Source organism: Metopolophium dirhodum, chromosome 4, assembly GCF_019925205.1.
Source record: "Metopolophium dirhodum isolate CAU chromosome 4, ASM1992520v1, whole genome shotgun sequence".
In the NCBI taxonomy this organism is placed as follows: Eukaryota; Metazoa; Arthropoda; class Insecta; order Hemiptera; family Aphididae; genus Metopolophium; species Metopolophium dirhodum.
The window spans coordinates 20,531,897-20,642,051 of record NC_083563.1 but is presented as its reverse complement, the minus strand read 5'-3'; the positions used below and the strand labels follow the sequence as shown (position 1 = coordinate 20,642,051).

The following is a 110,155-nucleotide window of genomic DNA, read 5'->3' as shown; positions in this document are numbered from 1 at the left end:
TTTTGTCTCGAGCGTGACGCATTATACATCGTTGTATAATCCAAATCGGATTATATACCTAGCGTTAATATTGTAAATTGTAATCCCGAACACCGAGTAATTAAAAATCATAAAAAAAATATCGAATTTAAAGCTTTTCTGGTATGACGTGACGTCGATGGTCTTCCGATTCGACCTTGATGGAAAATAAAAGGTTTTGTAAGAACACGCATTATATATATTATTAATTGTATTAATAACGCAGTGTTCTAAACAATTTAATGTGTTCGGCCTCAACTGTAATATTATATTATTATACGCACATGTATACACGATGTCGAGAAAGGTTTGAATTAACGTCTCATAAAAAGTCGACCGTCGCCCGTCAAACATCGAATTGTTTTACGACGACGGCACATTCTGGCATTCTGCGGCGCGTTTATTCGAAATTACAGCTAAGTGCAGTACCCAACTCTCTCCGTCAAATATAATATAGCCTCGCCTATCGCATGCATATAAATACATTAGGTACTTATGTCTATGCGGGACGTATATATTGACGTCTTATTAGTATTCGTCCGAGCTGCTAGCGGCGCTAGCGCTATACGTTTAATACATATATGTATAGATAAAATATAATATAATATATGTATTATAGTATATTCTACGAATTTATAATATAATATCATAACCGTGTGCACAGACTATATAGTTACATAACTGCGCATATAGGGAAAATGTACATGGGTACAGCACGTGTTGCGTCTAACAGAAAGAGCATAGGCAGAAATCCATGAAAATTTCAGGGGGGCTAACATTATTAACATCAATTTTAGCGGGGGGGGGGGCTTCGAACTCCAAAACTAAAAAAGTTGAGGCTCGACGGACCTGTGGGGGAGGCTAAGCCCCCTCAAGCCCCCCTACCCCGATCTCTACCAATGAGAAAGAGGCTTTCTGACAGATGTACTTAACAAATCACCAAATTATGTAAAAAATTATAAACATCATTATTTTTAATTTAACTGTTGTTATTAATTATGCATTTAGAAAAAAATATATAGCATTGAAAATATATATAAACTAAAGTTATTACACACAGTTAGTTATACATTTACCAGTTATTTCTGTTTACAATATTGATGACAATAATACTAAACCTATTACATAATTTTAAATACGCAAATGTACCTATATCTAGCTCCACATAGAAAATATAATCGTGCACTGAAAATTGATAAATAATAATAATAAGTTTAGCTATAACCGGGCGTAAACACTGTGTAAAATTGCAGAGTTAAAATGCGGAAATTTTGGAAAATGCGTATTTATGATTTGTGCTACAACTTCAAATAATGTAAAAAAAAAGATGTTTTCAAAAATATAAATTTATCGAAAGTAATATTGTTCAGTGATAAAATAATATAATATAATGTATAAATAAATACGTAGGGAGATCCTATACAATTTTGCACACAAGTCGGGCAACTGGTCTATACAATAGTTATATGTATATTATATTGTATAGAAATGAAATGGAAACAATAAGAAAACAAAGAAGAAAAGAGAGCAACGCCGACTCTGCAACCCAATAACCGTTTTTATTTTTACCTTCCGTTCGATACACAACAATAGGGGTACATTACAATATAATATATACCTATAATAATAATCAGGTGTGCAGTGAATGTACTTCGTTTGCAGCGCGTTTGTCCATCATTCTTATAGTCATCCTTTTTTTTATTCGACCTTTATTATGATAAATGATAATAAATGTATTAAAATACATTTATCCATAAAATATATGTTTCTATAAAATTGTACATATAATTGTACATATTGTACAGTGTACACATATTATTATATTATTAATATATTATACACATAAGGGCATAACTCGGCATAAGGAGATAAGCACGCATTCGTTTACGCGGGAATAAAACGGTTTTGTTTTACTCGTCGACGATATTGTTCCACCACACGTAATCTGCACACGCTACATAGTAACTAGGTATATTATATTACATAGTCTTATAATATAGTCATATGCAGTAATTATTTTATCGTGAGTCAATAGGAATAACTCAGGAAATGTATGGAGTTTTTAAATTTGAAGAATAAATAATATTGATAACCACAAAAAAAAAGTGTAAAAAAAAGTACTTACGTTAAAAAAAATTTTAATAATTCTTTTAAATTTTCCCCGATATATTGCCTGGTTTGCGATAAATAAATCATCGTGTGTACCTACATATTGTATAATATAATACCTGCGTGTATAATATATTTACATGCATTATATTGCATATCTTATAATATATAATGGCAGATCGCGTAGCTCGTGCCCTGTGTACTGCAGCAGTGTCCAGTGTCCACCCCCTCCCTCACCATCAAAGTGCACGTCATTTATATGTATGCAGTTTGCGTGTACCTATGTGTATGTATCTATGTATGTAATATGTATATCGTATATGCAGTGCGCCCGTCTGTTCGTACGCGTGTATAATAATAAAATTGTTATCTCTGCTCTGCAACCGCGACTGTTGGACGACGACACAGACTCTTCGCCGTCGGTACAACGACCCCGATGGGCTGCTGTATAACCGGTGCGGTGGTCGTATACGACTCATCTTATGCATCGCAACACGACGCGTGTATATAATAATAGTCGTCGCCAGTATTGTGTAAATAAATATAATATATAAACATAATACGTTTAAACTATGTGCACGCGCAACCGAAGAGTACAAACCATTATAGGGAGTGTTTTGGTGTAATACCAGGTGTATCATAACGTCACGTGCGACTGGTTGATTTTTTTTTTGTGGTACGGTAAGGAGTGGGGAACTTTGGACTTTAGGCCCGGTCTGACGATAGTTTATAGTTTTTGCATGAAAGTGAAATCGATTCACTGAAGCACATTAAGAAAAACTATAGTATTGGTAATAGTAAGCCTACTATACTTATAATGGTAATATTGGTAATAGCTAACTATAGTACATGTAATAGATTTTCTTATATATAAGTACAATATTATGATATTGATTTTTTCATCGTTCATACATCAGTATTTATTCCAGTAAAAAGATAAAATAACATAACATAAACTAATTTTTAATACGACGCACCATCGAAAATAATAATTGGCGAGTCTACAAAGATATATAGCTGGTCGTAAGTCACTGCAAGTATAATATTAAACAATTTTACTAATATACATATTATTATATATTTATATGTATTGTTCTAACTATAGCCAAATATTCTACATAAATAGATGAATTGTAATAATTTCATATATGTATTACATTTTTAGTTGATGTGAATTAGGTGCATTAAACATTTTTTCGCATGTGTGATCGTCCGAGTATATTAGTATAATAATAATATGTACCTACCTATTATAAATAATATATTATTTTATAATTATTAAGTATACTGCTTGGCGTCGTTAAGAACGCCAAAATGCTTGGATTAATGTATTCTTTGCTACATACATTATTATTATGCTCGACTGATTTAACCAGGGTTAATTTATCTCCAAACGTTTAAAATTGCATTCGGTATGAGTAATTTAATAAAAAAAGATAGAGCATAATATATAATATTAATCCATATACTGCAGTTAACCATTGGTAAGCAGTTTTTAGGTATATATTTTGTATATTATATTCATATAATTATTATAATAATATTATAATAATATTATTACATATATAATTATTCCTGATTTAATTGAATTAGTGCACATTCATATTTTCATATTTATTATATATTTTTGTGTATTTCATAATATTTGATAAATACAAATCCGAGACAGATAATGTTGTTATTGTACATAAGTATACCTACCTAGATACAATTCCTCCGAGTCCTGCAATAATCGGTATACCCGAGGCGCTGTCGATCGAGTTCAAGGAGTGCCTCCTATATATATAATATTACCATGCCTAAATTATGCTATACATATTAGATATAACCATATAGATATAATATGTGTACAGATATTTTATTTTTAGATAATTATCATTTTTATATCAAACGACTCTCGGACAGACAGCCATCACGAAGGCAATATTGAATATGCTATAAGTATCACGAATAGCTTAACGTATCGAATGTTTGAAATCGATTTTTCCGCGACTATATTTTAATAACGTATAATATTATATACGCATTAACAGCTTAACACGCGTTATACATAATGTATAATATATGCACATATATAGCCGAAAGAAAAATGTTTTCTATGCATACGAGTATAGGTATCTATAATTAATATTATCTTCACGCAAAGTATATAGTATAATATCCATAGTTCTTATTATACTACTAATACACGCATAATATAAAATATCAAGTTTTTAATGCCAACAACAACAATTTATTCATTCTATACAACTATACCCATATATCGGATCTCGTATAATTTGTAAAAATCAAAATTTTAAGAAGTTGAGATAAACATTTTACTATATTTATTTGTATAGGTAGTATTCATTATTATGTAGGTATAAGGTATTATTAAATACATACATACATATATACATACATACATACATACATACATACTTATATAGGTACATATTATATCTATACTTGCATAGATATAGTAAATCCTCGATTTCACGGACACTAGTGCATGAGTATAATAATTTAATCATATCCGCTATACAGGGGTGTTTGTTATTAGAGTAGTTAAATATAATTTATGTGAAAACTTTAAATTTCCCTGCATTTCGGCGCTACAGAGAAATTGCACTGTACATTTTACAATTCTACAGCTCTATACAATATACTTATAATATGGATCAACATGAGTTTTGTATTTTCAATAGAAATCAATAAAATATATTTTGATCTACCTACATAAACATTAAATACCTATATAATAATATATATGTCTGTTGCCACTACGTTTTTATATGGACAATCGTTTAAACATAACTCAGAAAAGTCGTTAAAAATGAATTTTGGCTTTCGAATACACTCACCAGTGTTAACATAATATAATAATATAGGTATGATATTATTGATGACTCCATAAAATATTTATTATTGTTATTTACCTTTACCGTGCGTTTAAGTTAAAAATCATTGGTATAGATCGCTGAACAGTGAACATTGTTATGTGTGTATTATTATTGGAAGATGTCAACAGAGCACACCTGTTCGGTGTTGAATTAAACATTTAAATGCTGTTTTAAGGTGAAATCCTATTGTCGAGACCACCCCGCTGTGGGTTGTGTATGAATGTGATAAAAGTGTACACACGCACATTGCACACGCATCACATAAGTGCGAGGAAATCACAAGAGGGTGTGAAATACTGAACAAACACATAATGTTTATGGTACGTGCCGTGCCCGAAGTATTGAATATAGGTTTTTTTCTCACCAACACTAATAAAGTAATAAATAGACTATTAAACCAGCAAAATAAAATAAATGAACATATTGTGACTGTTGAACTTTTTTAAAACAAAAATGAGTTTGTAGGTATCAACTATTTTCTTTATTGCTTCTTTTTGGTTTAGGGACGTGTAAATAAAATCCCAAGACGTAACCCTGTTTACATTTACCATAAGATATTTAAACGAACTAACTAATTTATAAATTCTAATTATAAAACACACAACATTTTATGCACATCTGTAACATGTATATGTATATATATACTATATACTATATAGTATAACGTATGAGTTAAAATATCTCGTTTTAAGACTGTGAAATTTGAAAAGGTTTTACATTATGTCTTTACTGTGAACATATCCAATTACTTAATATAATAATTCGTACCTACCTACCTAGGAAAAAAATGATTTTCATCGGTCAACATTGTTGTTCACTCGTCAAACATGAATAAATAAATAATTATTATTCTGTATAGGTAATGTAATTCGATAACATAATATGTTATTTAATACAGATTTTTTTTTTAAAACAGGTATTTTTTAGTAGGGACACCGAGGGCTGGCAATATTTTACTAATACTTAATAGTTACCAAAAATATTATTTAAATAAAAGGGTAATAACTTTTTTCATTAAAATGTTAATAAATACATAATAAATAATGTAGGTACAGTTAACATGTATTACATTTCCTGATTAACTTATAATGTATTTATTTTTTTTTTTTTTATTGGGTAACCCGCGGTAACGTAGGCCATTGGGTGTGGGGGAGGGCACTGTAGGTTTTTAAATTGGGTAGGTTGTACACGTGTGTGTTGTGTTTTGGCAGAATTTCTAATGGGGCACCTGTCGGTTTCTGCCGTGCCCCGGGTGGGGAGATGGCGGCACTTGTTCTCCGGACACCGTGACTTGCCCGTAGAAAAATGCCGCCCGCGGCCAAAGTATCGAACTCGGGTCGGCTACGTCGCAGCCGACGCCTTAGTCCGCTCGGCCACTCCGTCCCCTCTTATAATTTATTGTTATTTAATGTAAAATGTAGTATAAGTAGATTGATTAATGTACAATAGAATGCGGTTGTGACAACCATTGCATCATGTAGGTTAGTGCTACAAAATGTATAGGTAATTAATATATTTTTATTAAACAAATCTTGCCTAGTTCAACACTGAAAAAAATTATATTTATATTTATTTGTGTATATTTTCGTACGAATGTTTTATTAACAAGACAAAGAATATGATATCTACAAAAAACATAATATAAAGGAGCTATAATGCAGATTACGGGCCACAGGGGTTACATCTCCACCGTAAAAATAACATTTCAAAGATCCGTTCTCGTTTATATCAATAAATTTGAAATTACATTAATTTACAAAAATATATAACGCTTTACTGATTTAGTAGTTTATAGCTTATAGTTTCAAACAGTGGGTAGGTGCATACTATATAGTGTATAGATACTACCTACAATATACTTTATCACATGTATATATATTATATTGTTTTAATCTATATATAGTGTTTAATTTATATTTAAATATGCACTTATTTTAACTCAAGCCCACCTCAAAAATACCCCAAAGTAAGTGATATAATTTGTTTAACGAGTCTCATTTGTAGGAGGACTATAATATTATAATGGATTCTTATAATATATTATAATAGATTTAGTAGGTCGGTTTTTTTTCAATCATTGTAACTATACAATTAATTAAAATAAAAAACAAAACACGCGTCGATCGATCGCGATTCAACACGGCCGTGTTGTATAATCAGTTATCCGAGTATAAATGTATTCAGAGGCAATATATAAGACGACGAGGCATGACCAAGTGTCATTTTCACAGACAGTCGGTCGTCGGGATTGTCGCTGAGCCTGCATAGACTCGGAAGGGGAAAATGAAAAAAAAGAAAACCGCACTAATTAGTTAGCCGGCGTACCCTTATAACATAGGTATAGCCACTCTCCCCGGGTCGTCGGTGATCTGTAAGCGGACATTGTCTTTGAAACGTGTCCGTTTCTGGCGGACGAGGCGAGAATATCTAATGACGCGACGACGACCATAGCTATATAGCTGCGCCGATGTAAAACGATATAGGTATAGGTACCTACAAAATCTACTCGCACACATAAATTATATATTATACACACGCACCAGTAAAATATAATATTGTACAGGTATAATAATATAACGCATAATGTATGTATATAGGTACACGTTTTGTGCTGCGCCAGTGTTTGTATATTCTTACATTATTATATTATATACGGGTTTATATAATATTATTCCGTCGAAACCCGCGGGAATGAAAATTATCATATAGGTATATGATATAATATTATGTACATATTATAATAGCAATATATAGGTATACCTAACATAAATGTATAATGTATATATTGTGGTGAATATATGTATACAAAATGTGGGCAACCAGTTCGAACGCGTGCCATATTATAATACACCGCACAAACATTACGATTATTATATTTTTGTATACAATATAGTCCCTCCTCGTCGGCCGGCGGATCATCCAATCACACGAGAACAATAACAATAGCTGATAATCGTAATAATAATAAAAAACAAAACCACCGACCGTTGCGCAGCATTGCAAAACCTATACGTGCTCTATTATACATAATTTATGTTTTATCGTATACAGGTATCGTCTATATATAATAATATGTGTGCACGCGTGTGTAAAATAATACATTCGTTTCGTTTCTTTAACGCTGCCGTGAATCGCAATTTTTTTTTCATTTCGACATTGTATATAGTGACACCGTCAATGCGCGCATCGTCCGTATTGTATACCTATATACAAATATGGTACAATAATTATCATCAAAGTCGCGACACTTGAGAGCGCGTCTGCGGTTCAGTGCAATTTGTATATGTACATACTTGGAAATTTCTGCAGCACACTAATCTGGTCATACTTGCGTTTATTATTATTTTTTTTTTTTATGTCATCGACGGCTATACGAGTATAATACAATATTGTACATTTAGTAATACGAGTTTGTATCCGAGGTATAGTGCGAGCATTTTTAATTGTTCGAGATTGCATGTATATACCTCCTACCTATTTTGGGTATACCTACATATTATTATACTTGCAGGCTACACATTATTATAAGCATTCATTTTATGTAGGCAAGTACCTACGATGAAAAAATACGTTATATAGGCATATTATATCCGTACGGCTGTACTGCACGTATATATATATAGCTGAGAAACAGCTGAGAAATCGAAGCCGTCGTCGATGTAATATATGTTTTATTGTTTTGTCAAACATTCGACTGTTACCACTTACCGTGTATGGTAATGGTCGAATGTCTACGTCTGCGTATTCGCCATATAATGTCGCATCCGCGCCTTATGCGTATATATTGCGTACCTTGTACCAATGGCTATAAATTATGATTATTATTATTATTATTACGCCATGTGTCCGTGTGAGTGTTGGACTGTATAGAGTGTTTGTACGAATTACCAATTACCTAATACCGATATTCGTATATAGGTAGTGGTAGTATAAAGGTCACGTACATTGTCGTTATGATAATTACATATTATGTGAATAATTATGTGACGATCAAAGATTGATTTTATTTAACATTATTGTATTGGTTATTTTAATTGTGTTATTCGCTTAGACTTCAGTCGCAGCGTGCAGTGCGCATTATTATCGAATACGAGCAGATTCCTCGCTATTAATGTCGTGTTTCCAAAATGTCCTAGATAATGCGGTTTAGGGCACAAACAGGCCCTTTAGTTCTTATATAACACTGCATGTCTACATGTGACAAAATGTTTATAAACATTTTAAGATTCAGCTTAATTATAATTTATTAGTTTGACATATTATTTTAAATAGTGTACATTATACGCAATAATATTATGTACAGATAATAAGATATGACAGGCACAATGTAACATAAACATAAACCTATTTAGTGAATATCTTATGCTTTATAGTTACTACCGTATATCACATGATATCATGAGTTATATTTCAGAGTTATTCATATTAGACATTAATTTAGTAACGTAATATAAATTTGATTTAGACGAATCTATTACAAATATCACTGTGTTAATTTTACAAAATAATATAATATATTTCACTTGTTATTCAGTATAGGTAACAATAAGTACCTGTGCACTAGTAACTAGGTACTCAATAATATTAACTATACGTAATATTGGAGTATTGGCATTCTGCAGACATCTTAAATAATAATATGAGTTGCTGGAAAAAAATCCCAGTAAAATGAATACATTTTTATACTTTCTTAATGATAGTTAATATTGTTAATAATAAAATGAAATACATAGTAAGGTAAAATCATAGATAATACCTATATAATATTATATATTATCTATGGGTGAAATATATAGGTACTTAGGTAAAATGGTACTATTACCATATATACATAATAGATAAACGATTTGGGATAGTAAACATGTTCCGGTTTTGTGTAATCATAATTTATTGCAATAAATCGTCTAGCAAATGTTCATTGTTTTGTTTAGATATTAGACTGAAATTTCCTGCATTTTTCCACCTAATAAATAGCAGACTCCAACGACCTTGATATGCTTGTAGGTACGAACATTTTCAGAAGCAATTTTATCATTATTATAATTCAATAGGTCGGACTTTTATAGCGGGAATAGGTACAATTAAATGTTAATGACTTAATTTTGAATAGTTTCTGTTTATAGGTAATTTATATTTTATATTATATGTACCCTATTACCTAGTACCTACTATTAATAATAACTAATAATTTTAGATTCTGAGCGAAGCGAAGAAGCTATTGGTTTTAAAATGGTGTTCATTTTTTTTTTATTTTGTATACAACATTTTTACCAGAAGGAGTGCTTCGATTTCAACATAATATAGTATCTTATCTTTTAGAAAATTGGATCAAGATGGTACTTTAGAGAAGTCATTTTTCAATTTTCTCAATAATATAGTTATTTAATGCCACGGGGAAAACTACCGACAACTTACGAAAAACCGTAAAAATTGGATTTTAATTTCTAAAGCTTTGTTTAACATCATAGAAACGAATAAAAAATTATAATATTATTAATATCAATTTAACTTACAGGCTATAATAAATAATAACAATATAAAATATCCATACTGACAAACCGTCTCCGCTCTGAATCGTTTTTCTTATACAATGATATCATATCATTGAATTCAAGAGTAATACAATCCACCGTTATACATTAACCCACTTGTAACCTACTGTACATCAGAACGACATCCACTTACCCACTTTTTTTTATTATTTATTCAAGTTAAAACTTCAGTAAAAAAGACTATTAGTTAGATTATTGTTATTATTATTTCAAAGAACGACGATAAGTCTTGTCTCACTTGCACTCTTTGTTATCTTCGATAATTTAGGTAGGTATTCCATATTTCCATATTATGCCACCGTTATAAATTATTCGACCAGTCTGCCGTCGGTTATAGATACCGTTTTTCATCGGAGATAGGTAGTTACGCGTAAGTATATTATAATTATTTTTCATTAATTAATTTTTATCAGACTTTTTTGACATACTTATCATTATTATAAATTATTTATATTTAATTAAATTCTACGAGCCCGTCACATTATAGCCTATAGTGCATCAAAAATATATTTAATATATTGTGTCGTTAATTAGTTTATGTATTTGCTGTATTTGTTTTATTGTCGGGTATGAAACCGATATTGGATACCGATTTTGAATAGCGGTTAAACTATTAAAAACCTAAATCGATATGGAAACTGAAAGCGAAATCGAAAAATATCAACACCGCGGTAATCAAAACCGAAATAAAAATAAAATTAAAATTAAAATCGGAAAAATTAAATATACCAATATCCGTAACCGAAAAAAATGTTTTCGGTTTCAAGCCTTGTTTTATTGTTTACTTTTTGTCTTATTGAGTATTAGTTATATTTTTAAAATAATATCATTAAAATAATACACGTCCAAAATAGTTATGTTATTGTTCTTATACTGCTACATTCTAATGCCGGGTGCCCGGGTTGCACAAAAAGTTGATTAATTTAATGGTTCACTAAAATTGAATGGACCAAATACCAATCATGGTCCGCTATAAATTATGTTTAAAGGACCATTACAGCATGAGTGAATTAAATGTTTAGTGATTGTTTATGCAATCTGGCATAAGCATAAGTACTAATTTCAAATTTGATTAATTTTTTTTTCAACTACCATATAGTAATATAATATATTATATATACCTACTTATTGGATACACACTTCAATTATTAAAATAAACGAGCATCAACAAGCGCTCGTTTCGAATAACTACATTAAATAAATTTAAATAAAGTGTTGTTATGACTTTATGACTCTATGACTTATAATTTATATTTTTAAATAATAATTATTGTCAAATACCACCATTGCGGATAGCTCTTATATTGTCAGTATAATTTAAATAAATACTGTATACTAGTTTATAGCTATAAGTATTTAACAATTTGAACATTTCAGCCTATAGGTACTAATTTCTCTATTATTACTTATATAGCTATATTAACTTTTTCATTAACTTATAAAGATGTCAAGGGGCATTGTAAACACATGTTGGATGTTTCTATTTATATTCCACCGTTGAAGATTTATATGGTAATATTGAACAAGTTTTAAATTTTGATTAAAGCTATACCATCGTTAGTAGCCACATACCACATACGTCTTAGAAGTAGGTACAATATGTATATGTGTTAATATAATTTAATAATTTATTTAAATTGAATGTGTTTATTTTACGTAGTGAATGACAAGACATTTAAATAAAGAAATATTAACATTATAGTGAATAGTATATATAGATGTATACCGTCACCTCATACATAGACAACATGACATGAGTTCTAACTTTAAACACTAACGATAATAATACTCTAAACTAATAGTTTTTCATTCGATAAGAATTTCGTATAATATTATAATTTATAGAAATAAATGACTAAAATAAATGCATATAATAATATAAATTATAGAATAATAATGAAGTACCTGATATTTTCACCTTTAGATTCTAATAAAAACGACGAATATTGTATTGGTTTCACTTTCATAATAGATTATTACAAGTAAACTAATCTATACAGACACCCATGACAGGTTATATATTATGGTTCTTAGAACTTTAAAGACATAAGTTAAGGCAAAACTGCCGACAAATTATACATACAAATATTAAAATAATTTATGGCATACCAGTTTTTTTTAAATTTATATAATATTATATATATATGTATGTATCTAATATGTATTATAAGTTATACGGTGTCGAGATAATAACATTAACACTATTTTTTTAAAAGCAACACTTTAATGTTAATTAACATAATAAAATAACAACGGATACTTGCACGCAGGTCTGGATTTGGCGAAGGGCCTTAAGACCAAATTTCCCCTGTCCCAATTTTTTGGAGACCCCCACAAACTTAAGTACTTAAATTTATTTTTTACTGGTAGATTTCAAAATTTACTAAAAATATTCTAATATAATAATATTATGATTGAATTGTAATAAAAAGAAACTAATAATCAATGTTAAAATGTAATTTTTTTAAATGTTTTTTTGTAGCATGAAGACAATTTGAGGGGCTGAGGATGAAAATTGTATTAGACCCAGGGTCCCACAATATGTTTTGCCTTGTTCTCCCAAAGGCCAAAATTCTAAATCCTGCCCTGCTTCCACGGCCTACGACAACATGCCTAATTTGTCCGGTAGTAATAAGATTCTCAGTATATGGACGCCATCAGCATCGATACCAACATAACATAATATTTAAAATAACAAATAATCCCTTACTATAGTTATTATTTATTTATGTATGAGTTATATTTTTAGTCCTTTATCTATTTAAGAAATACCTCACCAACTACATTATTATTTTTATCCAACTAGGTTTTGGATATAGGAAAAACTCTGAAATGTGCAAATAAATATAAATATAAGATAATAGTGGTAAATCAATTTACTTCTATTCGAATATAAGAGCTTGATATTATAATGAATTCTTCTGAGTACTGAGTATACTGCAGGCGGTTATGTTTTATTAAACACGATTTCTATTATAGTATACATGATAAAACAATTTGTTTTATTATTTTTAAAGAATGCAAACAACAATAAACCAAGTTTGAAAAATAATCAAGTCTTTCTTCTTTATATTTTTTTATTATTTTTTTTAACACTATTTTTCGTAAACATTTTAATATTCACAAAGACCCCGCATTCATTAAAGTAATAAACTCATAAGTCATAATATTATCTTGGAAATCGAATTTTAAAGTAATTAATAATGATATCTATATTTTGTTTAGACTTTCTTGAGTCTACCAATTTTATGAGAATTAAAAATTTTAAATATACGATAATCTGTAAAAAATTAATCCTTTTGTAAAAGCCTCAAAATTATAGTTAATTTTTTTCTAAAATCATCATATTTTACCTAGTATAATATGCAAAAGTCAACAATCGATCAATTTTTTTTTTGTTCTTTCAGCTTTGTCAGCCTATAATGAACCACGTTATTTTTTATTTTAGAAAATATTGTTTGACGTCTTTCAACTTCAAAAGTAGTTATATTCAGAATATTTTACATAATATCTAAAATTCTCAATAGCTTCTCAATCATATTTAGTTATAAGAGTTAATATAATATAATTAAAAGATATATTGTGCATTTGGAAAACAAATTCGCGTGTGTTGTGTGTATAAATCACTCGACCGACGTGTTCTGCACTCATGAGTAGGCATATCAATATAATAAATAATAATAATTATGACATCTTGAATAAATTATAAAAAATATGTATATACCTATGGGTTACAAATACATTAAGTAAAATAATATTTGACTCAAAGAATTCGCATAAACAAGCAATTTAAAAATGATTGAAATTTTTGCACTAAAAAAACGGCGCTTTTTTTTATTTAGGTAGTAAATTTATATCGAAGTACATAACTTTATAATACATGAATACTAATATTATATATATTATATTTTTATTAGTTCCTATTTATTATTATTAATAGTGCGTATTTATTGTATATAGTATAAAATATATTATATTACCTAGGTGAAGGATTAATTCGGCATTTATATAGGTACTTGGAAGGTATTTTTATTATTTTGTTTTATGTTTCATTTTATAAAATTGAAATTTACTATGATGCCTGCATTACTATTCAATTAAAATACACCGCGGCGCAATTACGACGATCCAAATAAAACCATAGTGCAACATTGATAATTGAAGAGATAATAGTTTTATATAATTATTAATTGTATTATGTTATAGTAATGAATGACTGATGATAATATTTTTATCAACCAGATGTTGATATTTCTTAGTTCTGCACATTGCGACAACAAGGGGCCAACTGCCAAGTAGTTAAAAGTCGCCAAAAACATGAACGAAACCAGAACCCCTTTGATGTTGACAATCTGCTCTCATCCGGATACGGTATAGTATACATCGTGTCACTATTATAAATTATAATGTGTATAATATGTTATCACCAATTTTTTTTCGATTTGTTTTTATTCTTCACAGTTTTGTGAAGACAAAGAAGAGTTTATTGTTGGGCTACCCTATGTAAACCTGTCGTCAGACTCAGACGGTCCAAAAAGTCGTTGTTCGGTAAAAAGAAGCACTTACAACTTCGTAGCCCATATACTCGTATTATATAAGTATTTACATGACGTCATGTACTGGCAATGTCGAGAAAATATTTTGTTCAATGGTTATCCACTCATCGGAGTGTGCTGAAAACTGTCTTCTGCGCACAGCTGTCGATCTATATAATACATAATAATATATTTTACGATATTGTAATATTTAGTCGTACTCACACATATTATTATACATGTGAAATGTGGTTCAGCGTGTTCATTGCCCTCGGCGGCAGCGACACAAGGCTCTATTGTTTTTATTATTTCCTCAACGCCGGCAGGGCGAGTTGACATATCATTCCACTTGTCCTTGGACATTACCGAACAATGGTCTCCTTACAATATAAAATATATAGACTGGGCACGTGCTTGCGCGCGCGTTGTATTGTGACTGCCCGGCGGCACATCCATCTGAACGGCGTTAAATACGATTACCGATATCGTTATAATAATATATATATATAATATAGGCAGGTCGAAGGTATATACCTGCGTAGACGTAGGTAGGTGTACGAGGTATCTATTTGGAGAGCACGATATATAATATATCGAGAGAGATATTGTAGAGAGCTGCTGTAGTATAATGATATATTGTGTTATTATATATAATATTATTATACAACGTAGCGCCCGTCACTCGGCGGCGTGCAGGTTTCACCTAGCTCGACGGGAACGTGCCCCTTCGAATCGTATAGTAGACAGGTGATAGGATGCAGGGTAAAATGTTCGACCATGGTTATCAATTTACCTTGATTTTCATCAAAATTGTATTCACGTCACATATCTTGGCAGTACTCCAGTACTGTACTAATAAAAAGCTACTATCTATTTATACCTACTGGCTAAATTATATATGATATTGTGTTATTATATGAAAACTGAGGGAGCGCATGCAATCCAAATTTGTAGTGAAAATATCAAGTTGTGAATATTAATTCAGAGTACCTATGATAATTTTGTAGCTTTTTATGAAACATTGATGAACAGTGTTAAGACACTAACGGCGTTTTTTAATTTAAACAGCATTTTAATTAGCATGTTTTAAGATGTTTAAGTATAGTATAGACGTATAGATGTATAGTATACAGGGTGTGACAGGAAGACCTGACAAAAAATAAAAATTATGCTACATAATTCATGGACGTATGTCAAAAATTGTGAAAATTGTGAAAATTATACCATGTCAAGAAATTCCTAAAAAATAATATTTTGAAAAAAATTTATTTCGTTCTAAATAAATTTACTAGAAAAAATATTGATAGTTTAAAATATTCTAAAAAATAAACTACTTGAATTAGATAAATGTTTTTACCACCAAAATTGTTCTTATAATCAGATTTACAAATTGGTTATTTAAATTTTTTTATATTATACATGTAACGCAAGTGACTATGATTAATGAAATAATGATAAATATAAAAAAAAATTTTAAATATTGATATTAGAACCAAAGTTATTTCATCTATCAGGTCTTCCTGTTACACCCTGTATACTATACACTATATAGTATATAGTACCTATGTACCATGTCTGCCACTATTATACCTATATTGCAGGCTACTATAGATATAGTACCTATAATATATTATTATTTATACCTGTAGATGATGATCGGTTACCATTTTCAATCATTTGTCAATAATCGATCACCGGATCACACTAACCATTATATTACAAATTACAAAATAAACAACGTTCAAAACGGTTTATACTTGATAGTTAGTGTAAATGCATCGCATGATAATTTTTGGTCTGGCCATTGATTTATCGACACCGAACAACGACGATTACTGGTAAACGAGGCGTAGGAAAATCTATTAAAACGCACCACTATTTGACCGCAGTAACTTTCCCACACGTATTTGTGAGTTTTAAGAAACCACCACAGATCGTCGAAATTGATTTTCGATATATACTTACGAATACATTATACATATACCGTATATACTTAACCAAAACTCGTTTGTCAGAATTTAAATAAGAAGGGAGGTCAATTAAAAAAAAATAAAATTTGGAAGTGACTCTGCTGAACAGTAGGGTACAAGTGGGTGACTGTTATGGATAGTGTTACATTTGAATTCAATGATATAATATCATTGTATACGAAAAACGATTCCAAGTGGAGACGATTTGACAGCCTAGCATATTGTATACTATACTTATATTGATATTATTAAATATTATTAATACCGTAGCCGGTTAAGTTGAGTAATTATTATTTGTTTATTATCATATTTGAATATAATAATATATTTCAGACGTTTCAATTACCCACGAATAATATTTTTAAAATAGGTATATAAATTACAAGTTACAACGAATTATGAACGATATTTCAAAAATTAATTGCCGAAAATCATTAGTTTTTAACTGAAAACGACAGAGAAGTCTGAATTTGGCGGTCAGTCTTATTTTTAAGTTATATTATAGCTAATTGAACTTTTTGGTATTTTCATATAATATATCCGGTGTAGTCACTCGCACACTGCGCTTGCTCGAACAATTAAAATCAAAAACATCCCTCGACTTGTTATGTAAATCCACCATGGGTGGGTGTCAGAATTATTTTTGCATCATCAATTTTAAAACGTTGATTTACCTAGATTAAAAAAAAAATTAATTTGTTATACTTAAGCTCGGTAAACTTTAAGCGTTGTACGGGTGCGTAAGACACCGAAAATCGTGAACTTCGTAAGGCTATACCATAAATACCAATGGTTTCCCGGTAGTAGAGTTTTGGACAAGTACCTACATAGGTAACTTATAATAATTCATATTGTAAATTAATTAGGTACCAAAAAAATATAACTTCTCAAACACTGTGTCTATTGACACTGCCGGGAGAATGTATTACAATGTCTGTAAACTTACGGACCAGTTTGTATAGTTAAATTTGGCATGCGAACTATAATTGAAATAGAAAACCAGAATAGGCGCATTGCAGATGACAAAGATTTCTGTAAAAGAACATACGATTTATCAATATACCGTATAGGTACTGATAATACTGATAGTACTAGATAATACTATAATATATAAGTTCTATGGATTTATAATAATAAACAATATATTTTATAATATCTATGGCAATCGTCAATTGTCGAAATTCGTCGGCGACGGTTAACAATTCTAATAATTTCAGCAAATACTATTGTATTATAAATATAATATATTGTATATTTTGATTTCAGTGAACAAAAAAATAATAAGCCACTAATATAAACGGACAGTTCGTTAAACCGTGCATATTATAATGTAAGTTTTAATACAAACTCGCAAATTTCATTATGATCAGGTTATTTTCATAAAGTATTTCGATACTTTCAAGTTTCAGTTCATCGGAGTGAGATGATTAGATGTAGATGGATGAAGATAGCTGTTTCTTCGGCGATGGCGGCACTCTAGCTACGTTTCACCGGAAGAGTAGATGTTTACGAGTAAGTTTGTTTTCATATTATTACCTACTATTTTACATTTAGTTTTTAGATTTAAATTAGGCGTAAAATAGGAATTATTCTTGTTTTTTTAAATAATTTTTTCGAAAAATATATGTAACATTTATAGCTCATACAATTATGAATTTATAGTTAATAGAAATGCGGATGTTTATACTTCATAGATATTTTTTTATTGAAATCGTGTAAATAATTTGATTAAACAATCAGTTACCTACTCATCACTAGTATCAATTTTATTATATAACGTGTAAAATCACCGACACAAGGTGCCGACTGAATTTAAAAAATTAAAAACATAAAACAATGTTGTAGTAGAAGCTGGAAACTATAGTTTTTATAATCCATATAATGTAACTATTAAATTGAATCATTGAATTATTATTCAGAGATAACTTTGGGATAAATGTAAATTAAATTAAAAATAATTAAAAAACATTTTGTGAAAGGAACAAGATTACTGCTAATATTTAAATCTTAATTATTATTAACAAATAAATACAAATAATAGATATTTTAATAGCTTTTTACTATTAATATTCAGTGTAAATATAGTTTATGATTGACTTACCAATATGTAATAAACCTATACGTAATAAAATAATTATTCATATCAAATAATCCCAACAATTCAATGCAAGGATTCTCATAAATTGATCTTACAGCAGCCTTAAAACACCAAAAATACATTTGTACATCATTTACAAAATATTAGTTTCCTATTATGGTGTAGGTATTAATACAAACAATAAATTGCTATTCGAAAAAACAATTTCGTATACCTATTATTATTTACTAAATACCTACAACTAAACTAAACTAAAAATAAACATATGATTACATATACTGAGTGCCTATAAAATAATATTATATATGAAAATTGAATCTTTATTACGAATACTTATCGTTTACACAGACCACAAGAAAAAAAAAATAAAAAATATTAAAAAAAAAAACACACATAATTGTAAAAATATAGTTGGTATTATAGTATTTGATGAATTTACTGTATACGTTTATGACTTTATGTTAACTCTAAAATCTAGTAATCACATTTTTATTTAATAATTCATAAAATACAATATGCTCTTATAAAAATATTATTGTGCTACTGATCTATCTATTCACCACCTTAATCAATAATTAAATTGATAAACGAAAATAATAATTTAAATAATACCTATATCATATTATTATGATTCAAATTCAAAATTATAAACTATTTTGGTTTATTGTCTTATCGAATTTCAATGAACAAATTGTTCCTTAACATAGAACTCTTTGATATAAAAAGTTCCATTATATTATATCCGTGGATTCATCATATTGACGTACCTAGTATGATATCTATCATTTATTTATTTAATCTATGGCAAATCTCAAAGTCGTTGCAGAAGACACAGTCGATTAAAAATTCTAAAATGTCAATAAGCAAAGAAGATATGAGCAAAAAACTTACTGCGTTTCGTATAATTTTATTTTTCATAAATCACAATATTCTAAGTTCTGGCTGTATTCTGGAGCGTTTCCTCATGGGCGTCGCAGTTCACACACGTCACGGATTCCGCCGAAGGAGTCGATAATTAAAGTAAGTTTGTTTTTATATTCTTTTGGGGCTTAAATTTACTTTTAAGACTTAAAACAAATATTTAATGTCACGAAAAATGTGCTATCCAAGTGTCGTAGGCGCATATTTTAGTTCCGGACTAGAAATGTATAAAATACGCGAGATATAAACGCCGTCGTCGTTTTTCCAGTCCCTGTTAGTAGAATAATTATAATTAATAGGTGCATACCTATACAGGGTACTTAATATAAATATATAAATATTTTGGTTTAATTTATAGAAATATATGTTATGACTTATAACTGATAATGGTCATAAGATACAATTTTAATTAATAACTGGTAATTTTTTTCCAAATACAACGTTATAAGTTAAAGGTAACTATTAATTTAGTGTCACATACTTAACTTCTATTGTTCACCTAATATCTATATTCTATATCATAGGGATTAGGGATGTATAACCATGTACACATAAAAGTATATTCACGGAATGGTCAACTGTCTATCCTGACGTTTGCGCACTTATGAATAACATACCTACTCATATACTCGTATAGGTATATAAATAGTGTAATACTACATACACGAATGTGTTACCTATTATGTCCCTAAAAGTTCAACAGTTAAAATCACATTTATTTTTATTTTTTCGAACACAATGTTTCAAAAATTATTAATCAATATATAATTTATTGGTATAGTATTAAATTAATTAATGAAATAAAACAAACACACCTACTATAATTATTAGTAATAATAATATATCTATGTATAAATTATTAAAATACAAAACGAACAAACGAAAAACGATTCTGAGTAAAGACATAGTTAACTAATAAATAATATTGAGATTAAAGTAATTTATTTTACTATTAGACATTAGCACCTACAATAGTAGGTTAAAGTCATTTTTGCCCAAATAATAACATTTGAAAGTGTCATCGTGTCTATAAATTATAATAATAATATACTCTAAAAGTTTCATAAATCCGCGAATACTTACTATTTTTTAATTACAACAAGATAACTAAAATCGTTATTTTTGGTTTTAATATGTAATTTCGTCCAAATTTTAACTTATAATATCTGTAAAAAGTAACTGTGTTTATAATAGATTATTTAGATTTTTCGGTTACAATATGAACCAGGGGCGGACTGGGCCGGTGGGATACTGGGAACTTTCCCGGTGGGCCGCTACTAAAAAATGATTTGTTATTGCTATATATTTATAATTATTATTAATATAGAAGATCGGTATAAATCGGTAGAAAATCGGTATAAATATGAATTATAAATATTTTTTATTTTCATACCATGACGCGTGTGTGAAAGATTGTATATATTAAGTGTTTAAGATGTTAGATTTCGGTTCGGCTGATTGTGCACGTCTCTCACTCTTCAGCATCAATGCATCAGAAATTATTATTTATAATTAGGCCACGGATTTAAATATAAACTCCATTTTCTGAATTTTCTAAACATTGCTTTCCAAGCAAAGCATTCGTTTCATATATTATCAACGAATTGAAAAAATTAAATAAAAACATTTATATGGGTTGAAGTCAATATTATAATAACTTATTAAAAAAAAATTAAATACAATTAAATAAAGGTAATTTTTTTAAATTATATTTCTATTTTTTTACGTACCCATTATGCTCGATACTATAACTTCGGTCTTCAGTTATAGAAAACAACAATTGCCAATATGGAATTACTGTCGAAGTTTTTTATTTTAAAATATTAAATAGCATCTGGTTGACTGATGTGCTATAACGAAACTCAAAATATAACGAATACACTACCTATATACCTATCTAAATTATATTTTATATTCGTTTAAATTGGACTTTTCATTTTTCTGGACATTTTATTAAGCTACGAATTTATTTAGTTATTTTGTTATTTAGGTAATACATATCAATTAATAGGTATTTCTTAAATTTTTTTTATTATTTTATTCGAAACATTATTTTTAAATATTGGGATCAATAAAACTATTTTTATTCAATTACTATTTTATATCAATTAGAATTTGTTAATAAACCAAGTAATAAATTAATGGTTACCAAGTAAAAAAAACCGTTATCTATATTATAAATTTGAATTCAAATTACCGCATTTGCGTCTAGTAGAAACAAATAAATGTTTTTTTGAAGATAATGTAAAAATATCCATCATCCATCGGTTAGGACCATATATATATTTTCTATGATTAGGACGGTGAGGTTATAATTATAAATAATCTATGGCAAATGACAATCGTCTGAGACGAACAGCGATTCCAATACGTACTCACATATTTCGTTCCATTCTGGTTATTAAACTAGGTGCCTATTTTTATAAATGTCATTAATCTCAATACTTCCAGACTGAACTTTTGGATCGGAGATATGAAGACGCGCGCTGCATTTTCCTTGGCGGAGATGCACAGCTCTGACACTAGACAATATTATACACTCGAAGGGAACGCGTTTTGCCGGAAGAATAAATAATTACGTAAGTCTTGTCATTCTATTCTGTTGAGGCGGTAGACCTAATGTAAATATTTATTGTCAGACAAACTTATATAACCGCTAGACGTAGAGTAATTTTTAAAATCCAGTTTTTATAGGTGTGCAAAAATTATGAAAAATACCTTAAATTATAATAGTTTGCCTACAACTGTTAATTTATTGTCATAGTAGAATAATTTTTAAAATTTGAAACAATGATTAGGCAATACTTTTATAAGTAGGAAGGTAGGTTTTTATACCTACCTATAATAAAATAAGAAAATACATAATGATTAATGTTATTTAATATGATTTGTAAGTACATAGCAGATCATACCTAGAGAACACCTCAAACGTACGTTTTTTTGGGGGGGTTTTACGGGATATACCTAAGGGAAATTTTCTTCAAATTTTCACATTTCACTATTTGATATTGTGATATTATTTGTGCCTAGGTTAAGTTTCTGTTTTAGAATCGATCGATAGGTTACCTAGGTATATCACATTCTTTAATTTTAATTCTGGTAGTCGAGTATTGGACAAGTACCTACGTAATTTATAATTCGTATCGTAATTTAATTACTAAAAAAATATATTTTCCCCAACAGTGTCACCGGCAGGAGAATAAATTATAGAATGTCTATAAACTTGTGGTCTAGTATATGGTTAAAATTGGCATGCGACCAACAACTGGGGGCTTGTTCTGGACAATTTAAATGATCTAATAAGATTTATCTCATTATTTGAATTAAATTAATTTTTAACCGATTGTTGTGTTAATCAATTTTTTAATTTATTTCATTCAACACACTCGTCTCAGTTTTCTAGTACCTCTAGATTTCTCACAAAGTTCATATCGATCATCTCACAGCTTTCATATTCAAAACCAAAAAAATATGTATTTTTATCTTATTTCAATCTTTTTCATCGAACACCAGAATATATTACAGATCATAAAGGTACTAGTATTGTATACTAATAAAAATTAATATTAGGTATTTATTGGTAGGTTTATATAATATATGTAGACTGTAAATAGGTCATTAGAATATTGTAGAACATTTTACTGCATAAGATAGGTGTTATTTCAGAAATGGTATTCGTCAGTGAACATTTTCAAAATAGGAATAATATATCATAAGCAGATTAAAATGTGTGAACGTTTCAGTGTTTCAAAGACTAAGTTTCGTAGCAGATTTCGATTCCGTCACGGAGTATGTATTTTCTTATTTCCCAGTAGGTTTTTTTTTATTATAGTTAATTGATCAGGGGATGTATTGCCCGAAAATTTTCAATATTTGTATTGTAACTATACTGGTATAACACTATTCGGGCTATCAATAAAGTCGTGTTCAAAATTAGAAAATTGGTGAGGTATGATATTTTCTTAAGCAATTCTTTCGAGTAGGGAATTCGCTCAATGATATTTAAATATTTTCACCGATAATCAAGTACGATGACTTGTAGGTAACTAGAGACCGAGTGAATAGGAATTAGGAAGTGTGTGATATGGCGAAGATAAGGAAATGGGTCAACAGGATTTCAGAATGTTTGGTGTATGAAAGGGAAAGATGAAAAAGAAATGTAAGGTTAGGGTAGGTAAGTGGAGTGAGAGTAGCAGATATGAGAATAATAAGTAAGGCGTTAAGGTACAAAAGAGGATAGAATAAGAAATTAATTAATTAAGGGTAGTGTAGGGTAGTGTACATATTGTAGTGAAAACAAGAGAAAATACGTTCGGTCACTGTATGATAAGAGATAGTGAGAGTGGCTATAGAAGTTAATTTACGGGAGAAATGGTGGACGAGAAGACTGAAGAAGAGATGGATAGACAGACTACCGATCATATGGAGGTGTGGAATGAGAGTGGCTGAACCTATATATAGCTGTGAGAGACGGGGGAAGAAAAAGTGTAAAGGTAGAATAGTTATGTTAACAATGCCGAATACGTAGGAAAAGATCTTGAATTGCAAAGGCCCTATTGACTCTTTGGCTTCAACTAACCATAGGTTTACCTAACTAACCTTCTTATGACTCATTAGGACACTTTGAATAAAAAGATCCTGAGTTGCAGGTTGCCGAACTTAAGTGTTTGTTTATCAAGTCGATCCTTTGATTGTTGACACCTTAATCCATGCTATGGATGAAGCCCATAGATAATAAAGATATTATGTCCTATCCATATCTTTATTATCTATGATGGAGCCATACCCAGCTCACTCGTGTAAACTTGTTGCCGGTTGGGATGTCAGCGCACTATTTGTTTTCCATCTTTGACCCACGCGTAGCATACCAAATGTACGATTAAGAAAACACTAAAATGATTTGGTCAGAGAGAGAAATAAATGGTGCGCTAAAAATCTGACATCCTCTTAGTGTTATCAAGTTATCAGGGTTGTGAATTTCATGCAATGAAAAAGTGTTAAATATTTGCCTGCATGTATGCACTAAAAACAGGCAAATATTATAAAATTCAAAAAAATACTGAATGAAAACGTTTTTATTAAACATTTTTTAAATTAATAAATTATAATTCAAATTGGTTTACAAAAAAAATTCTTTAATTACACACTTGGTAGGTAGGTATGTAGGTAGGTAACGGATGAACCGAAAATATAAAAACATTTTAAGAAAATAAGCATAAATACGAAGAAATCATGAAAACATGCAATTATATTAACTAACCCCAAAAAAAACGCATATTGGTAACGGTGTTGTAATAATAGGGATCTCCCAACAAAAATACCTACTAATAGTTCAAACAAATCATAAAAGCCAACTGTAATAAATATTAATTTATAAAAAAGTATATTAAAAAGCATTATTATTATAAATGAAACAAAACTATCAACTATGGACCGTGACATAATATAGGTATTTCTATATTTTTAGCTCCATAATTTCTGTTAAAATATTAGGAAAATGTATTAAGTACCGTAAAAGTGCTAAATTTGAGCTATTACTTAAAATATTATATTCATAACAAATTATCATAGAAGGTTAGGTACTGTTAGTCCACATACTTATTATAGTTTAATTTAACTACAACATTCTAGTAGAGTCTGATAAAATTTGGTTCCACGACTTTGATCATACAAACTTTAAATACTAGTTTATATAGATGTAAATAATCCAAAACATATATTGCTTCAAAATATAAAAATAAAGTGTCTTGTATTGTAGTAGGTGGGTAACTTTCAAAAAAAAAAACTAAAAAAAATCATACTTGAAATCTATGTATAATATACGTATATTGTAATAAATGTTCAAATGTTTATTATAGTACATTATAAAAAATTAACTTAAGTTCAATATAATACATTATAACAGGTGTTCAAATAAACATTTCATACCAAAAATTTTGTTAATTCACACAGTCTCTCTTCAATTTTAAATTTTTCTTCAAATTATCTACAAAATATAAATGTTTAGTAAATTGGAAGACTTGATTAAGTATTTAATCATTTATCTAAAAGAGATGTGCCGGGTCGCCACATTATTATATCGAGGGGCCATGGTGCAAGTGTCGTCCATAAATATCATAACATATATTGTATTAGTTACAAACTCTTGAATTAAGAGTTATGTGTGAGGATTTAATTGATTTCCTAAAAGGAAATGGCTCAAGGTTTCCTCAGTAAGTTGAGGGACCGTTGTTAAAGTGCTGTCCACCAATAAAGTACCCGAAAAAAAAAAAAAAAAACGATTAATTCATATATAGAAGGTACTTATATCATATACTTTTATCAAAGTATGATTGGGTTAGCCACCGTCTTGTGTAAATGATAATGTCTTATGTTTTCCCAATCTAATTATACAAAATACTGAAAATTAATGAAATCACAAATATTAGTACAATAGAGAGACTGTGCATTGATTTACAAATTTGTCTTAAATTTACTTTTTGCATAGACAATAATATGAAGGTGGGCTGGGCTTTTAATATCAGAGTATGGGGGACAGGGCTGGGAATTCATATTATGAATTGAAATATTTAAATAATAATAGAGATTCTTTTATGTGCTTCAAATTGTTTACACGAGTGAGCTGGGTATGGCTCCATCATAGATAATAAAGATATAACATAATGGATAGGACATGATAGTCTTATCAGCGATCTGATCTTCGAGGGGAACAATTGAGGCCAACTCGAGTATCGACTATCAATATAAAGGAACCTCAATTTCCTTCCCCTCCGGAACGTGGCCTGAAATGTATTTAAAATAGGCGTGGACTATCCATATCTTTATTATCTATGGGCTTCATACATGGATAAAGGTAGTCAACAATCTAAGGATCAACTTGATAATCAAACACTTGAGTTTGGCAGCCTGCAACTCAGGGTCTTTTTATTCAATGTTTCCTAATAAGTCATACGAACGTTAGTTAGGTAAACCTATGGTTAGTTGAAGCTATGGTGATGATAGACGACTACCATCACCGGTCGTGAGCTTTGCGATGATCTTTTCCTACTAACTATCAAGGTATTCGATATTGTAAACATAACAATGAAAGAAAATATTTAAATATTATTAATTTGGTTATGTTAAGTTAGGTTAGGATAGGGCAGGACATTATATGTTAACTAATTATCATAGTTTTTAACACGGTCTTAAAGACTGTCAGCAAGAGTTGTACCAGTATAGTTATTAAAAACTTAAATACAGCCAACATTAAATAATGATTTTTCTACCACAACAAATTATAAAATGTATTTTAAAATATAACAAAATATTATTTTATTAGGGTTTTATAAGGCTTTCAATAATTATGAGTTTTTGTAAATAGAAAATGTATAAAATCAATAGTTTTAATTTAATATATGGTTTTGTGTTTTAATATCCTATTGTCAAAGAATTCTCAGGGTTTCCTTCCACATTTTTTTACATTGTACTAAATCTAAATTTTTTCCGCGCATATTTATAAAGACTAAAACTTATATCTGACTATGTTTTTATTTGCATTTAGACTTTATAGTTTGTAATTTATTATTGACTGTAGACCCACCAAACACAATATTATTTTAAATTAATCATTTTATGTCCTTTATAAATTACAATCACATAGTAGAGTCCGTGCAGGACCTTTTATCATTTAATTTCTTTGCATCCTTTATAATTTACATTCATTTTTATACATTTTCTTATACATATATTACGGTTAGGTTAGGTAAGGTTAGGTTAGGTGAATGAACCTCTGATCATAATAATTTTTCGTGTTATTATAATGTAAACAATACCTAGTTTTTGGATTGTAATTAACATGTATTTAGCTTCCTCTTTTTTTTTTTGGTTAGTGTTATTTCACCCAGGTTTCTCAAACAATTTTTTTTTTCGATTCATTGAACTCTTGTAGATTTTTTTGTATAAATATTATGTTGATCTTTTTATATAGATATTTTAAACACTGACAAGCCAGTGCCATCTAAAATTTTTTTTGCCTTCTAAACTGCATTTGCCTGCGGGCGCCAACAGCCTCCTTCAATTTTTTTTTTAGTTATGTGACTAGTTGAATTTTTTGTATAGACTTTGTAATGTGTATTCCTACAATAATAATTTTTTTTAAATTTTTTTTTGTTTTCTAAAATGCATTTGCCTGCGGGCGCCAACACCCTCTTTCAATTTTTATTTTTGTTATGTAACTCTAGTTGAATTTTTTGTATATACTTTTTGAACATTGATAACCTGGTGCACTTTGAATAATCCATCATTAATGAACTAAATATTTAGAATAGTTTTTTTCTGTTTAAGATTCTGGACATTTTAGTTTGAAGTTTTTAATTTCAATTTTTTTTTGTTTTCTAAAATGCTTTTGCCCGCCGGCGCCAACACCCTCCTTCAATTTTTTTTTTGTTATGTTACTAGTTGAATTTTTTGTATAGACTTTGTAATGTGTATTCCTACAATATTATTTTTTTTAAATTTTTTTTTTGTTTTCTAAACTGCATTTGCCTGCGGGCGCCAACAGCCTCCTTCAATTTTTTTTTTAGTTATGTGACTAGTTGAATTTTTTGTATAGACTTTGTAATGTGTATTCCTACAATAATATTTTTTTTTTAATTTTTTTTTGTTTTCTAAAATGCATTTGCCTGCGGGCGCCAACACCCTCTTTCAATTTTTATTTTTGTTATGTAACTCTAGTTGACTTTTTTGTATATACTTTTTGAACATTGATAACCTGGTGCACTTTGAATAATCCATCATTAATGAACTAAATATTTAGAATAGTTTTTTTCTGTTTAAGATTCTGGACATTTTAGTTTGAAGTTTTTAATTTAAATTTGTTTTTGTTTTCTAAAATGCTTTTGCCTGCGGGCGCCAACACTCTCCTTCATTTTTTTTTTTTTGTTAACTGACTAGTTGAATTTGTTGTATAGACTTTGTAATGTGTATTCCTACAATAATATTTTTTTTTAAATTTTTTTTTGTTTTCTAAAATGCATTTGCCTGCGGGCGCCAACACCCTCTTTCAATTTTTATTTTTGTTATTTAACTCTAGTTGAATTTTTTGTATATACTTTTTGAACATTGATAACCTGGTGCACTTTGAATAATCCATCATTAATGAACTAAATATTTAGAATAGTTTTTTTCTGTTTAAGATTCTGGACATTTAAGTTTGAAGTTTTTAATTTAAATTTTTTTTTGTTTTCTAAAATGTTTTTGCCTGCGGGCGCCAACACTCTCCTTCATTTTTTTTTTTTTGTTATGTTACTAGTTGAATTTTTTGTATAGACTTTGTAATGTGTATTCCTACAATATTATTTTTTTTAAATTTTTTTTTTGTTTTCTAAACTGCATTTGCCTGCGGGCGCCAACACCCTCTTTCAATTTTTATTTTTGTTATGTATATCTAGTTGAATTTTTTGTATATACTTTTTGAACATTGATAACCTGGTGCACTTTGAATAATCCATCATTAATGAACTAAATATTTTGAATAATTTTTTTTTGTTCAAGATTCTGGACATTTAAGTTTGAAGTTTTTAATTTAAATTTGTTTTTGTTTTCTAAAATGCTTTTGCCTGCGGGCGCCAACACTCTCCTTCATTTTTTTTTTTTTGTTAACTGACTAGTTGAATTTTTTGTATAGACTTTGTAATGTGTATTCCTACAATAATATTTTTTTTTAAATTTTTTTTTGTTTTCTAAAATGCATTTGCCTGCGGGCGCCAACACCCTCTTTCAATTTTTATTTTTGTTATGTAACTCTAGTTGAATTTTTTGTATATACTTTTTGAACATTGATAACCTGGTGCACTTTGAATAATCCATCATTAATGAACTAAATATTTAGAATAGTTTTTTTCTGTTTAAGATTCTGGACATTTTAGTTTGAAGTTTTTAATTTCAATTTTTTTTTGTTTTCTAAAATGCTTTTGCCCGCCGGCGCCAACACCCTCCTTCAATTTTTTTTTTGTTATGTTACTAGTTGAATTTTTTGTATAGACTTTGTAATGTGTATTCCTACAATATTATTTTTTTTAAATTTTTTTTTTGTTTTCTAAACTGCATTTGCCTGCGGGCGCCAACAGCCTCCTTCAATTTTTTTTTTAGTTATGTGACTAGTTGAATTTTTTGTATAGACTTTGTAATGTGTATTCCTACAATATTATTTTTTTTAAATTTTTTTTTGTTTTCTAAAATGCATTTGCCTGCGGGCGCCAACACCCTCTTTCAATTTTTATTTTTGTTATGTAAATCTAGTTGAATTTTTTGTGTATACTTTTTGAACATTGATAACCTGGTGTACTTAGAATAATCCATCATTAATGAACTAAATATTTAGAATAGTTTTTTCTGTTTAAGATTCTGGACATTTAAGTTTGAAGTTTTTAATTTAAATTTTTTTTTGTTTTCTAAAATGTTTTTGCCTGCGGGCGCCAACACTCTCCTTCATTTATTTTTTTTTGTTAACTGACTAGTTGAATTTTTTGTATAGACTTTGTAATGTGAATTCCTACAATAATATTTTTTTTTAAATTTTTTTTTGTTTTCTAAAATGCATTTGCCTGCGGGCGCCAACACCCTCTTTCAATTTTTATTTTTGTTATGTAACTCTAGTTGACTTTTTTGTATATAGTTTTTGAACATTGATAACCTGGTGCACTTTGAATAATCCATCATTAATGAACTAAATATTTAGAATAGTTTTTTTCTGTTTAAGATTCTGGACATTTTAGTTTGAAGTTTTTAATTTAAATTTGTTTTTGTTTTCTAAAATGCTTTTGCCTGCGGGCGCCAACACTCTCCTTCATTTTTTTTTTTTTGTTAACTGACTAGTTGAATTTTTTGTATAGACTTTGTAATGTGTATTCCTACAATAATATTTTTTTTTAAATTTTTTTTTGTTTTCTAAAATGCATTTGCCTGCGGGCGCCAACACCCTCTTTCAATTTTTATTTTTGTTATGTAACTCTAGTTGAATTTTTTGTATATACTTTTTGAACATTGATAACCTGGTGCACTTAGAATAATCCATCATTAATGAACTAAATATTTAGAATAGTTTTTTCTGTTTAAGATTCTGGACATTTAAGTTTGAAGTTTTTAATTTAAATTTTTTTTTGTTTTCTAAAATGTTTTTGCCTGCGGGCGCCAACACTCTCCTTCAATTTTTTTTTAGTTATGTGACTAATTGAATTTTTTGTATAGACATTGTAATGTGCATTCCTACAATAATATTTTTTTTAAATTTTTTTTTGTTTTCTAAAATGCATTTGCCTGCGGGCGCCAACACCCTCTTTCAATTTTTATTTTTGTTATGTAAATCTAGTTGAATTTTTTGTATATACTTTTTGAACATTGATAACCTGGTGCACTTTGAATAATCCATCATTAATGAACTAAATATTTAGAATAGTTTTTTTCTGTTTAAGATTCTGGACATTTAAGTTTGAAGTTTTTAATTTAAATTTTTTTTTGTTTTCTAAAATGTTTTTGCCTGCGGGCGCCAACACTCTCCTTCATTTTTTTTTTTTTGTTATGTTACTAGTTGAATTTTTTGTATATACTTTTTGAACATTGATAACCTGGTGCACTTAGAATAATCCATCATTAATGAACTAAATATTTAGAATAGTTTTTTTCTGTTTAAGATTCTGGACATTTAAGTTTGAAGTTTTTAATTTAAATTTTTTTTTGTTTTCTAAAATGTTTTTGCCTGCAGGCGCCAACACTCTCCTTCATTTTTTTTTTTTTGTTATGTGACTAGTTGAATTTTTTGTATAGACTTTGTAATGTGTATTCCTACAATATTATTTTTTTTTTAATTTTTTTTTGTTTTCTAAAATGCATTTGCCTGCGGGCGCCAACACCCCCTTTCAATTTTTATTTTTGTTATGTAACTCTAGTTGAATTTTTTGTATATACTTTTTGAACATTGATAACCTGGTGCACTTTGAAGAATCCATCATTAATGAACTAAATATTTTGAATAGTTTTTTTTTTGTTTAAGATTCTGGACATTTAAGTTTGAAGTTTTTAATTAAAATTTTTTTTTGTTTTCCAAAATGCTTTTGCCTGCGGGCGCCAACACCCTCCTTCAATTTGTATTTTTGTTATGTGACTCTAGTTGAATTTTTTGTATATACTTTTTGAACATTGATAACCTGGTGCACTTTGAATAATCCATCATTAATGAACTAAATATTTTGAATAGTTTTTTTTTGTTTAAGATTCTGGACATTTAAGTTTGAAGTTTTTAACTATTCTAAAAATTTTTTTTTGTTTTCTAAAATGCTTTTGCCTGCGGGCGCCAACACTCTCCTTCATTTTTTTTTTTTTGTTAACTGACTAGTTGAATTTTTTGTATAGACTTTGTAATGTGTATTCCTACAATAATATTTTTTTTTAAATTTTTTTTTGTTTTCTAAAATGCATTTGCCTGCGGGCGCCAACACCCTCTTTCAATTTTTATTTTTGTTATGTAACTCTAGTTGAATTTTTTGTATAGACTTTGTAATGTGTATTCCTACAATAATATTTTTTTTAACATTTTTTTTTGTTTTCTAAAATGCATTTACCTGCGGGCGCCAACACCCTCCTTCAATTTTTTTTTTAGTTATGTGACTTATAGTTGCATTTTTTGTATAGGCTCGAACAATGATTACTTGATGCTCTATGAATAAACTATTTATTTCTATTAGTTTTTTCTGTTTAAGATTCTGGGTATTGTAGTTTGTAATTTGTAATGTGTGTTCCTACTATTTAAATTCTTCTACATTTTTTTTTTTGTTCCTGAAATTGCATTTGTCTGCAGGCGCCCACACCTCTATTGAATTTTTTTTTTTATGATTTTAACATAAGCCGATTTTTTTTATTGATAACTTGGTGCCATACGAATAATCCTTCTTTAACGAACTAAATATTTTGAATAGTTTTTTCTGTTTGTGATTCTGGACATTTTAGTTTGATGTTTGTAATGTGTATTCACACAATATAATTAATTTCAAATTTTTTTTTGAATCATGTTTAAAGACTTATTTATAATTATAAGAAAACTTTATTTTTAAATTTTAGAATTAAAGAGAAAAGTATTAAAAATCTTTATTAATTATACTATCATAGTTTTCATATTTATCTTATTTATAGTTAGATCGTAATTTAAGATTTATAAATATATGACTAATTTGTTGTAATTTATTGTTATACCTACTATTGCAGCAGTTTTTTATTCATGCGAAATAAGAAACTCTTATTAAGTAAGAAGAAATAAATTATAGTATAATATAAGATGTAACCGTAGGCATATAAAACAATAAAAAAATGTTATTTTTATGTCTATGGATTAACGAAATTAATAATAATATCATTAGTGACCAAAATAAATGTATTAAGAGACGCGTGATATTACAGTTCTTTCATCACTTTACACTACGTACTAAAGTTCGATAGACGACGGTTTTCCGGGCGTGCCTGGGAAGTTATATTTCTTTGGAAATTAAATTAAAATATGAATTATAAGTTATATAGGCACTAAGGTACCTATTATGTAGGTATATTATATACATATACATTTGTATATATATATTACCGTGTACGCTTGTATATTTGTTACGGTGTACCTATATATATACTAAAAACACTTAAGTACCTAGCCAAAGGGGTTACAAGTCTAAAATCGTAAACCAAATCGAACCTATACGTATCGAAAAAAGATGCACGGATTATACCGTGAAAAGTTAGGTCGTCGAATATGCACGTCAACAATCAACATCGAATGCAACAGTTTGCAACCCGACTATTTGTTGTTGATTATTATTTTACTCAATAATAATAATAATAATTATTATTATTATTATATTGGCATTATCTATGACAACGAGACGCGTTCCTTCGCGTGTACGTTTATATTATTATAATCTATATTTATTATTACATTCGTCCGTGATATAGGTCAATTCGACTTACTATACATTGCACACGGTACGAATTATGTGGTACGTTAATACATTTCGGGATTATTAATCGTCCTATACTCGGGTACCTTTTTATCATTATTATTATTATTAGTATATATTATAAATTATATAATATAATATATAAGTATACCTACCACACTCATCACATCGTTTATAATATAATATATAGGGTATATGTGTCCGGCGAAAAAAAGAAAAGAAAAATCATCAATCAAAGCATTAGCCAATTGTTGCGTCTAAGTCAATTGAATATTATTATTATTATATTATAACTTCTTTGGCTAAATAACATAATCGTCACGAACTCTTCGGGGAGCATACATAGTACATACCCACACACACACACACACACACTGCACACACGACGTATATACGACATCTATATAATAATATAATGTATATAAATATGTGCGTGTATGCAGTGTACCTATATAGGTGCAGCAGTTGTGTGTTCTCATACATTAAACCGGCGGCGAACCTCCGAGTCCGGACTTACACGCGGCTTTCAGAGTCGTTCATTTATCGAGTACAAATAAAACGTGACCGTGTCGCCGGCACGGAGATATCCTCGTATATACCTTTATATACGAATATAATATTATGTAGACGCGACGACGATGTTATTATAAATACGAGTCGAGCGAATCGTATTCGGATATAGCTGATGTATAGGTAGGTTGTAGGTATTATATACAAAGAGGGTGTTTTATAATATTATTAAATTCCGTTGTTGTTGCTGTTGCTGTTGTTGTTGAGCTATTATCGATCATTATCAATACGTCGATACAGTATTTATTTCTCGCGAGTACGAAAAAATGTCGTGCCTACAATAAAATCGTGCACTAATATAATATTATGTGATTGATAAACGTCAATAATATTGTGTTGACGTTTCAATTGTAATAACGTAATAATATTATCTAATAATTATTATATACTCGTTATAGTCGTTACAATTAATAATAATACTATTTTAACACATTAAATGTATACCAACGAATTGTTGTCGCGTGTACTCTTAAAAATCGCACAATTTAGTGTCATATTAAAATATAAGTGTAAATGTGTATAATTTGTGTGCGAGTGTCCCTAATACCTATATACACATTATTTGACGATTATGAATTATTTAATAAGGTTTGATGGATTTAAGAAGGAAAGTATCCATTTACTTATGTGCATACAATAGAAATATATTATTTAGTCATACTCGCCCGTATAAATGTATAATATACAAATAAAGTATTTATCGTACTCAAAAAGTGAAAGTTGTTACGTATTTTTAGCAGATTCGTGTATTTACAATATACTAAGTATGATATATAACAGTATAATATAATATAATATTATATGATTTGATAAAAAATATTTAAACGATTAATCTAAAATACACTTACTGATAGTGCTACATAAATTGTAATAATATCAGCCATGTGGTTATAATATATTATTATGTTTTTCACATTGCTAATTTAAAAAAAAAAAGTTTTCAATTGCAAAACTGATAAAAAAACAGATCACCGGAAACTATTATTATTACTCGTGGTTTAAATTATGCGATGTGATTATAATTATTATACAATCCGCATTTATCGTGTGAATGTGAATTTTTCAAAGAACTTTATCAAAAATTTGACAATTAAGTGTACACTAAACCACAATCCATCAAACCATTAATTATCTGAATAGCAAATGGCCTATATTATACTATTATTCAACAATCGGTTTCATCAAAATGTAAGAATTTTTATACGACTGTACATCAGAACATATCATAAACTAACTATAATAATATACATATTATACACGCAAACGTCAAAAATCTAATACCTATGGACGCATCTCTATAAAAAAAATAGTACCAGGTATCTCTATCCCTATATCTATCTATCGGTTTCGATTTGAAACTACAGCTACGTTATCCTTATATGTCTTATACTAGTTAACGATTTTTATACCAAACTCACTTACATCATATTGTATGGCTTATATATAAACCTTCAGGCACCATCCGGTCGGGTATCGCGTGAAACTCTGTATAGGAACACTATTAAAACCGAAACACAATAATATGACCGTTTAAACAAATTCCACCTTTAACCCGCGCGGTAGCATTTCGGGAATTAAAAACACGAATAATTATGTATACGGATCAAATGGTATACATATATTATCATTATTATGCGTATATACCGATCCGATGTTCCAGTATTGTTATTACTATTTTTATTTTTTTTTTCATGATATTTATAATGGCTATGCAATCGTGCCCCTGGCAGCAATGTTCCATTTCGACTGTATATATAATATCTACACGTAATGGAATAGATATACATGTATAATATAATATAATGTACCACGTGTGTGTGTGTGTAATAATATCGAAACGAAAACAGAGGCAGGTGCCGTGCTTTAGAATGCGTGGCAAACCAATGATGATAGGAATTATATCGCTATGTGTGTGCGGACAACAGTGAGCAACTATTATATTTTTCCTTTTACAGATCAGAACACACAGTTTACAGCAATCGGTACAAAACGCAGTCTCTCGCCGGGTCGAAAGATTTGTTTAATAATATCGGATTAGGGATATGTGTCTCGCGCCGGCAAGAGGCGGGTTGTTTAGCGTCTCTATTTACGGTGAGTACAGCCGAGTATAATATTATACGTGTACAATATATATATATATTGTATTTTTTTTTTCGCCCATACAACGCGCTACCACATTATACTATACGGGGGTGAAAAAAAATTAATATAATATGTGCCCGCATTACATCACGCACCCGTCAAAATGTCCACCCTTTGCCACTAGCTATATAGACTATACTATATTATCATTATTATTATTGTATGATATCACGTGATATCCATCGCGTCCCCTTAAAACCGTGTCGAAACTAATGGTTATAACTTATAATATTATAAACGCGATCTCATGTATAAAAAAAAAATAAGGGATTTAGGTATTCATTAGAAAAACGTGTGCCTGTAAAATATGATCGCATGACCATAATGTATGTAAAATATGGCGTATTAAATCATATACTTGTAATAATAAACGTACCTATATACGACCCGCACCTACTTATACGCATAAATACAAGTCTAATCGTTTTCGATTTTTATCAATAGCTTATGAATTTATTATTTCAAAAAAAAATATATGTAATTTTACTCATACATATTATACCTAGATATGACATATTAATGATATTTTGTGTCCTCGGATGAATAAAATAGTCACGTATTCGATGAAATAGACATTTGTAACAGTCACGTCCCCCGCAGCAACTGCAATAGTATTATATTATGCGTTTCGTAACAGTAGGATCATTTTTTTTTTTTTTTACCAATCACCTGACGACGAAGAAATCTATTGGAATCGAAATATCTGACGTATACAACATATTATTATTATACACAAGTGATAAATGATAATAGTATAACGGATTCATTTTTCATGTCTCTGACTTTATATCTATTGATTGGATCAAAAACGATATTTTTATCGAACTGTCGGTGTTATTTTATTGTTCAGTCACACCTACTTATATTTAAATATAATATTCACGACGAATTTATTTGTCAGCTTTTCAATAGTACCTACTAAATACTTATGTAAACAATATTATGTTTTCTAATATCTAATGTCCTTGTATTGTTGTATGTATAAAAGTAAGTATTCAATAAATTATCTTAAAATATTTTTTTTTAATAGAAACTCGTAATTTACCAGGATTACCACAATATGCTTAGACAAATCGTACAACGCAGCAGACGACGCTATATTTATGAATATCAGAATATCTTAATAAATAAATCATTACGAGAATTTAATTTATATCCTAAGAAATAAAGTATCCCTGCACCAAATCGTTTCCGTGACACACATAATTTTAGGAACCATTGAACTAATGTAAGCAAAATAGTTACAAATATACATATATAGTTTCGACGTACCTACCTACAAGAAAGTTCATACTATAATAATAATAAATAATATACCTATACATCTGTTCAGCGGTTAAATATATAGGTAATGAATATTGATAATAAAGCACTGATTAGAAAAATGAATTTGTTATTAATAACGAGTCGGTGTACCTTTAGGCTACGATAAAAAACATTTAAAAAAAAAAATATTATTTCACGCTGCTGCAATAATGGATTATTATTATTTATTTCTGTTGGCCCGTGGAGCTTGCGCTAAAATGTATTTTACTAAACAACCAATATATAAGCATAATATTATATGCAAATAAGTGAGCAGGTGATACTGCGATGGACACCGGCGAAAAATAATAATTGCGCATACGATTTTTACCAGTTACGCCGCCGTGTAGGTAGGTAGTAATGTAGAATATAGGTATGCATTATAATTTATAATATATGCAAAAACTACACTACCTACTCATCAGTTTAGTAGATTTTACATGTAAACTGATTATTCGCCGAGTAAAATAATTAACCATAAATAAATAATGAGTGTAGAAGACGTCGTATATTAGTATGTATATCTACTAAATTGGTTTTCCAATATATGGCTATCTATTAATATTTAACATAATATATATATTTCCTTTGTCCGTGTGTAAGTATTCAACCTCCTCCTAAACAGCTTCGCCGATTTTAATGACATTTTTCGTGTGTGCTTGAGTGGGTCCTTGGATGGCTTAGATTCACAATCGGACACAATCGGATCCGGGGAGGTGCTCTAACAGGGATTTTGGGATTTACGATGGACGTTTTTGTTTATAAATGATTGCTATTGGTTATAGGAGAAATAATTAGTATTTATTTATTATTGGTTGCCATTGGTTATTCGGGCCGATCAGGTACAAGCATGTGTCAAATCGAATTATCATTTTAATAATCATTTTTTACGGGCAACGAAGTGCGCGGGATCAGCACTAGTATTATAAAAAATATTATTTTAAATAAAAATCCGATTTAATAGTAATTTAATTTATAGTTTTTTTTGTATATTTGGCAACGGCTGGGCATCATATTTTAATATTGTATATTAATATTATTAATATACATTATACATTCATTATTATTGCTAGGTATATTTCGAAATGAACATAATACACATACACATAATATTATATTATATTATATTATATACGTGCAAATATTATAATTAGGTTAAAAACAAGAGTAGATTATCTTCATCGTTTATAAAAAAAATATAATATACGGTGGACCTATACGGCTATACGTCTCATTATAACACCTAGTAATATATTATAGTGGTTTAGAAGGAATTGTGATTTTAACATACTTTACTTTATAGTTTATTATATTGTATAAACTCGAATGTGTTAAATCTAGTGTCTGGACTTTCTACACTATGGTATATTATACACTGCACTACTATACATTTCATCAGATACGTGTATCAGCTTTGTTCGATTTTGTGTACGGATATGTTAACCTTACGAAGTATGTATGAAACCATAAATCGCCGACTACTGCTGCAGCAGTCTTTTATCTCCACCGTCTTGTATAGTTGTATATAATACATATTATATATTATACATTTATACGTACAGGCAATAAGCCAGAAGCCTACCCATAGCGTATATATTTTGTATAGAGGGCAGTGGGCACGAACACATATAATGTGAATATGTGATGTTGTAAATCGTTAAATCGTTGAATACGTGTAGATAGATCTATATAATATACATCGACGATAAATGACTTGTGTTCGTCGTGTATCGGTATAGTAAAAAGTAGTCCGGTACCTATTATACGCACTTATAATATTAAAATGTTAAGTAAACTATAGTCTATAACACTATATATATATATATATATTAGCTCACTAATTTAGCTTTCCAGGGTCCAGCCCGGCGTTGCTGGGCCCGTTACTTACAACCACGCAGTACCCATTTCGGAGCCAATGTAGTTTGAATTATATTTGATCTGCCTGCTTTTCTGTAAATGTAAAGAAAGTGTAAAGCCGATAGCCATATAATCGAGTGTCTAGCTATCAGTCATTAGTGGTGTAAATGGATACTCAAACGGGATGTATGCGTAAACATTTGTACTTTACTAAACCCATTTTCAGACTGACTACGTTTTATTCGATTTAAACAACTGTTTACCTATTGCAGAGGTTTATTTTGGTAAAATTATACGATTAAAGTCGAAAAAACCACCGACAGACATTTCGAATTATCGAGAGGACCGAAATACTCTTCTAATTATAGAGGCTTTTCCTGGGGACTAAGCGTTTAGTTCGATTTATGGAGTTTTTCGAATTATTAAGGTACGGTTGACGACTGTGTATAGTGTATCAATATAATAACCACTAAGTCGAAATAGATTGAAAATACATTAGATTCTAGTTATGGAATTACGTATCATCTAAAAATTCTATACCTAGGTATCTACTTAAATTTTCATCTGCAGATCTAGGCCTTATTCGTGACCGTAATTTTCCATAATATAGCCCACAGTCCACCTCACACGTTATATTAATTGATTATGAATACTAAATACTAGTATTTATAATCAATGGTCCTATCTATATAATATGAAGCTAGCTGGTTAGTAATTATTATTTCTATACATTTCAATTTGGCTATTTTTTTTTCAATTTCACGACGGTTTGCACAAAGCAATATACAAATATAATCATAAATCATTAACGGCGACTCGACGGCGGAGCAGGTTGTCTCATGATATTCCGATTTTGTTTTTGTTCGAGTTATGCAGCAGACCATTATAATATATCCATAATACGTCATCACTAAAAAATAATTTTAAGGCTAGGTACGTCGTGGGGCAAGCTATATAATACCATATTACATAATATATTATTAGATATAGAATACAGTCATAAAGCTACCTGTAGTTACCACCACATTATGTACAAATACGAAATGGTGTTCGGAACTGGAATATAACGTAGTTGATCGTTGTTGGATACTTGAACCTGAAAAATGCACCCACCGTTATACTTCTAACTCTATTATACATAATATTACTATATTGTAACCAACATATAGATGACTATATACATACATGTATAATAGAATATATTGATTGTTATTATACACGACCCCCGGACCCGCGATTGTTCTTGGTGGCTTGCTGTGTTTCTGATGGAAAAATTCATACCCAAAGCCCAAAGGTGAACTCGACCCGAAACGATCCATTGTTTACCTATCGAGCAACCTGTCTTTATTCTATATAGTAATAATCATAATCATAATAATAATAACAACACGGCTGATGAATCTCAAAGCACTCCGGGGTTATTATTCCACAAGACATAATCTAAAATGTATAATAATAATAATAATAATAATAATAATAATAATAATGATAAAAAAAACACATGTAAGAATATACGACGCTGGAAAATCGAAAACGTGTGTCATGGTATAAAAGCGCACGTGCGTCCATCTGACGTGACCGCGACACCTAAACGTAATCCTCGTCTTAAAATATTCTAAGTATTCACCGGGTTTTCAGACACAACTCTTGTAGCATCTATAATATGAGTGTCTATATTAATTTAGACTATCTTTTTTGTTTCTTTTTTTTTTCGCCGTCTATTATAATATTAAGGTCTGTACTAACTTAATTTTTACCGAAAACTCCGAGGCCAAACCACACGTTTAGGGAAGGAATAGGATGATAATATAAACTATATCTCCTAATAATATTATTACAGGCACCCGTGGCGTATTGTAGACACAGAATATAATATGATAAAGAAGAAATAAGGGTCATCGGGCGAAATTCAGGTGAAATTTGTAATTTTAAGACGTCATGCTGACCTATAGATTTAACCAGGTTATTGCCGTTGTATAATTTAGGTCTACCTCCTCCCTCTTTACGAGGGTTTAATACACATCCCTGGTAAATTGGCCAACAGGGGAAGTAATATTCCTGCAGGTAAACATCATGATATAACTACTATAAACCTACCTATATCGCCGGAAAAGCGAGAAATAATAACAATAACAAGTATAAAGCGCGGCGGAGAAAATAATATTAATTTTCCACTATATGCTGTTCCGCGCGTGGATTTATATAGACTTCATTATGACACCCGAACGTAATAAAATAATAATCGAAAATCGTGCGAGGTATACAAATAGATTGGTGTGGCGTGTAGGCACATGACTTACCTATATAATATTATATATATAGGTATATAAGGCTGGCTGGTAGGTTCGGTAAATTTCTCCGCCCTCGTGCCTGTTATTATAATAATATTATATTGTTGTATACTTATTCGTCGCGCGAGGACCGACAATGACACACGTATTATGGAGGTATTATAATAATATATATATAGCCGGTACCCACAATATTATATAATACGTAATATTATATATAAATATAATATAAAATATATGATATTATTTATTAGGTTTATCGTTACAGAGACCTTTCATAGTTGTATTATTCCTTAGCGCATGCCTTTTATATTTACTTCGCCGTGCAGAAACCATTGATTTTATAATATACCTATTTACTATAAAAGCATAAAACTAATGCTAATAGATAAAAAAAAATTACCTACAAGAACGTATTAATGTATATAGGTAAATTAAGGGAATCGATATGTACGATGTACCTACGTCTTTTTTTTGTTGACGAAAACATAGATACAAACACAGCCGCATCTTTTGACCATCGTGATACATTGACACCGAATAAAATTACTGATCTGATAAGAAATATCTGAAAACATATTCATATTCGTTTTAATGTTTACTCGATAGTAAACAGCCCACGATATAAAATTTTGAAAAATGTTCAACGTATTCTTCCCTTTAAAATTGATTTTAAAATATTAAAATTTTAGCATTTTTAAACAGTGATAACTGAATTGAAAAAAAATTTTTCATCAATTTCAATAAGTAGTAAACTTTGTAATGAATTCAAGTTTTCATGTTAATTCTTATCGCATTACTAGCTTTATTGGTACGATGGACAAAATGTAGGCACATGACTTTCATTTTTATTGTAAAATATTACACGTCAAAACCGATTAGTGGCATTTATTTTACACTACATCATAACCTATTTTTTAGGTGGGGGGTGGCTTTCTCTGAGTTTCTCTACACAAAATATTTTCTAAAAATTGAAATATAGGTATGCTTAGTAGTAAAGTACTAAATATCGAATTTGGGGAGGGGTGGGCTAAGTCTAAGTACCCTATTCACGCCAATGCACTACAGTCTACAGTACTTAAGTATGCTATACATAGTCACGCATACTTTATGATCCGTTCGTGTAAAACACCCATTCACAATCCACACCCACGCACGCACATTGCCTATACTAAACTCCTTAAGGCCCCTGCAAACGTGTCGTTTTTAAGGAGTTGTGTTTCGGAAATTCTTTCGTCCCCTGCCGTCACTGCAGTTGGTCTTTGTGTTTTTAGTAAATTATCATTAGTGTGTGTATACTCCCCACCAATCGCCAACAAGCACATGCCGTATTTTAGTCATTAGATCAAAATATGAAAATCCAATTCGTTGACGTGAAATAGCTATACGCCTGACGACAATTTATTTAAGTACATCCAAAGGTTTGATTTTAAAAACATGAAAAGATGTTTGAATGCATAAACAAGATTACTTTACATCGGTCGGAGCACTTTTCCGATTTTAGCAAGTTCTTAATGGGAAGAAAGTATAAACGTTTTAAATTTGTCATTGTTTTATATTAATTATTAAATATATTAAAAACTATTAAAAATATTCAATAGGCACATGCTCCAACCGCAAAGTAAACTTCTTTATCAAATCAAAAATCTTTATATTTTTTAAATCAAACCACTAGAAGTACCATAGTTTTAGTCAAGCACTAAGGTCGTTTTGATTAAAAATACATAGGTAGGTACGTTTTGCAGGGGCCTTAACAACATCGGTATCAATTTTACTTTGAAACAAGAGTTGCCTGTCCCATTACTCCTTGTATTTCCTCCGTTATCGGTATACAAATGTGTATAATATTATTAATTTTTATCTCAGGTATTTATAATGTTTAATAAATCGTGATGTTATTACATTGTTAAAATTTAATATTTATTAGATAAGTTACTCATTTTTCTAAAGAAAGAAAATTCAAACATGTACGTAAAAACCTAATAAGTGAGTAAGCATAAGTACCCTTTGTTAAAGAACATAGATAAATTAAAAAAATTCTGTTTTATTCTGATTCCAAAATAATTTAATATCATCAAAATGATTCAAATGTGCAATGAATAATTTCTAACTAAGAAAATAATTCATTGTCATTTGTGTCATGTAACATGCGCGAGTATAGCATATTGATTTTCTATAACTATATATAAATGATGAATACGGAACAATAAAATCATTAACTATAATTTATAAAATATTTATGAGTGTCGCGGTAACGATTTTCTATTTGGTGTTCAAATTAAATAATAAGTACGAGTACCTTACCTATAATATTTTGACATTTTACTATTAGGTAGGAATGGGTATGATGGTGTACATTAGAATTTAGAATAAATTTCTGATGCATGTGGAATGTGAATGTCCGCAACTCACAAGAACGAGTCAGAGTAGATTTGCTTATAATTATCAAACAAAAAAAGTACGACCACCTATACCCACTCAAATATGTGACCAACTATTTAAATTCTCATATCGGGCATATTATGATTATTTATGTTGCAGAATGTATGCGAGTACCTAAGTAGTAACTAATAACTATACAAGTATACAACCAAGTCCAGGTTAAGACTACTACAGGCCCATATTTAGTTGGTAAACGGAAAAAAGTAGGTACTCGTTTATAAAATCATATTAAACACATTTTTTTTTGTCAGTTATTATTTTTAATAAACATAATATTATGTTATTTATTATTTGTATATTATACCGATATAGTTATATTTTATAAATAACATAAAATATAAAATGTTTGTAAATAAAAAAAATTCAGAATTAGTCATTGTTACTTGTCAGTAGGTAACATTAAATTCTTTAGTTATGTTCTACAGTCTACATGCTTCGGTTTATTTACGTAGTCCGTTGCGTAGTATAGGAACTGATTACTGATAACGATTTAAGTATTCGGTTTCGTCGACTTCCTCCTCAATTACCTCCTCCAACGTGGAATGTGCACCAGCCACCAATGTACCTTACTGTCCTTACTAGTTACTGCTTACATAGATTAGTAGAATCAACGTCCAACAACGTGTGTGAGGGGTAGAATAATAGGTTTAATCATTTGGTTGGGCATAAAAATCCATCGATGGAAATTATTGAAAAATATAAAAACGAATTGGGGGGGATGATAAAGCTAAATTATTGGGCTATTAATTTATAAGTGACTGCACATAAAGGATATAATACTATATAATGCACACTCGACTAAAAAATGTATGCGACAATTTAATAGAGGAGAATTGAGTGTAGATTTATTCTTGACTAATATAAGACATAATATAAGGATGAAATGTGATTAAATTTGTGATGTGGTTTTTAAATTTAATCTAAAAAAATGTATTGAAAAATGTTAGGTTAGGTTAGGTTAAATGTAATTATTTTAGTATGAAGTTCTTCCAATAGATACCTTCTTAAAACAACAATGTTTAATAATAGGTATAACAAAATAGACAAATATCTATAGATGCATATATTATTATAATAGACTAGTGTTTATTATTATTAGGTAATATTATATTAATTTGTATTATATTAAATATATGGTTGTCTGGAAACTTAATTTTTAAAATGTACACAATATTAAATGCCACTCATGCCAGTATTAAATATTGTGGGAAATATATCATTAAAATATAATTTTTAACAATATAGTTATACTGTAATAGGTAGGTGCCTGTGCGGCTGTGCCTACCTAACATTTATAAGTTAGTAAGATTATAAGAATTGGACCTCCCCAAGTTAGAGGGTATCCACACTAGTGGCCTCTCTCCTCACACCATTTCATGTTCTGTACCTTATATTAGCTATCAAATTGACTTATTGTACCTATTATATATAAATATTACAGATTGTAAATACTCTATTTTTATCTAATAAAAAAAAAGAATTGGACCTCTAGCTTTTTAAAAAAAATAAAACTTTTTATACATAATACTATAATAGACTAAATAATAAAGTAATAACTTACTTCATCATATTATTCTTTTCAATAAAATAATACAATTTAAAAGCTAAAATACTTAATACTTAGTCATTACATTTAGTAATATTTGTGATATTGAGTACAGTCAACATACACAAACCTGTATGTAAAAATCTAGTGTTTACTATTTAATAAAAATATAGTATAGTACATATAGTATTATAGGTAATGCATAGTAAGTAGTAACTATCCATCAAATATCTATTGTTACATGGGTATTATACTTGCATTTAATATAATAATTTATGGATTCAAATATTTAATACACATTTCACTTGAGATAATATTTTTAATACACACAACTTATTGTTATAATTTTATTGGACAGTCAACAAAATGCTATATTCACAATTAAATCACTGGATATGAAAAACATAAATGAGCTTTTCGCATTAATTGTATTAATTTTAGTAGTCTGTTAAAATTAAAAAATACCCACACATAATAATAAATAATGTATATATTTTATTTATTTTTAAATTTATACATAATATACCTTCATAACCAACCAGATAAATCTACTAGTAATATAATCATTTTTTTATCTTTTTCCCTTTTTTTTTCAACCATTTTTGTCTTTTTGTTTCTAACATTTTCTTCCTTTTAGCTTTCTTTTTATCTTTAATTTGTTCAATTTTGTTTTTCATTTTAAATATTTTACTGTTTTGTACAGTTTGAGATGCTTGTTTTTTAATTGCCTTTTTTATTTCTTTTATTGAACTGAAACTCATGCCAGGTACATTTTCAGCACCATCTTCTTCATTAGTTTTATCAATATCCTCTTCATTTTTTTTTTCTTTGTCATCTTCATAAATTACCTAAAAAAAATATATATTATATGCAAAAAGATGAAAAATAAATAATAAATGTGTACAGTATACTAAACATTAAAGAAAGGATCATTTTTCAAGTTACATGTGGTTTTACAATGGCAGTAATTGTTGATATGCAACTTAGAAATCAATTTTTAGTCCATTACTCCACTTACTGTTTGCTGTATAGTAAAGTATATTAAATTAGAACTAATATTTAATTTATATATTTCTACTTTAGTAAAATATTTTATTGTCGAAAAGTGTGATCTAGAAATAAATAAATCCAACTTGGGATAATAACAGTCAACAGTATATACTATTAATATTAAATAGACACCTTTACAAAGCTGTCTACCACTAGACATTTTTTATTAATCCACAAACAGGAGACTACAACCAAAATGTAGAAAAACTATACAAATAACTGATGAATCTATACAGCATAGTTTTATTATTTATTTTTAAAAATGGTTCTTCACCTCAACTGTAGATTGACAAATAAAAAACGAATGGTGCAGTCGTGCAGATCCTACCACTAAACCTTAACTATTTTAAATAAGTACGTTAAAATGAAAAATGTTTGTTGGAAAAGAGAGATTAATATTTTTGACAACTTCTAAAATGTTATAGAATTAAATAGGACGTGCCACGAGTGTGTTATTAATGTTGTATACCTATATGTTTTAATTTTAAGTACCTAATGTATGTTCATATTTTTTGGACATGATATTATGACATTATGGTGTGGGCCAAAAATATATTTGTAGGTCACATACTGGACTATTATCAGTTATCACAATGGTTTTAATATGTATGTACATTGTACAATGTATATAATATGTTATATAATTAAGTTGCTGTCACAAATAATGATCTCTAACAATTTTAAGGTATATCAGATGTTCATACTACAGAAATAATCTAAGCACAACATTTAGTTTGGGTTGAGGATAATATTATTTTTATTTATGCACAAGAAAAAATATGCTTATGTCAATTATGTGAACATATATAAATAAAATAACTAATTAGGAGAACAACTGCAATGGTCAGCAATAATTTTTTCGACTGCAACTATACTCTCTAATAATATTATTATTTATTATAGTCTCAAATAAGAATCTGAATTTTCATATAAATTTGGCAAACTACAAATATCTGTTTGGTTTAAATAGTTACTGTAGTTTATGTTAAACTCAATATCAAATTTGTCTAAAATCAATGTCACTGAAAATGTTTCATAGATAGATAATAAATAATAATACTTTACAATAAAATTTAACTATACATTTATAAGCACAATTGTTCTTATTTCATAAACCATTAGAGTACATTGGTACATTTTAATACCTGATTTGATCCAATCCAATTATTACTTTTTGCAATCTCATCTGTTGAAAGATCACAAATTTGTACTGTATGATTTTCCAAATTATATTCTCTTGTGACCATATCAAGAGGTTCTGGGATAAACGGATGAGAATTAGTCAATTTTAAAAACGTTTCTCTTGCCTATAATGTAAAATAATGATATTAATAAAAGAAAGTTTTATCTAAAACTAATATATTTTAAATTTTTACCTCAGTTTTGATTCTTTTCTTTTCTTCTTTAAGTTTCTTTTCAAAATCATCTTTGGCTTTCTTTTTTCGTGCAAGCTTTCTTTTATGAAATCCAGTCAAAAAATCTCTAACAATATCAAAAATTGAATTTTAGTTTTAATTAAACATGGGTAGGTTAACTAATAAACTAATGGCAACTATAAATACAAATAATACACTTCTAAAGTACAATATTGTTATTTAGAAATTTGTCTGGTAATGGAATCACATCACAAACATGTTCTGTGTGAGTTTTATGAGAACTGCAATTTGTATTATTATATTCTTCAAAAACCATCAAGTTGAAATAATTACTTCAATACTTACGTTCTAGATTTTTCATCAAAAGTTATAGTTCGTTTGGTTGTCCTATTAATTGGCTTTCGATGCCGTTTCACTTTTGTTCTGTCTTTGAATTCGTATTCCATATCGACTAAGTGAATTATATTAAAATAATAGGTACCTATTAAACATATAAATATTAAAAATTAAATTTGATTTTTCAAAACACACATGTCAATTGTTATCGTGTTGACAATAGGGAAAATATTGAATTGATAAAGTGATAACAATTTATAACCTCAACAACTCAGTTCAGTGTAACCAACTAAAAAATTACCGTGTGGCGGTACTTATCAATCTTTTAAAAAATCTAAAATACATATTAAAATTAAAATTAAATATCTGAGATGCCAATTCGCACATTTATAATTTACTCTAATAGTATTGTATATAACTAGGTATATAAGTATATTTATTATATTATAATAGTACTTATTGATATAAGTATCTACATTTATTTTATGTAGGTTTTCAATTTATAAATAATGCATTTGATTATATCTCTTCGATACTTAAAATATTAAATGTAAATAGTAATTTGTATCTGGTCTAATTTGATCATAAAATTGTGTACCTACATGGCTACTGGGGGTGCCCGCAGAAAGGGGTGCTATTGCACCCACTGATATTTTTTTAACTAACAAAAAAATCAGTGTATAATAATGTAAATATCAGTGCTGTGTCGACTGTGGCAGCGTACACACGCATCGCGCTCATTAGCGTTATCGCCTTTCATGATTATTTCTCAATAATATATAAGCGTTAGTGTTTTTATATATATAAAAACCAGTCATGCCTCGCACGCGAAACAAACGAAATCTGTCTTCATCGTCGTCACTTTCATCGTCTCCCAAAGCCGTCGACAAAAAATCTAAAATCTTCATATCTCCAAACAGATATGCCGCACTCTCAGAGGATTCAGCTTCAAGAACCAAAGTCTTCAGCCCTCCACCAGTCTCAGCTCAAACAACTATCCAAGGTGAGGTCACGGTCGATCATTTACCTCCGTCGGGACCGTCTCCATACGAGGATACTCGTAAGTCACCTCCTATATTCATCAAAAACATTTCCAACCTAAATGGCTTAAAAAGCGATCTTATCCCTATCGTGGGGTCAGAGGGGTTCACCCTTTCTTCAATCTTCATACAAAGACTTCTTAAAAATCACTACTCCAAACTGCAAATATCACAAGCTAATTTTGGATTATCTCATAGAGTCCGAACTGTCATTTCACACGTTTGCTACGCACCATACGCGTCCAATTGTAGCATTCATACGCTACCTTCACCACTCCACTTCATTTGAAGATATTGAGACGTCCCTAACGGAACTGGTTTTTTCCGTCCGTAATGTTCGTAAAGGACCAACAAACGACGTATGTCACTTTTCACTATTGAGCTTCACAACGGGCACACGTTTATGTATTGTTTACATACTCCCCGCTGCGACAAATATGGCTTAGATCACCTCACCTCAGATTGCAGTAAGCCGCGCGAATAACTGGCCAAGTGTGCCCTCTGCCTCGGAGCACACACTGAAAATTTTAAAGGATGTCCGCCATACAAACTGCTCAAACGGTCTCACAAGAAACCACCACCGAGTTCCAACACAACGAAAAATCGAAAAACATCTCCAAAGGCTCCGCTCAATGTGGCCAAAGAAGTTAATGCTCAACCTCAGCCCAAACGTTATGCTGAAGTCGCTGTTTCAGATAACTCTCCACTAGACAGCGTTTCAACAACGTTATCTCAATTTATTTCGAATCTAAATTTGTTAATTGGTCCCCTAATCTCCCTTCTAACCGTGGTCTTACACAAACAATTATCTCCATAGATAATTCTTAGAAACCACTCATAATCCATTACAATATAAAATAACTTTTCATATTATGTATATTTTATATTTATACACCTTTATATTGTGCAAACAGCCCAGCTTGTAATTTTATACTATTGTTATCATGTTAGATATTTATAATTATCTCGTAATATTGTCCGCATATATATATATCCTCAATCCACATACTATATAATTGTTGAGCTTTAATAGTTGTGTACTAGAAGCTATATATAAAATAAAAAAAAAAATAATGTAAATATGTGGCTACCTATTTATGTACAACATAAATTTAATTTTGCACCCACTGAGCTGATTTTCTGAGGGCGCCAGGGCCGGCGGCAATGGGGGTATAGTGGGTCGTCACACCCCCCCTTTAAATTTTTCGTAACTATCAGTCGGCATTTTCTTAATAACTGAGAGCTGTCAGAAATACGACTTGTTAAAAACTGTTTTCCTAGATTTTCTTAGGTTATAATTTTAATAATAAAAGCGAGAACGGGTCCTCGGCAATCTGCAGTATTTTGATTTCTAAATCGATAATTACAGAGCCACAGAGGATAACACTAGCTTTGTCAATGACTATTGACTCCACAATAGTGTTAGTCTACAAGTTATGATAAGTAGATCTCCTTGTTTTCCTTATTCCCACTGACTTCGACTATACGCACTTGACAATTTAAGAGTTAACTGTTTTAGAAATCAAAATACTGCCGATTGCTGTACGTATATAATACCTATAGTAACTTTTTTAGTAATGTCTTCCATCGGTATGCTATCGCTAATTGCTATCTCAAGCACCTATCTGTGGGTGGTAGGCCTACATTGTTATTATTACAGACTACAGTCAGTGGTGTCATTTCAGTCTTTAATAGAGGGGGGTAAAATTTTCGACCAGCCCAATTGGGTAGCTTAAAAAACAATAACCCCTGGCAAGCACGCATATTAATATATTATGTTCCTGATCACTTTTACACGGCGGTGGTTTACCTACGGTGGCTTACCTACGCCATTGCACTGATTAATAGATTAGAACACCGAATACGACTTAATTTTTTAGAGCTTAAAATAGTCCTGACAATCCTGTACCTGTACGACTAGCGACTGTATGATATACAAGTAACAAATATTATAACAGACTATATACATAGAACTGTTCAAAATGTTTTAGTTCAATTTTTTTAAATTTTTTTTAATTATGTTTTTTAATATATAGATATATTATAACCTATTATACAGAAAAACCAGGAATTTTTATAGGTACTTCACATAGTTTGTTTTAAGAAATTACGGGTCGACATTTTTACAGTCGGCATAAATTATATTTCAGTCGGAAAATACTTTATCACTCTCTCCCCCCCCCCCCCCCCCGTCAAAATCGTATAATGCCGACCCTGGTGTGTGCCCCTAAATTGGCTACATATACAAAAGCTACCAACAAATTACAAAAAACCGTTAAAAACGGAATTTTAATTTCTAACGCTTTGTTTATCATCATAGAAACGAATAAAAAAATATAATATTATAATATCAATTAACATAGGTAGTCATAATTTTTTTATAAGCATTAAAAGTTCGAATTTTGACAAAAGGCGTAAACATTACAAAAATGTGCAATTTGTAATAATGTGTAATTCAAATGTTACGAATAACTGTAGATACATGAAATTTAGACCATTTTATGTATAACAATATTCCCATATTTGATAACATTTTCAAAACATGTTGACTCTTTTTTAGCTGTTTGTGGACATTTTCAATTGTTTTCAATTTATTTTTCTATAATTGTCAATAAAATGTTATTTTTTGGATATAAAAGCATGAAAATTCAAGGCTTCTGATAGATTGTTCATTGTTACTAAAGCAGTTGAAAAATATTAAAAATTCATAGCTAGGTACAATTTTTTTTTTACAAACTTCAATTTAAAATTTTGAAAAAATGTATCAAATTAAAATCAAAAAAATTATTTTGCAGTTAAAAATTTATAAAATGTTCAAATTTTTATAGTAATAACTTTTTTGTTACGTACTAAATCTCAATAAAATATTATATCGAATCAAGGTTTTGGACACGTGAAAGTATGTTATGTTTACCGGTGTGATGAATTTTTTTCTGCCCCGTGCGAGAACAGACAAAAAAAAGAATTAATAAAAACTCACACATCATTTTAAAATCAATACATTCATCGCTCGGCTCGGAATCCAAAATAATAATAATTATAACTATTGTGAAGTAGATATACTTGAAAGTTGAAGTCATTAGTTTTTGAGGGCTACTATAACAAATATCCAAATTTAAATTCATAAATATTAAATGGGTAGGAACTAGCTGCAGTCACTACTCACTAATTACTAGGGCTCGGATTTTGTAGCAAAATAAATCCTTAAAAAAGCATTTTAAGTAGCCAAAAAAAGCATTTATTAATTTAATTCTAAAAAAGCAAATTTCAATTACACATAAAATTAAATATTAAAAAAGGAATTCACAACCATATATTTAGTCAAGTTACTTTCATTGAAACTCATTCTATTGGGTGCTAATATATTTTTATACATAGAAAAAGACCTTTCCACGTCAACCTATGAATACTATTGACTTTTTGAAGTTCTGCCCATCCATTATTTTTTGAAAAAACACGATTGCACTTTTCTAAAATCAATTTCGCTACTTCGCCATTAGCTTCCTCTAACTTTTGTTTTGCTTCTAACACAATACCTATTTTTTTTAATTTTAAATTTAAATTTTTAACTTTTGGCATTTTGACAATTAAAGAAATTATTTAGAACACCATACGTTTATACCTCACGGATTGTCGATTGATATTTACCGGCCAACTAAAGTATTAGCACGTGCTATAAAAATACGTAGGTATAATTCAGATAATTTTCTCTTTCCTTGAGTCGTAAATACAACTATAGATAATTGTGGATAAAACTATTTCGGCACAATAACGACAGGTCATATATTTATTATTGGTTTTTTCACTGGTTTTATAATTTCTGGTAATACTAATATAGTCCAAGACGTATAATATACATAGAAATAAGCTAAGTTTTCAAGAAAAATATATAAAAATCAAGAAAAAATAACCAAATAGGGGAAAAGCAATAAAAAGCAGATTTTATGGAAAAAAACAAAAAAAAGTTTATTTCATTAAAATCAGAACGATTTAGAACGTATTTATATAAAAGAATTATCTTTCTATCACACTTCCCTCAAAAGAAGCATTTGCTACAAAATCCGAGCCCTACTAATTACTATATATTACCTATAGGCTACATTAGTATAATAACTACAGTATATTATACATTTTCCTATACCTACCAAATCAATTTGTTTTTCGCATTTTTATAAGAGTACCTTTACTAAAATTACTAATTACTAATTAGGTAATAAGTACTAATAATAACTAATAGGTAGGTATAGGTACCTACTATATTATAATCAATGACTTTATTAATATTTATTTAGTTAGGTAGGTAATATAAAACAAAATAGGTAATTTGTGTTGTAATTTATACCATTGATTCTAGAACAAATTACTAAAATATATTTTTAAATTAAAATCATTGTTATATACTTATATCCGTTGTTGGTCGTTGGATAGTATTTGTAATTAATATTTATTAATATCATTTTTACATTTCGATTTGACATTTTGGCCATTTGGGTATACGTGTTTTAAAATACCAAATTTTAGTACATCTATAACTTATAGAAAAATGAAATTTAAAAAATATATTTTTTAGAATAAAAAATTTTAAGAAAACGTGTTATAGGTACAACGGCTCCCTTTAGGAAGGGGCCAAAAATAATTTCTTAGATTGTATAGAAAAATGTAACACTTATTGCTAACTGTTGTCACATCCTGATCCCACATTCTCATTAGTCTGCAGAAGTTCATTATAAAAATACAACGGGAGCAATACGAAACTGAATCTACAATCCAGTCATTGCAGGTATCAAATACTAAAATATGTAATGAAAATAGTATACCTATTATGAAAATTAAAATGCGGAAGTAGAAAATTAAGCATTTTAGTTATTATACTATTAGTGATGGTAGACAAAAAACAATTTATAATAATAATAAAATCACAGATCATTGTAAAATCAATAGATACATTCATCGATCCGCCGAGATCACCACGCCACACCAGCCCACCTATTAAAATTATAAATATATAATTAATAATATGTTATGTTAATATTGTAATAATTGTATTCGTATTATAAATATGTTTGGATATTTCTTAAACTTGATATCCTAAAAAAGTTACTCAATACGGAAGTAGGCTTCGTAGTTCGTAGATATCTACGCCGTGTACCGTACTCCTACGACTTATACCTAATAATGATGGCTGTAATTAGTCTATTTCCAGTTCCAAATTGTAATTGTTCTTAATTTTAATAATATAATAATATAATAATAATATAATAATTGAATTCCAATAATTCATTGGAAGTATTTGAGGGCCGGTCCAAGCACAGATAGTATATAAAAAGTATTTTTATATATCTGTTAAATCTGTGTGTTTAAGCTAAGATAATCAATGCCCACATGCATCATACTATCATAGACCATAGCAGGTATACCATAATCACATTTTATTATGTCATTTGTTACTCATCAGTCATCACTCATCATCTATAGCCCTATAGGTACTCTATAATTTATAGTGTGTACCTATTTACTATTTAGACGTATTATGACTTGTGAGCACGATTTAAGATACTATATAATAGTATAATACATTAATACAATAATACCACAGACTATATAACTATGACTATGACTATTGTTCTATGACTATGGTCTATGACTATATAAATATTTTTATATAGCCTGCGATAATACTTCGTGCTTGTGAGTTATGTTGTGAGCACAGATATTTATAAATTATATATATATTTTATATATTTGGTAAGTGTTATTCGTCGTTATCAGTAAAGGTTTTAGTTCAGTGTTGTGACTATTCTCTTTCTTAAAACACCTGTTAACCGGTTATTTTATTATCTTTGTTTTTTCTCTTACACTAGTGACTAGTTTTCCTATCGGAATTTTGCATGCTCGTTCGTCTTCGGGCGTCTTATTATGAATATGATTCGTTTGTGTTTTTAATTTGTGCTATTGTAAGTGTTCGATTAACATTTGTTGTGAAAGCCCGATGAAAAAAAAACACAAATTAACGTTGCAAAGCGCTTCAGTTAATGAATCGTCAAAGAATTACATTTTTTTATTTTTATTGTGTAATTTGATTAGGTAGGTATCTATTGGTACATCTATTTTTATTCAAGAAGTTTACGTGTACAATACATGCGCGTGATGAAATTCATATCGCTTTTCCGCCGGAACCACAACCAGGGTAGCCCTTCTGAGGGGGTGAGGTCCTATCAGCAACCCCCAGTGACAATGGAATCAGCTGTTTTCCCGCCAAACAACAAACTACCTCAAGAAACGGAAAAACTTCAACAGCAGCATCAGAAACAACAACATCAACAGCAGCAACAAGAACTGCAAAGAGAAGCTATGGGCAGCCGTGGCGCTACGGCTGTCGGTTTGTGTCCGACCAACACAATCGAGCAGCCCAGTAATGTGTCCGGGTACATTGAAGAGTTAGAAAAGCTGCGTCTAGAAGTTGGACTATTGAAGGTAAACATACAATACTAGAATGTATTATTACAATATTCTTGCTAAAAAAGTGAAAAACTATAACTTTAGAATACAAATAAGTAGGTAGGTACTCTACGTTATTGTGAACATGCAAATTTTTGTGCCATGAGTGAATATTTTAATGTCATTGTTGGCATAATTTTGTTTGTAAAATTGGAGATGAAAAATTGTCATTTTCAAATTTAAATTCAATACCTATAATGTCAATAATATAAATCAATTTACCTACATTGCATTTATAAAGAACAATTTAAATAACAGTGTTAAATGTGAATGATTGATAACAGTTAATATTTATTTATATTTTTCATAGGAACAAAGAGATGTAGCTGAACGAAACCTAGCAATGCATATTGAAAGTGCTCATAATGTTTTGCCATGTGCATCCATATCTAATAATAAAGTAGATGATCGGCGAAGATATCCAAGTTCAGCTCCTGCTTCTATAGCTCCTCCAAATTCAGCTAGTCAGGTTATTATCGGCGAAGGATTTATTTTTACCAAATAACTTAGTAACTTATTTTTGTTATTAGGAGTTATTAGACACGCATGACTGGGATAAGAATTCTAGTTCTGTAAGTGAGGTGTCTTTGGCATGCTTACAGGATAGAATTGTACAAATGGAAGAAACCCATTATAGGTAAATATTAATTATTCATTGATAAATTCATTATGTCATATTTAATTAGTTTATTTACAAGTTTATCAATAATTATTAATATATTTTTTAGTACTAATGAAGAATTGCAAGCAACGCTGCAAGAATTAGCTGACCTTCAGTCACAACTTTACGATCTCCAACATGATAATGAACGTTTGGGTAAGGAGAAAGGTGTGTTGTTGGAGTCATTATGTCAACAAACAGAAAAATTAGAAGATGCTCGTACCAAAGTTGATGCATTACAAGGATTATTTCTGGTACCTGGTTCTAATCCTCCATCATCTGTTACTGAACGAGAAGAAAAATTAGTGGAATTGCTGAAAAGTGGGCAGGCAGAACGTGAGGCTTGGTTAACTAAGCAAGAAGGGCTCATTTCTGATGCAAACGAATCTAGGCGAACATTAGATAATGAAACAAAAAAAGCCAATCAACTTTTAGAAAGGGTTAGGTTTTTAGAATCTACTGTTGATAGCAAAAGTGCTGAAGTCAAACAGTTTGACGAACAGCTTGCTTTTGCTAAAGAAGAGATATCTTCAAAAAATATTGAAATTAATCGAAATCTCATGTTATTAGACAATGCTAGAGCAAAGGTATGTTATTATATTTATTTGAAATTAATATAATATAGTAATAAGCATGTACTATGAAGTTTTATTTTCAAACTTTTATTTTATATATTAGATTGAAGAATTAGAAGCAGAAAGAGACAAATTAGGTGACAAATCTGAATTAGATGAGTTGTTAAATCATGCAAGGCGTGAAAAAGATAATTTAGAGAGTCAGTTAGCATCTATGCAAGAGCGCGTGCAACGAGCATTTTGTGAAATTGATCGGCTTAAAGAACAATTAGCAAATTCTAATGAACAATATACTGTAGCGAGTAACAATGCTAAATCAGCACTTATAGACCTACAATGGCAAAGAGACAAATGGCATGAAGAAGTTGCATCATTAACATCTGAATTAAAATCAGCTAAAGAAGCAGAATCAGAAGCACAAAGCTTATGTCAGAAATATGTTGAAGAAAAAAGGCAACTAGCAGATGTATTATCTGAAACTCAAATGTGTTTAGCTAATGTTCGTAAGGCTCTTGAAGAAGAAAAATCTGAAATGCATTCTGAAGTAATTAATACATTCTTTGTTTCTACTAATAGTTATTTGATTATGATTTATTTTTCTAACTGTTCTTTATAATATAGAGAAAAGAATGGCACCAATTCAAAGAAGATTTATTAACAACTGTTCGAGTTGCCAACGATTATAAAGAAATTGTAGAAAAAGATATGGAACAAATTATAACAGAAAATAAAAGACTTCGTGAAAAAGTAAAAACATTAGAAGCTCAACTTGATAAATTAAAACGTAAGTAATTAATTTTATCATTAAAATACACATATATCTTATTTAAGCAACATTCCCATTGCTAATCTTTTTCTGATAAAATTTTCCTCAGCCCCTATTCCTATACTGTTGTACTCATAATATCCTTGCTTTAAACAATGCATTATCTTTTATTTACTTTTTTTTCTTCTAAGAGCTGTGCTAAATTATGTTTATGAATGAGGCACATATTCTAATTATTATTTTCAACTGTATAGATATGGATAAGCCTAGAGCTTTATCATGTAGTGCTAATTCCATTCTTAATCCAGTTATTATTGGGCATGAGATAAGTCGTCGTAGTAGTCATTCTAAACTTTCCCGCCAAGATAGCCAACTATCCGTTAAAACATTGATTGAAAGTATTGAAAATGCTACCAAACAAGCAAAAACTGGTATTTTTTGTTTATTATTGTTATTTGGTATTATGTTCATATTAAATTCAGTTTTATTATCATCATGTTAAAAATCTTATATTTTAATTTAAGCTGAATTTACCAGAAGCAATTCAACATCAAGTTTAAATGGATTAGTGGGGCAAAATGAAAATGAACATTTAAATAAGTTACCAAGAGATGGTGAATTCAAAGCTCCACTTAGAGAACAAAACTGTCTCTCAGCAGACAATAATATGATGTCTGCATGTGAAGAAACTGGTAATACAGTTAAATTTGTTTTTCCTGATTTAATTTAATATGTGACATAACTTGTATACTTAGATCCAATCAAAAAGTGTCAAAATGATGACTATCGTTCGAATGGATCAATTCTTTCTTCGTCACGCAACATAGACACATTTGCTCGTCTTGGAGGAACAATTGAAACACGTAATTTTGTATTATTAAATAATAAAATATATCCATAATAATTTTATGTTAAATCTTTCATGCTAACAATTTGTTTTTAAAATAAAAGTTTTTTTTTTTGAATAATTACATAAGTATTACACAATAATATTATTGATTATATATTTTAAAATACTTTAAATCTAGTTTAAAAAAATATTTTTATTTATTTTAGCTGAACGTCGTGATCCTCTTCAAGCATTAGTAAAAAATGGTGGTTCAAAGCGTAATGCTTTACTTAAGTGGTGTCAAAATAGAACAATAGGCTATCCAAACATAGACATTACAAATTTTAGTAGTTCGTGGAATGACGGACTAGCCTTATGTGCTTTACTGCATACTTATTTACCTGATCAAATTCCATATTCTGAATTAACAACAGCCGAAACAAGACGTAATTTTACTGTTGCATTTGAAGCTGCTGAATCAATTGGTATACCAACAACATTAGTAAGTATTGTACACTTATTTATATATATAAAAAAAAAAACCAAAATTCTACTGTTTAAGTGTACTTTTATATTATTTAAACATCTTTACATTAAAAAAAAAAATATATTTATTAAATTAATAATTATATAATTAATTTCTCTTTTTAAGTATACTTGAGTTACAAATGAATAATTGTGAGCAATTTTATTTTTTTAAATCTTAAAAATTATAATAAGTTTTATATAGTTTTTAATTATTATATCTAAATAGTTCAGAATAAAAATTAATATTTTTTCTAAAGAAGATTTAAAATATTTTCAGAATTAATTGTTCATAAACCATAAGTTGTTCTTTTAGAAAAAAAAGTATATTTGATAAAATACAGTATTATTATATTAATGAAACTTATACAATAGGTAGTTGAAAACATCTAAATCAAATTTTAATATATTACTAATATGATTGTATTAGAAATTAGCATTTAATACAAAAGATATTTCTATTAAACAATACAATTGCATATGTTTATTTTAGAACATCAATGATATGATATCTCAAGAACGTCCAGACTGGAACTTAGTTATGACATATGTAACTGCCATATACAAACAGTTTGAAACGTAATTGGGTTTTTGTTACAACACAGCATTGCAAGACTGATGATAAAACAAATCCAACAATTTGGTGTGTTCCTAGAGCAAGATAACGTGTAAGACTTCTAGATTTTATCTGTTATATTAACTTATGGTTTCTATACTATGTATATAAAATATCAATATTTTTCACCAAAATTGTATTTTAATATCAAAACGACTATAAACAAAGGTTGTCTAGAAGTTGTATCTAGTCAATTAAAAATGTATTATTTACAATATGTTTAGTAGATAAGTTGTATTTTAAAGTTTTTGTATTTTATATTTTCACACAAAAAAAGTAATTGTGTATAAAACAAAATTACAATGTATACATTATTAAAATTTATATATACAATATAAAATATTTTGTAATTATAAAAACAAATCTATTTTACTATAATTACAGTGTTTAGTTTATTTTCATTAGTGTGTGAAGTCATTGCCAGTACCACAAGTGCTGTACTTTGTTCAAAAGTCACTAAGTGCTTTGTGAATTTTAGAAACTGGAATTTAAATAATTTTAATTAATAACAATACTTTTAGATTTCAGAGTCCAGATCATTCTTTGAGGGGGGGGGGGGGTGATTGCAATCCTCCTCCAATCTACACACGATAATATGATTGAATTATGAAAACATTAAAATTTATAAAATAATATAGATAATATAATTTAAATCAAACAGCTCATGTAAACAATTATCTATATACACTTGCCTCATGATGTCAAAGAATATGCACTCTTTAGTCTAAACATTCTAAACCCTCCAAAATTCCAAATTATTCCAGAAATAATTGTTATAAATTTGTGTGTCGAAGATAGCAATATATTGGACATATTATAGACATAAAAATATGGTAAAAGGTAATAGTAACAATATGTCAATTAATAATTATTAATTAAACAACATGCTTTAATGCTTACATGCATCTAGATATTAAATTGCCATGACATTGCCCCCTCGCCATTGTGATTGGGCCAATCATTGCGGTATCACATGGGTCATGGGTTCTTAGCTGATCACCCACTTGTTGTTCACTTGTACATTAGGTTGGTACGCCGGCAGAAGTGGCGCTGAAATATCTATGTTTATCAGTCACCGCGTCGAAGTCCTTGGCCAGTTCCAGTTGACGTGTTTCCGTCGCCACTTGTCGACTGCCGTTCTCGTGTGCCTTGCTCGGTCGGTCGTCTGACGACCGTCGTGTGACCAAATTTAGCACGAGATGTCTGCTGTTGCAGGGCCTACTGGTTTTTGTCGACTTCCGGCTGACGAACGTCAATAGTCATTGCCGTCGATCTACACAATCATTTAGAAAAATTGTGACGACTTGTCAAAAAGAGGAGAAAATCAGTAATGAACACAAAAAACTGAACGACGATAGAAAAATGATAGTTAATATTCACTTCGCCCGCGGATTATTGTGTGTCACCGCCGCTGTTATATTGGGCACCGTCTCTGCAGCGGGTGAGTCAGAATTTATTCTTCCGCCCTATGTAATATGTAACGTGTAGTATATATTTTAATATATTGTTTGTTTTCTGAGAGGTGTGGCGTGAAAACATGTCTAGTTTTTGGATATATTAATTTAAATTGTCTTGTAGCTTAGAATATATTTTGTTGTATGGAATTTTGGGCAGGGCATCAATTATATAAAGGGTGGAAGGTCATAAAAACATCGTAAAAACGTCAGAAATCTGAAGTATAACATAAACTATTTTCGCGACTATGATTTAATAATAGTACATTTTCGATGTTGACTCAAATGTTATAAAACCTTGGACAACTCGAACAACTATTCAATAAGTTATTTTTATTGATTTCCATTTATAATTAGTATTTTACTCTTTTAAAACTTCTTAGAAATCATAAATTAAAATCGAAAAAAAAACTTTGGAATGTGTAGTATGTTATTGTATGTAACTACCTACTAATATGCTAAATGGTGTATCTATTTGAAAATATGATTTTATATTTTTTCTTAAAATTTTAGTTTATTTATTACAATAAAATTATGACCTAACCTAACCATTATAATATTATATTATCGTATATATTCTGTAGTAGGTAGGTAAGTAGGTAATGATATATATCAACCATTTTTGCAAGTAAAAATACTTGATTGATTTGTCAAAGATGAAACTGGGTATGCAACCATTATACCTACTTAATATTATTATGATTAATATGACCCATAGGCCATAATATGATCATTAAAATAATTTTAAAGATTATCAAAAATGCCATTATGTAGTTCTATTTCAATTGTTAACTGATTTTAACTGAGTACCTACCCATTTGTCATTGTTATGTTTTTCCATGTAGGTACTTAATAATTATACTTTCTCTAATGTATTAGGTATTCAGGTATTCTGTTATATTTAGTTCCAAGGAAAAGGAATCATTAATTAGGTACCTACAGACTATATAGTGAATACACTGACGAATGACCAATAGTTACCTCATATATACCAAGATAAGGTCCTACCTTTTTTAATTTAAATTTTGAATTAAATGTATTGAAAATAAATACGAAATTCCTGTAGTTAATTTTTTTTAGTTAATTATATTCAATTATTTTCTTAAATTACATAAATATTTATTGACAAAAATCACAGATAACAAAATACCTTACTACTACTTACAACAAAAACTTTTTTATAACAGAAAAATTAGTTGGTCCCAGTAGTAAGGAAATTTTATTGTATAGTGTATAATGTTTAAGATATTATTAGACTCATAGTTTTGATAGGTATTTAAAACTTTAAGAATAAGATTTATAGGGATGCAGTGTAAACAATATTATGTAAATAAATAATAATATACATGTAAATTTGTTTTGTTTTTAGCTTTTAATGGTTCTTATTATAGATATATTTCTAAGATTAGGAAGGCAGATGTTTTTCAATGTTATGAATTATGACCTATGCGATACAAGTATGAGTGTGATACAATATATTAATAACTGAGTGCTATATTTGAATACAACAGATTATTCCGATAGTGAACCAATTTATTAATTATATTGTTTAGTAGGTAATTTAGAGTTTTTTTTTTATTTAAATATAAAGTTTTATAATTATTAGTACTTTGAAAAAAATGAGTTATAAGAATATAGCTATTAGCTACCTATACATTAGTGTAATAGTGTCAGTAATATTTGATTAAAACTTAATAAACCAAATTTCAAAATAAATACAAAATATATAGTGAAAACCAAACCTTAAATATTGTATGCAAAATACTATAATTGTAAATGTCCATGTATTTTATGTAAATTACTTGAAAACTACTATGTATTTAGGTACTATTTTCAACGATTTTCAATATACCTTTGTACTGCATCGACTCGAGTACCTAGTATCAGTGGTGTATTTAAAAGGTAAAAAGTAAAAATGTTCCAGTAGTTTTCAAAAGCGCCGTGAAAAACAAAAGAAAAATTAAGGAAAAACTAGAATTTTTACGCAAAATCAATTTCGGTTTTTGGTGTAACTCTAGAACAAATGACCGTAGATACACGAAATTTTGATTGAATGTTTATATTACCATTTTCTATACACCATGCCATTTTCAAAATATTTTGAATCATTTAGAGCTGTCTACGGACATTTTCAGTTTTCAATTTTTTTAGTTTTATTCTATAAATATCAATAAAATGTTATTTGTTGGGTAAAAAAGCTTGAAAATTTAATAGAAGGCTCCTAATATATTGTTTCAAAGACAGACGAAAAATATTAATAATACATTGCACAATTTTTTTTATATGCATTTAAAGTTAGAATTTTTACAAATTTATCAAATTTAAAATTTAATAATTATTTTGTTAAACATTTATAGAATGTTCAACTTTTATACCTAAGGATAGAAAATTTAAAACAAGGTTCCACGTAAATAGGTTAGGTATATATAAATTACTTTATTCACAATATCATAAAATATACTTATAGTAATATCATAGGCTGACTGACCGTCTTCGTTCAGAATCGTTTTTCTTATACAATGATATATCATTGAATTCAAATTTAACACCATCCATTTCAGTGACCCACTTGTAACCTACTGTACAGCAGAGTGACACCCACTTGTCCACCTTTTTCGAAATAATTTTTAAAATAACTATTGAAGTAATTAAAAAACTATTTTATACGTATATAGGTACACGACAGAAACACAAACTTGCATCAGGTGCTTATGTAGAGGGGGAGCAGCAACTGGGCAAGGGTACCCTGTTGTCCGGGGCGGAAAATTTATCAGTCTATTTAGGGGGTTGCAAATGTATATTGACATATTATTATTGTGTATTAATTGTATCAAAACATAAATACATATAGATTATAACCTTCTAAGAAATTATTACAGCTCAAAAATGTATAATATTGTTTTCACCAATTAGTCTTAAAATAATATTAATAATTACAAAAAATATTTTAGGTAAACTATATGAACTAATAAAGGTGTTTTTAGTTGGCATTATTGACAGTTGGATCAGATATAACAAGTAGGTAAAGCAGATTTTTAAGAAATTATCACCTTATTTTCATATATCCAATCTAGTAGACATTTATAAATGTATCTAGATTATTATTATTAATACAATTATAAGTAATACTATAAATTATAATATGTAGCGCAAAATGTTTAAATGCAGCCATGGCAGAAACTTACGTAATATGTTATCGGGACGCAACTTACCCTAGTTTAACTTGTAAGAATTATAAAAAAGTGTGTAATTCCTCAAATATTTTTAGTAGCGTCCTAAGTTTAAATGTTGACGAAATTGGATATTCACGCATCACGCAATCACGCGTAAATTAACGATTTTAGTTTTTTTTGTTGTACCTAATACAAAAATAATTATTAAATCATTGAAACTTGAAATATTTCACTGATACTTAAATTAACGTTTTCTATATTCTATGACTTTTCAAAATATTTATTTTAATATTAAGCTATTTATAGGCATTTGAAATGTTCGAATTTTTTATTTTTTATTATAGTGTTATAGTAAAATTGTTTTAGGATCAGTCAAACAATTTAAACTTTTAATACAAGATGCCAAGATCCCACTTCAGTTATACTTATTGAAATTATTCTCATGAAACAATTAATACTTTATAAGAACTAAAAGTTAATTAGGTATTGAGTAATAACAAAATGTATAAGTAGGGTCCAGAAATTCGTGCGTTAGCATGTTTTTAGTTTTTTACTCATTAGACCAAAAACTTTGCTAGATAATCAGCTACAAATATAAATATGAACTATTATAATTTATAATATATAAATCCAAAATGTTATTTTGCATATTACGAGGTTTTTTTTATTTATATGCAAATTGTTTAATGTTTACTGTATGGTATGTTTTATATGATTAGATCGTCAAAATAAATTACTTTTAATATGCATTTTGACCCGCATTTCGATGATAAAATATATATTATACATATATATAATAATAAAATACAATGTATATTATATTATAGTTATGTCTGGTGGCGGCCCGATAATGGCTAAATATTATAGACTCGTATATTTTTGTTCAGATAATATGTTTAATTTTTAATATATTTTAAATATGCACCAATTTTATTAGTTGACGTGGAGCTGAGATTTTCAGTTTACAAAAACGTGTAACTGATAACCAGCGCTCATTTTCATTTGAAAATGTATCAAAATATTTTATAGTGAATTGTTTTGTTTCAGAAAGAAATATATGTATTTATTTTATACATTTCTAATATTTAAAATGTGTGTTGTATTGTTTTATTTTTAATGTTTTAATATTTTTAACTAGGTACCAATCAACTAAATTGTAATATTAAAATTTAAAATGTTTGTTTTTTACTTATACAGATATTTATAAAAACAATTCGATGTTAAATTTCAGTGTTTTAAGCTCATTAAATGCATGCATATTTTGGTAGTTTTCAGTGCATATAATTCCGGGCTCTCACAAATACATTATTGATTTAAAATTAAAAAAAAATTAATGATTATCTAAAATTTGATTTGTTATTACGTATACACAGTATCTATATATATATTACAATTAAATGGTCAATAAGTTAGGAAATAGTTAGGAAAAAAATTGCATGAAGGTTTCTATAAAATGCCCTGCATTGCAAAAGTGGCCTATCCGCCATTGTTATATTAAGCAAATGGTAAGTAAGAACAAACCACATTTCATAACATTGTGAAAAAAAATATTAACATTTTCACCGCATGTTTGCATGTTTTGATATTTTCCCATTTTTAAACTTATTTTTCGATTTTGAAGTCATATTTCATCTTTTTAGGGAATATTTTGTTGTTTGGAAATCACATACATTTTAGTAAATACCTAATAATTTTACTATAAACGTTAAGGAAATTACAGTTCTCCATCTTAGTTACTATTAGAATTAGCCTTGTAAATAATGTCACCCTATAGTACCCTACTGATTATATATGTAAATGTAATATTATTCACATAAGAATATTTGTATATTTGTAAATAACTTTAAAATACCCAACTAACTTATGGCCACATATGCCGGGTTTTTATGTTTTGAGATCAATAAAAAAAAATAATTGTTATCGTTGTTATCGACGTTGACTAAATTCATAGAAGGCCTATTATATTATTTATTTTTTGTCAGCTTAAACACTTTAAACATCAGATTTATAACATCTTGTTAGCCGTCAGTTAAGTTAGTTTGGAACGCGATGTTGAAGATACAACATTTCGCAAGTCAAACGCGATTAAAATGCCTAAAGAATAAACTCCGAAAGTTGGTTAATTGTTTTTAAGTATCTACTAATTAATTACAAATTTACAACCTACTCATAAGAAATTCGATTTTGTATACGTTTTGAAACTCAGATAAATATTTTGAATTTTAATTGGGAATAAGAAATTAATAATGCATGGATTAAAAATAACATAAAAACGAAAACGTTAAAAAATATAATTATTTTTTCAAATATTTTGTTTTATAATGACCTTAAATAATTTATCAAAAATAATTCAAAAAACGTTATTACTTTTTGATAAAATGAGGTTTATTTTTAAAAGTATCACCTTATTTGAGTATTAAAATACAGACAAGATTATTATTATTGTTATTTATTTTTATTATTCCTTGATAGCTAACAGTAATGTATGAAATAGTTAATAATATGTATTGATTAGCATTGATTATAATTTTTAATGCTTGGTTTTATGCCGGATATTGATAATACTATCATATCTACTTCTAGGAAATACGAAAAAAATATATTACCCATAAATGATGATATTTTAAATATTTAAAAAGAGGACAATTTATTTGTTTTTGGAAGAGTGGATTAAAAAGCTAAACAAATCTTCTAGTGAGATGGATAGGTTGATTTATTTTTTTATTAAATTTTTAAATATTATTTGTATAGAAACTATTTTAATTTCTCTTATCCATGTTAAAAATATTTATAAATAGTGTTGTATACCTATATAATAATTTTACCATGCCATAAATCGTTCATAATTTGTTCAATGAATAAATTCATTATTGCCGCACAACTAGAAATTAAATATAGGGGTGCTATGGAAATATAGTCAAACCCGGATAAAGGGGAGGAAGCACAATCCCGGGGCCCATATTCATCCCCGAAATATATTTTTTTTTTTTTTGTAATGCGTTTATAACTGTTTTAAAATATTATAATAATTTTATAAAATAATAGTTTTCTCAAGAAATTCTAATAATTGATAAAAATATGATGAAGTTTATAAAATGGGAGTTGTGAACTAGGTACCTACATTGGCTACATTGTACGCATAGATGATAGTCTTTATTATTTATAAGTTATAACGAGGTAATAAAGTACAAAATTATACAATTATTATAAACAGTCGTAAAAATGTAGTGAAAAGTACAATTTTTTTGAAGTTAAATGTTAATAGGTGGGGTCCACTAAGTGTACAGCGTCCCGGGGCCCGATTGATCCCTAATCCATCCGGACTTGAACAGGGATTATTAGAAGCAGTAGCTCTCCCAATAGGTGGTCCGCGGGTCAATGTTTTGCGGGTAAGCGGTTGTGCTTAAGCGGATTCCATACCGTGATTTTCTGTTTTTGTCACACGCGCGACATAGGATTTTGACGGATTCTTTGCCAAACATATCAATTGATCTAATGAAGTGATGAATTCTGAAAACAGATTTGAATTCGTCGTCAAGTCTACTTGAAATCGATTTTCCCACAATTTTGATTTTTTGATTTTAGCTTCTCCAAAAATTGAAATACAAAAATGTTTAAATACTCTTTTTTAATATGACGTTTTCTGGAATTTGGGGGATAATATCAGAAATGTGGGAAAGTTGATTTCAAGTAGACTTGACGACGAATTCAAATCTGTTTTCAGAATTTTTATCGGTTCAATAAATCAATTGGAATGTTTGGCAAAGAACACGTCTAAAATACTATGTCGTGCGTGTGTTAGACAAATACAGAAAATCACAGTATCGAATCCCCTTAAGAGGACGCCACACCCGTATGTGTTGTCTCCGTCTTACAAACGCGTAACATACCAAATTTACGCTCAGAAATTCAAGTTTTATGCCGTTAGTTTAAAAATTGGAGTGAATCGACCTATTATGAAACTTGATGGTAAGAATATTATCTGTGTTTTGATGGAAGTTTTTTTTACGATTATTAGGTTTTTAAGTGAGTTATGGCGTGTATAATAAATGTAAATTAAAAATAATAATTAAATTAAATTTTAATTAAATATTTCTTTTTGTTATTTATTCAGATATACGTATATGGCCAGATGTTCCTGAACTTACCCTGACATCAGGGGCTGATCTCACACTTAAATGTACAGGAGATGTACCTGTAAAATGGAATCAATATCAATATGATCCAAGTTTACTTATAGAAAGAGTAAGGATTAATGAATAATAATATATTTCGGACTTCGGTAATGGTTCTGAGTGTTCAACAAAATAATGAATATAATATTATATTATATTCAATATTCATCCTATAGTTTTTCTCAAAATTAAATTGTGGCTGTATGGCTGTATATAAAATTGTGTTTATTTTAACTACTATTTGTTATATTATATTATTATCATGTGATATTTATTTCATCTGTTAATAAATTAACTCAGTGGTGTAACTAGGTAAAAAACTAAAGCCGGCAAAATAATTTACTAACCAAAATCAGAACCCTGAGCCCCCCCCCCCCCCCCCGACAATTACCCATTTACACCCTGAATGAACTACTAACTACTAAAATATTGCATTGAACACTACACCTATTTAATTATATATTTATATGACTATTCTATACCTTCTTAAATTAATTGTATTATGTTATATATTTTGAATAGAACTCCTCAATCGACATATCACAAGGACTGGCTAATAATAGTTATATATCTCTGCTATCACTAAGTAGAGCAAGTTATTTAGATACTGGATACTACTTCTGTGATCTATTTACTGAAGTCGCAGGAGTAGATGAACACAATGCAGCGATATATTTATATGTTCAGCGTAAGTATTTTAAATCAAAATTAAAAAACACTTATATATTTAGATATTATAGTTTTTTTAAACATTTATTCTTTAAGGTGATAAAATGCTGCATGCCATTTTAATTGAGTAAATCTTTTTTCTATATTTAGACCGTCTACATAAATTAGGTATTTTGTGTATATATATTTTAGGACGTAAAAATCACCTATGTTATATTTAAAAGAAATTTTAATTTATACATAATTTTTGTTGATTTAATAATAAAATAAAAAAATTACGTTTTTATAAATTCAATTATTATTAGTGTTGTTTGAAGTTCACTTTAAATTAATATAAATAAATGTTGTTTATAATGTTTAGATGATACACATTTATTAGCGATTCCTGAAAATTTAGTTTTATTATCTCAGGATGAATTTGGTAATGTTATTATTCCTTGTCGGCCAACATCACCAGATATAAACGTAACATTAATAAAAGACGAAGAAGAGGTAAGGTTTCAATCATGGCTTTTCAATATATTTTTAAACAAATATGGTGGCTGTTTACTAAACAAATCAATTGGTTAAAAACAAATAATTTATATTTTATTGTTGACCATAACCAGTAGCTAGATGGGAATGGGCACTGGGGCACTAAATAAACTCTGTGCCCTAACTAATATTATTATTATTAAAACTCAAAATATACATGTAACATTGTTCATTCAAATGAGAATACTTACTATGAAACCATAAATGAAAATAATAAACAGATTATTAATAAATATACAAAGTAAAATATAAATCCAATAAAAATTATAATTATTTTTATCCATTATTAATGTAAATTATTAGGTTTATCATAATTTATTAATACGTACCTAATAAAATTTATATTTTTGTATATGCTCTAACATTAGCAAATTTATATATGAAACCTACACTTCACTGAAATCCAATTTTAAAACAGCCTATTTTAGGTTGCAATTAATGATAAATATTTGAGTCAATCTTTTGTCTGATACTATTTCTTAGATAATGTTTGATCATTTTCGGTTTACTGAATAGTGTCAGTTCCTGCAGAAGTTACAGGAATAGTGTTCAATAATAACATTGCTATGAACACTTCAGTTATATCCCATTCAAGCACTCCATATGCGCCGCAAATCACGAGAAAGAACCACACTTTCGGCCGTACGACCCTCGCCCGATAGAATCAAAAATGTTTAATTTTTAGCCGTGAGACGAATGAAGGTAGCGTGCCTTGGTTCACTTTAGAGATCCACGCCCTTTGGGAAGACTGCAATATTTAAATTATTTTGCTAATTATACTATTATTTTTATATTTTAATACTGTTTGTGACTGGGTTTAACACGTATTATTTGTAACATTCACTATTAGATACATCAACATAAATTATTTTAAGAAAGCAGTTTCAGAATAATTGTCCAAGGGCCCTGTGACCTCTTTTGCCCACTTTTGTCCTATGATAGTTATCACTTATCCCACTAGATGTAGTTGAAATACTATATTTTCATAATTTATCATCTTATTCATCTGTTCTGAAAACTAAAGTTTTATTAATAATATTCAATTTTTTTTAAAAAAAACCAAGGTAAATAAAAATTAATCACTAAATTATATTTGATTTATAAAAATAAACATTTGTATTGACTAGGAAAAAGGAATTGGGTTTAGGAGTTTGTTTAATAAATAAATAAGTGCTAAGATTATAATTTCTTAAACTTGTTCAAATTATTTTTCTTATAACATTCATAATAATCTATCTATAGCATGCATTCATTGTTAAAAATAAAGGAATGAAGAACTTTCTTAACCATACTGTTGAGTTCTGACTATACACTCTTGTTGATAGAGAAAAACTAACTACTATTCGGTTTTTATGAATTAATAAATAAGTGCAGCTTTATTCTTATAACCTGCTTTTCCTTAATACTGGTCCTCTTAGGTATTGGGTAGCAAATTTATATTAAATGTTATTGTGATAAATAATTTAAAGGGATGAAAAATATGTATAATGTGTTAATCATTGTTAATTAATTGTTTTTATGATTTTAATTCAATAGCTTTAACAATTTTTACTAATAGATTATTAATTGTGCTGGATTTGTATGTAATATTTGTTCTATACTAAATGTAGTAACTTCACTTTTGATTGATCACATTCATTAGCTTTTATGCAACTATGATTAATTAATTTTTGAATGTGCTAACATTTTGATCTTATTTGCTGTGGGTTTTGGATGTGAATGCTTAACAATTTCTTTTAATTTAGCTGGTGCCTGGTAACACATATAATGGCATGGAATTGCAATATGACCCCAAAGTATGGATTCTTTCTCAATTCAGTGACAATGTTTAGTTCGGGATTTTATTATTGTAATGCTGAATACTATGAAAAAAAAAGTTATGCAATTTACAATATTTTTATTAAGCGTAAGAATATTTTAGACTTGTTTTGTATCTATTTAATTTTTTTTATTTGCTTAAATGCGTTTGGCTTCAGAGTGTATTTTTCATACAAAAATTGTTGTGTATATGTAACTTTAAAAAAAAAAAAAAATTTATATTCATATTTCAGATTACTGAGAATTTAGAGTATGATCCGAAAATAGGATTTACACTTAGGTCACCATCAGTTCAAGATTCTGGTGTATACTATTGTGAGGCAATGAGAAATAACAGCAATGAATTACGAGAATTAACTATTTACATTAATCGTGAGTTAGTATTGTTACTTACATGGTGATTGGTTATTGAAAGTAGGTTATATCACTTATTTAAATTATAATTTACAATTTCGTTATAGGCAAAATTTGCTCGCTAGTTATCTAAATTTAAGATGACCGAATTTATAAAAAAAAAGCCAATAAAATGTATTCTATGAACCTATCTAACCTAACCTCGGACTACAGCGTCGGTTCTGGCGCTACTATTGCCGCTTCGAATATCGACTACTGGTGGCTCCTCTCTCTGGGCAGACAACTGACTAGAGAGAGAGGCTACCATCCCCCAACCCTACAGGTGCCCAATTTGAATTTCTGCTAAAACCAAACACACGTGTTTACCAAACTTACAGTAAACTCCCCCACAGTTGAAAAACCACCCAAGGCCTAAGTTGTTACGAGTTCATCGATAAAAAAAAAAAAAATTAAAAATTAAAAAGTATTAACAAGTTTTAACAGTTCTTTTTGGTTCAAGACTAAATTATTTGACTCAACAATTATTTTTGTTTAGGTGGATTTATTCTCTACTTTTGCATTATAAGCTGGAATAGCAATAATATTTTGACAAATATTAAGGGGATTGGAAGCGGTGATTTTCTGTCTGTTTAACACACATGGAACATAGGAAAAATAGCTATACACCTGACAAAAATTAAGGTACTTCTAGTTTTTCGATTTAAAAAATGTAAAGATGTTTGAATTGATATACAAGTTTACTTTGCATCGGTTGAAGCAATTTTTCAATTGTAACAATATTTTGATCAGAATAAATATTTTAAATTTTATAAATTTGTCAATTTTTAATAATAAAAATATGCTTTGACCAATACAAAGTAAACTTGTATACCAATTCAAACATCTTTTCATTTTTTAAATTGAAAAATTAGAAGTACCTTAATTTTTGTCAGGCGTATAGCTATTTTTCCTATGTTCCACGTGTGTTAGACAAAGACAGAAAATCACCGCTTCCAATCCCCTTAAGTAATTCAGAGTACTGTTTGCTATAGTCACAATTTTTTAAGTTCTGTAACCACATATCATGTAGGCTAAATTTCTATATTTAGAGTTCATTGATTATTTATATGGTATTGCCATGTTTTAGTTATGCTTTTAATTTACTAAGCTTTAATTTTAAGTAATAAATGTCATAATATTATAATACATACTTGGTTTCTGAAAAATCAAGAACTAGTTTATTTGTTTATACTTTTATTATATCAATTTTATGTCAATTTTAATTATTGAAAACCATAGTTAACATAAGTTACATTGTGAGGTATGTTTTGATTTATGAGTTTGTGACTAATGAGGTTCAGGTTATTATTTAGAATTACCATTTTAAATATCTTTTAATCATTAATAAATATTTTTAGTATCTGACAGGCTTTTTGCATTTAAACATCTTTAATTTTTTATCAATTCATAATTGCATATTGAAAATATTTTATTTTTAAAAACATGATTTATAATTATAATTTTCAGCTAAAGTGCATAAAGTAGTTATGCCTTACATCAATAGTAGTGATGCACATACAGGTCATTTAATTATTGGTCAAAATTTAACCCTAAATTGTTCTGTAAGCATGGATCTTGGTATTTCTTTCACATTACATTGGAAAGTTCCTAATGAACAGAAGCTTCAGGTTTGATATTTATCTAACAAATTTATTAAAGATATTAAATTTGTAATTGATTTCCGTGCTGTAATAGTTCAGTACTAATAGCTAAAAAAAAAAAATGTTATTAATGTTTACGATTTTTTTTATAAGGCTGGACACGTGTTAATTGGCAAAGAAAATGTCTATAATGGTTTGAAACTTGGAGTTGGTAATTGTGTTGGTAGTCGATTGTTGAGCATTCAAAATGTTACTCCCGAAGATGAAGGCGATTATGTTTGTGAAGTAACAGTACATTCTGGACATAAAAACAATGCTACATACAAACTTAAAACATTCAGTAAGTTTTATAAATATCTTATAACTAAATTATTTCATATTTAGTTATATACTTGCAGCACCCGATATGACTTATTTAAGTTTGTCAGTTCAAGGTAATGTTTATGTAATAACACGTAGAGCAAGAACTCGGCAGGTACAATGGATAATTCAAGTATCCGCATACCCAAAACCATCTCTTGTATGGTAATTAAGAAAACAATAAAAAAAAAAATATTTAAATTATTACTATTGTGAAGTTTGTAATTTTTATTGTATTTTATATCCATAGGAGAGATCCTAGTGGTAAAGAATTAGGGATGAATCCAGAAAAGATATCAGTGGAAAATGACAAAAGTACATCCAAATTAGTAATAAAAAATTTAGAGCTGTTCGATTCTGGTACATATGAATTAGTTGCAGATAATGATGCACATGTGAAACAAATTACTGTAACCTTGCTAGTTGAAGGTAACTGATAATACCAAAATGTTTGGGTGTAATAGTTTTTTATTTTGTTATTTTGTTTATAATATATTTTTCAGACAAACCATTAGTTCAAATAATCAATAGTTCCAACTCAAAAGTATTTCATGAGCTGGGAAAAATGTATAGTGTTGAATGTTATTTAGGTGGTTATCCTTTGCCAGAAGTTGATTGGGCTTTTAAAAAGTGTCCAAATTATCCTGAGTGTGAAGAATCATTTACCCATATTCCTGTAAATTTGTTTGTTGATACCTATTTCCATTACAAATTAATAAATAATTAATAAAATAATTTTTGAAATTCACAGAGAAGCATGTATAAAGAAACTGGGTTTAAAGAAACATTCCTTATATCATCAGTAAATATTACTGCTATTGAAACTGGAATACTTTTTTGTAACGCTACAAATGAATTTGGAAATTCTAATTATAATTCTACATTTTTTGTTACTGGTAAGATCATAATTTTTTAATATTCTGTACATAACACGTTTAAATGAATGATAAAAATATATAATATAAATTATATTTCATTGATATGAATATAATCTATAGCTTAATTTTTTTTGCAAAACAAATAAATAAGAAAATAGAAAAAAAATAAGTTAATATTCTAATTTAAATTACAAACACTGTTTTATGCTGTACTAACAATGATATGATATTATTTTAGATGTATCAAATGGGTTGGCTATCACAGGACCAACAATTGTTGTTGATGGCGATGATATAACAATTGAATGTGGGGCTTCTAAATATATGTATAATGAATATATTAAATGGATCTTTCGAGATTTAAATGATAAAGAGCATCCAGTGAATATTGATAAAAGTGAGCACATTTATTTTAGTACAAAAAAACTAAATTGTTGTTATTTAAACTGTGTTTTATAAGTCTTATTGATATTTTATTAATTTATTAACATTTTTTGTTTTATTTTTTTTTTTTGAAATAAAAATAATAGATTTATGGTTTAAAATTGTTATAAATTATTTAGTATGTTTGTGTTATAGATGTCATCTTAACAAATAATAAAACAGCACTTTCGTATCGTTCATATTTAATGATAAAAAATATCACTAATAAATTTGATGGAGAATATTTGTGTATAGTACCCGAATTGCAAGAGAACAATTCAGCTACAATATTGTATTCTGTATTAGTCCAGGGTAAATATTTTTCTAAAATCAAAATACTATTATAGTTTATATTTTATAACCTTGTTTTTATATGACACAAAATGTATTGTTAAAATAAAATTACAGAATCAAAATTACCAGCTATTCTGGATTCACCAAATTCAAGTATTTCGATAGTAAAAACTGGTAATTCAACCCAATTTAGATGTTATATTAAAGAAGGCATGCCACCACCTACTGTCACATGGTTTAAAGTAAGTTATACTGTTTATTAACTATATAATCTATAGTAATTATTTTATTTTAACTTATAGAATGGCCAAGTATTAAAGGTCAATAAAAATGATAGTAGGCTCGAATTGCGGGATAAAAATCAAACATATGTAGTAAAGTTTGCTGCATTAGAAGATGAAGGCAATTATGTGTGCAATGTTTCAAATAAAGTTGGCAGTGCTATTTCAACATATAAATTAATCATTAAAGGTATGATTACAAAATATTATATACATACATAGAATTAAAAATAAAAAGTTCTTATTCAAAAAGTAAATAATTATAAAATGTATTAAAGATCTTACATTTTCTAGTTGAGTAATATTTCTTCTTGTAATTGAAAACTTATTTAATATTTTAAGTATAATGTCTTGTTTTTCAGATAAACCTTTAGAGCATGAACATTTTAGTCTCATTGCTTTTTGTTCTGTGTTAACTATTCTTTTGGGAGTTCTTATGATATGCTGTGCTGTACATTTAAAGAGAGAAAAGGTAATTATCAATTATTACACTTTTAATCAAACATAAATAATATAATAGTATATTTTCAATTTTGTCACTAAACTACATATTTATACAAACATTTGTACTATAGAAATTAAAAAAAGAACTAGCTCTAGCTGGTCTGTTACACTTTGAGAATGGTGCTGTTGAAAGCTGGAATCCTGATTTGGGGATTGAGGAACAGGCAGAACTACTTCCTTATGATAAACGATGGGAGTTTCCTAGAGATAAACTAAAACTTGGTAAACAATATAAAAAATTTGACTTGTAATTTATTATTTTATAACAGTTTAGGTGAAACAATAATATGATGATATGCATTTACTATTATAATATTATAATTTATTTTCAGGTAAGCAATTGGGTTCAGGAGCATTTGGAGTTGTCTTTAAAGCTGATGCAATTGGTATAATTGATAAAGATACCACTACAACTGTTGCTGTAAAAATGATTAAACCAAACACAGATCCGTCATACATAAAAGCCTTAGCTTCTGAATTGAAGATTATGATACATCTTGGTAGGCATTTGAATGTAGTCAACTTACTTGGAGCTTACACTGGAAACATAAACAAAAGTAATATTACTTAAAATATTGTTAGTTGACTTAAATGTTTTAACAGATTAATAATTAGATTATATACTTAAGGAGAATTGATGGTGATTGTGGAGTATTGCCGTTTTGGAAATATCCATCAATACATGTTGAAACAAAGAGATTGTTTTGTGGACCAAGTTTCAACAGATGGCTATTTAGATTACAATATTAAATCAATATCTAAGTAATTTTAACTATAATTTAGCATTTTTAAACAATAAATGTAGTTATTGAATAATAATTTCTTACTATTTTTTGCTAATTAGAAATCCATACTATGTAAATGTCCCTAACAAAACCAATTTATCTGAAAAATGTGATGATAGTAGTACCCAAATTGGTTCTGATGGGTATTTAGTCCCTGATGAAGTTGAACCCGAGTGGCGGAGCAATTACCGCGGAGATTATAAAAATTTGATTGTTAAACCATCATGTACTCACGACTTAATATGTTGGTCATTTCAAGTAGCACGAGGAATGGAATATCTTGCTAGTAGAAAAGTATATTTTCTGAAATAAAAAATGTATGAATAGTTAATTTTTGAAATATTTTTTTTAGATTTTACATGGCGATTTAGCAACAAGAAATATTCTATTGGCTGAAGAAAATATTGTTAAAATATGTGATTTTGGATTTGCAAAAACTATGTACAATAGTGAGAACTACAAAAAAAAGTCTGATAAGGTATCTAGTATGACATACTATACTATACTTGTTTCCACGAGAGAAAGGCGGCCGATCAAAATCGGTCATCGCTCATCGGATGCGCATGTCCCATCATAGTGCCATATGGCATATACCTGTGTGATATGTGGAAGGGATTTTACGGCCCATCGATCATTCGATGTGCGCAAAATTGCACCTTTCTCTTGTGGAAATGAGTATAGATGTTTTTATTATGTTTTCCCAGTGTTTGTAATGCCTAGTTATTTTAAATTTGCAGGATCTTTTGCCAGTAAAATGGATGGCAATTGAATCTCTCCGTGATCGAGTTTTTTCAACACAATCTGATGTTTGGGCATTTGGTATTGTTCTGTGGGAAATATTCTCATTAGCGGTTACTCCATATCCAAGTTAATATTATGAACTTTATTAGTTTTTGATCATGTAATTTAAACATTTGATGAAAGACTATATATATATATCATTATCTTGTTTACCCTATTAGATATTCAAAAATTTAATGATCTATTCAATAGACTGGTTGAAGGTTATCGAATGGAACAGCCAAAATATGCCAATTCTGAAATGTAAATTTAAAAAAAAAAGTTGTCTATGATTATAATATTTTAAAGTTTATTTATTTATTTTTATGGTTAGATACAATATAATGTTAGACTGTTGGAAAATGAATCCTATGACAAGGCCATCATTCACTGATTTAGCTGAACGTCTAGGCGATTTATTACAAGATGGTACTAAATCAGTAAGTAACAAATAATGATATATTTTATACATATTGTATACATACATATATTGAAAATTTAAATGGTATTAATATTTCACTTATAGCATTATATGAATTTAAATGAGGTATATATGAGAATGAATACGGAAGGATCAGTTTCAACTGATTACTTAAGTCTTTTAACGGCACCGACATATTTGAATTGTTCAACTGTGTCTGAAAACAATTTAAATTCATGTCTAAACAGTTCTGAACATTCTGAAAACAAAGATGATTTGGAATTGAGGCCTATGTTACATAATCCAGGTTATTTAAATTTCCTATAATACTTTTTATTTATTATATAATTTTAAATGTTGAATGTTAATTATTAGTTGAACAATTCTTAACTGCTTTGTAGACTTGTTATTGACTTAACATTGGTATTTATGGTTAATCTTATTTAATACTTTTATCAAACTGTATTTTATTGTGTTATATGATTTTTAGTTGAGTGTTCTGGTTATATAAACCTAACAAAACCATCGTCTTTTTCTAACCCCAATTATGATGTTGTTGATAAATCCAAAAATTATTCATACTTACAATCACCGTGTCCAAGGTACACATTTCATATCTTGCTCATTAAAATACATGACTTTTTTGCTTTTTATTAACTTATTAATTCTTTAAATGCTTATTACTGAGATTGCTCATGCCAATGTTTAACCCTTATCTAGCATATTAGCTTACTATAGAATTATACTTTTTCTATACTCTGTCTCATATAAGAGTAACCTTAGACGAGATGGGTGTGGCTAACACGAGCTGAGTGCAGTGCTCATTGAAATATCACTTGTTATTCCATTAACCGCCTCGATTGTATTTTTCTAAGATTAACACGATAAACCATTACTCGGAAACAAAAGTCAACAAACACCGATTTAATGGAGGAATCGACCGAGCCAGACAAAAAGTAGTTTCTGCCTAAAGTTTCTCTTATGTGAGATAAAGTATAAGACGATCTAAGTAGACTTATGGTGAATAATATTAGAGTTATATAACTGATTATCAAATATAAATATGAGTACTCTATCATAGTGTCTTAATATTCTTTTTCATATCTAATGTTTACTATGTATAAAAAAAACACATAAGTAAATAATAATTATAATGTAAATATTTCACTTTTAAAAGAATTAAAATAAACCTTGATACAAATATCCTGCAATGTAAACTAATACAAATACTTTGCTTTGGTAATAGATTAATGAAGTCCATATTAATATTTACCCAGAACTCTTCAAAACGTAAATTTTTATTATTATTCATAAAATAAATAAATATATCAAATCAATGGGTTTTTTTTAAATTCTTAGTTAATTTTTTTAAATTTTTTATGTATGTTGTGTCAAAATATTACTGTAACACCCTAAAGATCTTTAAGAAAAATCAATTAATTTTAATGTGGTTTTTTTAATAGTAATCTATAAACAGTTTCGAATTGATGACAATTTCAAAAAATGTTTGTAAAACATTCAAAATAGTTCTTTTTTAGTCGGCAAAAAAAATAAAAATTATTGAAAATGAGAAAAAACTGACCATGTTACAGTTTTTATTTTCTGGAACTTTATGATAAAATTAGAAAAATTCAAAAACAAATTGCTTTCGTCTTGATCAACCTTGATTGTAATGTTGACTTTTTCCTGTATAAAATTGCTAAAAATACCTATCAACATACCCACTTTTTTAATAAAGCAAAAACTAATTTTGTTTTAATTTTAAATACAATTTTATTTGAAATCACCGTGTAAAATTAACATATTCTTACTTGAATTAGAATCTTAAATGGAAGGAATTTTAAAAAATATTAACATATTAACATTTTTCTCAAATATTAACATTGGTATAATCAACTAACTAAAAAACCTGATATTGATTATTTATTTTTAGTTATGTTTGATGAAGCAAGAAACCTTTAAAGATTGACATTTTGCAACGGTTAAATAAATTAATGGCATTGTTACCGTTTCTGTTTTAATATATTTTTTTGTAATAACAAATGACTGATGAACAAACATATATTTTTAAAAATAAATATTGATATAATTTTGATTTTATGATATTATTGTATCTAAGTATTATGAAAATGTTATGATTAAACTATATACTGTTAATAAAATTAAAAAATATATATATAAAAAAAAGTTAATTAATTTCAAGATGTAAATAACAAGCCATATTTATTATATATTTTTAATATTTATTATTGCCCCCCAAAAAAACGTTAAATATATGAATGATATATAATAATTTGATATTATCATGCATCCCTTATAATATGTTTTTTTGTATTAAAAAATTAATATATATTATATTTATATTTTGTAAGATAATAATTGATGTTGTATATAACTAGATCACTATGGATTGACTTGCAAGGTATAATTGAGTTGATGATTGCTGAAATATTGTTAATGTATTTACACTATATATTTTATACCAACAATTTGTACATTATTCTAATTAATATCTTAGTAATTATTTCTTTATAAATTATTTGTCTTGGGTCTGGTAACAGTGTAACACCACAAAAAAGAAACAGTTAGATAGATACTGTTAAGATTATTATTTAGTCAATTATGTGTAAAGACATGCTTAAAGAACAGGTATTTTTTAGTTGTTTATTCTTTAATTTGGTTTTGTTTTCATATAACTTATTTTATTTTAAGTTTATCTTTTATTGTACTGACTTTAGTAATTTCTGCCATCATCAATCCATCAATAATGTTGTATGTAACTAGTCAATACCAAATAAAATAATAATTAATTATGAATTATTTTTGAAAATAATTAAACTATTCCATCCATTTAATTGTATTCGTTTTATGTGATAACATGTATTGTATTTTATTGTTTTTTTAAATAATTATTATTAATTTAAATTATTTATATTTTTGTTTTTATTGGTTGATTTATATAATGACTTCTTATTTAAAACCTATCAATATAACACTGTATACCATTTTTGTAACAAACCTGTTTTTATTACCTTCATTTGTAGTAAATTTCTAATAACTTCCTTTTCATTTAAATTTATCCTAATATAATTAATTATGTCTTAATATATACCTCTCCTCATATGACCGCCAAGTGTGATCACAATTTCAGGTACCACTAAATATCTCACCTGGATGTCCTTAGATTGAAATGGAGTTTTTGGAAGTTGAAAGGGAGTAGGCCCGAATACACATTTTGAAAACATTTTACATTTTTAACCTTACGCGCATGCGCAATACATCTTAAATTTTTTTAATAGATTAATTTCTTCGTTGCTCTTCCTTTCAGTCCAACTAATACAAAGTAATCTTCTCCAGGTCCCCATTTTCATTGCTTTATATTGATCTTCATAAGGTATCATTTTAATATTTCATTAAATGTAGCCAGTGATTGTTGCATATATTTCGCTGACTGTTACCATAGCAATATCATCAGCAAATCTGATATAATGGATTTCCATTTATTTTTACACCTTTAGCTTTAACTTTGAGTTCTTGAACAACTTCTATACTATAAATATATTGAATAAATAGGGTGACAAAGAACAGCCTTGTCCTTTTAACTTTTAACTTTTTAAGTTCAAATCTTAATTTATGCATAATTCGTTTTTAACGAAATTTTAACCTATAAACCACAATTTTGAACTGAATTTGTATACCTACTGGAATTTCATTTTATTCTTCAATAATTCTAATAATGATAAGATATTCAGATAATGTACTTAGGTATTTGATTTTATGAAAAAACGGTCTTGCTTTTGTCTTTAACTAGATCCGTACCTCAATAATACCTGTTTGCTAAGTGTTCCTATGATTTTATGAATATGAATAACAGCTGGACGTATGCCAAAACGAGGTGTACGCCAAACTGCTATGACTAACCTAACCTAACCTAATCAAAAACGCGTGGAGCAAATATGTTTGATGAAGATACAGAGGTACTACATACGATGAGCCATAAACGTTCGTAACTTGACATGTTGCTCGCAAAATTGGAGTTTCATATATATTTGTCAAAAAATTCTAAAAAAACTCAACATTTTTTATCGTCGTTAAAAAAACCTAATAAAAATCGTTTAACATGAGTCAAAATATTTAAAAAAAAATGTACGGTGTATAGAATATGATACCGATATTAAAATCAAAACCGAAACCGGAAAAAATTGGATACCGGTATTATAATTTAAAACCGAAATCTGAAAATATTGGAAACCGGTATTAAATTCAAAACCGAAATCTGAAAATATTGGAAATCGTTATTTTTTTTTTAATTGACGTGTTTTTAAATACGTAAATTCCATTAATACGCATAATTAATACTCATAATAAAATTGAGATCATGATTAAAATGTTGATAACCATTTCATTATTCGCTAAAGAAAATTGGAAACCGGTATACAAAACCGAAATTTCTTAATACCGGTATTGCGAAGTTGAAACCGAATCGTAAAATTTTAAAACCGGTATACAAAATCGAAACCAAAATAGAAATTTCCTAATAACGGTATTGAAAAATTAAAACCGAAATCGAAAAAAATTAAAAACCGGTATACAAAATCAAAACTGAAATTATTTCAATCGGTTTCAAAACCTGATTTTGCGTAAAAATTCCCGTTTTTCCTCAAATTTTTTTTGTTTTTTTATGCACTTTTGAAAACTACTAGGAACTTAAAATTTTGACCTCTCGATTGTACCAAAATATATAGTCTCATTTTAAGCTATATATAGACGAACATATTCACACATCAGCACATCACACTGTTCTACTGTTCTAATAAGTCTATAGCATTATATAATAATTGCTGTGCAAAATAGTATATGGAATATGAGATGTTTATGGCATAAATTGGTTCAATATTGAGTATACAGTATTACTAAAAGAAAAATAAATTACTGGCTAGAGGCTATTAATAGCTAATTAGTACCTACTTAATATTAAGACCTCTACAAACATGTCATTTTAGGGTGTTCTGTTTAGGCAATTTTTTCGTTCCTTGCGTTCACTGCTCTTCTTTGTTTATTCTTTATTTCATTATACCAATCGCGAAGCTTATATTTTAGATTAGTACCTATACCAATTGTGTGCTCCTTATAGGTATTTTACAATCAATATAGGTACCAATTGGGCAATAACAATAATAATTAATATTTAACTATAAGATAGGTTATTTTTTGATACTATAGGTACCTACATATGCGACGGTTTGCCTCACACTTGTGCACATCAATCATCTCAGTCAGATATATCATATATCAAATATTATTATGCTTCAAGTTGTTTACATAGACGAGATAGACGTGGGAGCCCATGGCTCCTAGCCATAGTAGGTATATTAGTATAATAGACAATAGTAGGTGTATGATCTAACGATTAATCCAATCAAATTATTTATTGAAGTCTGAGTAGGTAACACAATCAGTTGGCTATCTGAACCGGCTGCTTGAGAATGTGTTTTTACTATATATTTTATATTTTATATAATTATAATTATTATAATGCGTTAAAAAATGCACTGCCAGATATAAAAAAAATAATACGATCTACTGCAATTTTATTGCCGAGAATGTATAATGTATAGTTATGATTTTGTATACAATACTATATATCGTACAATTATTAAATATTTGATTTAAATTCAAAAGACTATAGCAATAAGCCTATTTTATTATTTGGATATGTACTTCTTCTAGTCATTAGTTAGTGTATAATTTGAATTATCAATAACTAATTATACATTCGCCTTCACGATCATTACACCATTCTGGAGTAATCCTATCCGGACTGATTCCTAATGATACAAGTCGTTCGCGGTGTTGCAATAGCCTAAAATGGAAAAAATATTTACTATTATAGTTTCGTATTATTTGTATTTATTGTTGTAACGTAATAATAAATTATTTGTTACCTGTACTCGGCTGCCAAAGCGTTAGTGGACGGATCCGCCCATAATCTCTCAGCTAAAGCTGCAGCTCTTGGCCAAACTTTAATATCCAAATTAAAATCATCGGCGAATTCGGAAAACATACTAGTCTAGAAAAATTAATGGAATTTATACATTGCTGTTTGTGTATTTTAAATATTATTGGCTATATTACTTCTGCCCCTAAAATGAGATTAGGATTCTTGGTCATTGGCATTTTGTTGTTGTAAATAACCTTCCACGAATGGTATCTGGTTGGAGGCCGCAATCCATGATCCAGGTAATACACATCTTCTACGGCCACAATCACTCTATAACCTAAGTTTGCTAAATTGACAGCATCTGTATTTCCTTCCCAAACTTCAATAGTATATCGTTTTTTGTCGAGATGCTTCTCTATGATATTTGGATCAGTCAATCCACTAGACCAAACAATTATGTCCGAATTTGAATTGCCTACTTCGTGGTCGTATACAGTTAAGGCTTTATTATGGAACTCGGACCATAGATTCAGATATGCGCTTTCAGTTAGGCCTCGTTTATTAGACTTCATCCAATCGACAATTTCGGCTGTTGTGTTCCAACATCTTACAGCAACCTAAATGTAAGAAGCCAGATTTTAAGATTAAAATGTTTGTTTTTTTCAATGGAATTCGATACCGGTAAAAAAATCAAATAAATTACCTCATCGCCACCCATGTGAAATGCTTCTCCTTCGGGAAATACGTCGATCAGATCTTTGTATATTTTTCCCAACCACGTGTAAGTGTGATTGTTTATTGGATTAAGTTGTCCACACGGCGGCTGTACACAATAATCCTGCCATGGGTGGTTACCCAGACAAATCACCATGTCTCCGTAACCGGAGTCTTTGCCCCATTGCCATCCATACCCTGCGTGCGCTGGTGAATCGATTTCCATAATAATTCTAACACCTCTAACTAATGCATACCTTAGGAGATCTTTGATTTCTGCATACGAGTATATTTTTTCGGGACTATATGCACCATATCTATAATATACACGCAATGGCATTATTTCTTTCTTTATTTTTAATAATTCATAAAATTGATTTTTGAACTCAGTTGGATATTTAATCACTGCAGTTTTGTTATAATTATATTTACTACATATATTGTACCTATTCAATTTATTATTGTACTTTTCTATCGTGAGTAATGGCCACTACTTAATTCTATACGGAAGGCAATAAGTGTAAACATTCTTGGGAGGCAACTATATAGTATATGTACCGATATTTTTAGCGTTTAATTATTTTAGTTGATATGATATCCATTGTATGACATATTGATCGGGCTCTATTTTATGTATGTGGTGACATATATAAAAAAATATGTGACATGTCTATCACGATACGTGTCGATACAATTTCACTATAACTTTACAGCTATTATAGCATCAGTATATTATATTATATTAATCATCATTCATTCGGTATAACGCCGATAAATATAGTTGTAAATTATGATCACGTCTCACCTTGCCATTTGTGGAGCACTAGGCAAATCCAATGGAAAACTATGAGAGTCGGTGGCGTGCCAATGGAATACATTGAGTTTGGAATGACCCATAGCGTCGATTGTCCTTTTGATCGCCGAAAGTGGGAAGTAATTCCTCGAGGTATCCAGCATGAATCCTCTATATGCGTACACTGGCTCGTCGACTATTTGTGCCTCTCCGGCTATCACCAGTGTCTTGCCGTCAAACTTAGGCCGGCCGTACGTTGTTATTAGCTGCCGTAATGTTTCCAATCCGTTCCTAGCACCGTATACGGTTCGTGCTGTAATGTTTGCCGTTATTTGGGTCACTATAAAAAAAAAAATGTGCATCGTGTGAGTTATCATCAGAGCCGAAACCTTTATAATAATTATATAACACACGTCTTACAATTATTGGTGAAAATGTTTAATTCATAACTTTCGTTTGTTGACAACTTAATATTAGTAAAAGGAGTGGCTGTGGTTATGAATACAGTCAGGTTGTTGTCGTTTGGAATACATCGTGGCTCACAAATTTTCCTTAACGATGACAATAAAACTTGAGATACTTCAACCATGTATTGTTTTCCTAATTCGTCGGCCACGGATGATACGTTAAACACAACATTGTCAAGTCCAAATTTAATCACTGGATCTCTACACATTGTTATTAAAATAAGCAATAACATACCACAACATAAAATAACTAAATTAGTAACATTTACTTATTTTGTTCGTTTTAGTAGGTTATATATTTGTTTTTACTTTATACTAGTCATTTTAGTCGGCCTCGGCCAAAGTGACCCATATTGCCCGCAGGTTAACCGACAAACGTCTAATGATTCATTGACTTCATTGATTTCCTTCCTTTCGTCTTGAAATTCACTTATTATACACTTATTGTTCACGCATTTGTAAAGTTTACTTTAAATAAAAAAATTTATAGGTTCATATATTAATATATATTATGATATCAGTATAAAAATAGTTAAAAACAATTTCCGTGTACCTACTATATAGTAATTAGTGATTTACATGTTTTTGTATGGAATATAGAGTATATAGGTACACCTAATTTATCAATTATTCAAAAAATAGAAATGTGTTCAAGGTTAAAATATGGTTAGTCAATTAAGTTTATAATCAATACATTTTTCATAATTTCAGATTTCATCACCAACAACGATTTTACATTATAAAAATTAAAAACAAAAGTTATTGTCCAATAACTGAAGTAAATAGCAACATGAAAAAATAATTTCTAATTATTAGTATGTAAATGTGTTGATGGTTTAACCGTCTAACGATAGGTACCGATTTTATAATGTTTAGACACTCACATTTTATCACATAACATAAATTAGAGATTGAATCAATAAATACCTTGTACCTACTTAATTTTGCTAAGATAATGCTTATGACTCTATTACGTTTATGATGATTTATATTAATATATTCTCATTGTGTCGTTAAAGTATTAGAACACAAATATAAATTTCAAAATAATTATGATTATCCTCATTCAACGTTTCATGACAATGCCTAGGTAGGTAGTAGGTACCTACCTACCTATTTGTTGCCATTGCTACTAATTATCTATTATATTGTTATTAGGTATTTTACATTTTAAGTTTTAAATTACCTGATGAATGGTAAACTGTCTTCGGCTGTAGCTTCATTAGTGGCAGAGAAGTGAAATATAAGTAGTACACATGCAATATAATATGCCCAGCTTCCCATGTTTTGTATTCTATTTAAATATGCGAAAACCGTTTATTATAAATAACAGTAGATATAATAAATGACACATGCAATTATGGAAATGCAATTACACACTTATTGTAATTTTACAAATATTTAAATTTGTAAATAATAGAAACTATAGAATGATATTTAATTAAAAACTTAAATATTAATTTTATATTTTATAAGAATAATTGCGGTTGTACCTACTATATTGAGTCCTATTTTATAAAACTAACAAGTATAAATAAAATATTAATAACAGTTTTACAGCGCGACTCAAAAATCAACATATGAGAAACTCATTAATCATGTGTATAAATTATAAATACGCATATTATAGGTAGTCACATAAGCAGAGAATATCTACTTTTTGGAGAATATCATCTTTTAATTAGAATTATTTAAAAAAAACAATGGTAGGTACCTCATTTTTAGCGAGTAATGTAGAATTTATCTTTATAGTTTATTGATCAATATATTAACTAATAAGAATGATTAAAAAGTAATAACAACAAATTATCTACCTAATCATATTTTTTAATTTGTGTTACTTATTGTCATTGTTATACTGAAACAAAATAAAATAATAACAACATAAATTAAGACATTTTAGCATTTTACTTACATTTAATGCGACGTTCTCCCATAAACTATATTAACCAACTTCTTCTGTTCATAGTACCTAGGTATATGATTTAAGTGAGACGGTTTCAGTTTGAAACCAGTATATTATCATACACTAGAAGGTGATTCGTCCACAACAATCTATCTCCCACTTTTACATGTACTCCCCGGGGCCCAGGCACCAATTTTGTGTGCAACAATTTTATTATAATATTAATATAATGTTACGATAATAATATTATCATATTATTACAAATGATTGCTGTCTGGAGATGTTGTGGTGTACTTTACATCATTAATGAATAATGATGCTAAGCTAATAACTTTTGTTATTTTTTTTTGTTCTGTAGGTTTCTATTCTATTCAGGACTATGGGCACAGAAAAATTAACTCGCAGTGTATAATATTATAAAATTGATTTATTTATATGTAATGTAAATATAGCTTAAGTCAATATAGATCAGCAACAACACCAAATATTACATAGAGAAATATTTTTTTCGGCTTAATCAAATAAAACAAAATGTTTGTAATTATGGAAATTATTGCACGTTGATAACTGTTTACTAACGGATCACTCTTTTGGAAATATCAAAGGGGCAGGAATATTACCATTTTATTATTATTTAACATATTTTTAGTGCATTTTTAAAAGAACTGTTCTTTGTCTGTGTCGTACGTGTGTAAGACGGAGACAAAATGTGGTCATACGGGTGTGACGTCCTCTTAATACATTGTTATGACTTATGTTAAATACTTACCTTAATGTATACCATAGTTGCTAACAAAATACATATTTTGCAGTAATGTATCCATAGAGTACATGTGTAGTAAACATGTTAAGAACAAAAGGATCATACAGTCTAATAGGTGAAGTATAGGTACTTATTCTAGCATTGCAAAAAACTAGAGAAATAATTAAATGCTCCCCCCCCCCCCCAAAAAAAAAAACTATGTCCTTTACGGCACTGCTACCGGCTACCGCCAATTTATATATTCTATAACCGAATTAAATATTTACATGTTTATATCAGTGATATAAGAAGTTGTGAAACACATAGATTACTTCATCAGGTGTAAAAGTAAATGTAAATTATGTACTCAGATGTATAGGTATAAATGTATAATATTTATTATGTAAACAATAATGAATTATTTGTGAAGCGTTTATGTCAGGTTTCTATTTAACCTCTAAACGCAATCAAAATAAATAACCTACCTAATAAAATAATTTGTTATTTTATATATTACACCATTGATTATAGGTACATAGTATAGTAGCACATTATTACAGTACCTAATATAGATAATACCAATATATCTATGCCAGAAACAACAATTTACATATTGTTCTCTCTTCAATAATTTAATCCATCATTATAAACTCATAACATTTTACATATATACATTTACCTATTATGTATTGATAATTAATATTCATAACAGTGACGTAGCTGGGGGGGGGGGCGTTGTACGTGTTACTGTAAATACAAGCAGTACATAGCCGTACAGGAACTGAACCTAAAATAAAACCTCGACACTATGCTAAACTTATCGGAGACTCTAATTAAACCAACTGTGTGTAAGACAGCTTATCAGCCGCCCCCGCCCCCTTCAAAATCCTGGCTACGCCAATGGTTCAATAGGTATATTATAGTCTATTCAATAGTCTGATTTAAAGACGATTGATGATTAGTGATTACCGAAACGTTTTCCCGAATACTTATATTCCCAAATGACAATTTTTAGATTCACGAAAACCGAAATTCCAAATTCATTTTCACAAAAAACCATTTCATGAAAACAAAAATGTTATCGGTATAATAGGTTATAGTTGTAAGTACATAAATGTAATTCGAAAGTGCCGCGAAAGCATTCCCGCTGTGTCGTTGGTTAAAAAATGAAAAAAAAAATGTTTAAATTAACTACCAAGTTTTGTTATATTTTATTTCCTACATATAGATAATATAAGAATGGATAGGACATACCTATACCAGTTTCATACGGGGCTGTGCTTTTTTGGGGAAGAGAGAAAGACAATATGGGGCTTTTTTTAAGGTTATGTCCAAAAACTGTTTACAATATTTGTCAGTTTCAAATTTTTATTTTTGTTTTTATGCCTGAAAATGGAAATTGGAATACTCAAATTACTCTAAACTTTGCGTACATAATTAATTGTAATTAGAATATAGAATAATAATCGTTAATTATTACTAATTAATCATTAAGGTTATTTATTATCATTTATCAATTATCATAACAATATTGGCCCCATATAACCTTAAAAACGTATCACTAAATTTTCTAGTGATAAGTGCTTATGTCCTATCCATTAGGTCCATTTCAATGGCCCCCCCACTTTCGAAATTTGAACTTCTGACCACGCCAAACGTTTGTGCATCGTTTGTGCAGAAATGTGCACCAAGTCCAATCGTTTGTGCACAAAAACTGAAAGCTCTATCCCTAAAACAAAATTGGGGGGGGGGGGGGGCATTGAAACGGTAGCCCCCCACATTGAATATTTGGATTTTTGAATGTGCCAAACGTTTGTGCATCGTTTGTGCAGAAATGTGCACCAGGTTTCCGACGTTTGTGCACAAAAACTCCCAGCGCTATCCAAAAAACAAAGTGAGGGGTATTAACACGAGGGTCTCCCTTTTTTGAAATTTTAAATATTTGTCATATTAATAAATGTTGTTTACGTACCTAATAGGTTTAATAGAATTTTACTATTGCCATGTAAACGTATGACAAATAAAATCTTCAAATATTTTTAATTTATCAAGAAAGCATTATCTTGTTCTAATGTTTTTGATTTCAAAATTGTATGAATAAATACAGTTTTTTCTTTATGCATTTCTTTACTTTATATTTTATATTATATTTTGCTGATGAAAATGTGTTTATGGACAGGTACCTCAACTCGACGTTGCTGTATCTCCGGTCCAATAATGTAAGTTATAAGTCATTGTGTATATTTTAATACAATAGAAGTATAGTAAAAAAAATAATTAATAGACTATATTAATATAGTACCTACTTAATTAATTTAATATACCTAACCGTACCTATATGCATATAAAAATATTATAATAATATATTATTTATGTTTGAATTCATTAGAACAATGGCGGTATCAGACGTCGCTCCCAAACCGGTCGACATCCATCTGCATAACTGTGAGTTGAAAACGTCTATATTTAAAAATTGTTATAGTATAATATTTATCTAATAAATTAATTTTCTTTAGCATTCCGCAAGAATGAGCGGTATAGTTTGAAAACTTACCAAAGTTATCTGGTGGATGTCGATATGTTGGTGAGCAGCCGTTGCACATAGGTCTGATGTACCTATGGAAAGTTATTATTGGATCGGTCATAATATTACGTTGAGAAGTTATCTGTCCATAAACTTATTTTCAGATTTGTAGGCCAATTCCGTTGCCATTTTTTAATCATTCTTTGTTTTTATTAAGGTGGAGGTGTAACAGCATTTTAGGGGCTATTGTAATTCCCACTTCCAGGACTTTATCATACATACAGCCGACAACCCGATGACCTACATTTTTGTGTATTCTGGTCTACCCTATGATGGCCGCGAAGTAACGATCACTTAATATTTATTGTAATATAATATAATATTAAACTCATTATACCCAGTTATTACGATTAATTAGAAATAATATTTTTCAAATAATATTACAGTGTCTTTGTCGAACAGTCAGGTGTACGAAGTTTCCGCTGTGCCACAAAACGGGTCGACGCCGGTCGCTGAACATGGGAAGTCCTCAAGTCCACCCAGCATCGTATTGATGAATCAACAATAAATCTTACATCTAACATCTTACATCTTACATCTATCATTGCAATCTTATAATTATTCACCTGAATGCATGTAATCCTGAATGTACAGTTAATTTATTACTACCCATCTACAAAGTCAACACTGTATTAATAAAAGTATTTATTGTTAAAATAAAATTGAGTTCTATATTATTTGTAGGTACTTAAAAATTATTTGGGTATAAAAGAAACATATTTTAATCATACAAAATTAGATAAAATAAAAGACAAAAATAATAAGTAAATACGTCGTGTTGAAAATAGTTTTTAATTAATATAGGTAGGACAGGTACCAATTATGTAGGTACTTATCCAAAACTCGTTTATCAGGAATTAAATAAAAAGGAAAGTCAATTAAAAAAAGTTGGGTAAGTGGATGCCACTCTGCTGTACAGTAGGTTACAAGTGGGTCACTGTAATGGATGGTGTTAAAATTGAATTCAATGATATAATATCATTGTATAAGAAAAACGATTCTGAGCGAAAACGGTCCGTCAGCCTATAATATTACCGAGTATATTTGATGATATTGTAGTGAATAAAGTAATTTATATATAACCTATTTACGTGGAACCTTGTTTTAAATTTTTAATCCTTACCTACAAAAGTTGAACATTTTATAAATTTTTAACTACAAAATAATTATTAAATAATAAATTTGATAAATGTTGTCAACATTTGAACTTTAAATGCTTATAAAAAAAAATTGTGCCTATGTATTTTTAATATTTTTCAACTGCTATTAGAACGATATATCAGGAGCCTTATATTAAATTTTCACGCTTTTTTACCCAACAAATAAAAATTTATTGATAATTATAGAAAAAAAAACTAAATAATTGAAAACTGACTATGTCCGTAAACAGCTCAAAAAGAATCAAATTATTTTCAAAATTGTATTATGTATAGAAAATGCTAATATAAACATTCAGTGAAATTTTAAAGTACCTACAGTCATACGTTTTTTAATTACAACAAAATAAGAAAATCGTTACATGAGAAATCGAGTGAATATCAAATGTTGTAAAAATATGAATTTCAAACGTTCATAAAAATTTAATTTGACTTTTTTGTAGACATTTTTTTTTTGATATAGGTAGGTAAACTTATGGATAATCTTGTATTACATTTTCGAATCTTAGATTGAAAAAGAAAAATTTTTATGAATTCTCAACTCAAAATAATTTGATAATTTTCATGATTTTTCCGTATTTTGTCAATATTTGAACTTTAAATGCTTATAAATAAAAACCGTGACTAAGGATTTTTAATTTTTTTCATCTGCCTTTGAAACAATAACCTAGGAGCCTTCTATTACATTTTCAAGCTTTTTTAACCAACAAATAACATTTTATTGATATTTATAGAAAAAAAAACTAAAATAAAATGGAAACTGAAAATGTCCGTAAACAGCTCAAAAAGAGTCAAAATATTTTCAAAATTGTATCGTATATAGAAAATGCTAATATAAGCATTCAATCAAAATTTAATGTACCTACGGTCATTCGTTTTAGAGTTGCACCAAAAACCAAAATCGATTTTCTCGAAAACGGACTTTGCGTAAAAAATTCCCGTTTTTCCTTTGTTTTTCACGTCACTTTTGAAAACTACTTGGAAAATTTTACTTTTGATCCCCCATAGTACCAACTAGATTCACTTTCCTATTAGAAAAGTTACTGTTAAAGAAAATTCAAGCACTTTTACTGTCCTAAAAAGTGATGACAGACACAAAAAAAAAAAATAAAAATAAAACACACATCATTGTAAAATCAATACATTCATCGCTTCCCTCAGAATATAAAAAAAAAAATTGGAAGTGACTCTGCTGAACAGTAGGTAACAAGTGGGTGACTGTTATGGATAGTGTTAAATTTGAATTCAATGATATAGTATCATAATATACGAAAAACCATTTTAAGTGGAGACGATTTGTCAGCCTAGGATATTGTATACTATATTTATATTGATATTATTAAATATTATTATTACCGTAGCCGGTTAAGTTGAATTATTATTATTTGTTTATTATCGTATTTGTATATGATAATATATTTTAGACGTTTCAATTACCCACGAATAATATTTTTAAAATAGGCATATGTATATATTACAAGTAACAACGAATTAAAAACGATATTGCAAAAAACAATTGCCGGAAATCATTAGTTTTTAACTGAAAACGACAGGGAAGTCTGAACTTGGCAGTCAGTCTTATTTTTAAGTTATATGTATTATAACTAATTGAAATTTTTGATATTTTCATATGTACCCGGTGTACCACACTGCGCTTGCTCGAACAATTAAAATCAAAAACATCCCTCGACTTGTTATGTAAAACCACCATGGGTGGGTGTCAGAATTATTTTTGCATCATCAATTTTAAAACGTTGATTTACCTAGATTAAAAAAAAAATTAATTTGTAATACTTAAGCTCGGTTAACTTTAAGCGTTGTACAGGTGCGTAAAACACCGAAAATCGTGAACTTCGTAAGGCTATACCATAAAAACCAATGAATTGCAGGTAGTCGAGTTTTGGACAAGTACCTACATGTCCTACATAGATAACTTATAATAATTCATATTGTAAATTAATTAGGTACCAAAAAAATATAACTTTATAACTTCTCAAACACTTTGTCTATTGGCACTGGCGGGAGAATGTATTAGAATGTCTATAAACATGCGGACCAGTTTGTATAGTTAAATTTGGCATGCGAACTATAATTGAAATAGAAAACCAGAATAGGCGCATTGCAGATGACAAAGATTTCTGTAAAAGAACAACGTTTTATCAATATACCGTATAGGTACTGATAATACTGATAGTACTAGATAATACTATAATATATAAGTTCTATGAATTTATCATAATAAACAATATATTTTATAATATCTATGGCAATCGTCAATTGTCGAAATTCGTCGGCGACGGTTAACAATTCTAATAGTTTCAGAAATACTATTGTATTATAAATATAATATATTGTATATTTTGATTTCAGTGAACAAAAAAATAATAGGCCACAAATATAAACGGACAGTTTGTTAAACCGGATAAGTTGTAACACAAACTCGCAAATTTCGTTTGATCAGGTTATTTTCATAAAATATTTCGATACTTTCAAGTTTCAGCTCATCGGAGTGAGATGATTAGATAAAGATGGATGAAGATAGCTGTTTCTTCGGCGATGGCGGCACTCTAGCTACGTTTCACCGGAAGAGTAGATGTTTACGAGTAAGTTTGTTTTCATATTATTACCTACTATTTTACATTTACTTTTTAGACTTAAATTAAATATTTATTGCCACGGACAATCTGTTAACTACGTGACGTAGAAGCATTTATAAGTTTAATCCCAATAGCGCAATGTATAAAATACGCGAGACCGTCTTCGTTTCACCACGCCAAGTTTAATACGCACCTTTTTGCATGTTATACTATACGCCGGGTATCACCTTAGGTTTGCGCGAAGTATTTAAAACAATATAATGTTATTAATCTTTATATTTTATATTTTTATATACATAAATACACCTCATATATTTTATTAGCATACTTACACCTTTTTTGGTGTAGTTTATATCCTAGATGGCTATAGATATAGGTATTAAATGTCTTGCAATTATATATTTTACTATAATTATTAATTTCATTATAATATAATATAACAATACACTCTAAATTAAATTAGTTGTTATTAAGACAGACAGTCTTAAAACAAACTCTTTTCTGGACGTTTTCAAAACGTATTATGCTTAAAAAAAAATTGCACAGTTGTCGTAGCAGTCAGTTTCTATATCAACCCGTGTGACATCAAATAAGAATTATTCTTGTTTTTTTAAATAGTTTTTTCGAAAAATATATGTAACATGTATAGCTCATACAATTATGAATTTATAGTTAATGAAAATGCGGATGTTTATACTTCATAGATATTTTTTTAGTTAATAATCGTGTAAATAATTTGATAACAATAAGGTTACTTACTCATTACTAGTATCAATTTTATTATATTACGTGTAAAATCACCAACACAAGGTGCAGACTGCGTTAAAAAAATTAAAAACATAAAATAAAATATAAAATAATGTTGTAGTAGAAGCTGGAAACTGTAGTTTATTTTAATTTATAATCTAATTAATGTAACCGAGAATGTAACTATTAAATTCATCATTGAATGATTATTCAGAGATCACTTTGTGATAAATGTAAATTAAATTAAAAATAATTAAAAAACATTTTGTGAAAGGAACAAGATTACTGCTAATATTTAAGTCTTAATTATTATTAAAAAATAAATACAAATGATAGATTTTTTAATAGCTTTTTACTATTAATATTCAGTGTAAATATAGTTTCTGATCGACTTACCAATATGTAATAAACCTATATGTAATAAAATAATTATTCATATCAAATAATCCAAACAATTTAATGCAAGGATTCTCATAAATTGATCTTACAGCAAGAACAAAGAAAAAATAATTAAAAATATTTAAAAAAAAAAAACACACATCATTGTAAAAATATAGTTGGTATTATAGTATTTGATGAATTTACTGTATACGTTTATGACTTTATGTTAACTCTAAAATCCAGTAATCACATTTTTATTTAATAATTCATAAAATACAATATGCTCTTATAAAAATATTCTTGTGCTACTGATATCTATTGATATCTACTGATATCACCACCTTAATCAATAATTAAATTGATAAACGAAAATAATAATTTAAATAATACCTAGACACAGAACTCTTTGATATAAAAAGTTGCATTATATTATATCCGTAGATTCATCATATCGACGTACCTAGTATGATATCTATCATTTATTTATTTAATCTATGGCAAATCTCAAAGTCGTTGCAGAAGACACAGTCGCTTAAAAATTCTAAAATTTCAATAAGCAAAGAAGATATGAGCAAAAAACTTAATGCGTTTCGTATAATTTTATTTTTCATAAATCACAATATTCTAAGTTCTGGCTGTATTCTGGAGCGTTTCCTCATGGGCGTCGCAGTTCACACACGTCACGGATTCCGCCGAAGGAGTCGATAATTAAAGTAAGTTTGTTTTTATATTCTTTTGGGGCTTAAATTTACTTTTAAGACTTTAAACAAATATTTAATGTCATGAAAAATGTGCTATCCAAGTGTTGTAGGCGCATATTTTAGTTCCGGACTAGAAATGTATAAAATACGCGAGATATAAACGCCGTCGTCGTTTTTCCAGTCCCTGTTAGTAGAATAATTATAATTAATAGGTGCATACCTATACAGGGTACTTAATATAAATATATAAATATTTTGGTTTAATTTATAGAAATATATGTTATGACTTATAACTGATAATAGTCATAAGATACAATTTTAATTAATAACTGGTAATTTTTTTTCCAAATACAACGTTATAAGTTATAGGTAACTATTAATTAATGTCTCATACTTAACTTCTATTGTTCACCTAATATCTATATTCTATATCATAGGGATTAGGGATGTATAACCATGTACACATAAAAGTATATTCACGGAATGGTCAACTGCCTATCCTGACGTGTGCGCACTTATGAATAATATACCTACTCATATACTCGTATAGGTACCTATATAAATAGTGTAATACTACATACACGAATGTGTTACCTATTATGTCCCTTAAAGTTCAACAGTTATTATTATATTTATTTATTTTTTAAATATAGGTAGGTACATTACAAGACTCTAATTAAAATCACATTTTTTTTTTTTTTTTTGAACACAATGTTTTAAAAATTATTAATTAATTTATTAATGATTAGGTAATGCTTTTATAAGTAGGAAGGTAGGTTTTTATACCTACCTAACAAAATAAGAAAATACATAATGATTAATGTTATTTAATATGATTTGTAAGTACATAGCAGATTATACCTATCACTTGGTGACGATTATTTTTGTTTTATACGTTCTTCGTAATTCAGTTCCGTCACGATAGTTTTAGTTTTCGTTAAATGTGAAACATACATTTTCTATGCATACGGGATACGGGCATTAAATATTTGGGTTTTAAGAGAACACCTCAAACGTACGTTTTATTTTGGGGGTTTTACGGGATATACCTATAGGAAATTTTCTTCAAATTTTCACATTTCACTATTTGATATTGTGATATTATTTGTACCTAGGTTAAGTTTCTGTTTTAGAATCGATCGATATGTTACCTAGGTATACCACATTCTTTAATTTAAATTCTGGTAGTCGAGTATTGGACAAGTACCTACGTAACTTATAATTCGTATCGTAATTTAATGACTAAAGAAATATAATTTTCCCAACAGTGTCTAGGGCCACCGGCAGCAGAATGCATTATAGAATGTCTATAAACTTGTGGTCTAGTATATGGTTAAAATTGGCATGCGACCAACAACTGGGGGCTTGTTCTGGAAAATTTAAATGATCTAATAAGGTTCATCTCATTATTTGAATTAAATTAATTTTTAAGCGATTGTTGTGTTAATCATTTTTTAAATTTATTTCATTCAACACACTCGTCTTAGTTTTCTAGTACCTCTAGATTTCTCACAAAATTCAGATCGATCATCTCATAGCTTTCATATTCAAAACCAAAAAAATATGTATTTTTATCTTATTTCAATCTTTTTCATCGAACACCAGAATATATTACAGATTATAAAGATACTAGTATTGTATACTAGATAAGTTTCAATTAGCGAGATGTAGACGGATGAAGATAGCTGTTTTTTCGACGACAGCGTGTGCTGCAGTACAGCTAGGTTTCACTGGAAGAGTCGATGTTTATGCGTAAGTTTGTTTTTATATTATTTTGGTCTTACATTTACTTTTTAGACTTGAATTAAATATTTATTGTCGCGAAAAATCTGTTAACTAAGTTACGTAGAAGCATATACGTTTACTACTGCCTACCAAAGGCGCAATGTATAATAATAATAAATCATACGCCAGTCCGAACAATCCAAACGCTGTCTTACTCGTAGTCGAGTTCTAGTTGATAACTGGCTTGTGAAATAATGTAATTTTTGTTAGGTATAAAAATAAAACTAATAAATCCTTGAATACAACATTTAAAAATACAAACTCTGTGTAATAAAAATTAATATTAGGTATTTATTGGTAGGTTTATATAATATCTGTAGACTGTAACGCATAGGTCATTAGAATATTGTAGAACATTTTACTGCATAAGATGCGTGTTATTTCAGAAATGGTATTCGTCAGTGAACATTTTCAAACTGGGAATAATATTATATCATAAGCAGATTGAAATGTGTGAACGTTTCAGTGCTTCGAAGACTAAGTTTCGTAGCAGATTTTGATTCCGTCACGGGGTATGTATTTTCTTATTTCCCAGTAGGTTTTTTTTTATTATAGTTAATTGATCAGGGGATGTATTGCCCGAAAAGTTTCAATATTTGTATTGTAACTATACTGGTATAACACTATTCGGGCTATCAATAAAGTCGTGTTCAAAATTAGAAAATTGGCGAGGTATGATATTTTTTTAAGCAATTCTTTCGAGTAGGGAATTCGCTCAATGATATTTAAATATTTTCACCTATAATCAAGTACGATGACTTGTAGGTAACTAGAGACTGAGTGAATAGGAATTAGGAAGTATGTGATATGGCGAAGATAAGGAAATGGGTCAACAGGATTTCAGAATGTTTGGTGTATGAAAGGGAAAGATGAAAAAGAAATGTAAGGTTAGGGTAGGTAAGTGGAGTGAGAGTAGCAGATATGAGAATAATAAGTAAGGTGTTAAGGTACAAAAGAGAATAGAATAAGAAATTAATTAATTAAGGGTAGTGTAGGGTAGTGTACATATTGTAGTGAAAACAAGAGAGAATACGTTTAGGTGGTTCGGTCACTGTGTGATAAGAGATAGTGAGAGTGGCTATAGAAGTTAATTTACGGGAGAAATGATGGACGAGAAGACTGAAGAAGAGATGGATAGACAGAATACCGATCATATGGAGGTGTGGAATGAGAGTGGCTGAACCTGTATATAGCTGTGAGAGACGGGGGAAGAAAAAGTGTAAAGGTAGAATAGTTATGTTAACAATGCCGAATACGTAGGAAAAATCTTGAATTACAAAGGCCCTATTGACTCTTTGGCTTCAACTAACCATAGGTTAACCTAACTAACCTTCTTATGACTCATTAGGATACTTTGAATAAAAAGATCCTGAGTTGCAGGTTGCCGAACTTAAGTGTTTGATTATCAAGTCGATCCTTTGATTGTTGACACCTTAATCTGATGAAGCCCATAGATAATAAAGATATTATGTCCTATCCATATCTTTATTATCTATGATGGAGCCATACTCAGCTCACTCGTGTAAACTTGTTGCCGGTTGGGATGTCAGCGCACTATTTGTTTTCCATCTTTGACCCACGCGTAGCATACCAAATTTACAATTAAAAAAACACTAAAATGATTGTGCGTGGGTCAGAGAGAGAAATAAATGGTGCGCTAAAAAGCTGACATCCTCTTAAGTGTTATCAAGTTGAAGAAGCAGTTGATTGTTGAAAATTTGACATTTAACATTAACTGTGGTAGGCATTATGATTGGAAGTAAAAGTAATTAGCAGGGTTGTGAATTTAATGAAATGAAAAAGTGTTAAATATTTGCCTGCATGTATGCACTAAAAACAGGCAAATATATGCACTGAAATATTCAAAAATATGCACTTAAAATTTAAAAAAATACTGAATAAAAACGTTTTTATTAAACATTTTTAAATTAATAAACTATAATTCAAATTGGTTTACAAAAAAAATTCTTTATTTACACACTTGGTAGGTAGGTATGTAGGTAGGTAACGGATGAACCGAAAATATAAAAACATTTTAAGAAAATAAGCATAAATACGAAGAAATCATGAAAACATGCAATTATATTAACTAACTAAATAAAAAAAATGCATATTAGTAACGGTGTTGTAATAGTAGGGATCTCCCAAAAAAAATACGTACATAAAAGCCAAAAAAATCATAAAAAATAAAAATAAAATCATAAAACCCAACTGTAATAAATATTAATTTATGAAAAAGTATATTAAAAATCATTATTATTATAAATGAAACAAAACTATGAACTATGGACCGTGACATAATATAGGTATTTCTATATTTTTAGCTCCATAATTTCTGTTAAAATATTAGGAAAATGTATTAAGTAAAGTAATGTAAAGTGCTAAATTTGAGCTATTACTTAAAATATTATATTCATAACAAATTATCATAGAAGGTTAGGTACTGTTATTCCACATACTTATTATAGTTTAATTTAACTACAACATTCTAGTAGAGTCTGATAAAATTTGGTTCCACGACTTTGATCATACAAACTTTAAATACTAAACTATGGGTCTGAAATTTAGTTTATATAGATGTAAATAATCCAAAACATATATTGCTTCAAAATATAAAAATAAAGTGTCTTGTATTGTAGTAGGTGGGTAACTTTAAAAAAAAAAACTAAAAAAAATCATACTTGAAATCTATGTATAATATACGTATATTGTAATAAATGTTCAAATGTTTACTATAGTACATTATAAAAAATTAACTTAAGTTCAATATAATACATTATAAAAGGTGTTCAAATAAACATTTCATACCAAAAATTTTGTTAATTCACACAGTCTCTCTTCAATTTTAAATTTTTCTTCAAATTATCTACAAAATATAAACGTTTAGTAAATTGGAAGACTTGATTAAGTATTTAATCATTTATCTAAAAGAGATGTGCCGGGTCGCCACATTACTATATCGAGGGGCCATGGTGCAAGTGTCGTCCATAAATATCATAACATATATTATATTAGAAATACAAACTTAATATTTCACTAACAGTAAATATTATAAAAAAATATTACGAAATGTTCTATACTCATATTATATTATGATTGTATTAGTTACAAACTCTTGAATTAAGAGTTATGTGTGAGGATTTAATTGATTCCCTAAAAGGAAATGGCTCAAGGTTTCCTCAGTAAGTTGAGGTAGGTTAGGTTAAAGTACCCGAAAAAAAAAACTGATTAATTCAAATATAGAAGGTACTTATATCATATACTTTTATCAAAGTATGATTGTGTTAGCCACAGTCTTGTGTAAATGATAATGTCTTATGTTTTCCCAATCTAATTATACAAAATACTGAAAATTAATGAAATCACAAATATTAGTACAATAGAGAGACTGTGCATTGATTTACAAATTTGTCTTAAATTTACTTTTTGCATAGACAATAATATGAAGGTGGGCTGGGCTTTTAATATCAGAGTATGGGGGACAGGGCTGGGAATTCATATTATGAATTGAAATATTTAAATAATAATAGAGATTATTTTATGTGCTTCAAATTGTTTACACGAGTGAGCTGGGTATGGCTCCATCATAGATAATAAAGATATAACATAATGGATAGGACATGATAGTCTTATCAGCGGTCTGATCTTCGAGGGGAACAATTGAGGCCAACTCGAGTATCGACTATCAATATAAAGGAGCCTCAATTTCCTTCCCCTCCGGGAACGCGGCCTGAAATGTATTTAAAATAGGCGTGGACTATACATATCTTTATTATCTATGGGCTTCATCCACAGCATGGATTAGGGTTGTCAACAATCTAAGGATCAACTTGATAATCAAACACTTGAGTTTGGCAGCCTGTAACTCAGGATCTTTTTATTCAAAGTGTTCTAATGAGCCATAAGAAGGTTAGTTAGGTAAACCTATGGTTAGTTGAAGCTATGGTGATGATAGACGACTACCATCACCGGTCGTGAGCTTTGCGATGATCTTTTCCTACTAACTATCAAGGTATTCGATATTGTAAACATAACAATGAAAGAAAATATTTAAATATTATTAATTTGGTTAGGTTAGGTTAGGTTAGGTTAGGGCAGGAAATTAGATGTAAACTAATTATCATAGTTTTTAACACGGTCTTAAAGACTGTCAGCAAGAGTTGTACCAGTATAGTTATTAAAAACTTAAATACAGCCAACATTAAATAATGATTTTTTTACCACAACAAATTATAAAATGTATTTTAAAATATAACAAAATATTATTTTATTAGGGTTTTATAAGGTTTTCAATACTTATGAGTTTTTGTAAATAGAAAATGTATAAAATCAATAGTTTTAATTTAATATATAGTTTTGTGTTTGAATATCCTATTGTCAAAGAATTCTCAGGGTTTCCTTTCCACATTTTTTTACATTGTACTAAATCTAACTTTTTTCCTCACATATTTACAAAGACTAAAACAGATATCTGACTATGTTTTTATTTGCATTTAGACTTTATATTTTGTAATTTAATATTGACTATATACCCACCAAACACAATATTATTTTAAATTAAACATTTTATGTCCTTTATAAATTACAATCACATAGTAGAGTCCGTGCAGGACCTTTTATCATTTAATTTCTTTGCATCCTTTATAATTTACATTCATTTTTATACATTTTCTAATACATATATTACCGTGATACACCTCTGATCATAATAACTGTTCGCATTATTATAATGTAAACAACACCTAGTTTTTGGATTGTAGTTAATATGTATTGCAGTAATTAGCTTCCAGCGTATTCTTTTGTTTAGTGTTATTTCACCCAGATTTCTTAAACAATTTTTTTTTCACTTCATTGAACTCTAGTAGATTTTTTTGTATAAAAATTTTTCAAGATAAACCGGCTATACCTGGTAGTACGCTGAGTACCTGTGTACATAATATATTATTTGAAAAGAGACTGGCTAGGTTCTCTCACGTTCCCCATTCAATTTATTTTTTTATATATTTAACTTTTTTTGATTCTTTTATATATATCTTTTTTTAACACATAAACAACTTGGTGCCAAATGATTTTTTTAAAATTTTTTATCTGCTTCTTAAAATGTGTTTGCCTGCGGTAGCCCACGTTCCCCTTTCAATTTTTTTTCATAAATTTAATTTAATTGATTTTTAATATGAATATTTTCAAATTTGTGAGTCTTCAGAGAATTTTTTTCTGTTATATAATTCCTATCTAGATCTTTCTATATAGATTTTTTAAACACTTACAAGCCGGCGCCAACACCCTCCTTCAATTTTTTTTTATGATTTTAACTCTGGCCAAATTTTTTAAACATTGACAATCAGGTACCCTTTGAATAATCCTTGTTTCATGAAATAAATATTTTAAATGGTTTCTTCTGTTTAATATTCTGGGCATTTTAGTTTGAACTTTGAAATGTATTTTTATTCTGTAAAATTTTTTCCGAATTTTTTTTTTGTTTCCTAAAACGCATTTGCCTGCAGGCGCCAACACCCTCCTTCAATTTTTTTTTTTTGTAATGTAACTCTAGTTAAATATTTTGTATTGACTTGAAAATTGATAACTTGGTGCCCTATGAATAATTATTCTTTAATGAACTAAATATTTTGAATAGTTTTTTCTGTTTAAGATTCTGGGAATTTTAGTTTGTACTTTGTAATGTGTATTCCTACAGTTAAATTTTTTCAAAATTTCTTTTTGGTTTCCTAAAACGCATTTGCCTGCGGGCGCCAACAACCTCCTTCAATTTTTTTTTTTAGTAATGTTACTCTAGTTGAATATTTTGTATTGACTTGAAAATTGATAACTTGGTGCCCTATGAATAATTATTCTTTAATGAACTAAATATTTTGAATAGTTTTTTCTGTTTAAGATTCTGGGCATTTTAGTTTGTTCTTTGTAATGTGTCATCATACAGTTAAATTTTTTCAAAATTTTTTTTGGTTTCCTAAAACGCATTTGCCTGCGGGCGCCAACACCCTCCTACAATTTTTTTTTTTAGTAATGTAACTCTAGTTGAATATTTTGTATTGACTTGAAAATTGATAACTTGGTGCCCTATGAATAATCATTCTTAAATGAACTAAATATTTTGAATAGTTTTTTCTGTTTAAGATTCTGGGCATTTTAGTTTGTACATTGTAATGTGTATTCCTACGATTAACTTTTTTCAAAATTTTTTTTTTGGTTTCCTAAAACGAATTTGCCTGCGAGCGCCAACGCCCTCCATCAATTTTTTTTTTTATGATTTAACATCTAGCTAAATTTTTTAAACATTGACAATCGGGTACCCTTGAGTAATCCTTATCTTTAATGAACTAAATATTTTGAATAGTTTTTTCTATTTAATATTCTGGGCATTTTAGTTTGTTCTTTGTAATGTGTAATCATACAGTTAAATTTTTTCAAAATTTCTTTTTGGTTTCCTAAAACGCATTTGCCTGCGGGCGCCAACACCCTCCTTCAATTTTTTTTTTTATGATTTAACATCTAGCTACATTTTTTAAACATTGACTTTCGGGTACCCTTGAGTAATCCTTATCTTTAATGAACTAAATATTTTGAATAGTTTTTTCTGTTTAAGATTCTGGGCATTTTAGTTTGTTCTTTGTAATGTGTAATCATACAGTTAAATTTTTTCAAAATTTTTTTTTGGTTGCCTAAAAAACATTTGCCTGCGGGCGCCAACAACCTCCTTCAATTTTTTTTTTATGATTTAACATCTAGCTAAATTTTTTAAACATTGACAATCAGGTACCCTTTGAATAATCCTTGTTTCATGAAATAAATATTTTAAATGGTTTCTTCTGTTTAATATTCTGGGCATTTTAGTTTGAACTTTGAAATGTATTTTTATTCTGTAAAATTTTTTCCGAATTTTTTTTTTGTTTCCTAAAACGCATTTGCCTGCAGGCGCCAACACCCTCCTTCAATTTTTTTTTTTTGTAATGTAACTCTAGTTAAATATTTTGTATTGACTTGAAAATTGATAACTTGGTGCCCTGTGAATAATTATTCTTTAATGAACTAAATATTTTGAATAGTTTTTTCTGTTTAAGATTCTGGGAATTTTAGTTTGTACTTTGTAATGTGTATTCCTACAGTTAAATTTTTTCAAAATTTCTTTTTGGTTTCCTAAAACGCATTTGCCTGCGGGCGCCAACAACCTCCTTCAATTTTTTTTTTTAGTAATGTTACTCTAGTTGAATATTTTGTATTGACTTGAAAATTGATAACTTGGTGCCCTATGAATAATTATTCTTTAATGAACTAAATATTTTGAATAGTTTTTTCTGTTTAAGATTCTGGGCATTTTAGTTTGTTCTTTGTAATGTGTCATCATACAGTTAAATTTTTTCAAAATTTTTTTTGGTTTCCTAAAACGCATTTGCCTGCGGGCGCCAACACCCTCCTACAATTTTTTTTTTTAGTAATGTAACTCTAGTTGAATATTTTGTATTGACTTGAAAATTGATAACTTGGTGCCCTATGAATAATCATTCTTAAATGAACTAAATATTTTGAATAGTTTTTTCTGTTTAAGATTCTGGGCATTTTAGTTTGTACATTGTAATGTGTATTCCTACGATTAACTTTTTTCAAAATTTTTTTTTTGGTTTCCTAAAACGAATTTGCCTGCGAGCGCCAACGCCCTCCATCAATTTTTTTTTTTATGATTTAACATCTAGCTAAATTTTTTAAACATTGACAATCGGGTACCCTTGAGTAATCCTTATCTTTAATGAACTAAATATTTTGAATAGTTTTTTCTGTTTAAGATTCTGGGCATTTTAGTTTGTTCTTTGTAATGTGTAATCATACAGTTAAATTTTTTCAAAATTTTTTTTTGGTTGCCTAAAAAACATTTGCCTGCGGGCGCCAACAACCTCCTTCAATTTTTTTTTTATGATTTAACATCTAGCTAAATTTTTTAAACATTGACAATCAGGTACCCTTTGAATAATCCTTGTTTCATGAAATAAATATTTTAAATGGTTTCTTCTGTTTAATATTCTGGGCATTTTAGTTTGAACTTTGAAATGTATTTTTATTCTGTAAAATTTTTTCCGAATTTTTTTTTTGTTTCCTAAAACGCATTTGCCTGCAGGCGCCAACACCCTCCTTCAATTTTTTTTTTTTGTAATGTAACTCTAGTTAAATATTTTGTATTGACTTGAAAATTGATAACTTGGTGCCCTGTGAATAATTATTCTTTAATGAACTAAATATTTTGAATAGTTTTTTCTGTTTAAGATTCTGGGAATTTTAGTTTGTACTTTGTAATGTGTATTCCTACAGTTAAATTTTTTCAAAATTTCTTTTTGGTTTCCTAAAACGCATTTGCCTGCGGGCGCCAACAACCTCCTTCAATTTTTTTTTTTAGTAATGTTACTCTAGTTGAATATTTTGTATTGACTTGAAAATTGATAACTTGGTGCCCTATGAATAATTATTCTTTAATGAACTAAATATTTTGAATAGTTTTTTCTGTTTAAGATTCTGGGCATTTTAGTTTGTACTTTGTAATGTGTATTCCTACAGTTAAATTTTTTCAAAATTTCTTTTTGGTTTCCTAAAACGCATTTGCCTGCGGGCGCCAACACCCTCCTTCAATTTTTTTTTTTATGATTTAACATCTAGCTACATTTTTTAAACATTGACTTTCGGGTACCCTTGAGTAATCCTTATCTTTAATGAACTAAATATTTTGAATAGTTTTTTCTATTTAATATTCTGGGCATTTTAGTTTGTTCTTTGTAATGTGTAATCATACAGTTAAATTTTTTCAAAATTTCTTTTTGGTTTCCTAAAACGCATTTGCCTGCGGGCGCCAACACCCTCCTTCAATTTTTTTTTTTATGATTTAACATCTAGCTACATTTTTTAAACATTGACTTTCGGGTACCCTTGAGTATTCCTTATCTTAAATGAACTAAATATTTTGAATAGTTTTTTCTGTTTAAGATTATGGGCATTTTAGTTTGTTCTTTGGTATGTGTAATCATACAGTTAAATTAAATCAAAATTTTTTTTTGTTTTCTAAAATGCATTTGCCTGCGGGCGCCAACAACCTCCTTCAATTTTTTTTTTTAGTAATGTTACTTTAGTTGAATATTTTGTATTGACTTGAAAATTGATAACTTGGTGCCCTATGAATAATTATTCTTTAATGAACTAAATATTTTGAATAGTTTTTTCTGTTTAAGATTCTGGGAATTTTAGTTTGTACTTTGTAATGTGTATTCCTACAGTTAAATTTTTTCAAAATTTCTTTTTGGTTTCCTAAAACGCATTTGCCTGCGGGCGCCAACACCCTCCTTCAATTTTTTTTTTTATGATTTAACATCTAGCTACATTTTTTAAACATTGACTTTCGGGTACCCTTGAGTAATCCTTATCTTTAATGAACTAAATATTTTGAATAGTTTTTTCTGTTTAAGATTCTGGGCATTTTAGTTTGTTCTTTGTAATGTGTAATCATACAGTTAAATTTTTTCAAAATTTTTTTTTGGTTGCCTAAAAAACATTTGCCTGCGGGCGCCAACAACCTCCTTCAATTTTTTTTTTATGATTTAACATCTAGCTAAATTTTTTAAACATTGACAATCAGGTACCCTTTGAATAATCCTTGTTTCATGAAATAAATATTTTAAATGGTTTCTTCTGTTTAATATTCTGGGCATTTTAGTTTGAACTTTGAAATGTATTTTTATTCTGTAAAATTTTTTCCGAATTTTTTTTTTGTTTCCTAAAACGCATTTGCCTGCAGGCGCCAACACCCTCCTTCAATTTTTTTTTTTTGTAATGTAACTCTAGTTAAATATTTTGTATTGACTTGAAAATTGATAACTTGGTGCCCTGTGAATAATTATTCTTTAATGAACTAAATATTTTGAATAGTTTTTTCTGTTTAAGATTCTGGGAATTTTAGTTTGTACTTTGTAATGTGTATTCCTACAGTTAAATTTTTTCAAAATTTCTTTTTGGTTTCCTAAAACGCATTTGCCTGCGGGCGCCAACAACCTCCTTCAATTTTTTTTTTTAGTAATGTTACTCTAGTTGAATATTTTGTATTGACTTGAAAATTGATAACTTGGTGCCCTATGAATAATTATTCTTTAATGAACTAAATATTTTGAATAGTTTTTTCTGTTTAAGATTCTGGGCATTTTAGTTTGTACTTTGTAATGTGTATTCCTACAGTTAAATTTTTTCAAAATTTCTTTTTGGTTTCCTAAAACGCATTTGCCTGCGGGCGCCAACACCCTCCTTCAATTTTTTTTTTTATGATTTAACATCTAGCTACATTTTTTAAACATTGACTTTCGGGTACCCTTGAGTAATCCTTATCTTTAATGAACTAAATATTTTGAATAGTTTTTTCTATTTAATATTCTGGGCATTTTAGTTTGTTCTTTGTAATGTGTAATCATACAGTTAAATTTTTTCAAAATTTCTTTTTGGTTTCCTAAAACGCATTTGCCTGCGGGCGCCAACACCCTCCTTCAATTTTTTTTTTTATGATTTAACATCTAGCTACATTTTTTAAACATTGACTTTCGGGTACCCTTGAGTATTCCTTATCTTAAA

At 28.7% G+C, this 110,155-nt stretch overlaps 4 protein-coding genes and 1 long non-coding RNA gene across 9 annotated transcripts; 3 read left to right on the top strand and 2 right to left on the bottom strand.

Moving 5' to 3' along the window:
- Positions 1 to 46,686: 46,686 nt before the first annotated feature.
- LOC132942952 (nucleolar protein 12) lies at positions 46,687 to 49,188 on the bottom strand. Its single transcript, XM_061011674.1, has 4 exons — positions 48,986 to 49,188; positions 48,641 to 48,746; positions 48,410 to 48,571; positions 46,687 to 47,062 (listed from the first exon to the last, which is right to left on the bottom strand). Exons 1-4 carry the CDS (start codon positions 49,084 to 49,086, stop codon positions 46,778 to 46,780), a joined length of 654 nt encoding a protein of 217 aa, XP_060867657.1. The 5' UTR covers positions 49,087 to 49,188; the 3' UTR covers positions 46,687 to 46,777.
- A 6,620-nt stretch (positions 49,189 to 55,808) lies between these two features.
- Positions 55,809 to 60,887, top strand: LOC132943676 (cytospin-A). The gene is made up of 11 exons (XM_061012718.1): positions 55,809 to 56,490; positions 56,825 to 56,983; positions 57,045 to 57,151; positions 57,243 to 57,762; positions 57,854 to 58,294; positions 58,372 to 58,534; positions 58,771 to 58,947; positions 59,041 to 59,208; positions 59,272 to 59,379; positions 59,573 to 59,847; positions 60,364 to 60,887. The coding sequence occupies exons 1-11, from the start codon at positions 56,155 to 56,157 to the stop codon at positions 60,451 to 60,453; spliced, it is 2,544 nt and encodes an 847-aa protein (XP_060868701.1). The 5' UTR covers positions 55,809 to 56,154; the 3' UTR covers positions 60,454 to 60,887.
- A 655-nt stretch (positions 60,888 to 61,542) lies between these two features.
- Positions 61,543 to 82,028, top strand: LOC132943033 (vascular endothelial growth factor receptor 1). Of its 5 annotated transcripts, XM_061011803.1 has the most exons (27): positions 61,543 to 61,927; positions 69,228 to 69,358; positions 69,811 to 69,976; positions 70,319 to 70,449; positions 72,543 to 72,681; positions 74,170 to 74,330; positions 74,457 to 74,643; positions 74,702 to 74,828; positions 74,914 to 75,092; positions 75,167 to 75,339; positions 75,415 to 75,559; positions 75,780 to 75,938; positions 76,121 to 76,276; positions 76,373 to 76,500; positions 76,561 to 76,729; positions 76,902 to 77,011; positions 77,115 to 77,265; positions 77,376 to 77,600; positions 77,673 to 77,805; positions 77,888 to 78,122; positions 78,181 to 78,306; positions 78,566 to 78,695; positions 78,791 to 78,872; positions 78,943 to 79,048; positions 79,135 to 79,336; positions 79,520 to 79,631; positions 80,963 to 82,028. In XM_061011803.1, exons 1-27 carry the CDS (start codon positions 61,849 to 61,851, stop codon positions 80,970 to 80,972), a joined length of 3,852 nt encoding a protein of 1,283 aa, XP_060867786.1. In that variant the 5' UTR covers positions 61,543 to 61,848; the 3' UTR covers positions 80,973 to 82,028. The 5 variants fall into 5 exon arrangements, with proteins under 5 accessions (XP_060867786.1, XP_060867787.1, XP_060867789.1 ...); XM_061011804.1 differs by lacking the exon at positions 79,520 to 79,631 and having other exon boundaries at positions 61,549 to 61,927; XM_061011806.1 differs by lacking the exons at positions 61,543 to 61,927; positions 69,228 to 69,358; positions 69,811 to 69,976; positions 72,543 to 72,681 and adding an exon at positions 72,237 to 72,397.
- Positions 82,029 to 84,610: 2,582 nt separating this feature from the next.
- Positions 84,611 to 88,948, bottom strand: LOC132942748 (chitooligosaccharidolytic beta-N-acetylglucosaminidase-like). Its single transcript, XM_061011389.1, has 9 exons — positions 88,860 to 88,948; positions 88,131 to 88,238; positions 87,254 to 87,412; positions 86,898 to 87,145; positions 86,490 to 86,817; positions 85,674 to 86,001; positions 85,165 to 85,587; positions 84,975 to 85,099; positions 84,611 to 84,892 (listed from the first exon to the last, which is right to left on the bottom strand). The coding sequence occupies exons 2-9, from the start codon at positions 88,226 to 88,228 to the stop codon at positions 84,787 to 84,789; spliced, it is 1,815 nt and encodes a 604-aa protein (XP_060867372.1). The 5' UTR covers positions 88,229 to 88,238; positions 88,860 to 88,948; the 3' UTR covers positions 84,611 to 84,786.
- Positions 88,949 to 91,544: 2,596 nt separating this feature from the next.
- Positions 91,545 to 92,419, top strand: LOC132942485 (uncharacterized). The gene is made up of 3 exons (XR_009664289.1): positions 91,545 to 91,811; positions 91,982 to 92,037; positions 92,109 to 92,419. It is a non-coding gene; the product is annotated as an uncharacterized LOC132942485 (long non-coding RNA).
- The last annotated feature ends 17,736 nt before the right edge of the window (positions 92,420 to 110,155 follow it).

Excerpts from the sequence above, each read along its gene's own strand:
- LOC132942952 (XM_061011674.1), bottom strand. The coding sequence starts at position 49,086 with ATGGAATACGAATTCAAAGACAGAACAAAAGTGAAACGGCATCGAAAG. Across the intron at positions 48,747-48,985 it reads TTTGATGAAAAATCTAGAAC|AGATTTTTTGACTGGATTTC; the intron begins GTAAGTATTGAA and ends TGATATTGTTAG. Across the intron at positions 47,063-48,409 it reads ATTGGATTGGATCAAATCAG|GTAATTTATGAAGATGACAA; the intron begins GTATTAAAATGT and ends TATTTTTTTTAG.
- LOC132943676 (XM_061012718.1), top strand. The coding sequence starts at position 56,155 with ATGCGCGTGATGAAATTCATATCGCTTTTCCGCCGGAACCACAACCAG. Across the intron at positions 56,491-56,824 it reads TAGAAGTTGGACTATTGAAG|GAACAAAGAGATGTAGCTGA; the intron begins GTAAACATACAA and ends TATTTTTCATAG. Across the intron at positions 57,763-57,853 it reads TAGACAATGCTAGAGCAAAG|ATTGAAGAATTAGAAGCAGA; the intron begins GTATGTTATTAT and ends TTTATATATTAG.
- LOC132943033 (XM_061011803.1), top strand. The coding sequence starts at position 61,849 with ATGATAGTTAATATTCACTTCGCCCGCGGATTATTGTGTGTCACCGCC. Across the intron at positions 75,093-75,166 it reads TGTAACCTTGCTAGTTGAAG|ACAAACCATTAGTTCAAATA; the intron begins GTAACTGATAAT and ends TATATTTTTCAG. Across the intron at positions 78,123-78,180 it reads AATATCTTGCTAGTAGAAAA|ATTTTACATGGCGATTTAGC; the intron begins GTATATTTTCTG and ends TATTTTTTTTAG.
- LOC132942748 (XM_061011389.1), bottom strand. The coding sequence starts at position 88,228 with ATGGGAAGCTGGGCATATTATATTGCATGTGTACTACTTATATTTCAC. Across the intron at positions 87,146-87,253 it reads ACTAAAATGACTAGTATAAA|AGATCCAGTGATTAAATTTG; the intron begins GTAAAAACAAAT and ends AACAATGTGTAG. Across the intron at positions 84,893-84,974 it reads GCTTTGGCAGCCGAGTACAG|GCTATTGCAACACCGCGAAC; the intron begins GTAACAAATAAT and ends TTTCCATTTTAG.